Source organism: Aegilops tauschii, chromosome 7 (genome assembly GCF_002575655.3).
Source record: "Aegilops tauschii subsp. strangulata cultivar AL8/78 chromosome 7, Aet v6.0, whole genome shotgun sequence".
Lineage (NCBI taxonomy): Eukaryota > Viridiplantae > Streptophyta > Magnoliopsida > Poales > Poaceae > Aegilops > Aegilops tauschii.
In genome coordinates this window covers 5,044,697-5,188,875 of record NC_053041.3, presented here as the reverse complement: position 1 = coordinate 5,188,875, position 144,179 = coordinate 5,044,697, and the positions used below count along the sequence as shown (strand labels likewise).

General features: G+C 46.1%; 5 protein-coding genes across 8 annotated transcripts; 2 read left to right on the top strand and 3 right to left on the bottom strand.

The window, feature by feature from the left end:
• Window positions 1-54,667: 54,667 nt before the first annotated feature.
• On the bottom strand, window positions 54,668-58,238 carry LOC109745793 (noroxomaritidine synthase 2-like). The gene has a single exon (XM_020304902.4). The coding sequence runs from the start codon at window positions 56,401-56,403 to the stop codon at window positions 54,859-54,861; it is 1,545 nt and encodes a 514-aa protein (XP_020160491.1). The 5' UTR covers window positions 56,404-58,238; the 3' UTR covers window positions 54,668-54,858.
• Window positions 58,239-63,672: 5,434 nt separating this feature from the next.
• On the bottom strand, window positions 63,673-104,327 carry LOC109745798 (histidine-containing phosphotransfer protein 1-like). 3 transcript variants are annotated; one of them, XM_073504292.1, is made up of 6 exons: window positions 103,292-104,166; window positions 102,944-103,074; window positions 102,787-102,855; window positions 101,398-101,469; window positions 100,910-100,983; window positions 63,673-64,103 (listed from the first exon to the last, which is right to left on the bottom strand). In XM_073504292.1, the coding sequence occupies exons 1-5, from the start codon at window positions 103,436-103,438 to the stop codon at window positions 100,917-100,919; spliced, it is 486 nt and encodes a 161-aa protein (XP_073360393.1). In that variant the 5' UTR covers window positions 103,439-104,166; the 3' UTR covers window positions 63,673-64,103; window positions 100,910-100,916. The 3 variants fall into 3 exon arrangements, with proteins under 3 accessions (XP_073360393.1, XP_020160500.1, XP_040250891.1); XM_020304911.4 differs by lacking the exons at window positions 63,673-64,103; window positions 103,292-104,166 and adding exons at window positions 99,829-100,289; window positions 104,185-104,327; XM_040394957.3 differs by lacking the exon at window positions 63,673-64,103 and adding an exon at window positions 99,829-100,289 and having other exon boundaries at window positions 103,292-104,164.
• LOC109745813 (uncharacterized) lies at window positions 71,441-71,950 on the bottom strand. The gene has a single exon (XM_020304921.3). The coding sequence runs from the start codon at window positions 71,948-71,950 to the stop codon at window positions 71,441-71,443; it is 510 nt and encodes a 169-aa protein (XP_020160510.1).
• Window positions 104,328-109,645: 5,318 nt separating the features above from the next.
• LOC109745820 (mitochondrial pyruvate carrier 4) lies at window positions 109,646-113,434 on the top strand. Of its 2 annotated transcripts, none has more exons than XM_020304927.4 (6): window positions 109,646-109,811; window positions 110,490-110,609; window positions 112,338-112,436; window positions 112,538-112,590; window positions 112,931-113,004; window positions 113,133-113,434. In XM_020304927.4, exons 2-6 carry the CDS (start codon window positions 110,558-110,560, stop codon window positions 113,188-113,190), a joined length of 336 nt encoding a protein of 111 aa, XP_020160516.1. In that variant the 5' UTR covers window positions 109,646-109,811; window positions 110,490-110,557; the 3' UTR covers window positions 113,191-113,434. The 2 variants fall into 2 exon arrangements, with proteins under 2 accessions (XP_020160516.1, XP_073362124.1); XM_073506023.1 differs by having other exon boundaries at window positions 109,682-109,811; window positions 110,498-110,609.
• Window positions 113,435-134,386: 20,952 nt separating this feature from the next.
• LOC109745825 (UDP-glycosyltransferase 86A1) lies at window positions 134,387-136,347 on the top strand. Its single transcript, XM_020304932.4, has one exon. The coding sequence runs from the start codon at window positions 134,429-134,431 to the stop codon at window positions 136,115-136,117; it is 1,689 nt and encodes a 562-aa protein (XP_020160521.2). The 5' UTR covers window positions 134,387-134,428; the 3' UTR covers window positions 136,118-136,347.
• The last annotated feature ends 7,832 nt before the right edge of the window (window positions 136,348-144,179 follow it).

Here is a 144,179-nt window from a genome sequence, read left to right as displayed (position 1 = left end):
CTCCGGTAACGGGAGTTGCATAATCTCATAGTCATAGGAACATGTATAAGTCATGAAGAAAGCAATAGCAGAATACCAAACGATCGTGTGCTAAGCTAACGGAATGGGTCAAGTCAATCACATCATTCTCCTAATGATGTGATCCCGTTAATCAAATGACAACTCATGTCAATGGCTAGGAAACATAACCATCTTTGATCAACGAGCTAGTCAAGTAGAGGCATACTAGTGACACTCTGTTTGTCTATGTATTCACACATGTATCATGTTTCCTGTTAATACAATTCTAGCATGAATAATAAACATTTATCATGATATAAGGGAATAAATAATAACTTTATTATTGCCTCTAGGGCATATTTCCTTCATATACATATAGAGAGAACTCGACATGCTAGCTAGTAAGCAAATGAAGGAACCATTAATTACAGAAGATCGTCATGACATATATAGAGAGAAGTGACCTCTCTTTCTCCGAGAGATTGGTCGAACAACAAGTTTTCGTATATCTATCCGATGCTACTATATATATACAATATAACATCTCTTACGATCCCTGACATCATCTACCGAAAATCAGTTTCAATTTCCACATGGCATTCTCCGTCTTTCTGTATGACGTGGTCAAGAAAGAATCCCGCCAATTCCTCTTGAATTGCTCGTATGCGGTCATGTGGTAGGAGTTCATCCCGCATCTGCCAGATCTAATTTAAAGAACGGGGTCAATACATATATATGAATGAAACTCAACACAAATGATGGTAATAAAACAAAATTGTGAATATTATTGTTTACGTACTTCATGTTGTTGTTCAGAGTAGCCCCGCTGAGAGGTCGCGTTGTAGATGAACTCGCAAACGTAGCATCCACATAAATTATTCCCGCCTTCTTGCCACAGGCACTTTACGAGAAATAGAGTTCAATCAAACTGATAATCAAGCATGATAAATGGTATTGATGAAACTGGAATCAATGGGAGATGCACGGAACTAGCTAGTACTACTTACTTTCGCGTGTGTAAATCGCAGCTCCCTCTGCAGTCCCGAAACAATTGCGGTGAACTCTTTCCAAACCCTGCCAGACAAAGAAAATAATTACTTGATATCAGGAAATAAGCAAAGTTGCCGATATGGTGCGATAATGATCGATTGAACTTACTTCTGAAGCATTTTAGTCATGTCCGCATAGTCCTGGGGATCTTTTCTTCTCGAGTCTAAGACAATTGCTACTCCCCGGTCAAGCTGAATCTCTAGCAGAATAAAGTGGAAGCTGCGCACGCATGCATAACTCATCAATTACATTACTATAACCTCTAGTAAGGGAAACCGAATATGCACAAGACAGTAACACTCACTTTAAGTTGTAAGGAAAGAGTATTTTCCATTTGTTTTGATTTCGAAGCAACGATTGTAGAAAGTTGTCCTCAGTATCTTCGACTCTGTTTTTAACCTACCATTCATTTATGGTATTTGGGTTAATGAACCCAATGTCATAGATTTGTGCTTTTTTGCATTCGACGATCTTTAATCTGCATAATATAGTGAGGATAATTATATATACATGCAATGAAATAGCTGAGCTATAGAGACTTAATTACAGAAGTAATACTTACAGACAGTAGCAAGTCATGAGTTGTTTGTCGAGGGCCACTTGATTGTATAACTGGAATAACTCCACGAATTCAACAGGCATCACCTCAGTTCCAACGAGGTCATGCTCCTCTTTAATTCCCAGCGTCAAAGTATCCTTCCCCGACTTCGTGCGGGTATCCATGTACCATTCATGCAATCTTCGCATCATCGTTGTTAGAGGAGGATGATCAGGTTTGACGAGAGGCTTCCCGTACTCGTATCTGAAGATCTCTACCACCTCTAACATTTCAAACTCTACGTCATCGTCCAGGTAATTAGCAGGATTGGTACCGGGCAGTACCCCCGGATGATTAGCGACGATATCGCTGGATACCTTGAACGTGGGGCACGATTGGTTCGCCTGTTCGCCGAGCTGGGGATTTTTTTCCCACTTCTACGTTGTGCTAATCTTGCATCACTGGAAGTACTTCCGCCGCGCATCTTCATATGACTTTTTAAGATAGCGGACATAGTTGGAATCCAGCGGAGGCGGCGGTGGTCGCTTCAGGGCATCCAAAGTGCGCTTCGCTTTCACCGGATCTACCATTTTCTTCAGAGGTGGAGGTTTCCATGCAAAATGGTCCCTCACTTAGGCAGCAGAGATGTCTGCATTTTCCTCGTCGGTCCTCTCATATGGTAACTTTTCTGGAACTTTGAGACATGGACCATATTTGAATTGCTTCCCGCCTCTGCTTGTACTGCTAGCCGCTAGAGCGGCGGCGTCTCTCTTCCGCCATTGCTGACGCGGCGGAGTCCACTGACACGCCGGAGGAGGCGGAGTGTCCTGATCAGTCGCCGGAGGAGGAGGACGAGACGGAGTGCCCTGACTCGCCGGAGGAGGCGTCCAGTTTGGAAGCTTGATGTACTCCTTCCTCCATAAACTTTTTCTCTATCATATTTATTATTCCCTTTATATTCGACGAGAAGCCAGACGAGACCTTCATACTGAGCAGGCATTTAAAGAAGATTTCCTTCTCTTCTTTGGCAAGAGCGTAGCTGGTAGGACCTTCATATTGCTCTAGAGGCATGTCGTCTTTTTCATGCACACGTTGCTGGTCCTCCGGTGCCTCCGGTGTGTCTTTCGTATTTCCATTCATGCCCAAGAAGCCTAGCAGGTTCACGCAAAGATTCTTCATCACGTGCATCACGTCGATTGCAGAGTTGACCTCTAGGTCTTTCCAAATGGGTTGGTCCCAAAATATAGATGTCTTCTTCCACATGGGTGTGCATCCCTCAGCGTCATTCGGCACAGATAGTCCGCCAGGACTCTTTCCAAATATTACTTGTAAATCATTGACCATAACAAGTATGTGATCACCATTATGGACGGCGGGCTTCTTCCGGTGATCTCCCTCGCCTTTGAAATGCTTGCTTTTCTTTCGACATTGATGGCTGGTCGGAAGAAATCGCCGATGTCCCAGGTACACATTCTTCATGTATTTGTCCAAATATATACTTTCGGTGTCATCAAACAGTGCGTGCATGCGTGGTATCCCTTCTTTGTCTGTCCTGAAAGGTTACTGAGAGCAAGCCAATCATTGATGGTTACAAAAAGCAACGCGTGTAGGTCAAATTCCTCCTGTTTGTGCTCATCTCACACACATACACCTTTTCCATTCCACAGCTGTAAAAGTTCTTCAACTAATGGCCTTCGGTATACATCAATGTCGTTACCGGGTTTCTTAGGGCCTTGGATGAGCACTGGCATCATAATGAACTTCCGCTTCATGGACAACCAAGGAGGAAGGTTATAGATACATAGAGTCACAGGCCATGTGCTATGATTGCTGCTCTGCTCCGTAAAAGGATTAATGACATCTGCGCTTAAACCAAACCATACGTTCCTTGCATCACCTGCAAAGTCCCCCATGTTCTCTCGATTTTTCTCCAGTGCGACCCGTCAGCGAGTGCTCTCAACTTCCCATCTTTCTTACGGTCCTCTTTGTGCCATCGCATCAACTTGCCATGCTCTTTGTTTCTGAATAGACGTTTCAACTATGGTATTATAGGAGCATACCACATCACCTTGACAGGAACCCTCTTCCTGGGGCGCTCGCCATCAACATCACCAGGGTCATCTCGTATGATCTTATACCGCAATGCACCGCATACCGGGCATGCGTTCAAATCCTCGTACGCACCGCAGTAGAGGATGCAGTCATTAGGGCATGCATGTATCTTCTGCACCTCCAATCCTAGAGGGCATAGAACCTTCTTTGCTCCTTACGTATTGTCGGGCAATTCGTTATTCTTTGGAAGCTTCTTCTTCAATATTTTCAGTAGCTTCTCAAATCCATTGTCAGATACACCATTGTCTGCCTTCCATTGCAGCAATTCCAGTGTGGTACCGAGCTTTGTGTTGCCATCTTCGCAGTTGGGGTACAATTCTTTTTTGTGATCCTCTAACTTGCAATCGATCTTCAACTTCTTCTTTTCACTTTGGCATTGTCTCTTTGCATCAACAATGACCCTGCGAATTTCATCATCGGGCACATTGTCTGGTTCCTCTTAATCTTTAGCTCCCCCAGCATCACCGTATTCAGGGGGCAGATAGTTGTCATCATCCTCTTCTTCTTCATTGTCTTCCATCATAACCCTCTTTCTCCATGCTTGGTCCAAACATTATAATGTGGCATAAAACCCTTCTCAAGCAGGTGGATGTGAAGGGTTTTCGAGTCAGAGTAAGACTTCGTATTCTCACATCTAGGGCATGGACAACACATAAAACCATTCTGCTTGTTTGCCTCATCCACTTCGAGAAAATTATGCACACCCTTAATGTACTCGGAGGTGCGTCTGTCACCGTACATCCATTGCCGGTACATCTGCGTGCATTATATATAATTAAGTGTGTCAAAAAGCATTACAGAACATCATCAATAGAGAAGTGACCAAATTAATAGAAGTTTATCATCACATTAAAACCAAAGTACAGTAGTGACCAAATGTTATTACTGAAAAAATAAATACATAAAGTTCATACATAGTTCTCATTGAACAACATATAGCTCTCTAGAGCATCTAATTAAACCAAACATTGAAACTATGTAAAACATTTCAATGCAACAACAAATGTGATCATAATCACAACAAAGGTAACAATTGATCCAACGGCATAATGATACCAAGCCTCATTATGAATGGCATATTTTCTAATCTTTCTAATCTTCCGGCGCATTGCATCCATCTTGATCGTGTGACCATCGACGACATCCGCAACATGCAACTCCAATCTCATCTTCTCCTCCTCAATTCTTTTCAATTTTTTCTTCAAGTAATTATTTTTTTCAACTAAATTGAACCTCTCGACAATAGGGTCGGTTAGAATTTCCAGTTCACATACCTCCTAGATAAAAACATCTATGTCACGTTGGTCGGCATAATTGTCATAAACACTAAATGAAACAAATAGTTATAAAAGATAATATATACCACATCCGAATCACAGACAGGACGAGGGCCGACAGAGGCGGATACCAAAACCATCGCACTATATAATAACAAAAAATAATAAAAGTAAGAAAATTATACAAGTATCTATCTAAATCATACAAGTATGAATTTTTTCTTTTAGAAAGAAAAAATAAGAACAAGAGGCTCACCACTGTGGTGCCGGCGACGAGATCGGCGCGGGCGATCGACGGCGGTGAGGACGGGGACGGGACAGGACGGACCGCCACACCTAGACAAATCTTGAGGAAAATGGAGTTTCGACAAGGAGATTCGAGAGGAGAAAGCTTAAGTGTGGCTCAGGCATTTCACGAACACCTCATGTGCATAGGAGGTGATCTAGGGCATCACAAACCTCTCCCACGGCCGGCCAAAAAAATAGAGCAGTGGCTCTGCTCGTGGGCAGGGGCGGGAGTATATACAATCCTCTCTTTAGTCCCGGTTTGTGGCTAAAATCAGGACTAAAGGACAACCTTTGGTCCCGGTTCCAGCCACCAACCGGGACTAAAGGTGGTGGGCCAGGAGCGAGGCCCATCGGTCCCGATTCGTGTATGGAACCGGGACCAGAGGGGTCAGACGAACCAGGATGGCCCCTGAGGCCCGGCCGGTGCCCTGGCCTCACGAACCGGGATTGATCCACCCTTTGGTCCCGGTTCATGAGTGAACCGGGATTAATGCCCTTATCCGGGCCTCAACCAAAGTCTTGTTTTCTACTAGTGGGGGGGATTTAGTGGGTCGGGGGTGTCGGAGTCCTACGTGGCTGCTGTCTGAACTCCTGCAACCCCCCCCCCCCCCCCCCCTACTTTGCTTCCGGTTTGTGGGAAAAAGTGTGTCTGGACCGCTCGGCAGATAGATACCGGTCCGTGCTGGATGACACAATACGTCCGAAAAAGCGAGGTTCGGATGTATGCGGGCGGTTTGAAAGTCAGGTTTGGAGACGCGCTTACACCATGACACGAGTAGTGGTACTGCTACTCAACATACATGCACATCATGTTGGTTTCTCCCGTCAATCCACAAAAAGTCTATTAGATTGAATCGTCATCCTTATTAGTAGTGAATTCATTCTGATGTACTGGTCTTGTCCAACTTTGTGTGCCTAGAATACAAAACTGTCTGCTGTTGAAGTGTCTCTGGATCTGGTACAGCCAAAATAAGCAAGTGCCCAACTTTCTGTGCCTAGAATATAAACGTGTCCATGCTTACCGCTTGTTGCTAGGTAAGGTTGATGGACAAAGAAAGGATGAGAAGAAGGGGAATGTTTGTATTCAATGCTGATAAGCTTTAGCGATGCATGCTTATGCTAGGCAGCTTGGATGCCATGATAAGTTAAAGAAGGAAGATAAACTAGCTTTGTACCCAGCTGCAGCATGGAGTCAAGAAGCTTTGTGAGAAGTGGGACAAGCATTAATGACATAATATGTACTCCCTCAGCATATTAGTTTTATCCAAACTTAATCTTGATACACTTTGCTCAAGTTTACAGAAAATCTATTAACATCTACTTTACCAAATAAATACCATTAGTTCCTCCTCCTCAACTTTGGACTCAGAATTCTCTTTTGAGCCGGCCAAAGCCCAGAAGGTGGTGCCGGGAGTCAATGGTGATTACTATCTTTTAGCTAGGAAGACGAGCCTTCTTGGCGCGGTCATCAAGCCACTCCACTACCATGTTCCAACTTATTTACGTTGTTCAACTAGTAACAGACTCCAATGCACATTAAGAATCCAGTAGGCCATGAGGAGGGTCATGGAGATGTCCAAAGGCAATTGTGGGAAGATCGTGTTGGGTTTGCTTTTATTATCCGTGACCACACACAGAAAAATAATCCATGAGGTGATATTGCAGTCGATCCACACAATGTATGATACCCTCGTCTGATCGCTGAGCTGGATAGCCAAGGCAGCGAGAGAGGTGGTGCAGATGAGTTGACGCCATTGACATCAAAACTAACATGGTTGACACTCCATGACGGCGAACCCAATAGTCACATCACCGTCGGTGGACTCGTTAGTCAGGCGCCGTAGCCTAGCTACTAAGTCATGGGTCACGACCGCTGGATGCATGTAATGATGAATTAGTGCCGTTCCTAGCATTATGAAGGCCCTAGTGCGAATAAGTTACAATGGACATAAGTACTAAGAGAGTAATATAAATACTTTTACCCGTATATACAGCATATCATGAAAATATGAAGGCATAAACATAAAAATATAGTTTTAATTAGCAAATAAAGTCCTAACACATCATGTATATGTAATTATATGATGTAAGATACATATACTCAAGCACAAACAACTATTGAATAAATAGAATTGGTGAAGTGTGTCGACGGGGGGAGGGGGGCAAATGCCCCTGTCCACTCCATAATAGTGTTGACATATGTTCTGCAAATCATATTTTCTCGTGATTTATTCAGATATGTAGATGTATTGGGCCCTTATTTTTCTCCTACCTTGAGGGTCCTTTTGATGTGGGGGTTGTCGGTGTACAAAAGTAGGGGCTCTCCCTTTTGACCCCTTTACTTGTGCACGGGCAGTCGGAGCCACGCGCCATGGCCACACCTAGCAGGGCAGAGGAGGGAAGCCGGAGAGAAGCCGAAGCACAAGACGGCCAAGGCAACGCCAAGGCCAGAGGCAAGAGGGCAAGGTGGACTCCCTCGGCAAGACCCTTGCCGGGGCGACCTCCGCAGCCCCGGCAAGAGCCTTGCCGGGGCGGCTTGCCTGACGCCAACAGAGTGAGCCACCCTTAAGCCCAAGGTTTCCGACACCGCGAACAACTACATTGGAACCAGGGCTCGAGAGGCACCTCCGTAGTAGCATGCAGATCTTCGTCAAGATCATGAACATGTGAGATCAGATGAGGACCAGAAGACGGCGACCCTCGGCGTGATCCTAGCCGAGGGAATCCACGAGACCCCCGGCAAGCGCCTTGCCGGGGACGACCGTAGCGCCACAGCAAGGCCCTTGTCGGGCCTCCCAGCAAGACCCTTGCCGGCGGCGTCAGCAGGGCCACAATCAGGCCCGCACCAGCCAAGACTCCGCCACCGTTCGCATGCAGCTGCCAGCCCAGCCAGCTGGGCAGGCACCTGCGTGGCAACATGCGGCTTCCGAGCCAACTCAGCCAACACATATGTGGCGGCATGCAGGTCTTCGTGAAGGCCCTACCACTGTGCCACCTCAGCTGCCTCCCTGTCTACATGGCGCCGCATGCACCGCTAGCCTGGGCGCGTGTTGAAGTGAGGCGGCGCAGCAACGGACGGGACAGGCCCCGTTCCCGTCCCCAATAAAGCTAAGGGACACCTAAGCGATGCATTAAATGCGTCTCGTCCTGTAATACATGCGATAAGCCCGCAGCACTGTAGGCCTTTCCACCTCCTGTGTGCCACTGTGGCAGCCCCTTTCAACTATAAAAGGAGGCTCATGGCATACTGGAGGGGGATTCGGCTCTTTGAAACTACGTAGCCACCGTAGCTAGTTCAGGAGCCCAAGAACACTCAATACATCCACCAAAGCAGGACTAGGGTTTTACGCATGCTCGCGGCCCAAACCTGGGTAAATGATCCGTGTGTTCTCTGTCAGACCTGCTCTTCTCACAACCCCGCGCCCCGCAACCGTAGTAGGGATTCTTGTGATCCCATAGGTGTCGTTCCCACCGACATCTTTGGCGCGCCAGGTAGGGGCGCGCAGTTCTGACAATCTGGTCTAGCAGTTGGCCTAGCAGTTCTCCATCGCCATGGCTCCCAAGAAGAAGGAGGCCACGGCGATCGGCTCTGCGGGAGCCGAACGACCCATGCCAGTGCGGGCGAGCAGCGGCCCGGTCGCGGACAGGACCCGGGCCACGGCCCGCGAGCACCAGCATCGCTCTGGCAGTCGGAGCCTGGAGAGCAGCATCGTTCATGCGCCAGACCGGCACGCCGCCAGATCCAAAGACGGGGCTGGGCCCCCCGTAGGCAGCGCGGGGCCCTCCAAGGGTGTTGTTGCGCCGCCCACGGGTGGCGCAGCGACCTCCAAGACGCCCACCCCGGCGCCCATGACGCGATCTTCCCATGGAGTGCGCGATGAGCAGCGTCACCACGCCGGTGACCCTGGACGCCGTCCTGGGAAGAGCCCTGTGCTTCACCCACGGGACGAAGGGGGCCAGCATGCCCGCCGAAACGCTGGCGAAAGTGGCACGCAGCCGCTGGGCCGTGACAGAGCTCCTTCTAACGTGGTTAGAAGTCGAAGCGCGCCACGGTCCATGCAGCTTTCGCCACCACCGACGCCGGCATAAGCTTTGGCGCGCGCACAACTGCTCCTCGACTTCCCTCCTGCTGTGGAGAAGCTCGATGAGTGGAGAGCCACCATCCGGAGCCTCGTCGCCATCGCCAACGAAGACGATCCGCGACCAGCGGGGCCCTCGGGCCGGCGCTCCGTCGAGCCGCCACATGCCAGTGGCGGAAGGACCGGGGGTGCTGCAGTTACGGTGCACTCTCCTCCACGCCAACCACCGCGGGCCTCAGCCCGTCGTGACGACGCTTGTGATAACATCTCCATAGGGTCGTCCGACCCGCGCACCCACCGCGACCAGTGCCAAGTTCTTCGGGAGCGAGCTGACGAAGACACTCGGACCACCATCGAGCGCCGGCGCGATACACACCACTAGTCGGCCAAGCGGGCAGGGCCCGCTGCGGACCACCCGGCTCCGGGAGGCTCCGGCGGCCTTCCTTACGAGGTGGGTTGCCCGGCCTTTACCCGTGAGCTGCGGGAGTTCCAATGGCCGTCCCACCGCACGTTCAAGCCCAACGTCGGCGAGAAGTACAACGACAAGACCCATCCGTCGGAGTTCCTCAGCATCTACACCATCGCGATGCAAGCTGCTGGAGCTCGCGACGACAAGGTGCTCGCCAATTACTTCCCATTGGCGCTGATGCCCAACGTTATGTCTTGGTTGATGCACTTGCCGGTGGATTCCATTTCTTCTTGGTCGGACCTGTGTCATGAGTTCGTTGGTGCCTTCACTACAGGCCACCAAGCTCACGGCCAGGCTAGTGATTTGCATATCATTCCCCAGAAGGATGGAGAAACCCTGCGCAAGTACATCCAGAGGTTCAGCCGGGTGCAGTACAACATCCCCGATGTTCATCCCGCCGCCGTGATTAGCGCGTTCCATCAGAACGTGCGCAACCGCAAGATGCGCGAAGAGCTGGCGATGAACAAGGTTAAGGATGTGGCCGAACTTTATGTTCTGGCCGATAGGTGCGCCCGTGCTGAGGAGGGAAGGAAGTACCCCGGCGAGGACGCCGGCGTGGAAACCGACTCTACTGATGGAGACACCGCCGCCCCGACGAAGAAGGGCCGGCATCGCAACAAGAAACGCAAGGGCAAGGTCGTGCTTGCCGTCGAGGGGTCCGACGACACCGGCGCCACCAAGAAGGCCAAGGCAGACGACCCCGGCAAGGAGATTGTCGGGTGCGCCGCTTGCCGGGCCTTGGCGGCTGCCGACAAGCCAGGGGGCTCCAACAAGCAGTATTGCAAGATCCACCGCACCAAGGGCCACGACCTCCAGAACTGCCGGCAAGTCGAGCTGCTTGCTGAAAAGCAAAAAGCCGAGTACGAGAGGCGGGACAAGGAGAAGGGCCAGGATGGTGCCAAAGGATCCGGCAAGAATCGTGGCGGGCAAGGAGGCCGCCGCGGCAAGGATAACCAACAAGAGAGGCCCGCTCGGGGCCGTGACAAGAAGCAAGAAGACGATGATCATGACGAGGACGACGAGTCCGGCGAGAAAGAGTTTCAGAAGGCTACAGAGGCCATGTGCGTCGACGGCGGCGCCTCGCTGCATACTTCTCACCGCCAGCTCAAACAGCGGGCTCGTGAGATCACAACAGCGGAGCCCTCGTTTGACGCCCAGAAGCCGCTGAAGTGGTCTAGCACGCCCCTCATCTTTGACGCCGAGGACCACCCTGACCGCACAACTGCGGTCGGGTGTTTGCTGTTGTTTGTCTCACCAACGATACGCACCCTTAAGGTGAACAAGGCGCTGGTTGACGGCGGGGCCGGTCTGAACTTGATCTCACCCGTTGTGATCAAAAGGCTGCAAATTCCTGATGGAGACCTCGAGGAAACGGGCACGTTTCAAGGGGTCAACCCGGGAAGGAGCCAGCCGAAAGGGAAGGTCACGTTGCCTGTGACATTTGGAGGCGAGTTGAACTACAGGACGGAGAGGATGGTCTTTGATGTAGCCGAGATCCCCTTGCCCTACAACGGGGTCCTCGGCCGCCCGGCACTAGCCAAGTTCATGGCGGCGGCGCACTACGCCTACAACATGCTGAAGATGCCTGGGCCGATGAACATCATCACCGTCCCCTCCGACAAGAAGGACGCGCTGATCTGCGCCGACCTACTCTACCGGGAAGCAGTTGCAGCAGCTGCCACCAAGGCGCTTGCTCTTGCCGCTGAAGCCCCGGGAGGAAAGAAGAAGACCGGCGAGACCTCCCGCACCCACTCCGGCAAGTGCGCCTCTTCGGAGTGTTGTACTACCGTCGAGGACGTGCCAGAGAGCTCCACCGGCAAGAGCAAGAAATCCAGAGTTGCGCCACCAAAGACTAAGAAGGTGTCCGTCAAGGAGGACAGCACGGGAGGGTCTTTCACCATAAGCTCCACCCTTGATAGCAAATAGGAAAGCGCGCTCGTCGCCTTTCTGCGGGTGAATGTCAATGTGTTTGCATGGCAAGCATCCGACATCCCCGGCGTTCCCAGGGAGGTGATTGAGCACCATCTTGCTGTCTGTCCTCATGCACGGCCCGACAAGCAGAAGGTCAGAAAGCAGGCTTTGGAACGACAGGAGTTCATCACAGAGGAGATCAGGAAATTGGAAGCGGCAGGTTTGGTAAGAGGAGTGCTCCATCCGACGTGGTTGGCCAATCCGGTGGTGGTGCGCAAGGCAAATGGGAAGTGGTGTAGGGTAACGTAGCAGAAAACAAAAATTTTCCGACCTACGCACCAGCCCAGGACCACTATGGAGACTGCATACATGGTTTGATCTTTTTCGTTACCGACTCGTAGCGCAGCGGGAAGTAGAGTCGATGACGATCGGCGGTGCAGATCCCCGCAGCTAGGATTTACAACCTCCCAACCGCGAGGATGTATACCCTCATCTGCTCCTCAGACAGCCCTCCAGGAGGCGGTCGAACAGCCCCCCGGACGGTGTCGCGGACAGCCCTTCGGGAGGACCTTCGAAACTCGAACGGTCACTCGGACAGCCCTTCGGGAGGACCTTCGAAACTCGGACGGTCACACGGACAGCCCTTCGGGAGGCACTCACGAACTAAGACCGAAACTACGATCTCTCTACAGAGTTGCACACATACGGTGTCATCTATCCGGCAGGGCTTCGCCGTCCAGAACTAGTTCCTGCCGGAACCCAGACAGCCTTACGGCTCTACGAAACTCTTTTCGTGGGAGGGAGAGAAGAAGCCAGATAATGCATGGCATGTGTATGAGAGCAAGGGATGAGTGTGGAGGGCTGCCCCTCCACCTCTATTTATAGGAAATCCCAAGGGGGTAGGGTAGTTTCACAAAAAAACCCAAAATGCACATGAATGAAGTCCTTCCACAAGGACCTAGGAGTGAAACCAAGGAACAAGAGGGTCCCCAAGGGGGGATACCCCATGTGGCCGGCCACACCCCCATGACGGGCCCAAAAAATGGCTCCTATCCATCCATGTCATCCCCAAGATCTTTTGGAGCAAAGCCCCAAAAGGTGGCTTTCCATAAAGTAACCATAAAGCTGATTTTCACTATTCACGACGACATTTTTCAGCGTCTGATCGAACTGAAAATATTTATGTGGGCTAAGAACATTTCCAGTACCCACTAAAATGATTTTCAACGCGTTCCGAAACAATTCCGGTTTTAGTGATTTTCATCTGCGAAACGCATCTGAAGTGGCTCCGGCAGCTCCGGAACATTTCCGGTTTTTATCTCAGAAAATTCCAAAAAGCTTCCAGAATGATTCTGGCATCCTCCAAGAATTATCAGGCATGTGCCGAAACCAATTTGACTTAATGGTGTATCCCGAAACAACTTTTTGGTATCATCGAAACTTATCCGATGACCTCTCTCTGCGGTACGATTCCGCTGTCCGAAACTTTTCGGTGTCCGAAACTTTTTCGGTGATTTTCTCTCAGACTCCCTGTCTAGTATTCAGCAGATAGATGACCCTTAAGCGTGTGACCCTATAGGTTCGGTGAAGTATAGACATGACCCGGAACCCCTTCCGATCAATGATCAACATCGGAGCCGTGGACACCCATATTGACCCCTATACCCACACGAATAAATATTCGAGTGAACCTCCAGTTGCCGTGTGCTATTCCTGTTGCTTCGCGATATGTTACAAATACCCGAGGTGAGACATGTTGGCATTCCCGTGGATCAACAACTTGTCCACTATGCTAGTTACCTCGTTACCGGTATTGTTCTCTTTTCTCGTTATCGTGTTCCGGCATCCCCGTGATCAAATCACAAAGTGTCTGGCCAGACGATGATGGATACCGTAACACCGAGAGGGCCCAGAGATATCTCTCCATCGTCGGAGGCGCAAATCCCAATCTTGAGCTATCAAGTTACTTGACACACTTTTCTATGAACCCGTAAGCCGCCGTAATAGCCACCCATTTACGGATGACGTTTAACAAACCCCAAAGTTCATGAAGCAAGCATGAAGAAACTCGATACTCTCATGGTCTAAGGAATCATGCAAACGTTAACCATCTCTGTGTTATGTACCAATAAACTTGTGACGAATGAATCTCATAGCATAACATCATGCCGGGTCGATTCAACACAAATGTTCGCTTAACATTATGCCCTCAAGGTTGCTGACATAGACATGCCCATGATCAGGAAAACATAACCATCATGCAACACTTGAGCTAGTCTTAGAGGCCAGACTAGGAATACATTTTACCGTTTATTATTCCACACGTGCATATGAGTCTTCCTCCGAGCCTCGTGGTTATTGCAGACTCGAGAACCATAGCAGTTATAACATGGAACATAAACATAATTATGAACTCGGAGATAAATAATATCATTTATTATTGCCTCTAGGGCATATCTCCTACAGACTCCCACTTGCACTAGAGTCAATAATCTAGTTAATGCTAATGCACTTTACACCTGTGGCACACCGGTGTAAATATGCTTCGCTTGTGGTATAGCCTGATGTCCAACGGATCTGACGACTTCAGTTCCGTGTGTATCTTTGCATGTCCTCGCGTTTTCACGTTTTCACAAAATTCATATTTTGTGTGGACTTGGCTTTGTATGTATGTGAATCACAGGTCGAACCTGGATTCCTCAGACTGAGTTATGGAGCAACTACCTGCAGTAGTGTCCCATTGTCAAAAGCCATCTTGGAACTATACTAAGTTCATGAATCAACTATATGATTCAACATCTTCTTTGTCGCTTCTAAAGCGTCAACATACTTAGCCCTTGTTATAGAATTCGCCACAGTAACTAGTTTGAACAAATTCCAACTAACTGTGCCACCACATTGTGTGTTACACAAAACCCTTAACTTAAATCAAAAATCGCACGGTGAAAAGATGAAGACTATCGATGTAACATTTTACAACGAACTCTTCATGATCTCCGCTTGCAAGAAAACATATCATCAGTACTAATCTAGTACTCAATGACATCTTTCACTGTTGTCCCACGATCAGTACTTTGATCACTTTAGTATCCATACTCGCAACACCTTGGGAGTATCGGACATATCTGGTTGTTTTACATACCATGGAATACATGATTAATCCAAACACAAAAGTGTGTGGAATCTGCATCATGTATTTTACTCATCAGTGTTTTGGGACACCGAGTCTTGCAAAAACTCCTTCCATGTGACTTTGGCAAGAATCACTCCTTGGCGTTTTAAATGCTAAAAGGTTTTAGCATCTTGTCAATATGTATTCATTGCTTAGCCCCATTAGGTAAATCTATCTCCATAGATCATCATGCCTAATATTGAGGCTATTTAGCCTAAGCACTTCATCAAAAAACTATTTTCAAATGAAGTCCTAATTCGTGTCAAGAAATTTATTTCCAATTACAAATGTGCCAAGCACATAAGGTTTTTAGAAATATTATTACGCTCCCACTTACTTTCTTGAATTACAAGCATCTTCATTACCCATTGATGAAGTCAAAACCCCTTTGACCATTTCATCAAAACACGAAGATTCCAACTCCATTTTGCTCTCTTCTGTCCATTGCTGGAACTCTGAAGTTTGCATACCTACTAGCATCCTCTGGATCGACAAATTACTTTGGACTGTATCATATACAAGTCCTAGCTTTCATTTCCATCAGATGGAAATCCTTTTATCATCCATGTTTCATATCTCATGATTGAAATATGTATTAATTGCTAGTTCAACCCGAACCGACTTTAAGCATCGCTACGATGAAAACAACCTCATCGTAGTCAACTCTTGAACTTGTTATTTCAACAAGTCGAGCTTTATGGATAAAACATTTTTGTCCATATCAGTTTTAAGTTCCATAAATATTCGTTAAACTCTAAGTCTTCCGAAAGGTGTATCAAGGTTTTAATCTTGAATAACTTATATGGAAACTAACTTGGGTTGTATTGGCATTTAGCCAATTCCGGAGTCAGGGCCCATCAACGCTTCCTTGTGTATCGTAGGTATAATGTTGTCTAACAACAATATCTCGTTTGCGCACCTGAGAGGTTTGCACGAGCCTTGCCTACGTGGTTGAGCTGCAAGTTCGACCGAAGTTCATACATTTTATTGTAGAGACTTCTGTATCAGTCGCAGTAGGAAACTCTGGAATTACTTCCAAGGTCTCTTTCCTTTGATCTGATGACTTAGATACTGTTTATCTCGTCGAGTTGCACTATTCTCCCACTCACCTTTTTGAAAGAACCATTCTCTTTAAAAGCACACCGTTTCGCGGCAAAACTATTTGCCTCGGTATAGTGAGGGAGGAATACCCAACATTTTGGTATAACCTACAAAGTAGCACTTGTCTGATTTGGAATAGGTTTGTAACCTTTTACACAAGCCCCATATTCCAAATGTTAAGAAAAGATATAACATGGTTGGGCGTACCATACCATGGCTTCATTTCAACAGACCCGATGTAGCTCTTTTCAGTGTAAAAGCCGCAGTCTCTAAAGCATCACTTTAAAAAGGATAATGGCAAATTTATTTATGTCATCTTTGACCTTACCATGTCATAAATGGTTAGATTACATCTCCACGGACTTTTCACTTGCAGTGGTGTTCCGGGCGGTGCAAGTTATGAAACCCCTTTCACAACTCATCAGACATTCGCTAAACATGTAACTCAAATATTCCTTTGTGCAATCAAATTGCAGAAACATAATTTTCTTGTTACAATAACTTCTACTTCATTTTTGAAAACCTTTCGAATGATTTCAAAAGATCCAGACTTACGTCTCATCAAGTAAATATCCATATATCTACTTGAGTCATTTCTGAAGATAAATAAATCCACCACTAACAACACTTATCGGACTACACACATCAAATGTATGATCACTAATAAGTTTGTTGTTCGTTCCTTATTGCCTGTGAACGGTATTTTAGTCACTTCACTTTTCGGAGGAAAGTTGCAAGTGTCAGATGATTCAAAATCAAAAAGACTTCAAAATCCATCATAATGGAATTTTCCATGCGGGTTTCTCCAATGTGACCAAATGTAGTGCCACACTTGTGTGGTATTCTTTTAGTCTTGCGACATTTAGCGTCAGTGTTATGGATGTATCATATTACCCTCAATATTCATAACATACGTCCCATCTTGGATGGAAGCATGGCCCTTCATGTTATTCATAATACTTAACAACAATTGTTGTTTTTATGAACAACTCTTTTGCAACAAACATTGTGCAATGGGCTAGAGTGTATGAAACTCTAAAATGAATTATGAAAGTAAACCCAGAGGTATTGTATTATTATCAATATTCATAACATACATCTCATTCATAATGAAAGTATGGCCCTTGTGTTATTCATAACATCGAACATAAAAGGTTCTCTTATGAACAACCTTCTTGCAAGATACCTTATGCAATGGGCTAGAGTTTGTAAAACTCTAAATGAATTATGAAAATAAATACAGACGGCAATACATCGATGGAAGGTATAGTAACATTTACTATGTTCTCTGTGTATACCTTAACCTCATTTCTGGCTAGTCTTTTTAGGCCACAGTAGCTCTTACAGTGATTCACAATTGAATGCAATCGAGCGGGTATCTTTGTGATTAACTCACAATACCCAAGAATTAGTGATTAACATGTTTAACCATAATTCCCAAGAACTATATCTTTGACCAGCCTACTATACAACAAAAACTTGTATGACATTCATACATGAGCTGGATATTCCAGTCATCTTTCTTTCTGCCTTTTTACTTCTAACAGTTTAACTTTTAGTATTTCTCCTACTCGCAAAAGAAGCACCCAACTTAAGAGTGGCGTTAGCCCCGGACTTCCTAGGCGTGTAAGTCATACTAACACCCTTTGGACACTTCCTTTCTCTTTAAGTTGTTGTTTTATTCACCTTTCATTATATGACAGGCGTTCTTCTGGATCCCTTTCCCAACAGTCAAATGCATAGTAAACACTTTTACTAATACTTGCAAACAAACATTGCTTTGTTTGTATCTGAAAATAATTTTCAGTTCCATGAATATCATATAACTATCCCAACTTTCGAAGTTTGGGTTTCATGGAAGCAAACATATTGCACTTGACTGAAACGGAATTATAGCTTTTGGATCGAAGGACGAGAGTCACATGATCCATAGCTTTAGCGGGAGGATACGGAAAGCATGCGATAGGACAAAGTCCTTCTCGGCACTTTTGAGGACAATCCTCATATTACGTTACCAATCGTAAAGTTTTAACTAGATATTTAACAGTTATTCAATTTTAATAGGGAAGGTGGAAACGCGAGCCATTATTCTACAACTATTTTGCAAGAAACACTTAGACAGTGTTCATAATTAATTGCACTGAGAATTAAACATGTTAATTCAACAGTGCGCTCCCACTCAAATCAATATCTCTCACAATTAATTTTGAGTGATACAAGATCCAGACTTCAATTCATCGCCATAGAATCATCATCTCATAACGGGAATTTTAATCGGTAGGCCAACTTGCCGATCACATCTCTATGTGACTCTTGCTCATCTTTCGATGCGTGTGTTCCGAGCTCAGCACAATCCTGCCATGAACGTCAAGACAACCAAGTGATCTTGCTGCGAGGTCTGACCTCACCCGCCTCACACTTCTCTAATCGTTCGTACCCATGCATCCATGGCGCACCCCGAAAAGATAGGTGCCGTGACGGTGCTACACTTGGGAGAACACTAACTACTTGATATTTTAAGTGAGAGATCACCCTAATAAAAGCAACTACCGCGCAATCAAGAAGGGTGCATCATAAGGGATAAACATCTCAGGCAATTCATAATAGCATGATATGGTATAGCCCTTTCTGACGGAGAAGTATTTCATTTCTTCGTCTTCGGCATTCGCGTCAGTGGTCACCTTCACGAAGATTGCCACCACCTTGTCGATGCACCAGATAATATTGCTATCTCTATAGCTAACAAAATATTGCATTACAACAAGGTTGACACGCAGGTCATTAAAATGCAATCATATGGCTCCAGCCATCATGCCGAATCATGACACGCAGGTCATGTTAATCAAATTACATCATATAGTCATCTCATACATAATCGAATTAGGATGAGCACTGCTATACCACATCACATGCACATCCTGCAAAACCAAGTTAGACGCCTCTAATAGGTTTATGCAAAATTTTATTTTACGTGGCTTCTAAGGTTTTGACTTAAACCGCAGCTAGCAACGTTTTATCATCAAGTATGATTATTCAGGTTGCTAGATTAACATCTCGGGGTGTATGAAACACGGGATAATTAAATCTCGAGCCCCATACTAAACTTCGTCATACGCATGACCCCCGTGCAGATCATATCTGCAATGCCCTTTCATCTGCGAATTTCATCTTTCTTTTGACTACGGCAGAACCCAAAGAACTGATAGCACTTCCATGATCAATCAGGATCACGGATTGCCAGAACTTTGTCAAATTCCACCATGCTGTCTCGAGATTGAGCAAACGCAAATTCTAGGGAAGCAACAAGAACCTCGGGTAACAGATTTCATCTGTCACCCGCATAAATAATTTTCAGCAATAGATCTCATCTACTACCTAATTATATTATGCAATACCCATACATCTCCATGTATTCTAGATCGAAACCTGCATCTACGCATAGCACGGCTCTTGATGCCACTGTAGGGTAACGTAGCAGAAAACAAAAAATTTCCGACCTACGCACCAGCCCAGGACCACTATGGAGACTGCATACATGGTTTGATCTTTTTCGTTACCGACTCGTAGCGCAGCGGGAAGTAGAGTCGATGACGATCGGCGGTGCAGATCCCCGCAGCTAGGATTTACAACCTCCCAACCGCGAGGATGTATACCCTCATCTGCTCCTCAGACAGCCCTCCAGGAGGCGGTCGAACAGCCCCCCGGACGGTGTCGCGGACAGCCCTTCGGGAGGACCTTTGAAACTCGAACGGTTACTCGGACAGCCCTTCGGGAGGACCTTCGAAACTCGGACGGTCACACGGACAGCCCTTCGGGAGGCACTCACGAACTAAGACCGAAACTACGATCTCTCTACAGAGTTGCACACATACGGTGTCATCTATCCGGCAGGGCTTCGCCGTCCAGAACTAGTTCCTGCCGGAACCCAGACAGCCTTACGGCTCTACGAAACTCTTTTCGTGGGAGGGAGAGAAGAAGCCAGATAATGCATGGCATGTGTATGAGAGCAAGGGATGAGTGTGGAGGGCTGCCCCTCCACCTCTATTTATAGGAAATCCCAAGGGGGTAGGGTAGTTTCACAAAAAAACCCAAAATGCACATGAATGAAGTCCTTCCACAAGGACCTAGGAGTGAAACCAAGGAACAAGAGGGTCCCCAAGGGGGGATACCCCATGTGGCCGGCCACACCCCCATGACGGGCCCAAAAAATGGCTCCTATCCATCCATGTCATCCCCAAGATCTTTTGGAGCAAAGCCCCAAAAGGTGGCTTTCCATAAAGTAACCATAAAGCTGATTTTCACTATTCACGACGACATTTTTCAGCGTCTGATCGAACTGAAAATATTTATGTGGGCTAAGAACATTTCCAGTACCCACTAAAATGATTTTCAACGCGTTCCGAAACAATTCCGGTTTTAGTGATTTTCATCTGCGAAACGCATCTGAAGTGGCTCCGGCAGCTTCGGAACATTTCCGGTTTTTATCTCAGAAAATTCCAAAAAGCTTCCAGAATGATTCTGGCATCCTCCAAGAATTATCAGGCATGTGCCGAAACCAATTTGACTTAAGGTGTATCCCGAAACAACTTTTCGGTATCATCGAAACTTATCCGATGACCTCTCTCTGCGGTACGATTCCGCTGTCCGAAACTTTTCGGTGTCCGAAACTTTTTCGGTGATTTTCTCTCAGACTCCCTGTCTAGTATTCAGCAGATAGATGACCCTTAAGCGTGTGACCCTATAGGTTCGGTGAAGTATAGACATGACCCGGAACCCCTTCCGATCAATGATCAACATCGGAGCCGTGGACACCCATATTGACCCCTGTACCCACACGAATAAATATTCGAGTGAACCTCCAGTTGCCGTGTGCTATTCCTGTTGCTTCGCGATATGTTACAAATACCCGAGGTGAGACATGTTGGCATTCCCGTGGATCAACAACTTGTCCACTATGCTAGTTACCTCGTTACCGGTATTGTTCTCTTTTCTCGTTATCGTGTTCCGGCATCCCCGTGATCAAATCACAAAGTGTCTGGCCAGACGATGATGGATACCGTAACACCGAGAGGGCCCAGAGATATCTCTCCATCGTCGGAGGCGCAAATCCCAATCTTGAGCTATCAAGTTACTTGACACACTTTTCCATGAACCCGTAAGCCGCCGTAATAGCCACCCATTTACGGATGACGTTTAACAAACCCCAAAGTTCATGAAGCAAGCATGAAGAAACTCGATACTCTCATGGTCTAAGGAATCATGCAAACATTAACCATCTCTGTGTTATGTACCAATAAACTTGTGACGAATGAATCTCATAGCATAACATCATGCCGGGTCGATTCAACACAAATGTTCTCTTAACATTATGCCCTCAAGGTTGCTGACATAGACATGCCCATGATCAGGAAAACATAACCATCATGCAACACTTGAGCTAGTCTTAGAGGCCAGACTAGGAATACATTTTACCGTTTATTATTCCACACGTGCATATGAGTCTTCCTCCGAGCCTCGTGGTTATGCAGACTCGAGAACCATAGCAGTTATAACATGGAACATAAACATAATTATGAACTCGGAGATAAATAATATCATTTATTATTGCCTCTAGGGCATATCTCCTACAAGTGGAGACTGTGTATTGACTACACAGATATCAATAAGGCTTGTCCTAAGGACCCCTTCCCGTTGCCGCGCATCGACCAAATTGTTGACTCCACGACCGGGTGTGATCTGTTCTCATTCCTCGACGCCTACTCGGGCTACCACCAGATCTTCATGACTAAAGAAGACGAAGAAAAGACAGCATTCGTCACCCCATGTGGCATGTATTGCTTTTTACGGATGCCTTTCGGGTTGAAGAGTGCTGGCTCGACATTTGCAAGGGCAGTCCAAATTGGTTTTGAACCCCAGTTACATAGAAATATGGAAGCCTATATGGATGACATAGTGGTCAAAACCAAGGACAGGGCAACCCTTGTACAAGACTTAGAAGAGACGTTTGCCAACCTACGCAAGATCAACCTCAAGCTGAATCCTGAGAAGTGTGTCTTCGGCGTTCCGTCCGGCAAACTTCTCGGATTCTTTGTGTTGCAGCGCGGGATCGAGGCAAACCCAGACAAGATCAAGGCTATCGAGCAGATTGAGGCGCCCAAGCGGATCAAGGATGTGCGCCGGCTCACTGGCTGCGTTGCCACCATGAGAAGATTCATCTCCAAGTCCGCTGGGCGTGCCCTCCCCTTTTTCAAAATCTTGAAAAAGGCGGGCCCAATGGAGTGGACCCCAGAAGCTGAGGCAGCGTTGCAGGATCTGAAGAAATACCTTTCCTCTACGCCAATACTGGTCGCGCCTAAACCACAAGAGCCGTTGCTGCTGTATCTGGCGGCGACGAATCAAGTGGTCAGCGCCGCACTAGTGGTGCAGAGGGAGGTCGACGAGGGGGCAGTGGCGACGGCAGGACCGACGGATGGCAAGTCAGAAATTCCCTCAGCAGGGCCTGGTGCCGGCAAGGCGAGGCCCCCGGCGGAGTCTGATGCCACCAGGACAGGGCCCGCACAGCCAAGTGAAGTGGTGCAGAAGAAGAAAATGATGTAGCACCCGGTTTACTTTGTCAGCTCGCTCTTGCAGGGGGCTAGGTCAAGGTACTCCGGTGTGCAGAAATTGCTCTTCGGCCTCCTTATGGCCTCGAGGAAGCTGCGTCATTACTTCCAAGCCCATGAGATCACTATCGTCACCCGCCTCCCATTGCAACGGATATTGCACAACCCAGATGCAACTGGAAGAATTGTGGAGTGGGCTTTGGAGTTATCAAGCTTCGGGTTGAAGTTTGAAAGTACTTCAACAATCCAAAGCAGAGTCCTGGCGGAGTTCATTGCAGAGTGGACCTCAACGCCCGACAAGGAAATCCAGGAGACCACTCTCCCCGGCAAGGAAGCAAGTCACAACTGGGTCATGTACTTTGACAGGGCTTTCTCGCTGCAAGGCGCTGGTGCTAGTGTGCTGCTCGTCGCACCCACCAGGGAGTACCTCAAGTATGTGATCCAGATGCACTTTCCCAGGGAGATGTCCACTAACAACACTGTTGAGTACGAGGGGCTTCTTACCGGTCTCAGGATCGCGGCATACCTGGGGGTCAAGAAGCTCATCGTCAGAGGAAATTCACAGCTCGTCGTCAAGCAAGTCAACAAAGATTACCAGAGCCCGTTGATGGAGGCCTACGTAGATGAAGTGAGGAAGCTGAAGAGGCGGCGCACGTTCCCCGAGCAGAGAACGACATCACCGATTACCTGTCGAAGCGCGCTGCATTCAAGCTACCTGTGGAACTAGGTACCTTTTTGCTTCGGTTAACTCAACCATCCGTCGAACCATCAACGGAGCAGAACAAAAGGAGAAAATCAGGCTTCGGCGAGTACTTTCCCGCTGAGCCCCCAGGGGCCGCCGGCAAAGGTGCTGCTGTGGATTCTGAGCCTGCCAAGGGGCGACTGACTTCGGCCGGCCATCAAGCCCTGGCCGTAGAGACGGCCGCTCCCATGGCAGAAGAGGTGCCTTTGGTCCTTGCCGTCGAGCCTCAGGCTCCGGCATGGGCACAACATACCGTCCGATTCCTCCAAACAGGGGAGCTTCCTGAGGAGCAGGAAGAAGCGGAGAGAGTAGCCCGTCGGTCTGCTATGTATCAGTTTGTCGATGACGTCCTATACAGGAAGAGACCGAACGGTGTGAAATTGAAGTGCATTCCCCGGGAGGAAGGACTGGAGCTGTTGGCGGAGATACATGGAGGCATATGTGGCTCCCACATAGGTTCGAGGGCCCTTGCCGGCAAGGCATTCCGGCAAGGCTTCTTCTGGCCACAACCCTCCAAGATGCAACGGCACTAGTAACCAAGTGTGAAGCGTGTCAGTTTCATTCAAAGAAGCTTCATCAACCAGCTCAAGCCCTTCAAACGATCCCTCTGTCCTGGCCATTTTCGTTCTGGGGGCTCGACATACTGGGCCCCTTCCCCTGTGCTGTCGGGGGCTTTGAGTACTTGTACGTCGCAATCGACAAGTTCACAAAGTGGCCGGAGGTGGAAGCAGTGAGGAAGGTGACAGCACAGTCAGCCGTCAAGTTCTTCAAGGGACTAGTCTGCCGTTTTGGTGTGCCAAACAGAGTCATCACCGACAACGGCACGCAGTTCACAAGCCACACCTTCATGCAATACGTCCAAGACCTCGGCAGCAAGGTTTGTTTCGCCTCCGTGGCACACCCACGGAGCAACGACCAGGTGAAGAGGGCGAATGCTGAAGTGTTGCGAGGCCTGAGAACGAAGACTTTTGACAAGCTGCACAAGAGCGGAAGGCGTTGGATTAATGAGTTGCCGGCGGTTCTTTGGTCGATCAGAACGACGCCAAATTGAGCCACCGGCCAGACACCCTTTGCCCTGGTATACGGGGCAGAAGCAGTTCTCCCCACGGAACTCATATACAGGTCACCCCGAGTGCTCGCTTACGACGAGCTTGAGCAAGAGAAACTGCGGCAAGATGACGCAACGCTCCTCGAGGAAGATCGTCTTCGGGCGGCTGTGAGAGCAACACGCTACCAGCAAGCCTTGCGTCGCTACCATAGCCGCAAGGTTCATGCCCGAAGCTTTGAGGAAGGCGACCTTGTTCTTCAGCGCGTTCAGGCAGCCAAGAATTCCAACAAGTTGACGCCGAAGTGGGATGGCCCTTATCGGGTAATACGAGTCACCTGGCCCGGCGCAGTCTGCCTAGAGATCGAAGATGCTGTCCCAGTGAGCAACTCCTGGAACATCGAACATCTTTGCAAGTTTTACCCATAAGGCGCGGCTTGCCGGGCCTCCCGGCAAGCCACCTTTTGTACAAGCCTTGCCGACAAGGCATGTAACCCTTCGTACAGAGCCAGGCGCAGACCCTGAGCATAAATACACAAAGCGCTGGGGCCCTAAGTTTTAGCATGCATGCTAGGTCGAGTCTCTTCCTCGGTTAGGGTTGATAGTGCTTAGTGGCGGCTAACCCCTAGCTTAGAGGTCGAGTGCGCGTCTCTTTGTTCTTTTCTGTCCTCTTTGGTTCGCAGGGCACATGAGCACTTCTGTTGAGCTACTTGGAAGAAAGGGAACAGACCGGCGTCCCGACCCCGGCAAACCAAAGTTGCCGGGGGCTGCAAGTACAAGGATCCAACCGCGGCAAGCCAAGGTTGTCGGGGGCTGCAGATCCAGATAACTGTTTTATCCTCTGTCATGCATTTCGGTATGGAACTGGGATATGTGAAACCTCGTTTTATTTCTAGGCTACCGTGCTCCCCTTTACTATACCCAAGGATTATCTCCTGGGTCCGGATTTGGTTGTAGTCGCGGAGGCAAGGAAATGGAACGAGGAGCCTAAGTCCACTTCATCCCTGCCTCCGCCAAGGGCGCGAGAATGGTCGAGTGAAGTGGGGGGGCCGCGAGGCCTGTTGCCGGGCGAAAAACGTTTATCCTAAACAATAACAAGGATTCACTCCTTGTCGCGGGTCTCACCCATGAGCGAAAAACCCGGCAAACATCCCTTTTTCATTAAAAACATCCCATACAGGTACAGTTCATACGGAATGAAAAACATGAGCAAGGGGATTACAAGTTCTAAATTTAACAAAGGCCCGAAGGCATACAAGCTAAAAAAGAGATAAGATGCCTGTCGTGGTTTTGTCACGGCAGATGTCCTAAGGAAAGGACTTAGTCGTGGAGCCATCGCTACGGGTTAGCTTAAAGGGGTTAAAGCGGACAAGGGACACAGAGAGTTTATACTGGTTCGGCCCCTTGCAGTGAAGGTAAAGGCCTAATCCAGTTGTTGTGGAATTGCTAGGGTTTCGATGACCAGGGAGCGAATATGCTTTGCCTGAGTCTCGAGTTGTTGTTTGTTGTCTCTAAACCATCGCCGAGTTGTCCCCTTATATACATGGGTTGACGCCCGTCGGTTTACAGAATCCCGAGGCCGGCTCATAATCGTGTCCGGCTCGGTCTCTACTCTTTCTATCTTACAACACAAGCTTACATACTAATGTCGGTTTATGTCTACAGGCCTTGAACCGGCTCTGGGCCCTGGGCCTTCATAAAGCGTCACCGTCTTTGTCTTCATGGGCTTCAGACATAGCGAACCATTATCTGGCTAACCCGGCCCCTCCTGGCCGGTTTACGCCCAATAGTAATATCCCCAACATTAGGCCCATATTGATTTGAACTGGTTCATGTCAATCCTTAACGCATCATCATCTTCACAGAAATCCTGTAAACCGCCATGACATCACTTGCCAGGACCATGATAAATCGCCATGACATCAACTGTTATTAAGAACTGCGCATAACCCACCTTCATTAATGGGCCTCCGATAATCGAGGCAACAGAGCTGTCACATATCCCATTTTTCGGGCTCCTCGATTCTCGCGTCGGTCGCTTATCCCTTCGTCTTATAAATAGGGCCAAGGGTCCCTTTCCTTTCCTCCTTTCATGCCTCTTCTCATCTTCCTCCTCGCGCCGCCGTAGAGCTCGAGCGTCACCGCCGCCGTCGACCTTCGCCTCTGCACCGACAAAGGCCGCTGCATCAACTTGATTCGACCAGAGAACTGCGACGCACCTTCGCTGTTCAGCAGCGTCAGTAAGTACCCTTCTTCTCAAATATCAGATCTGCATTAGGGTTTCTGTGTTCTTCGTAGTTCTTCGAAGCTCTTGAAGTTATTCTTCCCTGTTCCTCTTCGGTAATGCCGATGGCTAGCTAAATCTGACTTTTTAGAATGCCCTTGTAGTTTAAACTCCTTTTCCTTGTTAAAGCATCTGACTTGTATCAAACTAATTCTGAACATACTGAACTGTTCGAGTACTTGAAATTAGGTCAGGATATATTTTGATTTTCCAACACACGGCAGATCTGAAATTACCATGCCAAGCTGTAAAACTTGTTTTTCCTTTACTTACACATCTTTTAGACTTGTATCTTCAATATCAGATTTAGGCGGTTTAATCCCATAGAAAATGATGATCTGGTAGATACCATTAGTCCCCTATTGAACCGCCAATCCATTCGTCTTTGCACTGTCTCCATTGTCATACTCCGATTTACCAATAACAAACTCCGGTTTAACAATAACAAACTCCGAATTACCAATATGCCTGCACCTTTGCACCATTTTATAGTTGTCCACTGTGAATCTTAAACCGGAAATAATTATGTTTCAGCCTGTCATTGAGATGGCCAAACAAGTCTATGAGTGCAACTGGGCCCCTTCCCGGGTTACTGAAGATCAATTAGACAAATGTGTCGCAACCGGCGCTTTAGCCAAGAAAGAGGTCATCCATTGGAGGGCCCCTGGTCCGGAAAATCCTCCTGAGCCAAAAGACGGAGAAGTAGTTGTTTTCGTCGACCATCTGGGTCGAGGCTTTAGTCCTCCCGGTTCAAAGTTTTTCCGAGATGTGCTCGCCAGTTTTCAGCTCCATCCTGAGGATATCGGCCCAAACTCTGTGTCCAACATCTGTCACTTCCAAGTCTTTTGTGAGGCTTATCTTCAAGAGGAGCCCACAGTTGAATTGATTAGGGATTTCTCCTATTTAAACCGTCGCACAGAGTTCACAGATGGACCCAATACTGACTTGGCGGAATGGCGATTCAAAAAAGAAAGGACGTCAACTTCCCTCACGCCAAGCTTCACAGTCACCCTAAAGAGTGGAACCAGACTTGGTATTATTGCAAGGATACATCTCCAGCTGATGAGAACCCCTTGTCGGGTTACCGCCCTCACCGTCTTAGTAATACACATCCCTTTCCTCAAAGATTAACTCCAAGGGAAAGGTCCAATTACGCTCCACAACTGTCAAAGCTCAGAGCCTTTAGCTTGCTTATTTCCACCATTCTCTCAAAATTTTATCCATCTTTGACAGGGTGATGATACGTTCTGGAAGAGAAAACCACAAGACAAACCGGCAAAACCACAAGATAAGCCGGCGAAGCCACTTCGCCAGAAGACCAAGGCTGTCAAAAAACCTGCCAAGAGGAGGACTATTGTGTCTTTGGACCCAAATGCTGATGCCGATTTGGCTAATCCGGACTCAGAGGTAGAACTTGACTCTCTTGGTTCATTTTTCATACATCTCATTGACAATGACCATTCTCAGGACGATGCTGAAGCCAGCCAAGCTGATGATGTAGAGGTAATTATTCTTTCCTCCTGTTCAGATCCGTTGCCGACACAAAAAATCTGTCAAGCAAACCGGAAAGTAAAATTTTCTCACCCCCTTGCTCACTTGGACCCAAACTTTCTTTTGAAGACGCAGCAACACGAAGCTCGCCGCACAACCCGTCACAGCGGCCAGGTAGTTACCTCTGCCGGTTTACCGGACACTCCAATCCGGAAACGCCAACCAGAGGTCTCTTATACACTTGTCACTTCTTGCCCCAAGGCGGGTTGTTTCCGCCAGCCTCTTAATCCGTCTGATTCAAATTATCAGGGCACGCCTCACTCATCCTCTAGCGAGTCAACAGCCACACAGCTTCCAACACTCAAAACAGTTCCTGGGTAAGCTATACCTTAAATGTGTTTTTAATACTTATGTTCACCTGCCATATTGACATGTATGTTTACTCTTCTCAGTGCCAAGCCAAGACCCAGCAAGAAGGCTCGGTTAGACAAACCGTCTGATGATAATGTGGTTGTTGAAGCGGAAAAAACTCCAGATCCAGAAGGTGCCAACACTGATGCCACGCTTAATGATCCGCCACCGGAAGTATGATTTTGTTGTTGAATGAGCAGAAATTGATCCCATGAGCCATGCTGACAAACCGACTAGCCCAGTTCATACTGATGATAAACCGGCAAGTCCTTGTAAAACTGCCGATAAGTCATCAACTCCAGTAAAGGCTGCTGATAACAAAGAAGACGACGTTGTGATTACTGGCTTTGGCCACACAGATCCAGGCAATCCTGTCGCTTTATCAAAGCATAGCACCAAGGACGAGCTTGCTGCTATGGGCAAAGGCAAATGGGACACCGATTTATCCAGCTTCGCCCATTTCAACATTCAAGATATTCACTCTAGCTACTTAAAACGTCTGTACACCAGTCGCGATTATGAAGCTGGTTTAGTAAATCTGATGAAGGAGCGATATGAGGTAACTAATGCTCATCTCTGCATAATTGTTTCTCTTTTTAACTCCAGTAGCCCCCAAGTGACGGTTTATGATATCAATCCAAACCGGGACTTAGCAATAATTTAACTTTGCATGCTTAACCTCGAGGGACCGAATTACTTCTTTATATTGAACCGGTCCTTTTCAACTTGCAATACTTTCACTGATGTAGCCCCCAAGGGTCGGTTTAACTTTGTAAAGATGAACCGGGACTGTAGAATAATTCCCATATCAGTACTTTGAGCAAATACACATTAGCCCCCAAGTGCCAAGATGAATACTTGTATTGTGCTTGGGACTTGTAGAAATTTCTGAGAACAAGCAAATATGCATTAGCCCCCAAGTATCAGGTGCATAACTTGTTATGTACTTGGTACTTGAAAGATGTATCACCAACTCATAATATGTCTTGCTTATAGGCTGAGTTGAGTAAAAAGGAATCTCAAGCCGCCGATCTTCAAGAAAACATCAAATCCCAGCAAGCCGAAACCTCCAAGGCCAAGGAGAAGCTGACCAGCGCTTTAGCTGCTATGGAAAAATTGAAGGAGAGCTTCAACAAAGAGCGGGCGGATTGGGAGACAGAAAAATCCGCTTTGCAAAAAAGGGCCGAAGACGCCGAAGCAGCACTTAAACCGGTGGTGGATGAGCTGACTGGCGTAAAGCGACAGATACACGCCATGACAGTTGCTGTGTTTGGTAAACATCCGTGCTTCACATCTTCAACATACCTTCCCATATATTGTCCGTTTATTGATATTTGTGATGATGCAGGGACTCGCATTAATCATCTGGGCTCTGACGTACAGAAGAAATTGAAGGCTGCCTATACTCTTATAGAGCAGTTATATACCGGTGCACAACGGATCATCTCTACTGCTTCACAAAATAAACCGCCCCCCACCTTAATCAAGGAAACTTTAGAAAGGATGTCCATGCTGCCTGCCCGGGTAGAAGAGCTAAAGATGTCTGCTGCAAGGGCGGGTGCTCTGACCGCACTAACTCGGGCAAAGCATGGGTACCTGACCTTGATCCGGAGGAGGTGGCTAAAGGCTATCCCAGTTTAAAGAAGACGGTTCAGAATTTGGTAATGATGACCTCCGAGCCATAAACCGGGAAGTACGTCCACTGGCTTGTCAACTGGCTGAGGAAGCTGATCTCTCGCATTATCAGGCGAGCTATGATGACAAGAACAAACGGGTTTCTGCACCAATTCCGGAAGTCCAAAATCTTATTCCCCCAATCCGTAAGCATACCTATGCCCCTACCGTTGAACCGTCCACCCTTATAAGCGATGAAGCTGTATTTCAAGCCCTAACTGGGATCGACTGGGCAACCATTGACTTCCAGCTGCTGGGTAGAGAGGAGGAGGATGAACCGGTGCAGGGTGATCCACAACCGTCAAGTCAAGCTGGTGAGGAATCATGATCCGGAGGCCGGTTTACCCTTCCTCGTGCTGTAATGCCTGTCGAGAAACAATTATCCTTTTGGGCACTGAACCTCCTTGTAATAGGCTAGTTAAAACATTTGGTCTGCTATGCCATCATGCATATTTAGCTATGCCTGACATTTGTTAATCCGCCCTGCTAAAAACATATGATGTTCTTAATCCGGAGCTGATGTACTCCAACTATTCCTACACACAAGAAATTGATTGTGTCCTGGTGGTTTACCGCCGGACGGGTCATGATGCCCAGATATATAGCCAGGGTGTATAACCGAGGCTGTAAAAAGATTATCAAATATGAAAAAATAATTGATACCTGTGACTTTGGGTCATAATGTTGGCTGACCAACTATTGTAGGGAGGGCAATAACCCTAATCCGGAGTATCAATGACTCCTGTCATATTATGCCGGCTTATGATAAAACCATTCCGGGTTGTAATAAACACCGGTTTATTCAACGCTGGCGACTTTGAGTCAAAACCAGACTGGGTTAAGAAACTCCGGGTTATAAGTGATTATGTACTGACAACTTGTAGTTGACAGTCTATCCGGGTTAATGAACATCAGGGTATCAAAAAATCATCAGAAGACTTGTCAAAAGATGGAAAAAATTGGGCAAAAAGCAAATGAAAACTTGTAGTCGAGGCTTTTCACGGGCTGCCAGGCCCCAAATTCGAGGCTTTTCAGGGGCTGCCAGGCCACTGAGTTAAACCATTTCACAAAGCCTTTTAAGATGGTCTTCAATCCTTAACCAATCATCGTTTTAACTTGACAAGTTCAGGGTCTTTTTAGAGTAACTTGTCAAAGTTCGAAGGGTCATACCAGGTTTACCTGGGCGGAGTGACTTACTTAAATAGGCAGGCTAACCCGGGGTTTTAGGTGTATACCACAGGCTTCCAAGCCACGGCTTGATAGCCTGTTACAAGTGTAGATTCTTTGCTCATTGCGACAGCAAAGAATCCCCAAGTAATATTTTGAGCTGTGCTCAGTGGGTGCCTATGTTTGAGTTGTTCTTTCACAACACTCTTTGGCCCCAAAGTAATTTGGCGTGTGAGCCAATCAAGAGGTGTGACTATGGTTCAATAAGACCAAGCCCCCAAGTGATTTCACATATAAAGCTTTAATAAGCTGAATCAAGGGGTAAACCGGACGCCGCTTGAAGAACAGAAGCTCCCATGTAACCACACATGATATAAGAAAAACAGCAGATACCCCGCTTTAGCTGAGGCACCGGTTTATTATATTTATCATAATATATACATTGTCCTAACATGTACATAAGCAGAGCCTATGGCTCAGGTATAGTAGGGCCGAAGATGAGCAATATTCCACGGCCGGTGGGTCTCCTCCTCCGATTTACGTGAGTCTTTGTGCTCTCGAACATCTATAAGGTAGTATGACCCGTTGTGCAAATTCTTGCTGGCCACAAAAGGTCCTTCCCAAGGTGGGGATAACTTGTGCATATCCGTCTGATCCTGGATGAGCCGGAGCACCAAATCGCCTTCTTGAAAGGTTCTGGTTCTAACCCGGCGGCTATGATAGCGACGCAAATCTTGTTGATAAATGACCGAACGGGTTGCTGCTATGTCACGCTCCTCATCTAACAGGTCCAGCGCTTCTTGCCGTGCCTTCTCATTGTCAGCTTCAACATAAGCCGCCACGCGGGGCGAGTCATGACGGATGTCACTAGGGAGAACCGCCTCCGCTCCATAAACCATGAAAAAAGGCGTGTAACCCGTCGATCTGTTGGGTGTGGTATTGATGCTCCATAACACATAAGGTAACTCTTCTACCCAACAAGCCGGCGTCCGTTGCAAAGGAACCATAAGTCGGGGCTTGATGCCTCTCAAGATCTCTTGATTAGCTCTCTCCGCTTGACCATTGGACTGGGGGTGAGCTACTGATGATACGTCAAGCCGGATGTGCTCACGTTGACAGAACTCCTTCAGGGCACCCTTTGACAGATTGGTACCATTATCTGTTATCATGCTATGTGGAAAGCCAAACCGGAAGATCACCTTTTTGATGAATTGAACCGCCGTAGCTGCATCACACTTACTGACTGGCTCTGCCTCCACCCACTTAGTGAACTTATCAACCGCCACCAGAAGGTGGGTGTTCTTATCCTTGGATCTCTTAAAGGGTCCAACCATATCGAGCCCCCAAGTCGCAAACGGCCAAGTAATTGGAATCATCCTCAACTGTTGAGCCAGTACATGAGCGCGTCGTGAGAATTTTTGACACCCATCACACTTTTTAACCAAGTCCTCGGCATCAGCATGAGCCGTCAGCCAATAAAAACCATGACGAAACGCCTTGGCTACCAGAGATTTTGAACCTGCGTGATGACCACAATCTCCTTCGTGGATCTCACACAAAATTTCACAGCCCTCGTCAGGAGAAACACAGCGTTGGAATGCCCCTGTAATACTGCAATGATGTAACTCTCCATTGATAATAGTCATGGACTTGGACCGCCAGATTATCTGCCTGTCCAAAGTCTCATCCTCTGGTAACTCGCCCCGGTTCATATACGCCAAATATGGGACTGTCCAATCCGGGATACACGAAGAGCCGCCACCAACTGAGCCTCCGGATCAGGAACAACCAAGTCCTCTTCACCAGGGACCTTGACGGACGGGTTATGCAGCACATCCAGGAAGACATTAGGTGGAACCGGTTTACGCTGGGAACCCAAACGGCTTAAAGCGTCCGCCGCTTCATTCTTCCGCCGGTCCACATGATCCACCTGATAACCTTTGAAATGACCTGCAACAATATCCACCTCACGACGATACGCTGCCATGAGTGGGTCTTTGGAGTCCCAAGTGCCGGACACTTGTTGAGCCACTAGGTCCGAGTCACCAAAGCACTTAACCCGGCTTAGATTCATCTCCTTAGCCATCCGAAGACCATGGAGTAAAGCCTCATATTCAGCTGCATTGTTAGTGCAAGGGAACATTAAACGGAGAACATAACAAAACTTATCACCTCGTGGGGAAGTTAACACGACTCCAGCCCCCGAGCCCTCCAATTGCTTGGATCCATCAAAATGAATAGTCCAATAAGTATGATCCGGCTTCTCTTCTGGTGCCTGTAATTCTGTCCAGTCATTGATGAAATCCACAAGCGCCTGAGACTTGATCGCCGTCCGGGGAACGTACTTCAAACCGTGAGGCCCAAGCTCAATAGCCCACTTGGCAATCCGGCCAGTCGCTTCCCTGTTCTGAATTATATTGCCCAAAGGAGCAGAGCTGACCACCGTGATGGGATGACCTTGGAAATACTGCTTAAGCTTCCTGCTCGCCATGAAGACCCCATACAGCAGCTTCTGCCAATGTGGGTACCTTTGTTTGGACTCAATAAGCACCTCACTAATATAGTAAACCGGTCGTTGAACTGGATACTCCTTTCCGGCCTCCTTGCGCTCCACCACAATAGCCACGCTGACAGCCCGGGCATTAGCAGCCACATACAACAGCAAAGGCTCTTTATCAACAGGTGCAGCAAGGACAGGCGGTTCGTCTAGCTGCCGCTTTAAGTCTTCAAAAGCTTCATTGGCGGCGTCGCTCCAGACGAAGTCATCCGTTTTCTTCAGCATCTGGTATAAGGGGATAGCCTTCTCCCCAAGGCGGCTGATAAACCGGCTCAAGGCGGTAATCTGGCCTGCCAAGCGTTGAACATCTTTTACACATTTCGGTTTGGCCAAGGAAGTTATAGCCTTGATCTTTTTAGGATTAGCTTCGATGCCCCTGTTAGACACCAGAAAACCCAAGAGCTTGCCCGCCGGTACACCAAAGACACATTTGGCCGGATTAAGCATCATTTTATAAACCCGGAGGTTATCAAAGGTCTCCTTTAAATCATCTATCAATGTCTCCTCCTTTCTGGATTTCACCACAATATCATCCACGTAAGCATGAACATTGCGGCCAATCTGTTTATGAAGACAATTTTGCACACAACACTGATAAGTCGCCTGGGCACTCTTGAGCCCAAAGGGCATAGACACATAGCAGAAGGCTCCAGAGGGAGTTATGAAGGTTGTCTTCTCCTGGTCCTTAACTGCCATTTTGATCTGATGGTAACCAGAATATGCATCCACAAATCTCAAACGCTCGCAACCCGCCATAGCATCAATAATTTGATCAATACGAGGGAGGGCAAAAGGATCTGCTGGACAAGCTTTGTTAAGGTCTGTGTAGTCCACACACATACGCCAAGTGCCATTCTTCTTAAGGACCAGCACCGTATTAGCTAACCACTCAGGATGAAACACTTCGACGATAAACCCAGCGGCCAAGAGCCTGGCCACCTCTTCACCAATAGCCTCGCGTCTTTCTTCATTGAACCGGCGAAGAAACTGCTTGACCGGTTTAAACTTGGGATCAACATTAAGTGTGTGCTCAGCAAGTTCCCTTGGTACACCTGGCATGTCAGAAGGCTTCCATGCAAAGATGTCCCGGTTCTCACGGACGAACTCGATGAGCGCGCTTTCCTATTTCGGATCCAAGTTAGCGCTGATGCTAAACTGCTTGGATGAATCGCCAGGAACGAAATCAACAAGCTTAGTCTCATCAGCCGTTTTAAACTTCAAGGCTGGTTCATTCTCTGTAGTTGTCTTTTTCAAAGAAGTCATATCCGCCGGATCAACATTGTCCTTGTAGAACTTCAACTCTTCTGCTGCACAAACCGACTCAGCGTAGGCCGCATCACCTTCTTCACATTCCAAAGTGATCTTGCGGCTCCCATGCACTGTACTAGTACCCTTGTGACCCGGCATCTTGAGCTGTAGATAGACATAACAAGGCCGTGCCATAAACTTAGCATAAGCCGGCCGCCCAAAGAGGGCATGATACGGGCTCTTGATCTTTACCACCTCAAAGGTCAATGTCTCTGACCTTGAATCATGCTCATCCCGAAAAGCAACTTCCAGAGCTATTTTACCAACCGGATACGCCGATTTACCAGGTACCACACCATGAAAGACCGTGTTGGAAGGCTTAAGATTTTTATCTGTTAACCCCATACGACGGAAGGTTTCATAATAAAGGATATTGATACTACCGCCTCCATCCATGAGTACCTTGGTGAACTTATAACCTCCCACCTGAGGTGCCACCACCAACGCTAGATGACCCGGGTTATCAACTCGGGGTGGATGATCCTCTCGACTCCACACAATAGGCTGTTCAGACCAGCGTAAATATCGGGGAACGGCCGGTTCAACGGAATTTACTGCCCTTTTATGAAGCTTCTGATCCTGCTTGTCTAGGCTAGTGGTGAAAACATGATACTGCCCACTATGCAACTGCTTCGGGTTGCTCTGGTAACGCGACTGCTGTTGTTGATTCCCTTGATTATTATAACCACCTTGGCTGCCCTGATTACCTTGATTGCCATGTCCGCTCTGGTGACCATGAAAGCCTGAACCGGAGTTACCTCCACCGTAACCCGGCCCGTGAGATCCGGGGCCTGAACCGCCACCCGGTCCATGATCATACCGAAAAGAATTGGAATTTTTGAACTCCTGCATGATATAACAATCTTTCCAGAGGTGCGTGGACGGTCTCTCATTCGTCCATGTTTTGGGCAGGGTTGGTTCATCAAATAATACAGGCGGTCCGGGTTAGGACTTGGCCCTCCACCACGCTGGGGCGGTTTACCTTTACGCCATTGGCCTTTGTCCTGCACGTTGGTATTAGCCACAAAATCCAAGCTATTATCCGCTTTACGCTTACCGTTGTTTCCATGGCCGGCCGGGTTATGCTGCTGCCCCTTAGTATTGCCGCTCTTCTTTCCCTTCCCTGTCTTGTCCTCGTCAGACTCGGGGTCCTTTGTACTATCAGAATCGGCATATTTCACCAGAGCAGCCATAAGAGTCCCCATGTCATTGCAATGGCGTTTGAGCCGTCCCAACTTTAGCTTCAGAGGTGCAAACCGACAATTGCCTTCCAACGTCAACACTGCTGTATCAGCGTTAATGCGGTCCGATGAATGTAAAATCTCTTAAACCCGTCGCACCCAATGGGTCATTGATTCTCCCTCCTCCTGAACACAGGCAGCTAAATCCACAATTGACATGGGTTGTTTGCACGCATCCTTGAAATTCTGGATAAACCGGGCCCTTAACTCGGCCCATGACCCAATGGAATTGGCCGGCAAGTTCTTCCAAGTGTGGGCTGTCCCTTCTAGCATCATGGTGAAGTATTTAGCACATGCCGCATCGTCCACATCTAGCATCTCCATCGCCATCTCATAGCTTTCAACCCATGATTCGGGGGATAAATCGGCGGTGTAATTCGGCACCTTACGCGGGCCCTTGAAATCCTTGGGCAGGCGCATGTTGCACAGCGCTGGGATGAGACACGGTAACCCCAAAGAGCTGGAAGTGACCCTTGGTTCCACCGACGTGGTTGGACGAACCGGAGTAACTTGACGGTCTTCATGCTGTGCTGCTAACTCGGCCTCTCGTCGTGCCCTAGCGCGATCCACCACGTCCTGAGCATCACCACCACCACCTGCCGGGTTATGGCCACGAGGCGGATTACGGTTTCGTGCGCTGCTTGATACGGCCGGTTCATCGGTATGTCTGCCGCAACTCCGGCTTGGGCGGGAAGTAGAATGGATCCTTTCACGACTATACGAATAAGCCTGTTGCTGAACCAAAGCTGTCTGAAGGAGCTCCCTAGCCCATCGCGTCTCGACCGCTACTGGGGACTCACCTTCGATCGGTAGGGCTGCCAGTCGTGAAGCGGCTGCAACCAAGTTATCCATCGGATTAGAATAATGACCCGGTGGTGTCAGGACGTGCTGTGTCGAAATGTTGTTCTGACGAAGCGGATCCACCAGACGTGGCTGAACCGGCGCTCCCGCTCTAGGTGCCTCCGCCCGGTTTACCACCGGCGGATTACTGGTTCCTGCTCCTCGGGTATTAAAGAGGTTCCTGGCCTCATAAACCGGCGGTAGGCGAGACTAGTACCTCCTCTTCAGGACATCATCTGATGCACTCTGATCCAGCATAAGTCGGTAAGCCTGTGCATCCAACGCGGCCCGTTCCGTAGCCATCCTGGTATTCTCAGTTGCCAAGTCTGCCTTGGCCTGGGTAATCTGATCCTTCAGCTTCACGATTTCCGCATTATGCGCGTCTTGATCCGCCGGGTTAACCTCCACCATCAGTGTCGCCAAAACGTCAAATAAATCAGATAAAACCTGAGCCGGCGGTCGTACAGGGCCACCTGCCCCGGCTGCCGTTGCTGCCACTGATCCGGAAATCATCGTCGTTGCGGTCGAAGAGTGGAGCGCTGGCTGCGTACCGGCCATGAAGATCGCAACCCGGTTTGGCGGATCAAAGGGTTCCGGAATACTGTCACCATCGGAATAGCCCCCAATCCGGCCATCTTGCAACTGGTACAATGACTCGGTCTCTCCGGTTGATGACTCGTTGCCGGAATAAACGACGGTCTCACCACCAGTTTCCGATCTATCCTCAGATTCCACTCCATGGATGACTCCCACGAAGGCACGCTTCAGGGCAAGCTTAACCCGGGCAGATCTCGCACGCTGAGCCATCTCGACGATGTCGGTGCAGATGACCGGCTCAGGGCCCGGTTCGCCAATCTTGCCAATGAAAACGTGTATGCCGCCTGATGTCTACTACACAACCCTCTTCTTGTAGACGTTGTTGGGCCTCCAAGTGCAGAGGTTTGTAGGACAGTAGCAAATTTCCCTCAAGTGGATGACCTAAGGTTTATCAATCCGTGGGAGGCGTAGGTTGAAGATGGTCTCTCTCAAGCAACCCTGCAACCAAATAACAAAAAGTCTCTTGTGTCCCCAACACACCCAATACAATGGTAAATTGTATAGGTGCACTAGTTCGGCGAAGAGATGGTGATACAAGTGCAATATGGATGGTAGAAATAGGTATTTGTAATCTGAAAATATAAAAACAGCAAGGTAACTAATGATAAAAGTGAGCGTAAACGGTATTGCAATGCTTGGAAACAAGGCCTAGGGTTCATACTTTCACTAGTGCAAGTTCTCTCAACAATAATAACATAGTTGGATCATATAACTCATAGTTGGATCATATAACTATCCCTCAACATGCAACAAAGAGTCACTCTAAAGTCACTAATAGCGGAGAACAAACGAAGAGATTATGGTAGGGTACGAAACCACCTCAAAGTTATTCTTTCCAATCAATCTATTGGGCTACTCCTATAAGTGTCACAAACAGCCCTAGAGTTCGTACTAGAATAACACCTTAAGACACAAATCAACCAAAACCCTAATGTCACCTCGATACTCCAATGTCACCTCAAGTATCTGTGGGTATGATTATACGATATGCATCACAAAATCTCAAATTCATCTATTCAACCAACACATAGAACCTCAAAGAGTGCCCCCAAAGTTTCTACCGGAGAATCACGACGAAAACGTGTGCCAACCCCTATGCATAAGTTCATGGGCGGAACCCGCAAGTTGATCACCAAGACATACATCAAGTGAATCACGTGATATCCCATTGTCACCACAGATACGCACGGTAAGACATAGTGTTCTCAAATCTTTAAAGACTCAATCCGATAAGATAACTTCAAAGGGGAAACTCAATCCATTACAAGAGAGTAGAGGGGGAGAAGAAACATAAGATCCAACTATAATAGCAAAGCTCGCGATACATCAAGATCGTGCCAAATCAAGAACACGAGAGAGAGAGAACAAACACATATCTACTGGTACATACCCTCAGCCCCGAGGGTGAACTACTCCCTCCTTGTCATGGAGATCGCCGGGATGATGAAGATGGCCACCGGTGAGGGTTCCCCCCTCCGGCAGGGTGCCGGAACAGGGTCCCAATTGACTTTTGGTGGCTACAGAGGCTTGCGGCGGCGGAACTCCCGATCTATTCTGTTCTTCGATGGTTTTAGGGTATATGGGAATATATAGGCGGAAGAAATACGTCAGGGGGGCCACGAGGGGCCCACGAGGGTGGAGGGTGCGCCCAGGGGGGTGGGCGCGCCCCCCTGCCTCGTGCCTCCCTCGTTGCTTCCTTGACGTGGACTCCAAGTCTCCCGGGTTGCTTTCCTTCCAAAAATAACTTCTCCAGTTGATTTCATTCCGTTTCGACTCCGTTTGATATTCCTTTTCTGCGAAACACTGAAACAAGGGAAAAAGCAGAAACTGGCACTGGGCTCTGGGTCAATAGGTTAGTCCCAAAAATAATATAAAAGTGCATAGTAAAGCCCATAAAACATCCAAGATGGATAATATAATAGCATGAATACTTCATAAATTATAGATACGTTGGAGACGTATCACCACCGAAGGGGACCCGGTACCCGTACTCAATCGAGCCGGCCTCGGGGCCCCAGCCTGCGCCGTCGATGTAGATCTTGCCGCGACGACTCTTGGTCATCCGGCCCACAGCATATCCCTTGAGTCCTTCGAAGCTTCCCTCTAAGACCTCGAAACCATTGTGCGATAGCCCCACGGTGGGCGCTAACTGTCGCGGTTTTGTCACGACAGATGTCCTAAGGAAAGGACTTAGTCGTGGAGCCGTCGCTACGGGTTAGCTTAAAGGGGTTAAAGCGGACAAGGGACGTAGAGAGTTTATACTGGTTCGGCCCCTTGAAGTGAAGGCAAAGGCCTAATCCAGTTGTTGTGGAATTGCTAGGGTTTCAATGACCAGGGAGCGAATACGCTTTGCCTGAGTCTCGAGTTGTTGTTTGTTGTCCCTAAACCGTCGCCGAGTCGTCCCCTTATATACATGGGTTGACGCCCGTCGGTTTACAGAATCCCGAGGCCGGCTCATAATCGTGTCCGGCTCGGTCTCTACTCTTTCTATCTTACAACACAAGCTTACATACTAATGCCGGTTTATGTGTATAGGCCTTGAACCGGCTCTGGGCCCTGGGCCTTCATAAAGCGTCACCGTCTTTGTCTTCATGGGCTTCAGACATAGCGAACCATTATCTGGATAACCCGGCCCCTCCTGGCCGGTTTACGCCCAGTAGTAATATCCCCAACAATGCCCATAATCCTTTTCTTGTCCCTCTCCTCAGGAGGCAGGTAAAGAAGGCAAAAGGGCAAAAGGGGAACCTAGGCAAGTTACGAGCAGCAGAAAGCACCAAGAAAAGATCCCGATGGCCGTCCAAAGGTTGGCTGGTGATGACAGTGCCGGGAAAGGAGCTGGAAGATGAGGCGGCAGGCCGTCAGTACGCGACGAAGGCGTTGGTGCCCGCGTACTCCAACTTGACGGCCTTGCCGCCCGCCCTCTTCCTCTTCCCCAGCCTTCCAACACCAGCCGCCCAAGGAGATGGCCCCGAGAAGTTCAAGGAGCCGGCCCCTCCCCCGGCAAACTTCGCCGGAGGAACGGCCAGGTGCAGATGCTGCTGCTGCCGCACCCGCCCAGGCACGGGGCGTCCGACGCCTAGTCGGACGCGTCCCTGTCATCTGCCCCGCTGTCCTCCTCATCACTCTCGCTTGAGGAAGAGTTTCCGTCGTCGGAAGATCTCTCCACGCAGCACTTCAGGTGAGTTCCAAGATCTCCAAAGATCTTGATGGAGAGTAGGCTGTTCTCCATTAATTTGAAGTAGAGAACGAGCCCCGCTGTCAAGCTGTGGATGCGGGCGAACGTCTTCCATCCACGACGGAGGTACATGACGTATGGGGCGGGGAAGTCGACTGTGACCCGCGTACCGCCATTCCCGCAGCCCCTCATGTGCAGCCTGAGGGTCTGGGGCGGATCGAGCTCCATCTCCCAAGCGAACAGAGTGGGGAGACGAAGGCGACGACGCGGAGGCCGGCGCAGCCTGATGAAGAACTCGCGGGGCTGGTCTCCAACATGGCCCTCCATCGGGAGAGGCATCGCTGGCGGGGGCGAGGCCAGTGCGCCGCCCCGTCCTCCTCTTCCCCGAACGCCACGACGACCACGGCCTCGCCCCCTCCCCCTTCCCCTCGCAGCCGTCTCCACCGCCACGGGCTCTTGGGGAGGAGGGACGCACTGTCGAGCGGCGACCCTCGCCGCCACCGTCGAAGGACCGGGGTTCCCCCTCTCCATGGCGGATGAGAAGAAGAAGCAGAAGCAGGAGAAGATAGAAGATGGAAGAGTGCGGGATGCCGTCCCCCTCCCTCTCCTTATAAAGGGGTGGGGACGGGGCTCGGCCGCCCCGCTCGACCAATCCAACCACCAAGGGCGCAGGGAATCGGGACCGACCCGCTGCCCCAACCAGCGGCGGCCCGGTTTCCCGCCTCCACTGCTTGCCACCCCAGGCGCATGAAGGACGCGTGGAGAACGTGCAGAATCGAGGGGACGGGTGAAGCGTCCTTTCCCACCCCGTGATCACGGGGTGTGGACGCCTTGAAGACCGCGACCCGGCCCCACTCAGTAAATGGGCCGCATCCCTGCACCTCTCCCCTTTCGTGGGGAAGGCGAGAGCCGCCTCTGTATCACGATATGACGCATGCATGCGGGAATCGCCCCACGCATGACCCCCACGTCACGCACGACCCTCCACGTTGCGCACGGGTCGCGGGGAAGCGCGGCGGAAGAAAAAGTTACTACGGTAAAATCCGCCCCACCTGCCCGCGCACCATTCTGGGCCTGGCCCAACAACGTGTCGCGCTTATGTGTGGCCCAGGCCCGGGGGCTCCTGTCGGTGTACAAAAGTAGGGGCTCTCCCTTTTGACCCCTTTACTTGTGCACAGGCAGTCGGAGCCACGCGCCACGGCCAATCCCAGCAGGGCAGAGGAGGGAAGCCGGAGAGAAGCCGAAGCACAAGATGGCCAAGGCAACGCCAAGGCCAGAGGCAAGAGGGCAAGGTGGGCTCCCTCGGCAAGACCCTTGCCGGGGTGACCTCCGCAGCCCCAGCAAGAGCCTTGCCGGGGCGGCTTGCCTGACGCCAACAGAGTGAGCCGCCCTTGAGCCCAAGGGTTCCGACACCGCCAACAACTACGTTGGAACCAGGGCTCGGGAGGCACCTCCGTAGTAGCATGCAGATCTTCGTCAAGATCATGAACATGTGAGATCAGATGAGGACCAGAAGACGACGCCCCTCAGCGTGATCCTAGCCGAGGGAATCCACGAGACCCCCGGGAAGCGCCTTGCCGGGAACAACCGCAGCGCCACGGCAAGGCCCTTGCCGGGCCTCCCAGCAAGACCCTTGCCGGAGGCGTCAGCAGGGCCACAATCAGGCCCGCACCAGCCAAGACTCCGCCACCGTTCACATGCAGCTACCAACCCAACCAGCTGGGCAGGCACCTGCGCTGAAACATGCGCCTTCCGAGCCAACTCAGCCAACACATACGTGACGGCATGCAGGTCTTCGTGAAGGCCCTACCACCGCGCCACCTCAGCTGCCTCCCTGTCTACATGCCGCATGCACCGCTGGCCTAGGCGCGTGTCGAAGCGAGGTGGGGCGGCGACGGACGGGACGGGGCCCGTTCCTGTCCCCAATAAAGCTAAGGGACACTTAAGCGATGCATTAAATGCGTCTTGTCCTGTAATACAGGCGATAAGCCCGCAGCACTGTAGGCCTTTCCACCTCCTGTGTGCCATAGTGGCAGCCCCTTTCGACTATAAAAGGAGGCCCATGGCATACTGGAGGGGGATTCGGCTCTTTGAAACTACGCAGCCACCGTAGCTGGTTTAGGAGCTCAAGAACACTCAATACATCCACCAAAGCAGGACTAGGGTTTTACGCATCCTCGCGGCCCAAACCTGGGTAAACGATCTGTGTGCTCTCTGTCAGACCTGCTCTTCTCACAACCCCGTGCCCCGCAACCATAATAGGGATTCCTGTGATCCCGTAGGTGTCGTTCCCACCGACAGGGGTGGAGAGATGTTGACATACAGGGCGTGCAACACATCCATCCCGTGGGGTTCGCCGGGGCCTGGCATGCTACGAATGGCGGCGTTGGAAAGGAGAAACAAAGGAAAGAACAAGAGAAGAAGGAAGATTGGTACCTCTGGTCGCAGGAGAGAATAAAGGAGTCAAGCGCGAGCGTGTGGGTTCGTTGCTTCTGGAGGTCTCGGGTTACGAATGGTGACTTGGTGAGCCTCTGGAGCGGGTTTGGTGGGTATATGAGAAGCATCACCGCATAAAACTGCAAAAATAATAATTAGAAAAGGGATTTCCTAAAATATACCCGACAAAGAGCAAGGGACAAAAAGCCAAGTGCACGTCGGCTGGAGCTACGGGTGGTGTGCCACCATTTGAGTATGGAGTGGTCAGCAATGGTGTGGCTACTTCGCCTAGGGGCATTGAATGGGTGGCACATCGGAGCCGCCAGATGGGCCAAGCTGTTCCCCAGGGTGTGGTCACTGTTTGTTATGCTCTTGCATATATAGATGTATTGGGCCCTTATTTTTCTCCTACCTTGAGGGTCCTTTTGATGTGGGGGTGGAGAGATCTTGACATACAGGGCGTGCAACACATCCATCTCGTGGGGTTCGCCGGGGCCTGGCATGCTACGAATGACGGCGTTGGAAAGGAGAAACAAAGGAAAGAACAAGAGAAGAAGGAAGATTGGTACCTCTGGTCGCAGGAGAGAAGAAAGGAGTCGAGAGCGAGCGTGTGGGTTCGTTGCTTCTGGAGGTCTCGGGTTACGAATGGTGACTTGGTGAGCCTCTGGAGCGGGTTTGGTTGGTATATGAGAAGCATCACCGCATAAAACTGCAAAAATAATAATTAGAAAAGGGATTTCCTAAATTATACCGGACAAAGAGCAAGGGACAAAAAGCCAAGTGCACGTCGGCTGGAGCTACGGGTGGTGTGCCACCATTTGAGTATGGAGTGGTCAGCAATGGTGTGGCTACTTCGCCTAGGGGCATTGAATGGGTGGCACATCGGAGCCGCCAGACGGGCCAAGCTGTTCCCCAGGGTGTGGTCACTGTTTGTTATGATCTTGGATATATAGATGTATTGGGCCCTTATTTTTCTCCTACCTTGAGGGTCCTTTTGATGTGGGGGTGGAGAGATCTTGACATGTAGGGCGTGCAACACATCCATCTCGTGGGGTTCGTTGGGGCCTGGCATGCTACAAATGGCGGCGTTGGAAAGGAGAAACAAAGGAAAGAACAAGAGAAGAAGGAAGATTGGTACCTCTGGTCGCGGGAGAGAAGAAAGGAGTCGAGCGCGAGCGTGTGGGTTCGTTGCTTCTGGAGGTCTCGGGTTACGAATGGTAACTTGGTGAGCCTCTGGAGCGGGTTTGGTGGGTATATGAGAAGCATCACCGCATAAAACTGCAAAAATAATAATTAGAAAAGGGATTTCCTAATTATACCGGACATAGAACAAGGGACAAAAAGCCAAGTGCACGTCGGCTAGAGCTACGGGTGGTGTGCCACCATTTGAGTATGGAGTGGTCAGCAATGGTGTGGCTACTTCGCCTAGGGGCATTGAATGGGTGGCACATCGGAGCCGCCAGATGGGCCAAGCTGTTCCCCAGGGTGTCGTCGCTGTTTGTTATGATCTTGCATATATAGATGTATTGGGCCCTTATTTTTATCCTACCTTGAGGGTCCTTTTGATGTGGGGGTGGAGAGATCTTGACATACAGGGCGTGCAACACATCCATCCCGTGGGGTTCGCCGGGGCCTGGCATGCTACGAATGGCGGCGTTGGAAAGGAGAAACAAAGGAAAGAACGAGAGAAGAAGGAAGATTGGTACCTCTGGTCGCAGGAGAGAAGAAAGGAGTCGAGCGCGAGCGTGTGGGTTCGTTGCTTCTGGAGGTCTCGGGTTACGAATGGTGACTTGGTGAGCCTCTGGAGCGGGTTTGGTGGGTATATGAGAAGCATCACCGCATAAAACTGCAAAAATAATAATTAGAAAAGGGATTTCCTAAATTATACCGGACAAAGAGCAAGGGACAAAAAGCCAAGTGCACGTCGGCTGGAGCTACGGGTGGTGTGCCACCATTTGAGTATGGAGTGGTCAACAATGGTGTGGCTACTTCGCCTAGGGGCATTGAATGGGTGGCACATCGGAGCCGCCAGATGGGCCAAGCTGTTCCCCAGGGTGTGGTCGCTGTTTCTTATGATCTTGCATGTTGGGGCTCGAAGAGGAGGGAGCGGGGATGAGAGGAGATTAGAGTTTATTTATTTATATCCGTTACACGTGTATCAATGATGGGTTTATTTATTTGTATATATCTTCTTGATACGGCAATAATTTACCTTTTTGGAATAAAAAACTTAAAACAACAAAAATTTGAATTTAGAAGAACACTGCCAACATTTGAATATGAAAAAAAATAGATACGTGCACCATAAAATAGCAGATTTAAGATGTTAAATGTGTTGTGGGCAATTGCATAAGAAGGGCTGCTCGAAAATAAGATAAAGTTAAAAAAAAAGCCAAGCGCACATGTCATGCGCGGAGGTAATCTGGTGACAATGATTTTATCCTTGATCATTTGTTTAGTTGCTAATTGTGCAATGCCGCACAATGGGCCACCGTCTCACCAATTTGTGTGCTCCCTTAAGGGCACGAATGGGTCGTTATATTCCTCCCTTATAAACAAGGCCAGGTATCCTTAACTTGCCGATGTGGGACTAAAACACCTTCTCTCCAAGTTTTGTTAGTGATGAAGCTGGGGTAGACCCTTGATCAGTGGATCTTATCCAAAGAAAATTATACTCGTAATGAATCATTTCTTATATAGTATCGATGTGATTGATACCATCAAACCAGGCTTCGGGTAAACCATTCTTCTTGTTTGCATGAATGCAGTAACCAGTCTGGTCTTGGCTTTACTTTACTAGACCCCAGAATTAAACTAATCCATTGCAAACTTTTTGTGCTCCCTCTGTAAAGAAATATGAGATTATTTAGATCACTAAAGTAGCGATCTAAGCGATCTTAAATTTATTAACAGAGGGAGTATTTTATACTGAATGTGCTGTGACCAAGGGTTAATTAACTAGTTATAATTGATTTTTGTCGGTTAGTCCTGATCTAATGTTGCTCTTATTGATAAACATTAAACCAAATGATGCCAAATTCCATGTTGCTTCCTTTTAACATTTCGATCTTCCACTCTTCCGATTCGACCGTGGTTTATTTGTTGGAGTCGCTTATTTTCAGTTGACGGAAAAGAAATTCAGTTGCAGTCGATTCTGTCTGTCATCGTCTATCTTTCTCCTATGTCACTGACGTCGACCTGTTAGCTATGTATTTGAAAATATATGCATCATGTATTTTGCAACATGTTTAACATATATAAAAAAATGTTACACATTTATAATAAAAAATTACAATGTGTATTAAAAAAGTAGACATGTGTTAAAAAAATGAAAACCTATGAAAAATGAAAATAGAAACAAAGAAAACCAAAGAGAAATTAAACAGAAAAAAATAAGAACTAAAGAAAAACAAAGAAAAAACCGATGATAATAGTGAAAATCAATAAGAATAATATATATAAATAAATCACAAAGACGGGCCAAAGTTAGGCATAGTACTAGGCTGCACCGGCGGAAAAATAAATTGATAGCACTGCTTGTACCATCCCGCTGCCCAGTAGATTTGCGCTTGCCCTAGAAAAAAGAGAGCAACTAATTAATGAGCGCTCCTTCGGATGCCTCACAATGATCAGCGCCACTTGGCGCATTCTCAGCCGCCCGCCACATGTGTCGCTCTCGGCGCTTCCTCTGGATTTATTTTTATTTTTCCGCATGCGTTTTCCGCTTTTTAAACGGTTTTTTGGGGGGTTTTCGACGTTTCGGTTTTTTACAGGTCTTCCTTAACTTTTCGACCAATTTTTTTCGAAAAAACAAATTTTTCTTCACGAAAAAACGTGTTTTCTTTTGTTCCTTTCGCAAGAGTCACGGTTTTGATTCCACGAGAGGCAAGGTTTTGCTTTTGCGAGAGTCACGGTCGTGCCTTTAAGAAACGATAAAAAACGCGTTTTCTATTTTTTTTCTTCCGTGAGAGGCACGGTTTTGCTTTCGAGAGAGGCACGGCCGTGCCTCTCGGAAAAGGAAAAAACGTGTTTTCTGTTGTTTTTTCCTTTCAAGAGAGGCAAGCTTTTGCTTCCGCGAGAAGCACGGTTGTGCTTTCACGAGAGGCACGACCGTGCCTCTCGGAAACGAAAAAAATGTGTTTTCAGTTTTTTTTTTCTTTTGCAAGAGGCACAGTTTTGCTTCCGCGGGAGGCATGGTTGTGCTTTCGCAAGAGGCACGGCCGTGACTCCTCGGAAACGGTAAGAAAAACATGTTTTCTCTTTTTTTTCCTTCCACGAGAGGCACGATTTTGCTCCCGCGAGAGGCACGGTTGTGATTTCGCGAGAAGCACGGGCGGGCCTCTTTCTGAAAGGGAAAAAACTCGTGCCATGGTTTCGGTTTTTTCGTGAAAAAAAATTCGTCAAAACCTATCAACCTGGGATCTAGTTTTGAAGATCTCGATACGAGGAATCCAACGGTAAACACGGTTCGATATTTGGACACACGGTTTAAGAGATAAAATGTTTTGAATAAACGAATCTACGAAAAAAGGAAAAACTCCCACGTTGCGACAAGTGGTGCATATACAACGCGCCACTTATCGCAACCTAGCAAGGTGGGGGTCATCTTTGAAACAAGTACTCCTTAACTAGTGATTTCATAAAAAAAATATCCCCGCTTGAGGCAAAGCTACTCGAGCTCTCGCAACAGGCGAGGAATAGGGTAGCTCCTATACAGCGCATAGGTCGCGCTAGAATGACGTAGTGCGCACCCCCGAGCTCCTGATGCAGCATATTGACTGGCCCATTTCTGGTTTATTCCCTACCATTTATTTTTGTTTTTTAGGTTTTGTCTACTGGTTTTGTTTTTCTCTTTTTCTTTTCTTTTCTATATTTTCTTTTTCTTTGTTTTTTTTTTACTTTCTTTTTTCTTTTTATTTTTCTTTTCGGTTTTCCTTTTACCCTTTCTATTTTTTCTTCATGACCTTTTCACTTGTTTTTTCATTTTTCTTTCGGTGAACATTTTTTTGTTCATGCAATTCTAAAAATGTTCAACCATGTAAAAAAATGTTAAACAATAAAAAAAATATTCATCGAATTTCATTCTTTTTGTCAATCGGTTATGAAAATGTTCATCAAAATGCAAAATTTGTTCGTCAAAGTTAAAATTGTTTGTGAAATTCTATTTTTGTTCATTGTTTTCAAAACATTTTCATCAAATACAAATTTCAAAATTTATTCAGCATTTTTTCAAAACAAATGTTCATCAAACTCAAAATCTGTTCATCTTTTTTTGAAATGTTCTTGAACACAATTTTTATTCATCAAGTTGAAAAAATGTTCATCGAATTCAATTTTTTTATCAAATACAATAAATGTTCATCATTATTAAAAATACTCATAAAAATATATCATAATAATAAAAAATGTTCATTAGAATTAAAAAATCTTCATACTCTTTTAAATCGCAAGCATTTTTTAATTCAAGAACTGTTTTGAAAAATTCGCAATTCTTTGGAATTTTTAGAAGTTGTTGTAATGCCAAATTATTTTAACAGAATAAAACAAATTCATAAAAGAAAAAAGAAAAAGAAAAAACGAAAATGAAATAAAAACAGGGGGAGCCCCGCCCATGCATTGGCTGGCCCAACAGGGCCCGCGGGGTTGGAGGGTGTGCGTTTTCACGACTGGGGGCTCCTCACGCGCCAAATAAGGGCTCCCGATGAATAGCACTGGCGAGAGGAGAACCCGACTCCTATTGACGCCTTATGCGCCAGTTTTTGTTGTTTTTGAATGAAATATGCCCTAGAGGCAATAATAAAGTTATTATTTATTTCTTTATATCATGATAAATGTTTATTATTCATGCTACAATTGTATTAACCGTAAACTTGATACATGTGTGGATACATAGACAAAACAGAGTGCCCCTAGTATGTCTCTACTTGACTAGCTCATTTATCAAAGATGGTTATGTTTCCTAACCATAGACATGTGTTGTCATTTAATGAACGGGATCACATCATTAGGAGAATTATGTGATGAACAAGACCCATCCGTTAGCTTAGCATTATGATCGTTATAGTTTCATTGCTACTGGTTTCTTCAAAACAGTACTAAATAAAATCAAAGGAGAAACCGACGATAATAGTGAAAATCAATAAAAATAATATATATAAATAAATCAAAAACACAGGCCAAAGGTAGGCATAGTACTGAGCTGCACCGGCGGATCTATGGCAAGCCTCAAAGGGCCATGGCCCGCCCTGGGGCTGGAGCAAAAAAAATTGATAACACTGCTTGGACGATCCAGCCGGAAAACCTATACGACGCACTCTGCGTCAAAATGTCGGGGTATCGCACACTCTTTCTTGGCGATGGAATCAGACGGGCCGGCCCATTAGAAGCGTTTCCACCGACCCTGGTTTTGCGAACCGAAGGTTCCAGCCGGTTTGCCCGGTTTTCGGAACCTCCTAGTAGGTTCCTGAACCGGGTTTTTTCGTTTTTCTTTCCTTTTTCTGTTTGTTCATTCTTTTCTCTCTTTTTTTGTGTTCTTTTTCCTTTTCTTTTTCCTTTTTTGTGTTTTCGGAAAAATGTTCTCAAATTTCCAAAAATGTTTGATTTATCATAAATTGTTTAACATTTCAAAAACTGTTTCCATTTTCAAATTGTATTCAGAAATTCAAAAAATGTTCGTGATTTCCAAAAAAATTGTTCAGAAATTCAAAATTTGTTCAAAATTCCACAACTTCTCATATTTTGTTCAGTATTACGAAAATTGCCTCAAATTAATAATAATATTGGGATTTAAAATTTTGTTTGGGAGTTTAAACAATGTTCGTGGTTTTTTAAATAATGTTCATGTTTTGAAATTTGTTTTGGGATTTCAAAAATTGCAATTTTCGACAATTGATCATGCTTCAAATTTTGTTCTGGAGTTTCAAAAATGTTGGTGTATTCAGATTTTGTTCGGGAGATTCAAAAAAAGTTCCCATTTTTCAAAAATGTTCGCGTAACCAACAACTGTTTGGCCATTAAAAAATTGTTCTAGTTTTCTAAAAAAAAAATCTTCATATTTTCAATTTTTGGGGGGAGTTTATAATTGTTTTCGTTTCCAGAAATTGTTTGTGGTTTTTGAAATGTTTGAGTTTTTTCAAATATACACAATTTAGAAATGTGTTCGAAGTTTCATACATAATTCACTTTTTCTCCATAATAATATTTCGCGGTCAAAATTTGAAAAACGTTCGTATCCGCGCTTGGTTTTGTTCTTAAGTATTTGTGCTGCCATTTTTACCCCTAGCTTGCTAGCTCAAGTGGTAGGAGTACTACTTGTGAAGCACTTGGTCTTGTGTTCGAATCCCTCGACATTTTGCCGCAGTTAGCGGCAGATAGGAGCTCCCCGATCCGGCTGCCCAGTAGATTCGCACTTACCCCTAAAATCAACACAAAAGTAGACTCACGCTTGAGCCAATACAACGCATAAGTCGCGCTAGAGCGACGTAGCGCGCACCCCTCGAGCCCATGATCCAGCGTACTGGCCGACCCATTTATGGTTTATTCCCTACCATCTTTTTTGTTTTTTATGTTTTCTCTACCGGTTTTTCTTTCTTTCTTCTTTTTCTTTCCTTTTCCTTTGTTTTTTTACTTTCTTTTTTCCTTTTCCTTCGTCTTTTCTGTTTTGCTTTTCTTTTTATATTTTTTCTCTTCTTGAGCTTTTCACTTTTTTTGCATTTTTCTTTTCGTGAACATTTTTTTGTTCACCAAATTCAAAGCATATTCAAGCATGTAAAAATATGTTAAATAATTCAGAAAATATTCATCAAATTCCATTCTTTTTGTTCATCGGATATAAACATGTTCATTTAAATTCAAAAAAATTCATCAGAGTTGAAAAATGTTCGTCAAATTCTATTATTTTCATTGTTTTCAAAACATGTTCTTCAAATTCAAAATGTGTTCATGAATTTTTCAAAAAACAAATAATCAAAATAAAAAAACGTTGAACTAAAAATATGTTCATCATTTTTTTAAATGTTCTTGAATACAAAATTTGTTCACCAAGTTAAAAAACTGTTGCTGGAATTCAAAAATTTGTTCATCAAATAGACAAAAATGTTCTTCATTATTAAAACATACTCATAAATATCTATCATAAAACTAAAAAATGTTCATTAAAATTAAAAAATGTTCATTCTTTTCTAGCTCACAAACATTTTTTGAATTCAAGAACTGTTTGTAACAGTTCACAATTTTTTGGAATTTTTAGAACTTGTTGTAATCCCGAATTATTCTAACATAATAAAAAAAAATCATAAAATGAAAAAAGTAAAAGTGAAAACAAAAACGAAATAGAAGCTGTCACGAGTGGGGCCGCTTCACGCGCCAAATAAGGGCTCACGACGAATAGCACCAGCGGGAGGAGAACCGGACTCCTACTTGACGCCTTATGCGCCAGTTTTTGTTGTTTTGCCAAACCGGCGCACAACATTCGATCAGGTTGGACCGGCCGATCAAATAGTTTTTGCAGGAACTTCTCCCGGGTTTGTGAAGTTCTAGAAGCTTACTAGGCCTTGTTTTTCTTTTTACTTTTTCTGGACTGGTTGTTTTCTGTTTTATTTCAGTTTTTTCTTTTCTATATTCTTTTTAGTTTTTCATTTTTTGATCCTTTTCCGCTCCTTTTATTTTCTTTTTCTTTTTTATTTGCGTGAGATTTTTTTAAATTGAACCTTTCCAAATTAATGAACTTTTTTCAAATGCATTAATATATTTAAATTGCGAATGTTTTTCCAAAATAATTTTTTCACAAACCTTGTAATATTTTAAAATTATTAATTTTTGAAAAAAAATAGTGAACATTTTTCAAATCCAAGAAGTAAATCGATGAACTAGTTTCAAATCCGTGATTTTTCCAAATTTATGATTTTTTAAATCAATGATCTTTTTTGAAAATCATAATTTTTTTAAAATTCCTCAATATTTTTTTGTAAATTTGTGATTATTTTTGAAGAATAACCAACCTTTTGTATTTCATGATTTTTTCGAATTTGCATAAAAAAATTCAAGTTCGTGAATTTTTTATTTCAAGAAGTTTCTTTTTGTTTTTTCCGTTAATTAGTTTTTGGAATTTTTATTTCATTTTGCTTTTTGTCCATTAGCCAACGGTTGACCAGCCGACTAGTCAACCATTGACCAAATGAACCAGGTGCACCCCGTATGATCGGTCGGCTCATATCTGTGGACGCGTGGATTCCAGAACCCCTAACCAGCACAAAAGGGGACGATTAGGGAGGTCTGGAGCAGAAGGATACTTTCGAGGTTATTTGACGGTAGGTCACCAAATAGGGCAGAAAATAGGGCCATATAATAGGGCACAATTGCTCCAACAGCCGCTCGAAAATAACGTAACTGCAAGGAAGCCGCATCAACAATTTTTTGCCCATATTTTACATAGGACAAAAAAAAGAACAACAACATATTAAACCAATGTTCAAAATATCGTCTTATTCACCGATTTATCATCTACTCGCTTATCAATGGGTGACCGCTAAGTTTATACCTTACCTTTTCTATTTATCATTTGAGCCAATTTATCGCTCCCACAAGCGATTAATCAGGAATCTAGGGATTAATTGGGCTGGTCCTTTGTGTTTAGACACCCAAAAAGGGCCTCCCCTTTCGTAGACTGTCGTACATTACACTTCATCCCCCATTCCGTAGGCCATGCATTGTAGTGTTGTCCCATTTTATTTGTCATTACTCATTGTTTGACATGTAATATGTACTTATATATTGATATAGTGTTGTCATATTTAAATGCTTACAACACACTGATGGTTATTTCCATTTTTACCTTATTAGTGCTCAGAACCTAGGAATTACAAGCAAAACCAGACCGATTAATAGTCGACCGATAAAATTTATTACTAGTATTTGGAAAAGTAGATACGACGGAGACGTATCAGATATCCCCTATGTGGCATGGGTCAAAATCCCTCTTGAGGGAACCGAATATCCGTCCATGCAGACTTAGTTCCATAGAAAGGGTTCCAGCAGGCCCATGATCGAGCCCAGGTACCTTGTATAGCCACTCGGAATTTGATGATACGCCCACATTCGCGGCTGCGAGACATCCTCTCCAGAAGAGATTGAAAAAAGGGTATCACCGAGTCTTCTTCCTAGCTGCTCAATGTTTGTCCCTTCGCAGGCATGAACAAACGGAGTCCGCTGAGGTCTCTTGCTCGAACCTCAGATCCGTTGATCAGTCGGACGTCTTGTCGGAAGAAAGCACACAACAACTCTCCAGCGAGACCTCGGCCGACTCGGGGGCTACTGTCGAGTTTATATATACGGGGTAGGCCCAAGTATACGAATGGCCCATCGGAGGCCCATGATCGTATAATATACGGTCCAAAAGGCAATGGGCTAAGGGGCTTCATCATCAGCCCATCGGCGACAAGGTGGCCCAAATCCGCACTAAACCCCAACAGTCGGTCTGCGGCTCAGCCGACTATCGGGTACCAGCACTCGGACGAAGATGAAGGGAGCTGTCAGCTAGACCATTAGTCAGCTGTCGGCTAGACCATCTATTGGCCACGATGTCTTGATGACGGTCGTTACCCAACGGCAATATAACCCAGTTAAATACGGCAGTTACCAGTAGTAAATGTCATGGAACAGTCGGACACACCTGAGGCTATGAATAGCATTAATACCAGCCCTTTATGTACCCCTACCTGGCGGACTCTATATAAGCTAGGAGGGAAGCCCCGGGCTCAAGGTTGGACTTCCACACATTGTACCTCCACCTCATAGGGCCTCAACTTGTATAAATCCTTGAGCGTACTCTCAACCACGCCGTTCACCAGATACCATTGCCTCTACATTCCTACCCCTAGTATTGTCAGGATTATATCCACGACAGACATAATAGCTTCTACAACAACCAAATTGATTTCATTAGATGCATCACAAAATATGTATTCATATGTAACTTATTTGTCTTTAAAAAGTGTAACTTATTTGGTTTTATAGATGGTGAAGCGCTTTTCTACAAACGTAATGTGGAATGAAGTGGAAAAATCAATGTTTTTTAGTACGATGGATCCTTTTTATTTTTAGTACAAACAAATTACAACAAATCGGGGGCCAACTTATTGTACCTCTTACATTGTGGGGATATCCAGAAATACTCTAAAACTTTACATTACGTGCACCCATGCATCTGCAAGGAAGAGCGCATACTTATAAACTTAGAATCGATAAAAGAAGCTTAGACAAATTACACGGTACTGCTGGGTTGGTATTGTCATTCATTCGATCTGCCGTTTGAGGATCTTGGCCCACAACCCATTCTTCATCTTGAGCACAACTGATGGCTTTGGCTCTACAACGTACCCTCCCACCATTTCAAAATCGAAGTTCCACACCATGGCGGCAACGACACTCTTCATCTGCAATACCGAGATGTGCTTGCCCAAGCATGATCTCGGCCCGGCGTTGAATGCTAGGAACTTGTAGGACGGTACGTACAGAAGCTTGCCATCCTCTTTGACCCACCTTTCTGGGCGGTACTCCCTGCAATCCTTGCCCCACACACCTTCCATCCTGCCCATTGAGTAGAGTGAAATCAGGATGGTTTCACCCCTTTGCACCTTGTGACCGCTCGGCAGTACGTCGTCAGTCATCACCGTCTTACGCTCGATGGGGCCCGGTGGGTACAGCCTCATGGATTCGAACAATGCCGCGTGTAGATAGATGAGAGGTTCTGTCTCCTCTGGCTCAAAGGTTACCATGGTGGTGGAATTGTTTGCTTTGTGCATGGCAATGGGAGCTAGTTCTCTTCTAATGCTCGACACGATGTGCGGGTGTTTGATGAGGTTGTAGAAGAGCCAGGTGAGGGTCGTGCCGACCGTGTCACGCCCGGCAAACATGTAATTGATCAGGGTGGCGTACATGAAGCCATTAGGTTTTCCATGGTCGTCAATATACTCCGGGTCATGGATGTAGGAAGAAACAATTTCTACATTACGGTTCTCTTGCTCTTCATCCATGTGGACTGACCCATCTCCCCTTTCCTCCATCATCTCCGTGACAAACCTGCACAGCTCCGATTGCGCTGCGGCGAGCTTCCGCTCTGGGCCGATTTTTAGACGCTTCATCAACTTCCAGCAAGATGCTGGCACCATGTTCCGGAAGAAGCCTACATCCATGACAGCTTCCATGGCGTCCGGCACAATTACAGGTGGCATATCCGTGGTCAGAAGGCCAGGGTCGACCCCGAAGACCGACATGGCCGTCATGTCGAATGTGAACCTGGTAAACACGTCCTGCATATCGAACGGGGTTAGGCTGTCCATGCGCGCCAAGAAGGGGAGGAGGCCGTTCTTCAGCTTATCGCGGCAGCAGCAGGCCATGTGAGCCAGCAGCTGTGGGCTCGACATGAGGTGTTGCACTCTGCTACGCTGGCGGCGCCATGACTCGCCGTCCGCGTTGAAGAAGCTGTTCCCCATGGCGTCGAAGATGGCAGCGAACTCCTCGCCCTTGGGGTAATTTGTGAAGTTGGAGACGAAGATGTGGCGGACGTTGGCTGGGTCGCAGGTGACGAAGAAGTGCATGGCAGGCCCACGAAACACGAAGCTACTGCCGGAAGCGGCGAGGAAGGCGGTGGTGTAGTCATGGAAGCGATGGAGGTTGGCGACAACGGAAGGGAGCATGCCAACCAGGGGCCATTCAGTTGGAAGCGTTGGGACACTCTTTGAACTCCTCAACTTGATGAAGCAGAAGAGCAAGGAGAGAAGCAAGACAAGAAAGGAGACGAGGAGGTGGTGTGGCTCTGGCGACGATAAGAGTGCCATTGTTTTTCTTCTTGCTACTCAATGATAAATGCTCGAGAATTACGTACAATTTATAGATTCTTGACGTGCGTCTATAGTGCATGTTTGTGCATGCAATATAATACCTGTTGCAGGAAGGCCTTATAGATTATTAATGAAGGTCGTCGGAAGGAACATGACGCTGAGAAGCCTCCGGCCGGGGGCCGGGCGTCCTGTCCTTTTCTACTAGTCTGGTGTGTATGTGCTTCATGGGCGTGTATATCGACCATTCAGCCAACTCTCGACGCCCAGCTCCCTAACCGTACCGTGCCAAATTAATTTATGGATAGGCTGCACCTCCACCTCGCTCCACTTCTTCTCCACTGATGCCGAGAAGAACGATAACAAAGCATTTCTATAAATAGGAGCATAACCATTGCCTCAAAGCATCAACTAAATCATTGTTGCATATAATGACCATTAACTGAATCTCATGGGACTCCATGATTGCCATGCTGGAGAGAAAGAGAAATAAAGAGACAGAGACTGACTTGTAGGTTGATGCTCTTGGGAACTAGGCAGCACATGGACCCATGCACGATTGACGCGTTGGCACATGCATGCACAAAACCATGGCAGAAATACTCAGGCAATTAGCTGGTATGTGGAGCTGTTTATATCGGTTTTCTTTCTGAATTATTTTTTCCTTTTGAAGGTGACTATGTTTAGTAAATCAGTAAACATATTCTATGTTATGGTTGCTTTCCCTATAAATAATATATGTCACCTGTGATAGCAATGTCATTGCTATTTTATTCTTTTTGGAAGATAAACTATCAACATCAGTTCCGATAATCGAATTGATTACACATGTTAAGGAAAATCAAGCAAATGAGCATATTCATTGATATCGACCAAGAGAGGGACTGCCGCATGTTTCATTTACTTATTTCCTACCAAAAATAGAAATATAGTACGGTCCACAAATCGACTAGTTATTTTTTTACCGAAACACATGCCTCTATGGCGCTCCACAAATCGATTGTGTTTGCCAAAACACAAGCAACCGTTTTGAAGTATGTAAAAAGATGACGCAAGTGCGTACAAAAGAAGGTGTAGTTGCACAAAAAATACTTTTTGTGCCTAATAAACAAAAAAAACTACATGCATAAGAAATAAATAATCCAAACGCTTGTAAAAATATAAATACAAATCCAAAATAAGCATATAGACAACAAACACAAATAATCAAAACTCTTACAAATAAAATAAGCAAAATGTTATATATACCTACCCAAAACAATGTCTAGTGGCTGATGATAGTTTATCTTCCTGAATGAGTAAAATAACGATAATATTGTTATTAGAGGTTCCATCAGTTATTACAAAGAAAGCAACCATAAGATAGAATATGTTTGCTGATTTACTAAGCATTGTCTCCTGCAAAAGGAAGAAAAATAGACGATTATTTGTGCCATGGCTCTGTGCATGAATGCGTCGACACGTCAATCATGCATGGGTTCATGTGCCATCTCTTTCAGGCCAGTCGTTCCAGGGTCATCTCTCCCCCTCTCTGTTTCCAAGAGCATTAACTAACCTACAATCAGTCTCTCTCTCTCTCTCTCTCTCTCTCTCTCTCTCTCCTTATCCAGCAGGCACAATCATGGAGTACCCATCCAACCCATGTGTGGCAGCCCATGATGTTCAATCTTGACCATTAATTACTTATGTGAGTGCCTAGATTTTGATGATTTTGTTGATGCTTTGATGCAATGCAACTTTGATGACTGTGTAACTTACCTAGTAGTTGCTCACATTTATATAAATGCTTGTTGAAAGAACATGCGGTGCCCCCATGTTTGGTTTTGGTAATTGATGACAATCTCTATGGACTTTTCTTGGAGTCCATTTGTTGGTTTCAAGGAGAGTTCGTGATGACCAAGGTGCTATTAAGGAATTATTCAAAGTTTGGTCTTGTGAGGGTTGAGCTTATTGCAAGCATGTCTTGAAGAAGAAGAGTGTCTGATCATTCATGTTTACCCTCAAGACATCATCCAAATGAAGAGAGTTGGAAAGATGCAAGGTTGATCAAGACTAAGTCAAGAGTGAATCAAGTTGATCAACTCACAAAGCATAGAAGATGTACCGAGAGGGATCAAGTGATCCCATGGTATGGTAAGCATTGTCCATCATGTTTTGTGTACTAACCCATGGTCTATGTGAGAGTTCTTTGTGGGGTTAGGTTGCGGTGTGCAAGTTCAAGTGGAGCATCACTAAGAGATCAAATGCTTGAAGCTTGTCGTCCATTGTGGTGACAATGGACTTGTGAAGATGTGCGGAAGAGTGGCTCACCCATAGTGGAGTATGGGGGAGCAATCAACTAGTCTTCATTGAGCCAATGCAATAAAGAAAGGTGGTCCATCTTGAGGAGGAGAAGATCGTCATCATCTAGCTCAAGTGGATCATGTGCAAGGCAAAGGTTTGCCCTTGATAGGTTTTCTATTTTACCGGTCTCATGGTGGTAGTTGGGAGACCGGGTTATAGGATCATTTGCCGTACTATCAAGGGGGGCTCTCGATGAGTAGCTTGATCATATCATTCTTAGAGAGCTCAAACCATTGCATCCTTGCATCATCTTTTTGGTTCTTGTTTGGTTCTTCTCTTTGTGAGTTTTGGAGATTATGGTCATTTTGCTGACAAGCTCGAGTTCATCGAAAACGGAGTTCACATGCATCTTCTATGATGTTTTCGATGTTGGAGGTTCTGCCGGTTCTTCTCTGTTGGAGGTGTCACTCCTCTTTTTGTTAGGCATTCCTCCCCTGCCTCTTCTTACTATTCGTCATCTTGTATCCAACAAGCTTGAGTTTGCTCAATTCGGAGCTCATATGAAGAAGTTATGGCAGTTCTGTTTTCTCCCTGCGGTAGTACCGCGGTGGCAGCGGTAGTACCGCTTGTAGCGTCAAGCGGTAGTACCGCTCCAGTACCGCTCTACTACCGCCTCGTTTTTGGGTCTTGCACTTTTCGTGTCGGGTTTAGCAGTAGTTGCACGGCAGTAAGGCACGGCAGTTTCGCCTATAAGCGGTAGTACCGCTCCGATTGGGCGGTAGTACCGCCTATAAGCGGTAGTACCGCTCCGGTCGGGCGGTAGTACCGCTACTGCATTACTGCCGCCGTACTCTGCTCTGCCCTGCATCATTTGGTCCCGTGTTCTGCTCCTCCAGCGGTAGTACCGCTGGGGTGAGCGGTAGTACCGCTTATAAGCGGTACTACCGCCCCAAGGTTCATGTTTTGTTGCTCCATTTCCCTGCTTCTTCTGCCCGAGCGGTAGTACCGCTCGTGGAGCGGTAGTACCGCTCGTGTGCGGGCTGAGCACATAACGGTTGGATTTCCCCCCTCCTATTTAAGGGGGTCTTCTTCTCCAATGAACCTTATCTCTAGAGCTCGTGTTCTTCCCCCATTGTTGACCTTCTTAGAGCTTGCTAACTCTCAATCCCTCCATTGATTCTTGCTAGTTTTGGGGGGAAAAGAGAGAGGAGATCTAGATCCACATTTCCACCAATCGCTTTCTCCTCTATGTGAGGGGAACCCTTTGGATCTAGATCTTGGGGTTCTTTGTGTTCTCTTCTTCGTTCTTCCTCTCATTTTCCTCCCTAGCATTAGTTACTTCGATGGGATTTGGGAGAGAAGGACTTGGGCACTCCGTGTGCCCTTGCCATTGCATTTGGTGCATCGGTTTGAGTTCTCCACGGTGGTACGTGGAAGTTACAAGTTGAGAAGCTTATTACTCTTGGATGCTTGGTACCCTTGAGCTTGTTCCTCTTGGGTGCTTGGGCGCCCTAGACAGTTGGTGGTGTTCGGAGCTCAATCATTGTGGTGTAAAGCTCCGGGCAAGCATCGGGGTCTCCAATTAGGTTGTGGAGATCGCCCCGAGCAATTTGACGGGTACCGGTGACCGCCCCCTAGGGTTGCCAAAGTGTACGGGTTCGGTGACCGCCCCCAAGGGTTGCCATTTGTACGGGTTCGGTGAGCGCCCTCAAGGGTTCCTTAGTGGAATCACGGCATCTTGCATTGTGCGAGGGCGTGAGGAGATGACGGTGGCCCTAGTGGCTTCTTGGGGAGCATTGTGCCTCCACACCGCTCCAAACGGAGATTAGCATCCGCAAGGGTGTGAACTTCAGGATACATCATCATCTCCGCCTGCCTCGGTTATCTCTTACCCGAGCCCTTTACTTATGCACTTTACTTTGTGATAGCCATATTATTTCTTGTCATATATCTTGCTATCACCTAGTTATTTATCTTGCTTATCATAAGTTGTTGGTGCACATAGGTGAGCCTAGTTGTTGTAGGTTTTGTGCTTGACAAATTAACCGCTAGGTTTATTCCGCATTTGTTCAAGCCTAAACCTTAATTATTTTAAAGCGCCTATTCACCCCCCCCCCCTCTAGGCAACATCCACGATCTTTCACTTGTCATCGTGCTTCCCAGCACCATAGGACGGTGCCACTGTTGCAGTACAACGTAGGATCATTGTTCAGTACAACATAGGAATATAGGATGAGTGGCCTACTCTTCAAGACATGTGTGGCAAAATAAACGAACGGTTGCGGGATTCGGAGAAGAAGAACGTTGGCGGTGGGCGGATGCGTGGTGGGGTTGTAGCATGTCCATAAATGTTGTTATAGTTAGGGATTTGTCTGTTGTGAGTTGAGAGATGGAAATTGAACGCCCTTGATCGGCGACAAAGGTGTAATCAGTCCGATAACAACGTTGAACCTCACTTCAGATGAAGAGTAGTCAAAGGATTAGTAGGTGCGACTTTGAAGACTTAGGGGGATACAGGCAATGTCATGCCCCCGAGGTGTAGCTACGGTGTACATAAGAGGCCCAACCACTATAGAGTTGTCCAAGCCTGCTACTCGAAGTTCACTGGCAATATAGGGCGCATGGCCACTTCGGGGTACAAGACATGCACTCTGTTACGTAAATAGCTAGGTCTTCTATATTTTATGCATCTACCAACCGACTCCGAACCAATAAACCTAGCCATAGTTGACATACTACACCATAGATATAATCATCCGAGGCAAACATCCCACTTAATCAGAGGGCTTGAATGTTGATAAATCTTTATTTGTATGGATGGATATAGCTTAAGAATGTAAACAATAGACCATTGCCATCTATCTTGACTATTGTTTTAGATTCATGAAAGGTACTGTAGATGACCAAGTTTTCCCATAGCTTCATTGTATGGCTCATCAGCTTAATTCCACGGTAATTAGTACAACTCTGAACATCCCCCTTGTTCTTGAAGATTGGTACTGATATAGTCCGTCTCCATTCTTCTGGAATCTTGTTTGCCCGAAAAATGAGGTTGAAAAGGTTGGTTAGCCATACTATCGCTATGTCCCCGAGGCCTTTCCACACCTCAATGGGGATACAATCAGGGCCCATCGCCTTGCCTCCTTTCATCCTTTTTAAAGCCTCCTTGACCTCAGACTCCTGGATTCGCCGCACAAATCGCATGCTGGTCTCATCAAAGGAGTCGTCCAGTTCAAAGGTAGAACTCTCATTCTCCCCATTGAACAGCTTGTCAAAGTACTCCCGCCATCTATGATTAATCTCCTTGTCTTTCACCAAGAGTTGGCCTGCTCCATCCTTGATGCATTTGACTTGGCCAATATCCCCCGTCTTTCTCTCTCGGATCTTGGCCATCTTATAGATGTCCCTTTCGACTTCCTTCATGCCTAACCATTGGTAGAGGTCCTCATATGCCCGACCCCTTGCTTCACTGGCAGCTCGCTTTGCGGCCTTCTTCGGCATCTTGTACTTATCTATGTTGTCTGCACTCCTATCCAGTTACAGGCGTCTGAAGCAATCTTTCATCTCTTTAATCATCTTCTGAACATCATCATTCCACCACCAAGTATCCTTATATTTGCTTCTCCTTCCCCTCGACACTCCAAACTCCTCCGAGGCCACCTTACGAATGCAAGTCGCCATCTTCATCCACACATTGTCCCCATCCCCTCCTTCCTCCCAGGAGCCCTCCTTAATGACCCTCTCCTTGAACGCCTGAGCTACCTCCCCCTTGAGCTTCCACCACTTCGTTCTAGCGACTTTGGCATGCTTATCCCGCTGGACACAAATCCAAAAGCGAAAGTCAGCAACCACCAGCTTATGCTGGGGTACAACACTCTCTCCAGGTATCACCTTATAGTCTAGGCACGCACGCCTATCTTCTCTTCTCGAGAGGATGAAATCGATCTAGCTAGAGTGTTGGCCACTACTAAAAGTCACCAGATGTGATTCTCTCTTTATAAAGAGGGTGTTAGCTACAATCATGTCATTGGCTACAACAAAGGTTAAGACATCTTCTCCTTCTTGATTGCTGATGCCATAGCCAAAGGCCCATGCGCCCTTCAAAACCTGTGTTAGATGTACCCACGTGGCCATTGAGGTCTCCTCCTATGAAGAGCTTCTCGCCAATCGGTACACTCCTAACCATGTCTTCCAGGCCTTCCCAGAACTCCCTCTTGGTGTTCTCATTATGGCCTACTTGCGGGGCATACGCGCTGATAACATTGAGAACTAAGTCCCCAACTACCAGCGTGATCAGGATAATGCGGTCCCCATGTCTCTTGACGTCTACCACTCCATCCTTGAGGCTCTTGTTGATCAAGATGCCTATGCCATTTCTGTTTGCAGCCGTCCCCGTGTACCACAGCTTGAAGCCGGTATCCTCCACCTCCTTCGCCTTCTGTCCCCTCCATTTGGTTTCTTGGATGCAAAGGATATCAACACCTCACCTCACCGCTGCATCAACTAGCTCCCGAAGCTTCCCTGTCAGAGACCCTACGTTCTAGCTACCTAAGCGAATCCTCCTACGCTCGGCTAGCTTCTTTACCCTTCGCACTCGTCGAGTCAAATGCGAAGACCCTTGCTCATTTTCCACTACATCCAGGCGCCGATGCAGTGCGCCACTAAGGATGCAACAACCCGATCCCCGCTCACTTGCCACCATATCTGGATCAAGATACGGCGCGCCACAAGGGGGGTAACGGCCCGGCCCTTGCCCATTTGCCACCACACCCGGGTTCCGATGTGGCACGTCGCTGAGAGGGTTACGCCCCAACAAAAATCTTTTGGGTTTCATCTCCATAAGAGTGGCTGAGTTTTTACGTTGGCTCGCCAAGCCTATCACAACCCTCCTCCTTTACCCGGGCTTGGGACCGGCTATGTTGAGACAACATAGGCGGAGTTGGATGGAATATATGATAAAGAAATAAAATTATTTTTGTGCGCACGTTGTCACCCAACAACAAACATAACTTGATAATGAAATAGCATTACAATGTTCTCCACAATATACCACCATAGTCCATACGCCGACTGAAGACACATGATTTTGTCGAGATACACTGCCACTGAATTTCTACGAGCTAGAAACTGACTAGAACCACGACACCAGATTAACCACAGATAATCAGAAAAACGATCACAGATGATTGTTATTTGACCACCAATAATTCCGAATGAAACTACGGACACTACCACCAAAATCAAAACCAGATGAGCAGCTTGTCACTTGACAGAACTATAGACCCCACAGAAGCAAACAACTGCAGGCCATATATGCTAAATTGAGCATGTTGTACGACATCAAACACAATGTGCAATCAGAACATGGCGCTCCTGCTTTATTGCTCCGGTCTACAGCTTAGGACATGCTGCTGCAGCTGTATTTGAAAATAAGATAACACATTAGTTTCGCTAACCACGAACTTACTCAGAAGGAGGACCCAAAGGGTTAAACACAAAATAATTGTAAAGATTATGGCCATCATCCAGACAAAAAAGCAAATTATGAAGTCCATTAAATATCAATGTTGTGACCTGTGATAAGTTTTGAGGCGACAGGTGACCATTTCGAGGTACATGAGGCAAGATTCAGATGTCATACATACCAAAAACAGTTATCTATGAACGAAGATATTCAACTGAGATTCTAGTAGTCCTAGACACCAAGTAGTACCTCTAGGTACAAACTTGCCACAGAAAAAAAATTGTCCCTGCTTGTTTGTTTTCCACAATTAGCACAAGTAATTTATTGTCTGACATGCAAACTAGTCGCATTCATTTCATTAACATGTCTATCTTCTATTGTAATGCAGTACACTAACTGAATCCATAGCCTCATATCTACTGTTTAGTTCTACGTTTTGCATTTCAAGCAAACTTTAGAATAAAAAGAAAATTGTTTGGAGATTGCTATTCTATTTTACTGTACCGTTACTTAGATTTCACTCACAAAAAAAACCGCTACTTAGATTTCAAGACGAGATAAATAAATAAATACCTGAAGCTTATGGTATGAACATGCTGCACAGATCATAGAAATCATTTCTCAAAGAATCCAGTGTCTTCAGGCACCTGACAATCAGTAAGTTGTGAAGCTCGTTTTGAAATGCTCATGGCAATGTTATTAATTAGTAACTACTACAAATGCTAACGGCCATTACAATTTACATCAATAAAAACAAAACTATGCACTGGTAGGATTATCTTAACAATCCTAAAGGATACAGTCAACTAAATTATAATGGAGAAGATATATTCCTAACCCAAGAAAATCAGTGGAGTTAGCCAAATATGTCTATCCATAATGGCTGAATACATTCAGCCGATTACAAAAGCGATGAACATGCAATTCCGTCAATATATACTCTAATAACACTAATAGTAAGGAAATATGTTCCAGTAAATGACTAGAGCACACTAGGATATCATATTCAATACGAAGATTTCAATAGCAAAATGATTGAAAAAACAATAGTATGACATGATGGCACAAGTTACTAACCCAACTTTGCTCTTCTCCTGACAACACACATGGAATTGAATACAAGTGTTATTCACTCTCTGAGCACCAACACTGCAACATGCAATAGCATACAATGAGGAAAGACCCATAAAAGCGCTTTAATGAAAGAAAATTAGCATGGTAGTTCTTTCCCTTCACTTCCGCCTCCTAAGCAAATAGATGTACCACCGAATTATGAAATTAACTAAATACAACTATGAAAGCCCAGTGTAAGCAAAGTGATATATCAATAGAGCAGATGCAATATGTAACATTGATCTACTAGGAGTTAATATTTTCAGTAACGGAGGTTTTAGTTTGTAATAACTGACATATAAGTTAAAAATGTGACACTACATAGAGTAGTGTTGACTGAATGGTTTCAAACTGTGATTCCATAAAAGTCATATGCATGTACCAAAAATATACCTAAACCTAGATTCATTAGGCAAGGGATCTATGTCATGCAAAGTTGTGATGATAAAGGAGAGGGTGATAATCCTGCGCAAATTAATTGTAAGAGACCACTTTAAGAAGGTAAATGTGAAGTGCTACTCTTTGAGCCGTCTAATCTCTGCAGGGCAAATGATATTTGTTGGATTTAAATCATTAAGCACCACAACAGCTGAATGGATGTCAACCTCCGAATAATTAATTGGACGAACCGCTTAGCAAGGTGGATCCGGAGTACTACTCATGGAGCTATATGATTTATACGAAGTAGGTCATATTTATAGGATCTAATTTATAGAATGATACAACTGCCAAGGTTTTCTGGATCCAAATCATAAAGTACTACAATAGCCAAACTATATGTCCAATTTACATCATAGAACAGTACAATGGTCAAATGGTTTGTCAGATCTTAATCATACATCAGATCTAAATAATAAAATAGTACTATGAATGAACAGTTTGTCAGATGTAAATTATAAAACAGTAAAAACACCGAAGGATTTTTTGCATAGATATAATAAAACAATATAACGACAAAACGGATTGTCGGATCTAAATCATACAGTAGTACAAGGACCAAATGAATGTCAACAACTCCCCAAATTAATTGGAAGATCTCAAGTGCTAAATGTTAAGCTAGCCGGGGTGTACGAAATGGATATTTTTTGTCGGATCTATGAAAAATCACTACAACTTGCCAAACTGATATCAACGCTCCCCATATTTATCTCAATCCATACTCGTTGAGCCGCCCGGTCAATTCAGGAAATTGACCACCGTTGCTATAAAACACTATAATGATCAGAACACACAATAATTCTCCCCCAACATTATAGGATGCCCTATGATGGATACAGCTGGGATCTAAATACCTACTTTTCATGCCAGGACACAAAAAACTACTATAGTCCTGATACATACTACTGCACAAACACATACGAAGAGGACATGGAAGAAGAAGAAAAGCGGCCTCACCATGCACTGTTTCCCCGGAGTTGATCCACAAATGTGTCCACCTTGCCATAGTCCACACATGGTTGGTCCCTGCACAAACATAAACCGAATGCCCAAGTAAGAAGCCAAATCAAACCACCCTACACTAATGATCAGATCACATGACATGGCAACGTACAATTGCTTGGCGAGCTCGCCAATGATATGCTCACCCTCCTCGCAGAAAAGCATGACAACCTTGGCAACGAAGTCTGGGTTGCCCTCGTCTTGGAGCATCTCAAGCTGCCGGAATTGATCGTCCAGCAAACCCTAACCCACCAAAGAAAAACAAAAGAAAAAAAATCATAATCCGGCAATTAATATTTTGTTACACATCCACCTTGGGAGAAACTAGAATCCACACAAATCGCATCGGAATTGTACATAGCTCACCGTAGTGAACATGTTGGCCACAAGGGTGCTGAGTTGGTTCGACTTCGCCGCCGCCATGGCTACCCACGGCAAGTTTCAGTTAGCAGGGAGGAGAAAAGCTAAGCGATGAGAGGAAAAATGAGGGTGTTGTGGCAATGGATGGAGATTGGGGTTGAGTTGGTGTGGTATATATAGGAGAATTTGATTACCAAGTCATTGGCCGTAGCTAGAAACGGAGGGCTGCCATTCCATATTTTTATGGCCTTCATTTATTTCTTCTTTTGTCCTTTCACTGGCTGTAGCTGGAAATGGACGACTACCCTTCCTTCTCTTTATTACTCTCATGTATTTCCTTTTTTTACCTTTCTTATGTGGAAATGCCATCTTTTGATTAATTTTAGTTAATATTTTATATCAATCAAATGCCTTACTTGATTTGACTGGTTAGATACAGGCATAGTTTCATTGGATACCTTTCCTTTGCCTCTCACTTTCCAGGATGTTAAATATTAAATTGTTTCTTTTTTGTGGGAAAATATTAAATTGTTTCAATTATTGTGAGATCATTAAGTTTTACGTGATATGATTGATGGGATGTAGGAATAGTTCATTAGATACCTTTTATTTCCTTTTCTCATTTGGAGCAAGTCATTAATTTGACTGGCTAGATCCATTGCTATTTTCATTGGATGCCTTTTATGCTCCAGCTTTTACTTATCTGTTTACATCTCATCCTCATTAACATAATCATATAATTATATATAGTAGTCAATGTGGATTACGACGATACAGGGATAATGGTGGCAATGCTATGTGCTAAATATTTGTGGGTTGTGTTCTCCCTTGTAGCTCCCTTAAGAAATCAAAGTTTAGTGTAGATGACAAGCGTAAATAATATTTACGACGAAGTGACAACTGCATCTATCTAAACTAGTTATATGTCTCCTAATGTTTTCCGAACTGTTGTAACTAGCCATCGATGGCATAACATGTGAGGGACGACCAATGTTCAGTTACAAAGGTAGCTAGATCATGACAACTTGATGATATTGGTTACTATCGCGAAAATGACAATAGACATAAAATGTAAGTGGTGAGTTGAAGCAACCATACAATATCTACCATGTCCGAGAGGACTTTTCTTTATTCATGCCAATTAAATTTAATTCAAAAATAGCACATGTGCCATTACATTGAATCACTACGCATAAAAAGTTTTCTTCATGATGTAAGTACTTTTTAGTGTCATGGTCCATTTATCATTATGTACATATTATGTTCGGTATCATGGTGACCAAACAAGGTTTTATCTTGATGCACGCAATACATTCCTAGATGTCTCTGTGTAATTATATACTAGACCATGATGGCGCGCATTGTCGCGCCCGTATATTTTTTCAATAGAATGATAGGAACATTTGCAAGTATAGAGGCCCAAAACATGCAGGATAAGTCTGTAAAGATGATATATGTATTAGAGATTAATAGAAGAGGCGAATTCTAGTTTTTTGAGAGTAAAGAAGTGCAGAGTCAGCATAGCACCACCGCTCCGCAGATAACCATACAATTCATACTTGACAATTATTTTGATCAGCCAATACTATGTGTCTCAATAAAACGGGGATATATACAACAAAAGCAGTCTTTGTAAGTCAAGACCCCAACATATACTGTGTTACTCTGAAATAGGATGAAATGAACTCACAATTCTAATTGATATGTAATGCACAATAGGCATCTGATTGATAGGTAATGCACACCAACCATCTGTTTTGCACCTGTGGGCAAAATTTTGTTGACTGTCACCCTACGGTTGAATGGACAACATCAGATTGTAAGCAAGTTCCCACTTCGTACATCAAGGTCATGAAAATTGAATATTGCATATATGGCATAATTTCATCCATTACCTCCAATAAAAAAATAGAACAAGGTGTTTCTCAAATTGGAAACTTTCATAACATCAGTATGTCGTGGAGAGAATGGCAAGGCTTCCACCAAGATGGACCATGTTGCCTTGCCCATACTTCTCAACGATACAATAATCAGTAGGCTTATAAATAAATGGAAATGAAAGCCAAGCATAACTGGAAGATAAACTATAGAGATATAAAATGGACTAAAACAAGTTACTTCATAGATGTTTTCCCATTCCTTCCGAAATACCAGGTATTCCAACCAGTAGTAAGTAATAACACAAAAGAGAAAAATACTGGATAGAAAACTATGGTTTGGTGTAGTAAACTACTTCATGACAAGTCACAGAATTGCTGAATCTTAATTCCAAGCGTACATTTCATTATAAGATGTATGTATATACCTCCATTCAATGATCATCGTACTAATTTCCACATAGAAGTAAAGTTTTGCTAATTCTACATGTACTGAGATTTTGTTCAGTCGAGATCGATCTCCGAAAGGTGCAAATCGATCGAGGCATATACAAAGATATATAGCAAGGATATATAGAAAGTCAAATATATATAGAAATTGTTTCACAAGCGCCAAGACAAACCTAAGTTATGCTCATGCCATAATCAAGCCAGGAGTGTCCAAAGAAAGCAGATTACATAGCAAGGATATTCATGTTAATGTTTACATGTTTGTTGGTTTGTGGTCTTCCATTCCAACTTTGGAACAAAAAATATAGAGGGGCATAAAGTTTCAAATGAGTTAAACATTACAACATTCCTAATCCACCCAAGAATCTGTAGACAGATAGGAGATGTTCAGCAATTCATACAGCCAGCACAGATCGCCCCAATAGGTGATAAGGATAGATAAACAAAACATAGAAGGACAAAAGTAAGATAGCTTATTTGAAAGATAGGGAGATCACATCTCAAAAAAAATAAGATAGCTTACTTGAAAGATTGGGAGATCCTTTCATCTCAAACAAACCATCTCCCTGCTGATGGCTAGAATCTCGTCTCACAATCCAACAATCTGAAATTATCACGGAGGCTGACGGCAAGGAAGAAGGGCTAGTTGTCAGCCGAGACGGATGGAGGTGGAGCTGAATGTGCAGCGGTGCCATGGATCGAACTACCACCCCTTGTTGAATGGACACCGTCATGTACCTTCAGCTGTCGATCCAAGAGCTCTGCATGAGAAGGAACAACAGGTCAGATGAGACTATATGGACGTGCGTGGAGTAAATAAAGAGCACCAGATGTGCCTGCAATTATTCGTGGCCGGCAAGTGGCACACGTTGATCAGTTGCCATTAAAATCTTGTAACATCGGTTATTTACCTCCTCGATTTCCGGCGACTATTCGCTGCTCGTGAGGTGACCTTCTCGCCCGTATCAAATGGAAAAGGCATAGAATCCCCAGGCCAGCGAGGCATACATGGAACAGTTGACCCATATGCCTAAATAACAGACTGCGGATTTTGTTATGTGAGCATCGGCCCATCTTGTATAGCACTCGGTGCTCAGCACCGAAGCCCATACGGGATTGGAAGTACATCCAAGGGTCAGAAACGTATAGAAGTTTAGATAGAATGGTTGAAAACGTTGACAGCCCGAGAATGACAGATTAACCAAGTTTTATGGGAGAGGAAATTATTTGTATGCCTCGGAGAAGCTGCTGCAGTGTAATTGCACTGTGGGTAAATGGGAAACAAATTCGGTTTCTGTTGGGCTGTAATTCTTGTGGCACTTGAGATAACATGAACAACCTCTTGTCTGATGCCACCTCTAAAACAAAACAAAAAAGTTAAGCAATTAGTCCAGGGCGTTTCTGCAGGGATGAGTTGGGTAAGAAATCACAAACTCAACAGAACTTGAAGGATTCTCATTCATTTTAGCAAGTGCTCACTGTCAATTCACACTGATAAGACCTGACAACTGTGTTGGAACCGCCAGTCCCTCGCCGCGCTCCTCCTCGCTCGCTCTGTCGCCGTCGCTTGAGCTCACCGAAGAAGAAAGGGAAGGAGGAAGATGAACACAAGGACACGGTGGTTTTTCCTGGCGCACGAACGACAACTCCACGAGCTCGTACTCGCAAAACCCGCACCGTTACAACGATCAGCCGCCGCGGCTTTATACCCGGAGCCAGCGACTGGGCACGCACCCACGCTCCCTCCCCCCTCGCGCCCGCGATCCGCTCGCCTCGCTCGTGCCCACGACGCGCTCCCACGCGCACGGGTCACGGCAGGCCACCAGCAGATCGCATGCGATCACCCCGCGCAGCTTGCCAACGGCCTGCGGTCACACACACTGCGCACGTCCGCACGGACACGCCTGTGCTGCACCTACACGCACGCACGCACTACTCGCCACGGTCCTGACGCGTCCAAGTCGCCCGGCGCGCGCCCATACACGCGCCCGACGCGATGAACTCGCCGCCGCGGCTTATGTGCCCTAACATTCGCGCCCTAAGCCGCGGCTCAGAGCAACCCGGCGTCCTCCACGTCGTCCACGAGCAGAGCTCGCTCCGCCGCCGGCGCCTTCCTGAGCTGCGGGCACTCCCGCTTGAAGTGGCCGCGCACGCCGCACTTGTAGCAGCGCCCGCGCCGGTTGCCGCCGATGCTCGACGCCTCACTCCGTGCGTCGTCGTCGTCGTCCCCGCGTGCACCGCCCTGACACCGCTCCCGAGCCCTCCACTGCTCCGCCGTGTACATGAGTTGCCCGTCAGCACGCCTGCCGTCCGCCTGTCCGCGCCGTCGCAGTCGCTCGTCAAAAGCCTTGAGGCGTCCCCGTGCGTCGTCAAACAGAAGCGTCTCCAGGTTGCAGAACTGCTCCATCTCGGCGACCGCCGCGTACAGGCGATCGGGGACACAGTCCAGCAGCTTCTTCACCATGGCTGCGTCCTCCAGCGTCGATCCGAGCCCTGCAAAGCGCGCCGCCATGGCCCCGAGCTTGCCAGCGAACTCGTCCAGCGTCTCGCCGCTCGCCATGCGCAGGAGCTCGAACTCCCCGCGCAATGTGCCTAGCCACGCTGCCCGCACACGATCAGCGCCGACGAACCTGGCCTTGAGGCTCGCCCAGACCTCCGCCGCCGTCTTCTTGAACACCACCTGCAGCAGCAGGTCCTCGGCGAGTGCACCGAGAAGGTAGGTGCGCGGGCTTGTCCTTCTTCGCGATGACGGCCGCCGCCGCGTCCTCCGGCACCACCGCCTCCTCCCAAAGCCCGGCCGCATCAAGATTCGCCTCCACCTTGATCGACCATGCTGTGTAGTTGTCGCCGGTGAGCAGCGGCACCGACTGTGGCAGCGATCCGCCCGCTCCGCCCGCGTACGGGATGATCGACATCGCCGGCGCACCCTGAGCTGAACGTGGCTCTGATGCCAATTGTTGGAACCGCCAGTCCCTCGCCGCGCTCCTCCTCGCTCGCTAGTCGCCGTCGCTTGAGCTCACCGAAGAAGAAAGGGAAGGAGGAAGATGAACACGAGGACACGGTGGTTTTTCCTGGCGCACGAACGCCAACTCCACGAGCTCGTACTCGCAAAACCCGCACCGTTACAACGATCAGCCGCCGCGGCTTTATACCCGGAGCCAGCGACTGGGCACGCACCCACGCTCCCTCCCCCTTCGCGCCCGCGATCCGCTCGCCTCGCTCGTGCCCACGACGCGCTCCGACGCGCACGGGTCACGGCGGGCCACCAGCAGATCGCACGCGATCACCCTGCGCAGCTCGCCAACGGCCTGCGGTCACACGCACACACACTGCGCACGTCCGCACGGACACGCCCGTGCTGGACCTACACGCACGCACGCACTACTCGTCGCGGTCCCGACGCGTCCAAGTCGCCCGGCGCGCGCCCATACACGCGCCCAACGCGATGAACTCGTCGCCGCGGCTTACTTGCCCTAACAAACTGCTGCTCTGAAAATGTAAGCATATTCAGTTGCCTCCTTGTCATTTTTGGTCCTAAACAACAAAAGGAAACGAGAATAAGATTGAACTCAAGTTTGACAAACTTCAGGTTCAGATTTCTTGTAAGTGTTTTGCCATTCCTTTTTAATAAAAGTTGGGGCTGGGGGGCAACCCCTATCGTTTTAAAAAAAAGATTTCTTGTAAGCTACGGATCATCTTCCGTTGCCATCCACATATGACCTATAAATAAACAAGTTAGATGTAGAATAAACTTATTGGTGCAGACGAAGAAACGTGTCCAGCAGCGTACCTCTGACCGGGTGCTCGAGCGACGTTGGATCTGGCGGCAGCATGCCAAAGGACTCCAGATGTTGTGTAGGAAAAATCAGGTACTGGCTCCCGTGGTGTGGTGCCGCAACCGGCCTGAGGTGGAGCTCGTCGCCGTCACGAGAGAAGACAGGAAAAGGAGAGTGCGAGCTGCGAGCGAAAGGGAAGGACATCGAGTGCGGTGGCGGTGCAACCTGTGTAGTGGGCGAGAGAGGAGAGATCGAGGGTGGTAATCGAAGGAGAGAGGCGAGAGGTCGAGGTCGTCCTAAAGAAACGAGAGGGCTCCGATTTTCTTTCGGGAATAGCGGCCCGTGCATATTAAGCCCAGGAGCAGCCCACGCGCAAGAGGACGGCCGCCAATTTATTTGTTTAGGGAGCATCTGCCCAGCCCGTGTAGCGCTCTCAGCGGGATTGAAGTTGCATCCAACGGTCAGAAATGTCAAGAATCGTAGATCCGATGGTCAAAATGCTGATGGCATAAGAGGGCTCGATTAGTGCTCAGTTTTAATGTATCTAAATTAATTACATTACTAGCAAGGAGCCAAAAATGAGAGCAGTACTCGACAGACCTCAGCTTGGCAAACACAGGCAGATAGCTAGCTGGTTTTATCTTGATACAACAACCGAACAGCAGAGCTTTGGCTTTGATATCTGGATCATATATCTGCCTAGGTGGATGTCAGTCATACCTTTTTTTTATTTGCATGAGGATGCCAGTAATACAAACAGAAAGGAAATTGTAAGTTTTATCCTTGCCTTCTAAACAATTTATCCAAACCACATCTTAAGTTTTTAATATAGGCTGAACCCTTTTTCTATATACACTGATCTTTTTTTAATATACGGTGAAACAAATTAACTCGTGAACCTTTTTTATACAAACTGACCTTTTCTTTAATGTGTGAAGTATGATGACTATTTTATTAGTATACATTTAATATTTTTCTAATACACATGATTTTTTTTTTTGAAAAAACAAACCAACCTAATACGCACAAGCAATTTTAAATTCTTGAACTTATTCCAAAATTTGCGTTTTTTGAAATCACAAACAATTTTTGACACCATGAACATTTTTTTAATTCACAAATATTTTTAAAATGCAAACACTTTTTAAAATTCAAAAACAGTGTTATGAAAGTCTTGAATTTTACTAAATTTAAGAGCAAGCACTCGAAATAAAAAAACAAAGTGAAAACGTCGAAAGAAGAAAAATGTAGCAAACTTACCGTGCGCTCGCATATGTGTGCAATTACACGTTGGGCCAGCTCCTATTTCTCGCCTGGGTCAGAGAATACCTCCCGTCGCAGCGTGCTGGTTAAAATCAGCCGGCCGATTCCTGGCTTTTCCACCGCACTGATCGGTTTTCCCATATTCTCTTCTTTTCTCTTACGGTTTTCCTTTCTTTTTAACTTTTTTTAATTTCTTTCCTTTTTCTATGTTTTTCCTTATTATACATATACAATTTTCGTATCCTTTTTTATTTCTCTGAAAATGAAGAATATTTTTTGAAATTCGCAAGCATTTTTTGAGGGTGGGAAAAATTTAAAAGTCACGACCACTAGTTTAACTCGATATTATTTTCTGATACAATTTTTTTAAGTTAGTGAACTTTTTACAAATTTGTAAACTGTTTTTAAAATTTGAGAACTTTTTCTCAAATCGACAAAAACTTTTGAAATTTGGGAAGAAAATTTGAAATCAGCGGATATTTTTAATTCATGGATATCATTTGAATTGCCAAACATTTGTAAATTGATGAATATTTTTTCAAATTTGGGAACTTTATTTGACATTCACATGAATTTCAGAGAACAAAACAATTTTTGAAGTTCAATAAACAACTTTTGAAATTAGATTTTTATAATTCAAACATTATTTAGAAATTCATAAACATGTTTTGTATTCGTCAAAACGTTATTAATCCGGAACATTTTTGAAATTCATGAACAGGTTCTGAAATTTCAAATAATTTTGCAAATTCATGAACATCTTTTGTAATAAAGAAATTTTTTAAAATCTTGAAACCTTTTTAATTGAGATTTGTGAACAATTTTTGATGTAAAAAAGCAAGAAGGAAAACAAAAAAACAGGAGCGCCTAGCCCGCACACGGATTGCCCAAAATGACGTGTGAAAAGGTGGGGTGCGCGATAGTTCACTTTTCTAGCGCGCGTCATGAAATAGGAAGACTCTTGAAGGGATATGGCCCGGTTAGCACGGGGCGGACGCACGTTGACCTCTACGGAGACAGTTGCCCCCCACTGAGCACACTTTTATTGTTTCTTTTCGAATGCCCATATATTGTAAATCTGTAAGAGCAGCCAGCCACTAAGAAACATCCCAGCAAGAGGAAACGAGAGCTCCTATTCGACGCTTATAGCACCCGCTAAGGAAGCTGGCGCCCAATGGCAAGCTGAATGGGCCATAATCCATGAAGCCACATGACCTTTGATTTATTTTTTTCCGCGAACCATTCTTAATTGACCTTTGACTTTGACTATTGACCTTTGAATATTCACCATTCGAAAAGTTCTTCAATTTGAAAAAATTAGCGAAAGTCTAAAAAGTTTACTAATTTAAATAAAAAATCACATATTTTGATTTTTTTTCGTAATTTCAAAATAATTCAGAAATTTTAGAAACTTTTGTGAATTTGGTAAAGTTAGTGAATTTGAAGAGTTTGGGAATTTGAGAAAAAATTCACCAATTTAAAAATAATCATAATTTTTGAGAAGTTCATGAATTTGAGAAAATTTCACGCACTTGACAAAAAATGTAAAAGAAAGTAAAAAAAGGAGAAAGGAAAAGGAAGTAAAAATGAAAACAAAAAAAATTAACAAAACTAACCTAAATAAACCACATAAAACCATCCCAGAAAATACGAGAGGAACTGGTGCAGAAAAACAATGGGTTGGCCCACTACAGAAGGGGTCATGAAAGCTCTCTATAGGCGTTTGGTGTTATTTGCGCCTTAACAGATGGAAAGGAATTATTTTAGTGAGTCAATTTTAAATCTTCATTATAAATTATGTTAACTTCTCTTTTGTAGTCTCTCATCAATTCCCATAAACTAAACAAGGGAATATAGTTTCTCTTCAAATTCACACAAAATTCCAATCATGCGCTAAATAGAGGATTGGGAACAAAACGAGGGTTGCTGCAAGGGGGCTTCCTAGTTGGCCGGCCCATTGCATGACCGTAGAAGGAAGAACCGGGAGTGGGATGTGTATTATAACTAACTGGGAAAGTGCTATTCCGTGCTTGAGCACATATGCCCTCGGTATCTTTGCCCTTGTTTCCCCTCGAGATTCCCAAAGCACAGAGGATAGGCCCAGGTGAGGGTGTCCCGGACTAAGGGGTCCTCGGGCTGCCAGCCTATCTCTCATGTGAAGGAAATATGCTCTAGAGGCAATAATAAAGTTGTTATTTATATTTTCTTATATCATGGTAAATGTTTATTATTCATGCTAGAATTGTATTAACCGGAAACTTAGTACAAGTGTGAATACATAGACAAACAGAGTGTCACTAGTATGCCTCTACTTGACTAGCTCGTTGAATCAAAGATGGTTAAGTTTTCTATCCATAGACATGAGTTGTCATTTGATTAACGGGATCACATCATTAGAGAATGATGTGATTGCCTTGACCCATCTGTTAGCTTAGCACGGTGATCGTTTAGTTTGTTTCTATTGCTTTCTTCATAAGTTATACATGTTCCTATGACTATGAGATTATGCAACTCCCGAATACCGGACGAACACTTAGTGTGCTATCAAACGTCACAACGTAACTGGGTGATTATAAAGATGCTCTACAGGTGTCTCCGATGGTGTTTGTTGAGTTGGCATAGATCGAGATTAGGATTTGTCACTCCGATTGTCGGAGAGGTATCTCTGGGCCCTCTCGGTAATGCACATCACTATAAACCTTGCCAGCAATGTGACTAATGAGTTAGTTTCGGGATGATGCATTACGGAACGAGTAAAGAGACTTGTCGGTAACGAGATTGAACTAGGTATTGAGATACCGACGATCGGATCTCGGGCAAGTAACATACCGATGACAAAGGGAACAACGTATGTTGTTATGCGGTTTGACCGATAAAGATCTTCATAGAATATGTAGGAACCAATATGAGCATCTAGGTTCCGCTGTTGGTTATTGACCGGAGACGAGTCTCGGTCATGTCTACATAGTTCTCGAACCCGTAGGGTCCGCACGCTTAACGTTCGGTGACGATCGGTATTATGAGTTTATGTGTTTTGATATACCGAAGGTAGTTCGGAGTCCGTAATGTGATCACAGACATGACGAGGATTCTCGAAATGGTTGAGACATAAAGATTGATATATTGGACGACTATATTCGGACACCGGAAGTGTTGCGGAGAAGTTTCGGATAAAACCGGAGTGCCGGAGGGTTACGGGAACACCCTGGGGGAACTAATGGGCCACATGGGCCTTAGTGGAGAGAGAGAGGGGCAGCTAGGGCAGGCCGCGCGCCCCCTCCCCCTTGGGTTCGAATTGGACTAGGAAGGGGGGACGGCGCCCCCCTTTTTTCCTTCTCCCTCTCCTCCTTCCTTCCCCCCTCCTAATAGGACTAGGAAAGGAGGAGTCCTAATCCTACTAGGAGGAGGACTCCTCCCCTCCTTGGCGCGCCCAAGGGCCGGCCGGCCTCCCCCCTTGCTCCTTTATATACGGGGGCAGGGGGCACCCTAGAACACACTAGTTGATTGTTTTAGCCGTATGCGGTGCCCCCCTCCACAGATTTCCACCTCGGTCATATCGTTGAAGTGCTTAGGCGAAGCCCTGCGCCGGTAGCTTCATCATCACCATCATCACGCCGTCGTGCTGACGAAACTCTCCCTCGACACTGTGACGCCCGGGTAATCAAGCTACAGTAACCCTCGGGTAATGATGCCATGTCACCTCGATTTCTGTTGATAATCTCGCATTAGTTTAGAACCGATCCAAATTCAAGTTTGAATCAAAGTCAAAACAATTAAAGTTTTCAAAAGTCTAAACTAAATTGTTCCTAATGTGTCGAATAATCCATAATAAATGTTGGTGAAGAAATCATCTTTTAATAAAATACTTAAATGCACTAAATAAACTAAAACAACGATAAAACAATTATCTAAAGTGCTTTTAAAGTAATAAGCAAATGCAAAATACTTTATTAAAAGTGCCAAAGTATTTGGGGCTGTGACCTATTTAATAACACCAAATTAGTTGTCGCTTTTAAATTTTATAAAACAAAAATAAAAGAAAACAGAAAAGAAATAGAATAAAAAAAGGCAGAACAAACAAAAAGAAGAAGAAAAGGAAACCCCCTTCCCCCCCCCCACTGGGCCACGGCCCAGCAGGCCGTCGGGCCGCCAGGCCGGCCCAGCCGCACCCCCACACCCTCCCCCTTATCCACCCCACTGGGGGAAAACCCTAACCACACCCCCCACTCACCCCACGTCTCTCCCTCTCCCCCCGATCCAGATCGGATCGGGGCTGGCCCCATGGCCGTCGCCTGGAGTCGCCTCGCCGGCCCCGCCCTCGTCCTCGTTCACCTGACGACGTCGCCGGCGCCGCCCCGTCGCACGCCTCGCTCCTCCCTCGTCTGGATCGGATCGGGGCTTGGGGGCTCGACCCTGCCGGCTGCCGCCGCGGCCACCTCGCCGAACCTTCCCCGCCGGACTGCCTCCCCGTCGCCCGGTCGCCTTCGTCCTCCTCCTCAACCCCCACTGCCCCGAACCCTACGGACCCGCGGTGAGGCCCTCGGCCTCTTCTTCTCTCCCCACTTGTGGCCTCACCGTGCGCGCGACGCGCCCGCACACCCGTCGCCGTGTTCGCCTGGCCCAGTGCTCGCGCTCACCGCGACCTCGCCCCGCCCGGCGTGCCTCTGCACGCACACCAGGTCGCGCCCCTACCTCGCGCGCACCCTGCGGGCTGCCCCCCGCTGCCCTGACCCCGCCGTGCCCGCCCGCGCCGGCCTTGGCCTCCTGCGACCAAGCACCGACCGCGCCCAGCCCCTACCGCCGCCCGGCCACCACCGCCTCCATCCCGCGACGCCTGGCCGCACCCGCCAGGGCCGCCGCCGTTCGGGGCCGCCCCTGCTCCCCGCCTCCTGCCGCTGTCGAGCGAGGCCGCCGGCGCAGCTGGGCCTCGTGCCCTCGCTGCGGTGGCCTCGGGCACGGGCACCCATCGCCCGAAACCGCAGCGCCCCTACGCCCGAATCGCCCGGCGCCCGTTGGCCCGACCCGCTATGGCCTCTGGGCCACTGCGAAACGGGGCCCGCGCCCCTGGAACGTTTTAAAAAAAGTTAAATAAGCAAATAAATGATTAATTAGTTAAATAATTAATTAACTTAATTAATCTAGTTAATTAAACCTAATTAACCTGCTAATAAATCTAACTACTGTTAATTAGATAACAGCCTATGACATGCGGGACCCACCCATTTAGTTGACTGGTCAACGGTCAACTTTGACCGCTTGCATCACGCTGATGTCATGATGACGTCATAAATGCCTTTTGATTTAATTAATTCTGCTAATCCTAAAAATGATTTAAATCTTTTAAAATTAATATAAAATAATCCGTAGCTCGGATGGAAATACTTTGTACATGAAAGTTGCTCAGAACGACGAGACGAATCCGAATACGCAGTCCGTTTGTCAGCCACAAGTCCCTAGCATAGCGAACATGGAACTTTCCCCCTCCGGTCCGTCTGTCCGAAAATGCCAAACACTAGGAATACTTTCCCGGATGTTCCCCCCCTTCGCCGGTATCACCTATCCCTGCGATAGGTCACCCCTAGCACAACGTATTGCCACGTCTTGCTTTGTGTTACATTTGATTGCTCTGTTATTTACTGTGTTCCCCCTCCGTTACTTCTTTCCGGTAGGCTCCGAGACCGTTGCCGATACCCTTGTGATCGACTACATCGACGACGACCCCTCCTTCTCGGCTGAGCTTCCAGGCAAGCCCCCCCCCCCCCTTGATCACCAGATATCGCCTATTCTTCTCTATACTGCTTGCATTAGAGTAGTGTAGCATGTTACTGCTTTCGGTTAATCCTATTCTGCTGCATAGCCTGTCATTGTTGCTACAGTTGTTACCCTTACCTGCTATCCTACTGCTTAGTATAGGATGCTAGTGTTCCATCAGTGGCCCTACACTCTTGTCCGTCTGCCATGCTATACTACTGGGTCGTGATCACTTCAGGAGGTGATCACGGGTATATACTATATACTTTATATACATGACACATGTGGTGACTAAAGTCGGGTCAGCTCGTTGAGTACCCGCAAGTGGTTCTGATGAGGGGGCTGAAAGGACAGGTGGCTCCATCCCAGTAGAGGTGGGCCTGGGTTCCTGACGGCCCCCGACTGTTACTTTGTGGCGGAGCGACAGGGCAGGTTCAGACCACCTAGGAGAGAGGTGGGCCTGGCCCTGGTCGGCGTCCGCAGATACTTAAAAATAACACGCTTAACGAGATCTTGGTATTTGATCTGAGTCTGGCCACTGGCCTATACGCACTAACCAACTACGCGGGAACAGTTATGGACACTCGACGTCGTGGTATCAGCCGAAGCCTTCGTGACGTCAGCGACGGAGCGGCGCGCGCCGGATTGGACTGGAACGCCTGCTAGGCTAGGTCTGCTTCCGGCCGCCCTCGCAACGTGCAGGTGTGCAATGGGCGATGGGCCCAGACCCCTGCGCCATAGGATTTAGACCGGCGTGCTGACCTCTCTGTTGTGCCTAGGTGGGGCTGCGACGTGTTGATCTTCCGAGGCCGGGCATGACCCAGGAAAGTGTGTCCAGCCAAATGGGATCGAGCGTGTTGGGTTATGTGGTGCACCCCTACAGGGAAGTTTATCTATTCGAATAGCCGTGTCCCTCGGTAAAAGGACGACCCGGATTGTACCTTGACCTTATGACAACTAGAACCGGATACTTAATAAAACACACCCTTCCAAGTGCCAGATATAACCCGGTGATCGCTCTCTAACAGGGCGATGAGGAGGGGATCTCCGGGTAGGATTATGCTATGCGATGCTACTTGGTGAACTTACCATCTACTCTCTTCTACATGCTGCAAGATGGAGGTGGCCAGAAGCGTAGTCTTCGACAGGATTAGCTATCCCCCTCTTATTCTGGCATTCCGCAGTTCAGTCCACCGATATGGCCCTTTTACACATATACCCATGCATATGTAGTGTAGCTCCTTGCTTGCGAGTACTTTGGATGAGTACTCACGGTTGCTTTTCTCCCTCTTTTCCCCCTTTCCTTTCTACCTGGTTGTCGCAACCAGATGCTGGAACCCAGGAGCCAGACGCCACCGCCGACGACGACTCCTACTACACCGGAGGTGCCTACTACTACGTGCAGCCCGCTGACGACGACCAGGAGTAGTTTAGGAGGATCCCAGGCAGGAGGCCTGCGCCTCTTTCGATCTGTATCCCAGTTTGGGCTAGCCTTCTTAAGGCAAACTTGTTTAACTTATGTCTGTACTCAGATATTGTTGCTTCCGCTGACTTGTCTATGATCGAGCACTTGTATTCGAGCCCTCGAGGCCCCTGGCTTGTATTATGATGCTTCTATGACTTATTTATGTTTTAGAGTTGTGTTGTGATATCTTCCCGTGAGTCCCTGATCTTGATCGTACACGTTTGCGTGCATGATTAGTGTATGATTGAATCGGGGGCGTCACAAGTTGGTATCAGAGCCGACTGCCTGTAGGAATCCCGCTTTCCAACTCCTTGGCCGAAGTCGAGTCTAGTCATTGAAAAACTTTTACTAACATGGCTGTGTGGCTTACGGGCCCACGTCGCCATTGGGTGGTATTAGGATCTTTTACTCCTTGTCTATACTCTGGGACTCTGATCTCTCTTCTATTCGGGTTAAATGAATTTTGCTAATTCTAACATTAGGATCTCGTTATCATTTTCACCCGGACAGCCCCTTATTACTGATGATCGTCTGCTGCACGTGGGGACCCTGAAGACACTCTCCGCTGTTAACCCGAGAACTTGTGTTCATCGCTTTTGCAATTCCCTTCCATCGATAAACTCCTATGGATAACCACGTATACTCGCCATTCATACAATGTTTCCTAGTTGATCTTGTTATTACAAGATACCCCGAAATTCTCTCTGTTGTTCCGAGAATCCTTTGAGCTTACTGCCTTGCTGTTCTTTGTCACCTGAATAACCCTACGGATAATTCTCGCACTTACCGAGTATCCGCTCATCCCCAGTTGATTCAACTAATTCACAAAAATCTTCGAAATGCTATTTGAGCTTCCGAAAGTCCCAAGCAGCCTTTTGCTCTTGAGATTCTTGCTTGCATTATGGTTAATCCCATAAGTCTCGTAATCATATTGGCATCCCTTGTCATTATCATTTTGAGTCTGTTGATTCAAAATGTTGCGAATGCTCGCAATCCTCAATCAGATCCTAGAATTCATCCTTTCGGCTCAGACGTCATTTTAAACATGGGCTGAATCTCGACCAATCAAATTGTTGTCGATTTTACCCCTAAGCTTACTCAACTTATCCATCCTTAATCAGAGCGTTTGCTTCTGATCCTTTGATTTGGAAATCATAATTCCTTTACATGTGAGCTTTGAATTAGCCAGTTGCTTCTATAATCCAATGCATTTGCATTGTTTCTTCCTCTGGTTGTGTGCCGATACTCACATCAGCTTCACTATGGACCGTCGGATCCTTTGTTGAAATATCATCCGACAGCTTCCTTCGTATACAAAAACCTCGAGAAGTTATTTCCCTGATACCTAATGCCTTAGGTAAATTGTATCCTCTCCTTTTGTCACCCATGCTCTACTATCGAGCTTGTGTTATTTACTATTGAAGCATGTGGTATATGTTCCCAAGATGACCCTAAGGGTTGAACCTATGCCTTTCCAGATCCGGGTAAACCCGAGAGCTATCACGAGTCATACTCTTCTGGAGTTTTGCTAGATAAAATTTAAACATTACAACTTCTTCGAAAAATGAGAAGTGAATGAAAGGTTATGCATTGGAGAAGTGGGAGTCGACCTTGAACTTTGTGTTCATGCCCATGGACACGATGTAGATCCTATCATAGAAGCTTCTTGTAATAATAACTATTTCCTTAATAAGATATCGTCTGGTATCTGTGTATTGATCCTTTGCAATCATGGTTCCGACCATATTTTCTCCTTGATTCCATTTCTCAGACAAGTTAAAGCACTTGTCTTTTGTTGATCGATACATCTCCACAACCTTTATTTTGATCTTCCTCGAGTATTACCCTCTGGTATCTCGAGAACTGTGTTGCTTCCTGCGAGTCTTCATCTAGTATTGCTTCTCACCGATTTCAAATTCCCCCAGGTTCTGAGTTATTAGTCACTCGAGAACACCAATAAGTGAATCGATTCCGCACTCCGATTCAATAACTCTAAGTAATATGATGCTTACAAGTTTAATAATCCTCCAAGTCATTCCTAGCCTTATCGGCTATATCATTATCATGCAAACTTTTTAGTGTGCTACCTGGTCCTTCTTCTCGGAGCACAATTTTCGACGATGAGCTGAGCTTACGTTGATTTTCCTCATCATATCATTTCGCCTTGAACAACTAGCTTGATTCTGAGTTTGTGTCATATCCGTGGTTTCAATAACTTTTCGCTACATCCTTTCTTTTGCTTGATGTTGTCGATGAGCGATTATATCTTCATGAAACCTCTCGACAAATGTGTCATGATCATCATCAACATTCCGAGCTCTTCAAGGATATCGATTGAATCCATGTTGAGGAATACCATCCTTGCCCTCGATGTTTTGTGTTAATCATCGACCACTTTATTGCCTTCCGTTCAACACAAACTTGTTCGTGTTCTGTGTTATACCTTGAGTTCCTTGCTACCCATCATTTGTTCTTCTTTACCTTGAAGTATTACCATCTTTTATGTCAAGAATGTGTGAGAATTTCACCACCTCTTAAGAATTCTTGATACAGAACTATACCTTTTGCCATATCCGTTCATTCCTTGGTCTCCGTGTTATTTCTAACCGGAAAACTGACAATCGAACTATGATGTGCGACTTCAAAACTTCTAGCAACCCTATTGCTTCGAAGTTAATGGTCGATATTTCATTCTTAGACCATTGGTTATCGAACCACCATTCTAACATTGATCATGCTACTTAAGCCCATATTTCGGGTGCACCTTTCAACCAATGTTTAACTGTGTATGTTTTCCTCGAGCATACATCATTATATCATTTGATCTGACTAATGTTATCTCCTTGTTCACATAATTGTGGAAACCCATCTTTTGGAAGTCTCGATGAATTTTCGCTGAGTTCATCAGCTACCACCTTATCCCTTCATTGGTTTAATGATGAGCTCTTGTTTCGGAACTCGCTTCCATAGTTCATTTCCCGAGAATCTTATAATGTCTTCTCGTCAATTTGTCACACCTTTTTCTTCTCAGGCATCCTGAGTCTGAGGTATCCTGACACCAATCAAATCTGAATCTCGGTTAGATATGATGGTTGGAACATACTTTCAAGAGTTATAACATTGGTCCTCTTATGACTCGGTAAGGTGATGTCATGCCTAGCACACCTGGCCGGAGGACCTAGTGTTATAGTTTCTTTTTTTAAGAAGGTTAACCATTCTTCCATGAGGAAATTGAATGACTTGTTTAATAAGTTTTTCCTGATGGATCCTTTGTGTATCCAAGGTCTTACCTTTGCTTGAAGACCTTGTCAAAGCTATCTCGAAGCATGTCTGTGTTACTCCGATCTTCAATAAGAACATTTGAAGCAAAATGCTATCTTTTCTTTAACAATTATCCAAAACACCGTTGTATGGGTATTGTCATGAAATTACTCTCCCCTTATCTAAAGGGTTTTCTACATTATATCCTGTCACGGATATCATGCTCTGCTTATCATTGGGAAGGATATACCCCTGAAATGTCTGATAATCATATTTTTCCTTTCCATTATTTGGTTTAACCTTTCTTGTGATCTATATGATCTGAGCAGTAATATTCTCCTGCTTATGTAAACACCTCGGTGTACAACTCTGTCAGTAAGACCCTGTTACTATTGTTGATGACATTCCGGTAACCACCGATGGACGAGAACTTTGCCTATTGGTCCGCCTCGTTTCAACGAGCAGGAAAATGGTTCTCTACGTCCCTCGCCCTTGGTACCAACGTTGTTACTGACATATAACTGACAGGCTAACCTCGGACATGCCTTGCTTACATGATCGTGCAAGACGTCATCGCCCTTCCTACTGTTAACCCACATGGTGGGCCCCTAACCCACAGTTCCACAGGATCGAAACCTGACTCTCATGTACACCCTGTTTCCAAAGATATTCCTCACGCTTGGCTTCATATGTAATTCACGAGCCACCTTCCCTGTGATCATCAATTCTGGTATTAGACACAATACTTATTCCCGTTGCCTTGAACCCCTTTCACACTCTGTTTCAGGCAGCGAACGATTGTCTATCCGCTCGAAACTTCTCATGATACCTCCTCAGTTTTCTCTCGATAATGTCTAAGGTTTCAATTCAAGAGTTACTTTCCGCCACCTTCCCTGATGTTATCTGCTAGATAAGCAAACATTGTAGAGGTCCGTTCTCCCGGAATACCCACCCTTTATTCTTTCGTAAGTACGATGGAAATCCCGAAGGAATGATGACGACTTCATCATGATGACCTGAAGCGGAGAAATGAAGACCTCAACGTAATGGATCGACCTCTTCGAAAAGAGCAGCCAAGACCGAGAAGATCCGTTAGAATTTCGTAATCAATTCCTTCCCCTTACTCCACCTCTTAAATCTCGGGACGAGATTTCTTGTAGTGGAGGAGAATTGTGACGCCCGGGTAATCAAGCTACAGTAACCCTCAGGTAATGATGCCATGTCACCTCGATTTCTGTTGATAATCTCGCGTTAGTTTAGAACCGGTCCAAATTCAAGTTTGAATCAAAGTCAAAACAATTAAAGTTTTCAAAAGTCTAAACTAAATTGTTCCTAATGTGTCGAATAATCCATAATAAATGTTGGTGAAGAAATCATCTTTTAATAAAATACTTAAATGCACTAAATAAACTAAAACAACGATAAAATATTTATCTAAAGTGCTTTTAAAGTAATAAGCAAATGCAAAATACTTTATTAAAAGTGCCAAAGTATTTGGGGCTGTGACCTATTTAATAACACCAAATTAGTTGTCGCTTTTAAATTTTATAAAACAAAAATAAAAGAAAACAGAAAAGAAATAGAATAAAAAAAAAGGCAGAACAAACAAAAAGAAGAAGAAAAGGAAACCCCCTTCCCCCCCACTGGGCCACGGCCCAGCAGGCCATCGGGCCGCCAGGCCGGCCCAGCCGCACCCCCACACCCTCCCCCTTATCCACCCCACTGGGGGAAAATCCTAACCACACCCCCCCACTCACCCCACGTCTCTCCCTCTCCCCCCGATCCAGATCGGATCGGGGCTGGCCCCATGGCCGTCGCCTGGAGTCGCCTCGCCGGCCCCGCCCTCGTCCTCGTTCACCTGACGACGTCGCCGGCGCCGCCCCGTCGCACGCCTCGCTCCTCCCTCGTCTGGATCGGATCGGGGCTTGGGGGCTCGACCCCGCCGGCTGCCGCCGCGGCCACCTCGCCGAACCTTCCCCGCCGGACTGCCTCCCCGTCGCCCAATCGCCTTCGTCCTCCTCCTCAACCCCCACTGCCCTGAACCCTACGGACCCGTGGTGAGGCCCTCGGCCTCTTCTTCTCTCCCCACTCGTGGCCTCACCGTGCGCGCGACGCGGCCGCGCACCCGTCGCCGTGTTCGCCTGGCCCAGTGCTCGCGCTCACCGCGACCTCGCCCCGCCCGGCGTGCCTCTGCACGCACACCAGGCCGCGCCCCTACCTCGCGCGCACCCTGCGGGCTGCCCCCCGCTGCCCTGACCCCGCCGTGCCCGCCCGCGCCGGCCTTGGCCTCCTGCGACCAAGCACCGACCGCGCCCAGCCCCTACCGCCGCCCGGCCACCACCGCCTCCATCCCGCAACGCCTGGCCGCACCCGCCAGGGCCGCCGCTGTCCGGGGCCGCCCCTGCTCCCCGCCTCCTGCCGCTGTCGAGCGAGACCGCCGGCGCAGCTGGGCCTCGTGCCCTCGCTGCGGTGGCCTCGGGCACGGGCACCCATCGCCCGAAACCGCAGCGCCCCTACGCCCGAATCGCCCGGCGCCCGTTGGCCCGACCCGCTATGGCCTCTGGGCCACTGCGAAACGGGGCCCGCGCCCCTGGAACGTTTTAAAAAAAGTTAAATAAGCAAATAAATGATTAATTAGTTAAATAATTAATTAACTTAATTAATCTAGTTAATTAAACCTAATTAACCTGCTAATAAATCTAACTACTGTTAATTAGATAACAGCCTATGACATGCGGGACCCACCCATTTAGTTGACTGGTCAACGGTCAACTTTGACCGCTTGCATCAGGCTGATGTCATGATGACGTCATAAATGCCTTTTGATTTAATTAATTCTGCTAATCCTAAAAATGATTTAAATCTTTTAAAATTAATATAAAATAATCCGTAGCTCGGATGAAAATACTTTGTACATGAAAGTTGCTTAGAACGACGAGAGGAATCCGAATACAGAGTCCGTTTGTCAGCCACACGTCCCTAGCATAGCGAACATGGAACTTTCCCCCTCCGGTCCGTTTATCCGAAAATGCCAAACACTGGGAATACTTTGCCGGATGTCCCCCCCCCCTTCGCCGGTATCACCTATCCCTGCGATAGGTCACCCCTAGCACAACGTATTGCCGCGTCTTGCTTTGTGTTACATTTGATTGCTCTGTTATTTACTGTGTTCCCCCTCCGTTACTTCTTTCCGGTAGGCTCCAAGACCGTTGCCGATACCATTGTGATCGACTACATCGACGACGACCCCTCCTTCTCGGCTGAGCTTCCAAGCAAGCCCCCCCCCCCTTGATCACCAGATATCGCCTATTCTTCTCTATACTGCTTGCATTAGAGTAGTGTAGCATGTTACTGATTTCGGTTAATCCTATTCTGCTGCATAGCCTGTCATTGTTGCTACAGTTGTTACCCTTACCTGCTATCCTACTGCTTAGTATAGGATGCTAGTGTTCCATCAGTGGCCCTACACTCTTGTCCGTCTGCCATGCTATACTACTGGGCCGTGATCACTTCGGGAGGTGATCACGGGTATATACTATATACTTTATATACATGACACATGTGGTGACTAAAGTCGGGTCGGCTCGAGGAGGACCCGCAAGTGATGGTGATGAGGGGGCTGAAAGGACATGTGGCTCCATCCCGGTAGAGGTGGGTCTGGGTTCCTGACGGCCCCCGACTGTTACTTTGTGGCGGAGCGACAGGGCAGGTTGAGACCACCTAGGAGAGAGGTGGGCCTGGCCCTGGTCGGCGTCCGCGAATACTTAAAAATAACACGCTTAACGAGATCTTGGTATTTGATCTGAGTCTGGCCACTGGCCTATACGCACTAACCAACTACGCGGGAACAGTTATGGGCACTCGACGTCGTGGTATCAGCCGAAGCCTTCGTGACGTCAGCGACGGAGCGGCGCGCGCCGAATTGGACTGGAACGCCTGCTAGGCTAGGTCTGCTTCCGGCCGCCCTCGCAACGTGCAGGTGTGCAATGGGCGATGGGCCCAGACCCCTGCGCCATAGGATTTAGACCGGCGTGCTGACCTCTCTGTTGTGCCTAGGTGGGGCTGCGACGTGTTGATCTTCCGAGGCCGGGCATGACCCAGGAAAGTGTGTCCGGCCAAATGGGATCGAGCGTGTTGGGTTATGTGGTGCACCCCTACAGGGAAGTTTATCTATTCGAATAGCCGTGTCCCTCGGTAAAAGGACGACCCGGAGTTGTACCTTGACCTTATGACAACTAGAACCGGATACTTAATAAAACACACCCTTCCAAGTGCCAGATATAACCCGGTGATCGCTCTCTAACAGGCGATGAGGAGGGGATCTCCAGGTAGGATTATGCTATGCGATGCTACTTGGTGAACTTCCCATCTACTCTCTTCTACATGCTGCAAGATGGAGGTGGCCAGAAGCGTAGTCTTCGACAGGATTAGCTATCCCCCTCTTATTCTGGCATTCCGCAGTTCAGTCCACCGATATGGCCCTTTTACACATATACCCATGCATATGTAGTGTAGCTCCTTGCTTGCGAGTACTTTGGATGAGTACTCACGGTTGCTTTTCTCCCTCTTTTCCCCCTTTCCTTTCTACCTGGTTGTCGCAACCAGATGCTGGAACCCAGGAGCCAGACGCCACCGCCGACGACGACTCCTACTACACCGGAGGTGCCTACTACTACGTGCAGCCCGCTGACGACGACCAGGAGTAGTTTAGGAGGATCCCAGGCAGGAGGCATGCGCCTCTTTCGATCTGTATCCCAGTTTGGGCTAGCGTTCTTAAGGCAAACTTGTTTAACTTATGTCTGTACTCAGATATTGTTGCTTCCGCTGACTCGTCTATGATCGAGCACTTGTATTCGAGCCCTCGAGGCCCCTGGCTTGTATTATGATGCTTGTATGACTTATTTATGTTTTAGAGTTGTGTTGTGATATCTTCCCGTGAGTCCCTGATCTTGATCGTACACGTTTGCGTGCATGATTAGTGTACGATTAAATCGGGGGCGTCACAGACACGCAGCTGGATCTAGAGTTCGTGGGACGTCACCGAGCTAAACGTGTGCAGATCGCGGAGGTGCTGTACCTTCGGTCCTAGGGTCGGTCGGATCGTGAAGACGTACGACTACATCAACCGCGTTGTCATAACGCTTCCGCTTACGGTCCACGAGGGTACGTGGACGACACTCTTCCCTCTCGTTGCTATGCATCACCTAGATGGATCTTGCGTGTGCGTAGGAAATTTTTTGAAATTACTGCGTTCCCCAACATCATGGGTCGGGCCGGTGGGCTGCTCTTGATTCATCAAAGGAAGGCCGGACTACAGGCGACCCCGTGCTCTAGAAGGAAACCTTTGAACACTTGGCATATCCTCCAAGCTTGGTTGATGTAACCGGCATAGTTATCCCCTGATGGTAACCGAGCATGTGTGACCCTAGGGACCCCTGGTGCCTATATAAACCAGAGGGATAGTCTGTAAACAGGGAGAACCATCATTGTCATACCTACCTAGGGTTTAGTTCATCCGACCTCATGGTAGATCAACTCTGTAATCATCATACCTACACATTAATACATCAAGCAAGATGTAGAGTTTTACCGCTTTGAGAGGACCCGAACCTGGGTAAACGTTGTCTCTACGTTCCTATTACCCATCGATCCAAGATCCATAGATTGTGACCCCCCTACCCGAGATCTACCGGTTTTGGCACCGACATTGGTGCTTTCATTGAGAGTTTCATTGGAGGATCATCAAGGATCAATGGCCTGCCTAATCATCAGCAGTAGCATTTGCAGCAGGGACGTCTTCGTCCCCGGCCAGCTCTTCACATTCGGTAGCGTCATGCTACACGCTGACCCGACCGGCCATCTCGGTTGGATCGATGGTTTCACCCCCGGTCAGGAGATTAGGTTTGGAAACCTATAGTTCTTTACCAACTCCCGGGGAGATCTTTTCCTCGCAGGGTTCTCGGCTCCACCCGAAGGACCCACAAACCCTGAGGCTTCGGCTTCAGTTTCGGCTTACCCCGCTGCCGGGTTGGCCATTACTCTGGATCCGGCCTTGTGCTCGGACCCACCCTCTACGCTCGACCGCCCAGGGTCCGCCTAGGCCGAGAATGGCCCCAGGGCGATTTCCAATTCTCCCGGCACATCAACGCTGCACATTAACCTCGAGCATTGCCAGAATATGGATCCGATAGATCTCTCCCTATTAAACGGGATACTAGCCGAATCCAAGCCATGGGGATCACCGATAGCCAGTCCTCGATTTACGATCAGATCAGACATAAAGCCACCGACAGGGAAATTTACGTCCGCCTATCACTCACTTCGTCACCACTATCGAAGACTTGGCCGAGGGCTCGCCCCCACTATCTCCGGAGCCAAGAGCGGATGGGGTACAAATATTCGATTATTGAGCTCCGTCCCCTAGCTCAGAATCTGACGTCCACTCTGGAGAGAGTCCAAAACCAAAGCCTGATTCAGCACACGACCTCGAGTCTACGCAACTGTGCCCAACTGAAAATCCGGACCCAGAGCTCAACATGTCAAATTCCATGTCGGCCCAGGGCTCAGCCACTAATACTTCAGACTCACATCCTGCTGGGATTAAAAAATTTGCCCCCCCCCCATGTCGATCACTCCCCAGCTAACTTGGGGCGGCCCGGCATATGGGATCTAATGTACATGAAACTACAGCCCGGAGAAACAGTTTGGCAATTCTGGACTAGATTCCTCCTTGTCGAAAAACAAGATAGCAGACTGTGGTAGCCAGGAAATTCTGGCAACTTTTTGGCATAACTTCCAAGACGAAGGCATCCTAAATGCCCTCGCACGCTGTCACATTCAAAACTTCTCTGAGTTATCAGACTTGGTGTGCAAATACTGTGCCATGGAGGATGCTTGGCAGGCTTAGCAAGGGCAATTGGAGTCAATCCATGACGAGGAATCCATATGAGCTCGGGTGAAGCGCGCATACTCCCACCGGTCAGCTAAATATGGGCCGTCCGAGAAAAAGAAGAAACCACTGGCAGGATCCAGAACGGTCCTTGACAAACTATTGGACAAACCATGCCCTATACACTCCATCCTGCTCAATACAAATTCAACCCACAACCTTTGAGCTTGCTGGGTGGTCAGGCAAGTTGCCAAGAGCAGAGAAGCCATCCTTGAAGGCTCACACTTAAACAGACGTCCAACAATGCCCTTAGATGATGACGCCGAGATCCTAACGATCTACGAGGCGTATGCCTCAAAAAATTAGAGGAAAAGAGCCCTTCGAGAGCTCGGTAAAGTTCACCATGTGGCAGCGACAGACTCATGGACAGACACACTCATGACCTCGATCGGAGAAGATCAGCCAAAACCCTGCCCTATCCGAGCACCTGCCGCACTTCTCCTCGATCCCATAGTGGACAAATTCCGGCTCAATAAGGTGCTAATGGACAGCGGCAACGGGTTAAGCCTCATTTATGAGGACACCCTGGACAAAATGCAGTTTGATAGATCTCGCATCGAGCAAAGTCACACCACCTTTCGAGGGATCATCCCCAGAAAAGAGGAACACTGCACTAGCCGCGTCACTCTCGATGTAGTATTCGGAACTCCCGAGAACTACCGATCCGAGGAATTACTCTTCCACATTGTGCCCTTCCGCAATGGTTACCACACCTTATTGGGGCATGATGCATTCGCACGATTCCATGCTATTCCACATTACGGGTATATGAAACTCAAGATGCCAGGGCCTAATGGTGTCATCACGGCAACAAGTGATCCGGATAGAGCCTTTCGGGCCGAGAACAAAACAGCATCGCTCGCCCTCGAAGCGCTATCTGAGGCCCTCACTGTCGAGGAATTAACCGTGCTCCGTTCAACGGTAGATAAGGACGACGTAATCCTTGACAAAAGGCCCAAATCCACATGTTTTAAGCCAGCAGACGAAATCATCCAATTTCAAGTGCACCCAATGGACCCTAGCAAGATAGCATCCAGTGGAGCTCAGCTAGATCCCGCGATTGATGAGGCATTGCGCTGATTTTTGCGCGAAAACTGGGACATCTTCGCTTGGCACCCTTCGGATATGCCCGGGATCCCACGAAATCTAGCCGAGCATAACCTGGATATAATCAAAGGCTTCAAGCCAGTCAAACAGGCGCTTCGCCGATTTTCTAAACCCAAGCGTCAGGCCATGGGTGAAGAACTAGCAAAATTGCTCGAAGTCGGATTCATCCGAGACATCAAACATCCCGAGTGGCTGGCCAATTTGGTCATGGTGCCTAAGAAGGACAAATCCTGGCGGTTGTGCGTCGATTTTAAGGACCTAAATAAAGCCTACCCCAAGGATCCTTTTCCCTTGCCCGCATTGACCAGATCATAGACGCCATCTCTGGACACGATTCACTGTTTCCTCGATGCCTACTCCGGATACCATCAAATCAAAAATGAAGGAGTCTGACCAAGTGGCCACAACCTTCATAACCCCGTTATGGGCCGTTCTGCTTCAACACAATGACCACGTCGTCCACATATGCCTCGACTGTTTTGCCAATTTTCTTTTCCAGACATGTCACCTAGTGGACGACCTCCGCCAAACCTTCGACGGTCTGCAAACTTATGATATACAGCTCAATCCAGACAAATGTGTCTTCAGAGTAGCCGTGGGCAAGCTGCTCGGATTTATTTTATCCCATAGAGGAAGAGAGGCTAATCCGGCCAAAATCCGAGCCCTATCCCAACTAGCAGTTCCTACCGAGCTAAAACACGTCCAAATATTAGTCAGATGCGTCGCGGCCTTGAGCCGCTTTATTTCACGACTCGGTGAAAAGGCTTTACCACTCTACAAGCTGCTTAAACGGACGAAAAACTTCGAATCGATTATCGAGGCAATGGCTGCAATGGAGGAAATTAAAATATTGTTGGCCGGCAATCGCATATTGGCGGCGCCCAGCTTTGACGAGCCAATGTTGTTATACATTTCGGCCACAAACAGGTGGTCGGTGCAGTCCTCGTCGTTGAACAAGAGGCAGAAGGCCACAAGCTCCAGGTGCAAAAGCCTGTCTACTATGTATCCGAGGTGCTCACCCCGTGTAAAACAAGGTATCCGCATTACCAAAAGATCGCCTACGCAGTTTTCATGGCATCCCAAAAACTCCGACACTATTTTCAAGAGTGTTCGGTCATGGTGGCATCCGAAGTACCCCTGAATGATATAATTAAAAACAGGGATGCCACTGGCCGCGTAGCCAAATGGGCCATTGAGCTCCTCCCCTTCGAAATCATATACCGACCGCGCCGAGCTATTAAATCTCGGGTGTTGGCGGATTTTGTGGCTGAATGGATGGAAGCCGATCTCCCTAGAGAGTATAGTACATACTCACATTGGACCATGTACTTCGACAGCTCCAAAATGCTTGTCGGACTGGGAGCTGGAGTGTTTCTCACATCTCCCACCGGCGACAATATCTGGTACGTAATGCAGATTATGTACACCGACTCCAACAATGCAGCCGAATATGGGGCTCTGTTGCATGGACTTCGGATGGCAGTTTCAATGGGTGTACAATTGCTCAAGGAGATATAGGCTGGATATGAGGGGTGCCGGTCAGCCCAGATGTATTGGGGAGTGTCGGTCAACCCAGACATATTGGGCCAGTTTGAGAAGGCCGACTAGGTCATGTTATTGTGACCGGTTAGTGAACCTTCACGGTTATCAACGCACACGGCTCTGTTGGTAGTATTGCTTCGTCCTCGTAGTTGGACTCCCCCCCCCCCCCCTCTCTCTCGGTTTTTTCGTCCCCTCTCAGTTGCTGATCTCACCATGTTGGTTGATAGCTTCTCTATACGTATCCCAAACGTTTATGCCCCCTCCCGCCCGGCAATCACTCCGACAAAATAGTTTTTGCTTCTTAACCTTGCGATCACGATGTTCACTGAATTTGTTTTTTGGTAACTTAATCGATGATGTGCTAGTTGCAAAATCTGGGCTTGTTATAGCAGCCCTTCTAGCCCAAAGGGAGGTTGAATCCTTGATCACCGGAGGGGCAGCGTCCCCTCTCCCCTCTAGAGAATCACTCTGGTACATGAATTTTGCATCACAAATTTAGAGGATAAACACTCTACTTATATATATTCAATCACCTTTGCAACAATTTCAACTTGAGTTTATGTTATGATGCAGAGAATTGTCAAAACAATTATTGGGAAAGCTGTTAGAAGAGAAAAGTACAATTTTGTGAAGAAAATATAATTTCTGAAGGCCGGAAAAAATGTGGCTGATACAAATATGAAAAGAGGCATTGGGCCAAGAGAGGAAACGGGGGTTCCACATGACCTATCCAGCATTTATTTTCTTCTCTGGGGCATCAATTTGCTACATAGATCACTACCGACAACATCATCTGGATCGATGAATTCCCGACCATTGTTAATGCTAGCTCCTGGGTTTCAAGTAGTTTCCTCCGCGGAGATAGAAGCCCAGAGCCATAAACGAGCTTTGCTCCTAATGCACCACTGGTGCATGTGTAGGGGAGAGAACACTTCGGTACCCCCAAGGATTTGCTTGTATTTTCAGTTTCCGCAAGGATGTTGTTGTAAAGGTTTGTGCTACTTAATATATGGTCTTTGGCCTTTCGACAAAAAAGACTGTAAAGGTAGGTGATCCATGTTTTGGATCTTCAATGATAATTAAGTTAAATCATTATGCCAAATTATCTTGTTTTCTATCAAAATGCACTTTATTAGCTGGAAAATACAATTAAATATGTGTTATATTTTTTCTATCTTTGAGACGTAGGAAAGCTATACTAACAGGAGGGCTGCAAGAGGAACCAAGTGTAAGATTTATGGTATATACAAATCCTAGAAACACCCATTAACCTGGAATATTTCATGAATGAAACTTCGATCTTTGGGTTCTCAAAAAATCCAGGTTGGTCCAGGTTTTCCATGATACACAAAATTTCAAGGTAACATTGAGACTTTGGGAGCTCATATGAGCTCCCCGCTTCTTTTCTAATTGTAGACTCGACCAGATCTTGAAAGAACTAACCAATGAAGGGATACACAATAGCCGGTGGCCTAGCATTACCATTACCGCTGAGTTACCGATCTTCTTCACGAACCATTGCCCTCATTGTTCTCTGGTTTAAAATGTGTGGGTGGTTGCGGGCCACATAGCGGAAGTGGCAGTAACATATTCTATCATGCAAGATTGGAACTGAGCGCTCGGGTGAGCAAAATAATTATATATATTGCACTCTGAGCCGTAAGCGGAAGACTGGAGCCCCCTAGACGGATGCCCTACGGAGTCAGACATGATGAAACCGAAGCCCTCGAGCCGGTCACAGAGAGGCCGGCCTTGTCATGCGGAGCTGGCGTGAGGGCGGCAAGCTGCATGCCTACGGAGCGACGAGGCCAGCTTGGCAAACCAACGATGCCTCTGGTACAAGGTTGACTTATTTGTATACATGAGGTAGTACAAGGAGGCGATGACGGTGCCATACACTGGGGTGGCTTATCCAAGGAAAACTCAACGAAGCCTAGCCGTGAGCCCCTCGGGCCCATCAAGAAGACAAGGACGGGAGGAGGGCCTAGAGCAACCTATAGGCGGTTATGGGACCTTCGTGGTCGTGGACTCCAACCCAAAAGGGTGGCTGGATAGATAGCATCTCCCTCACTTAAACCCTTGCTCCCACCGTGTATATAAGGGGGAGCTAGAGGCCGTTTAAATGCATCTACTCTCCCATAAAACTGCTCTCGGTAGCAATCTCATCTACACCATTGTAATCCCTCGCACGAGGTATCCCCATCATGCATAGCAACAATGAGCATGACGTATGGTATTACTCTCTCGAGGCCCTCAACCTGAGTAACTTGTGCCTTTGGGCTCCGTCCCAGTACTTCCAACCTCGCCAGGCACCCTACCGAGGGTACTGATGATTTTCCGCTCTATGAGTTGGTGCGCTAGGTACGGGCTGCGGTGGTTGGAGACCTAATCCGGAGCAAAGAACCAAACGAGCCCGACGAGTTCAGGTTGGGCCTGACCATCACCTTTGGCTACTTTGAGCTGGAGGTCGATGGTTGGGGGCGACTCTTCGATGTTATGCCTCCGCCCTACAGCTATCATATGCGCTTCCAGCCAAGGAAGTTTTTTCGACAAGCACAGGGAGACTACGGTGTGCCACGCCAACCCAACCCACATGGCGAGAAAATATGTGCGCACCGCCGCCCGCCGTAGAAAAGCTAGATCTTCTTCAACCCACCATCCCTCTCAATCATCCACTATCAACATGATCTAGCCGGTGGTGGAAACATGCCGGAATCAGAAGCTCACACTACGCGCAATCTACGCAACTGAGCCGGCCTCAGGCAAACACCTCACATGTCCGACACTATGGTCACCTTCAACGCCAACGACCACCCAACACATATCCCTCACCCTGGCAAGTACGCCCTGGTGGTGGATCCAATCCCCAGGGGTTGCCGCCTCTTGCGCGTCCTAATAGACGGCGGCAGCGGCCTCAATATCATCTTCCCCGATACCCTGGCAAATTGATCGATGCCATCTTGTAACTGCATTTGGAGTGACACACAGTTGTATCTTGTAAACTTTAGACTGCATTAAGCAGAGCAGCCATTCTTTCTGTATCAATACTAACCCAATTTTTGAGAGGCTACTGCCTTTTCGCAAGATACTGCACCGGTCACTTGTCCAAGCCAATCACCCTGGACTATTCCCAACACTTTGGCGAACCAAAACATGCAAACTAATGCATGCGTGAGAGCGTCGAGAGGTAGCCGCACGGTAAAGCCACAATGCAGCACAACATTGACTGAAATGCACTGGAAAAAATAGCACGCTATAGCATATTGAGAATTGCCTCGCTAAATATATCAGTGTACAATGTCTTGCTAATAGCATGCTATAGCGCGATATAGCACGCTAATAGCATATTTTAAGGTCGCCGCTATTTTGCTGTAGCGCGCTATTTTTTTCATTGCTGAAATGTGATCTTAATGCTAATGCATTTTCTCCTCACTTTTTTCCAAGGTGGAGTACTCGGAATCTCGGATGATCGAGACGGGAAACAAATGTCTAAGATGGTCTTTCTGGTTGACTGTGCCTGCTACCAAGGCGCTTGCTATTCTTAAAGTGACCCATCCCATCTACAAGTATATATAGTCATCATCCTGCTCTGTTTATCTCTCGACTATACTTTCAGGAGGAAAATATATTTGTAATCTCAAGTCAGGGTTACGTGTTCATAATCTCATCTGTTAACTGAGTATATCTGAATCTCAAATCAGTCCTGGCTTTCTAGATGTGTAATCCACACGAGGAGGGGATGGAGAGTCAGATATGATGAGTTGGATGAAATCTATATCTATACCTACTATTAAAGGGAGTATGTATTTTTGATTTGGTTCCTGATTTTGGTCCGTTTATATCCGTTATTATGTTGCCTTCGTACGTTGTTGGTTCTTTTTTTTTATACAAACGTACGTCTCATACTGGGCCGTGTTGGGCTTGGTTTTCACGTCGCGCAACTGGTTTATGCTTTGTATACATAGCCTCCCAATCTGTTCGTCCATGAGTGTCCATGTAGAATCCGACTCCTGCTGAAAAAGGAAGTCGTATACATATTTGAAACCAGTTACTCACTCCGTCCGGAAAAGCTTGTCTCTCAAATTAATGTATCTAGCATCAAGTTCATGCTAGATACATCCATTTGAGAAATAAGCTTTGGACAAGCTTTTTCGGACGGAGGGAGTACATGAGTACCAGAAGCTATAAATAAAGGAAAATAATCGGCTAATCCCCTCGAGGTCCCATTGATTTCCTGCACGCTCGGTGGTCGTTCCTACGCCCCCGGTCCTAGGCGGCCCTGCAACGATGCATACTGGCTAGAAGACGGGATCACGCTCTCCTCCAGGGCATCCTAGCGGCTGGGTGACGGGAGCTCACTCTCCGCTCATCCCAACAGCGTCTTGGGCGACCCCGACGAGAGGCAAGCTAGAGCCCTACTAGGCTACTCCTGCATGAGTTGGAGACCTCCGCGACTGGTCGGTCAGGAGGTCGGGCCGCACAACAGGCGGAACGGCGGAGGGAGTGGTGCAGGGTGAGGTGGCGGGGTGGCGTGGGCTCGACCTTATCCTGCAAACGGCAGCTAGAATCAGCAGCGAGGTCGGTGACTGGCTGGGTGGGCGGGTGCTGCTAGCATGTCCATCGAGCCGTCTTCTAAGCTGTCACCCATGTGCTGCTCCTCTCCATGGCTTCGGCGTCCACTGGCGATGTCAACTACTTAGCGTTGTCTCCCCAAATATAAATTACCTCCGTATATACATGGGGCTGCCTCAACAGCACTCCCCATCCCGTCTAGCTTGCTGCAGAATCCACACAGTGGTGAGTAACTGACTACTGAATCGGAGTTGCATATGTGATGTGCCTTGTGCGTTACTGGTGTTGCTTTGTGTGAAGCGTGCTGAATTGAAGAAGCAGAGATGCATATGTACTGTATGTGTTTTGCTTGTACGTGCCTGATGTATGTGCTGAATTATGTTTGTCGTTTTTTGCCCAGGTAAGTTGAGGCACACAACAAGGACTAAGGTTGGAAAAAAAACAGTCGTTGTGATGGTAAAGAAAATATTATGTTTTTGTTAATAAATTATTACAAAGTTTAAAAGATTTTTTTGCGAGCAAAAGATTTTTTTTAAGATTTTGATGAGATGCTTGACAAGACAGGAACAATTAATTAGATGTGTATCATTAGTACCACACTAAAAATGTTTTAGTGATGTTTCCATGGATCTTGGTTAAGATCAAAGTTTGCATGAACTGAACGTGTTTTGCTGATACAATCATCACAAAATTGGAATACAGTTCTGTTATTTCTCCCGTTACAACGCACGGGCATATGTGCTAGTATATGATAAAGAAATAAAATTATTTTGGTACGCACATTGTCACCCAACAACAAACATAACATGATAATGAAATAACATTACAATGTTCTCCACGATATACCACTATAGTCCATACGCCGACCGAAGACACATGATTTTGTAGAGATTACGCTGCCACTGAATTTCTACGAGCTAGAAACTGATAGAACCACAACACCAGATTAACCACCGATAATCGGCAAAATGATCGCGGATGATTGTTATTTGACCATCAATAATTCAGAACGAAACTACGGACAGTACCACAGAAATCGACACCAGATGAGAAGCTTGTCGCTTGACAGAACTATAGACCCCACAGAAGCAAACAACTCCAAGCCATATATGCTAACTTGAGCATGTTGTATGACTTGAAACACAATGTGCGATCAGAACATGCAGCTCCTGCTTTATTGCTCCGGTCTACAGTTTAGGACATGCTGCTGCAGCTGTATTTGAAAATAAGATAACACGTTAGTTTCGTAAACCACAATCTTACTCAGAAGGAGGACCCAAAGAGTTAAACACAAAATAATTGTAAAGATTATGTCCATCATCCAGACAAGAAAGCAAAACATGAAGTCCATTAAATATCAATGTTGTGACCTGTGATAAGTTTTGAGGCGACAGGTGACCATTTTGAGGTACATGAGGCAAGATTCAGATGTCATATATACCCAAAACAGCTATCTGTGCACGAAGATTTTCAACTGAGATTTCTGGTAGTCCTAGACACCAAGTAGTACCTCTAGGTACAGACTTGCCACAGAAAAAAAAACTGTCCATGCTTGTTTGTTTTCCACAATTAGCACAAGTAATTTAATGTCTGACATGCACACTAGTCGCATTCATTTCATTAACATGTCTTTCATCTGTTGTAATGCAGCACACTAACTGAATCCATAGCCTCATATCTACTGTTTAGTTCTACGTTTTGCATTTTAAGCAAACTTTAGAATATAAAGAAAATTGTTTGGAGATTTCTATTCTATTTTACTATAACACTACTTAGATTTCACTCACAAAAAACCGCTACTTAGATTTCAAGACGAGATAAAGAAATAAATACCTGAAGCCTATGGTATGAACATGCTGCACAAATCATAGAAATCATTTCTCAAATAATCCAGTGTCTTCAGGCACCTGGCAAGTAAAAAAGTTCAGTAAGTTGCGAAGCTCATTTCGAAATGCTCATGGCCATGTTATTAATTAATAACTACTACAAATGCTAATGGCCATTACAATCTACATCAATAAGAACAAAACTCTAAGTTATATTCCTAACCCAAGAAACTCAGTGGAGTTAACTTCAAAAAAAAAGAAACTCAGTGGAGTTAGCCAAATATGTCTATCCATAATGGCTGAATACATTCAGCCGATTACAAAAGCGATGAACATGCAATTCCATCGATATATACTCTGATAACGCTAATAGTAAGGAAATATGTTCCAGTAGATGACTAGAGCACGCTAGGAAATCATATTCAGTACGAAGATTTCAATAGAAAAATGATTGAAAAAACAATAGTGTGTGACATGATGTCACAAGTTACTAACCCAACTTTGCTCTTCTCCTGACAACACTCATGGAACTGGATACAAGTGTTCTTCACTCTCTGAGCACCAACACTGCGACATGCAATAGCATACAATGAGGAAAGACCCATAAAATCGCTTTAATGAAAGAAAAATAGCTTGGTAGTGTTTTCCCTTCACTTCCACCTCCTAAGCAAATAGATGTACCACCGAGTTATGAAATCAACTAAATACAACTATGAAAGCCCAGTGTAAGCAAAGTGATACATTGATCTACTAGGAGTTAACATTTTTAGTAATGAAAGTGTTAGTTCGTAATAAATGACATATAAGTTAGAAATCTGACATCTACATAGAGTAGTATTGACTCATTGGTTGCAAACTGTGATTCCAAAAAATTAATACGTATATACCAAAAACATACCTAAACCAAGATTCATTAGGCAAGAGATCTACGTCATGCATAGTTGTGATGCTAAAGGAGAGGGTGATGGTCCTCCCCAAATTAATTGTACGAGCCCCACTTCAGAAAGGAAAATGTGAAGTGCTTCTCTTTGAGCCGTCTAATTTGAAGGGCAAATGTTATTTGTTGGATTTTAATCATTAAGCACTACAACAGATGAATGGATGTCAACCTCCAAAACATCAATTGAAAGAACCACTTAACAAGGTGGATCTGGAGTACTACTCACGGAGCTATATGATTTATGGGAAGTGATTGATATTTGTCGGATCTAATTCATAGAACGGTACAACAGCCAAGGTTTCTTGGATCCAAACCATAAAGTACTACAATGGCCAAATTGTCCGATGTACATCATAAAACAGTACAATGGTCAAACGGTTTGTCAGATCTTAATCATAAAACGGTACTACGCCCGTGCAGTTTGTCAGATGTAAATTATAAAACAGTAAAACAGCCAAAGGGATCTTCGTATAGAAATAATACAACAATATAACAGAAAAATCGATTGTCGGATCTAAATCATAAAATAGTAAAAGGACCAAACGGATGTCAACCACTCCCAAAATTAATTGGAAGATGCCACGTGCTACATTTTGAGCTAGCTGAGATGTACGGAATGGATTAATTTTTTCCGGATCTAGATGATAAATCACTACAAGTTGCCAAACTGATATCAGCCCTCCCCGTATTTATCTCAATCTATCCATACTTGTTGAGCCGCCTGATCAATTCAGGAAATTGACCACGCTTGCCCTAAAACACTATAATGATGAAAATGGACGATAATTCTCCCCCAACATGATAGGATGCCTTATGATGTATCTAGCTGGGATCTAAATACCTAGTTTTCATTCCAAGACACAGAAAACAACAATAGTCCTAATACATACTACTGCACAAACACATAGGAAGAGGAGGTGAAAGAAGAAGAAAAGAGGCCTCACTATAAACTGCTTCCCCAGAGCTGATCCACAAATGTGTCCACCTTGCCATAGTCCACACATGGTTGGTCCCTACACAGACATGAACCGAATGCCCAAGTAAGAAGTCAAATCAAACCACCCTACACAAATGATCAGATCACCTGACATGGTAACGTACAATTCCTTGGCGAGCTCGCCAATGATACGCTCACCCTCCTCGCAGAATAGCATGACAACATTGGCAACGAAGTCTGGGTTGCCCTCGTCTTGGAGCATCTCAAGCTGCCGGAACTGATCGTCCAGCAAACCCTAACCCACCAAGGAAACACAAAAGGAAAAACATCATTTTTTATTTTTAGAAAAGGAGCCTTACAAAGTAGCACAACAATATGACTGAATCCGCCATCTTGGCAACATCTGCCGCTACTCCAATCCATATGATGAAGGGGTGCAAGCTGGGCCAAATACCCAGACCTCTCACATAAGCCTAACATCTAAAGCCAGAGGCCACGACCGAGCCACATACCGGGTCCGGGGCACAAACCGGTCCGACGCACTCACATGTGTCGTCACCGCCAACTTCAGAGCAGATTAAGGTGCCAACATTGGCAGGTGCCTCCGCCATTGACGCCACCATGACGCCAAACGACGACCTCCACCTACGCGAATCCATCTTCAAGCAACGGACGCAGATCCATGCTAGGATGGGGCCGCACCACCGCCGTGGCCCACCACCCACAAGCGTCACCCAGCCCCAAGGTTCCCAAAGCGGCGCCTTCAAGAAGGGAACAGCGTCGTAAGCGCCGTCGCCGCCCAACAAAGTTAGGGCTTTCGTCCGGGAGACCTAGGGGAAGGGTAAGTGAGGGGATCAGTCCATAACAACGCCTCCAAGGAGGGGAACGGCGCCCTCAGGCGTCGCCGTCGACGCGGCCGGCATGGCCGACCAGGGATTTCACCCGAACTATATCCCCGCCACCAGCAGAGCCTCCTGTACAGAACCGGCGACCCAAGGAAGCGCGGCCCGACCAGGCTGGCCCGCACGCCGAACAGGGGAGGCGCCAGATCACGCGCACAGGCCACCGCAAAAGCCGCCGCCGGCCGCCAACTACCACCGGATCCCGCCGCCCCACACGCCCGGGACGCCAGATCCACCGCGCGCACAGCTGCTAGCCGGCCGTGCCTTGCCAATGGAGCCGTCGCTCCAGATCTGGGGTTCCCCACGTAGAGGCAGGGCAACCGAGGCCCCGCCGCCACCATCCTTGGCGCCCCAGGCTTGCCCGGCGGCTGCCTCAGGCGGCGGAGAGGAAGGGAAGAGGGGGAGGGGTCAGGAGGTGGTGTGGGGCGGCTAGGTTTGGGAGGGAGGAGGGAGGAGGAGGAGCAAAGGAAAAACATATGGCATCAGAATTGTAAATAGCTCACCGCAGCGAACATGTTGGACACAAGGGTGCTGAGTTGGTTCGACTTCGCCGCCACCATGGCTACCCACGGCAAGGAGTTAAGCTAGCAGGGAGGAGAAAAGCAAGTGAGGAGAGGAAAAATGAGGGTGGTGTGGTAATGGATGGAGATTGGGGTTGAGTTGGTGCGGTATATATAAGAGATTTGATTACCAAGTCATTGGCCGTAGCTAGAAACGGAGGGCTGCCATTCATATTTTTATCGCCCTCATTTATTTCGTCTTTTGCCCTTTCATCAGCTGTAGCTGGAAATGGACGACTACCCTTCCTTCTCTTTATTACTCTCATGTATTTCCTTTTTTTACCTTCACCTTTTGATTATTTTTAGTTAATATTTTATATCAGTTAAATGCCTTACTTGATTTTACTGGTTAGATCCGAGCATTGTTTCATTGGATACCTTTCATTTGCCTCTCACTTTCCAGGATGTTTAATATTAAATTGTTTCAATTATTGTGAGATCGTTAAGTTTTACGTAATATTATTGATGGGATGTAGGAATAGTTTCTTTCGATAACTTTTATTTCCTTGTCTCATTTGGAGTAAGTCATTAATTTGACTAGCTGGATCCATTGCTATTTTCGCTGGATACCATTTACGTTCCAGCTTTTACTTAACTGTTTACAACTCATCCTCATTAACATAATCATATAATTATATATAGTAGTTAATGTGGATTACGATGATATAGGGATAATGGTGGTCAACGCTATGAATTAAATAATTGTGGGTTGTGTACTCCCTTGTAGCTCCCTTAAGAAATCAAAGTTTGTGTAGATGACAAGCGTAGATAATATTTATGTCGAAGCGACAACAGCATCTATCTAAACTAGTTATGTATCTCCTAATGTTTTCTGAACTGTTGTAACTAGCCATCTATGGCATAACATGGGAGGGACGACCAATGTTCGGTTACAAAGGTAGCTAGATCACGACAACTTGATGATATCGGTTTACTATATCAAGACGACAATAGACGTAAAATGTAAGTGGTAAGTTGAAGCGACCGTACAATATCTACCATATCCGAGAGAACTTTTCTTTATTCATACCGTTTAAATTAAATTCAAAAATATAACATGTGCCATTATGAATCACTACGCATCAAAAGTTTTCTTCATGATGAAAGTACCATGGTGACCAAACAAGACTTTATCTTGATGCACGCAACACATTGCAAGCTGTCTATGTGTAATTATATATTAATTACATTACTAGCTAGAAACCAAAAATGACAGCAGTACTCGACAGAGCTCAGCTTGGCAAACGCAGGCAGATAGCTAATATGTACTCCCTCCGTTCCAAATTACTTGTCATAGAAATGAATATATCTAAAACTAAAATACATTTAGATACATCCATACCTACGACAAGTAATTCGGAACGGAGGGAGTACGAAACTTTTGTTATTATACATTTAATATTTTTCTAATACTCACGAAACATATTTAAAAGAACAAACCAACCTAATACGCACAAACAATTTTATCAAATTCTTGGACTTATTCCAAAATTTGCATCTTCTGAAATTGCAAACAATTTTTGAATTCACAAATATTTTTCAAATGTAAACACTTTTTAAAATCCAAAACCAGTGTTATGAAATTCTTTTTAATTTTATTAAATTTAAAGTGAAAGCACTGGAAATAAAAAACAAAGTGAAAAAATCGAAAGAAGAAAAAAGTAACAAACTTAGCGTGCGCTCGCACATGCGTGCTGTTACACGTTGGGCGAGGTCCTATTTCTTGCCTAGATCGGAGAATAGCCTAGTAATGTGTACCACCCGTCGCAGCATGCTGGTTAAATTTAGCCGGCCAATTCCTGGTTTTTCCACCGCACAGGTCGATTCTCTTGTTTTTCTTCTGGTTTTCTTTATTTTTTTATTTTCCGTTTTTCCCTTTTCATCTTTTTCTTTTTCTATGTGTTTTTTCCTTTCTATAAATATACAATTTTCGTTTCCTTTTTTATTTTATCTAAAAATGAAGAATAATTTTTGAAACTTGCAAGTATTTTCTGAGTGCGGGAAAATTTAAAAGTCATGAATACTTTTTTAATTCGTTCGTCTTTTTTGATAGAATTGTTTTTAAGTTAGTGAACTTTTTCAAAATTTGTGATTTTTTCAAAAATTTCAGAACTTTTCTCGCATCAACAAAAAAAAATGAAATTTGGGAACAAATTTGAAATTAGCTGATATTTTTTAATTCATGGGTATCATTTGAATTGGCAAACAACTTTAAATTAATGAATATTTTTTCAAATTTGGTAACTTCATTCGAAATTCACAAAAATTTTGAAAAACAATACAATTTTTAAAATTCAACAAACCACTTTTGAACTTAGAATTTTTTAATTCAAACTTTTTTTATAAATTCTTGAACATTTTTTGTATTCATAAGCAATTTATTAATCCCAAATATTTTTAAAATTCATGAACATTTTTAAAAATTTGGGATTTTTTGTATTCATAAGCAATTTATTAATCCACAATATTTTTAAAATTCATGAACATTTTTTAAAATTGTGTATAATGTTTCAAATTCATGAATGTTTTTTTAATAAAGAATTTTTAGAAAAATCTTAAAACTTTTTTAATTGAGATTTGTGAACAGTTTTTGAAGTAAACAAAGCAAGAAGAAACAAAGAAGAAAAACGAAATAAAAAACAGGAACACCTTGCCCGCAAACAAATTGTCCATAGCCCACTAGAGTTCAAATCCTGGTGCTCGCATTTATTCCTGGATTTATTTCAGGATTTTCGGCGATGCGCATTCAGTGAGGGGAGACGTTCACGTCGATGACGAGGTGGCTACGGTGACTTCGTAAATTTCAAGAGGATATGCCGGCTCAGTCATTCGGAGGTGCTCATAGGGGTAGGGTGTGCGTGTGTGCGTTCATAAGGGTGAGTGTATGCGCATGTATATGAGCGCTTGCGACTGTACTGTGTTAAAAAAAGTGTCTGAGCTCACTTTGTAGCGCGTGTGTCATGAAATAGAAGGACTCACGAGGCCATAACCCACTAAGGAAGCTGGCCCTCAAATATGTCCTATCACTAAGAAGGATGGCGCTCAAGTGCAAGCTAGATAAGATAGGCCATAACCCACGAGGCCACATGACCTTTAATTTTTTTTACCGCAGACCATTCTTAATTCACCTTCGGCTTTGACCGTTGACCTTTGAATATTGACAGTTGGAAAAGTTCTTCAATTTGAAAAAGTTAGCGAAAGTCTAAAAAGTTCACTAATATAAAAAAGTCCATAAATTTTTGAATTTTTTCCTGATTTCAAAATAGTACAAAAATTTGAGAAAGTTTTCTAAATTTGATAGAAGTTCATGAATTTGAAAAAAAATCAGCAATTTGAGAAAAAATTAACCAATTTAAAAATAATATAAATTTTGAAAAGTTAACGAATTTGAGAAAAATTCACGCACTTGAAAAAAATGTAAAAGAAAAGTAAAAATAAAGGAGAAAGAAAAAGGAAAACAAAAATACTGAGCTAACCTAAATAAATCACATAAAACCACCCCAGAAAAAACCAGAGGAATCGGTGCAGAAGAAAAAACAATATTGGTCGGCCCACTACGGAAGGGGTCATAGAAGCTCTCTATAGGCGTTTGGTATTATTTGTGCCTTAACAGGTGCTACAGGCTCCGAACAGGATTCAGGCAAGGAAATAGCGTAGCCTAAATGTGTGTTTGGTGGGAGGTAATTAGAGCTAGGGAATTGGAATTGAAACAGTATGAGGTTTCAAAGCTATTCTTTGGTCACGGGGATTGGGAATTCATGAGGAAATATGTATGGAACCTAAGACTCTAACTTCCATAGATTTTTAACAGGGGAGGGGGTGAGAGTTGGAAGGAAATTTTCTTAGTAAGTCAATTTTAAATCCTCATCATAACTTACGTTAACTTCTCTTTTCTAGTCTCTCAACAATTCCCATAAACTAACAAGAGAATACAGCTTCTTTTCAAATTCTTACACAAAATTCCAATCATGCGCCATATAGAGAATTGTGAACAAAATGACTCATCTCATGTCTAATCTTAATACAACATTACTAGAAAAAAGGCTATAGGTAGATGCTTAGCAGTAGCGTGGACTAAGTGGCCCGCCCTGCTGATACTTTGCAGTGGCGCATTGCGGGAAGCCGTGCTACAGGTAAACCATAACAGCAGCGCGGATTAAACAGACAAATGCTACCGCTAATGGGGGCCTACAGCGCCCCCGAGGCTAGCAATAGTAGTAGCACGTGATGCTGGGCACGCGCTACTACTAACGTGGTATCAGCAGCGCGGGTGCGTGGCCCGTGCTACTACTATGGCTAGCCCCAGGGGCTCCTGGGCACCGTGGGCCTAACTTAGTAGTAGCGCCTGGTGCCTTGCCCGCGCTACATCTAACGAGCTTAGGAGTAGCATCTCCCCTGGCCCCTCGCTACTTCTAGCCAGCCTTATCCTCCCGCGGATCGTCCACCTCACTCTCCCTATGCTCACTCCCTCTCGTCCTCATTCTTCCTCCCGCTGTTGCCGTCCCCAGCCTCAGTAAGGCGTACTCCTCCTCCCCCATCCCTCCTCCTCCTCCTCCTTCGTCCTCCTCCTCCCTCTTTCGTCCTCCTCCTCCCTCCTAGTCCATCCTCCTCCCTCCTCCAGTCGCCGGCCCTCCTCCCTACTCCCTCATTTAACTAAATTAGTTTATAGTTTTGTAGTTTACAGAACTAGTTAATTTTTTGTGACAACGTACATTGTTGTTGTGTCAATGCACTAATTTTCTTCTGAATTTTTTCGAACATTTTCAAATGTGCAGCGGCCGACCGGTGCACCGGTAGCACAAATTGCCCCGGTGCACCAGATACATCCCCGTTGCACATGAGCTATGGCAGAGAGCTGCAGCGTGCTCCATTGCAACACCAGCGGTGCTCCGATGGTCTAGTGATGCTGCATTGTAGCTAGGGCCTAATTGCAGCACCAACTACGCTTCCGGCGTTTCCGGTGATGCTCCATTGCAGCACCGCTTGCGTTGCATGGAAGCAACCTGCCGCCTCCGAGATTCTGGTCGCAGCAGCAAGCCCGCTGCATTGAAGCTCTGCCAGCCACAAGATCCGCACGTTGTAGCGTCGCGCATGTTGCATGGACGCAACCCGCCCCCGGCAAGATCCACGCTTGAAAGCGGTTGGCACCTGTTGGATGCTGCGTTGGTGGTGTTCTTGCATCTAGAGAGGAGAGAAGCAGGGTGGAAGAGAGACAAAGGTGCTTGCAGTGTCAGGCGGAGGGAGCGGCTTACAGTGCGGAAAGATCAACCGCTTAATTTAAGTGTTTTCCTTTTTCTAATCTAACTTTTAAACCATTATTAGTATGGGGATATATTCGTTTTGAAAGAAAGGAAAGATGTTATATTCCTGCAGAATGGACTAATCGCTGCCGTCCATACGCACACGAACGGCCGTCGATTGATTCTGTTAACCTCCCATGATCCGGACCACGCACGCACACGCCACCTACCTCTGAAGAGACCCATCCCCTCTCCCGTCTCCGCTCTCGGCTCCCTCGGCTCCGGCGACCGCGACCTCGACCGGCGACCGGCGGCGGGCGTCTCTCCCAGGTGATAGATGAGATCCATCTCCCTCCCGCCTGCTGCGTTTAGATCTGTTCGCGTCCTCGGGTTGGTAGCTGGTAGGTTGGTAGCCGGATCGAGATTGATTCCACGCCGCCCGCGATTCTCGCTAGCGACGCTCCTTCATCCCGGAGCCCAGCGAAAGTAGGAGCAGCCCTCGCTAGCTCTGTTCACGTTGTTCGGATCCATGGATTCCTCGCCGGCCCGCGCGCTCGCGACGCTCCTTCCTCCCCGAGCCCAGCAAAACCAGGGCTCGTGTCCCTGTTGGTTTGGAGCAGGAGCAGAGCAGCAACTGTTTGGGCCGGCCAAGTTTGTTTTACAGTGTAGTACTATGGCTAAAACCAGGTTAACTGTTCAGAGATTCATGTACTTGATGTGTCCAGTATCGATTGATGGGGATTGTATCTTTCTTTGGTCGCTGTACGCGGAACCTAGGGCTTTTCTGCAGTATATATTGGATGAACTCAACTCGACCCCCCCTCGCCCCAAGCCGCCAATGATTTCGTACAACCAATGATGTGCAAATTTGCTTCCTGGCATATCATATTCTTGCCGAGTTTTATTCTTTTTTGCGCACGCCCTGCAGGTGCTCTGTAAATGAATTTCTGATATCTTTCTTATGCTGGACTTGACTTACAGGCGTGCTTTCCTGTTTTCTGCTTGTAGGTGTACAGGACAGAGTAAATAGGCAGGGTCGTGCAAAAGGAGAGGAAAGTGCGCGTCCATTTGATTGAATGGCTTCAAAGATTCAAGCCTTCTTGAACCATCCTGCTGGCCCCAAAACCAGTTAGTCACAGTCCTACCCGTATACATATTCTGATTATATTTATTATTGTGCAAGCTAGCAACACTGACTAGGAGAAAAGTATAAAACAGTTAGCCCACGAGCAAGTGTCTTTTAGACTTTTACCAGTTTTAGGTTCTCAAGTGGTTGCTGTAAGAAGGTCAACTTTGGCTTTGTTTCCCCTGTTGGTGGATTACACGTGTTCTCTTTGTGTGTCTGTTTAGCTTCAGACTGTGTTGTTGTGTTAGGATTGCCAGGTCGTTGGCATGTTTTAAATGTGAAAATGCTGTGTGCTTACTCTGTTTTTTTGGTTTCAGTATATGAGACCAGGTGGCCATTGTTTGTGAAAAAAATAATGACACGGAGAGAACATACCGCCATGGAGAATCAAAATAGCAGTAGTCAAATTAAAGTTATCGTAAAATAGAACCTGAAACCAACAGAACCTAGAGCCAATAACTTTGCAGTGTGTTAGTTGGGTCAGCCAAGAACATTTTCTAATATGTTCCTTATTATCCACAGTGGCCAGCAGACAACCTGCTGGCCAGGTATCTTTAGCAAGTTTATAGTTGGGTTTACAAAATCCCTTGTATTTGCTCCTCCACAAAGTGCATTAGTGAGAGGGAACTTCCTGCTGTTCCAGGGAATCTCTCATATAGGTCCAAACAAACCTAGTTACAGGGGACTGAACAGTACGTAAATCAGCAGTCTCTACTCCACCATTGAGCTGAAATGTTTATCCCCTTTGCAACTCATAACTGAAACTTTTCCTGGTAAACTTGGCATATAAAAAACATATTGACTTTCTCATGGAACAGATTATTGCATTTTGCATATTGCATTCTATAATAAAGTGATCTAGTGGATAGTGGTAAATGCTGCAATTTTCTCAAGCTCCAAAGAGATTACATCTTCTCCCTTTTAAGTTGTCTTGTGATCCATTTGATTGTGGTAGTTGCAGGTTTCACTTTCTCCCCCCATTCGAGAAGTAGCCACCTTTGCACTGCTGTGACACTAACACTTTACAATGTGTTAGTCGGGTCAACCAATAACATTTTTCATTATGTTCCTGATTATGTACAGTGGCCTGGACAGAACCTGCTGGCCACACATCTTTAGCAAGTTTGACATTTGGCCTTACAAAATCCTTTACCCTTTGTTCGGTTGAGGTGGATTGGAAGGGGATTGGGAGAAATTGAGGGGGATTAAATCCCCTACAAGACAAAATCCACTCCTATCAATAGTGAGGAAATCTCTTACAGGGCACCAAAGAGTAGCAGTCTTTAGTTCACCATAGAGCTGTAATGTTAATTCCCCTTTGCCACCCATGTTTGCATTTTTCCCTGGTAAGCTTGGCAAAGGAAAATATTGACTTAAGCAAGGTTAGAGTCCTTAAGACATGACATTTTTTAATGAAGTGATTTACTGGTAAATGCTGCAATTTTCCAAAGACCCAAAGAAACTACGTCTTTCTCCCTCGAAAAGTTGCACATCTTCAGCCTTCGCCAACTCTGCACTTATTCTTGACGTTCCAGAGCTGCATTTTTGGCTATAACCATCACTTGAAAATGAGGCTGAGACAATAATCTGACCTTCCGTGCAGTTCACCATAAATTCTAATGGCCTATCATGACAGTTTTTTGCACTAAATTGTGATGCATATCTATTAGACAAATTGTACAGTGTATATCACTTCAGAGGCTGAGACGATAATCTGACTTTGGTTGCAGTTCATTTTTGGGCTCCAACATTTAAATGGGGGATCAGCATTGCGAACATTGCCGACTTTGCTAAGCCTCCAGAAAAGATATCCTATCCTCAGCAAATCGGTATGTTCAACGAGTATTTCACGGCAGCATGCCAATTGTTTACCCTTTTTCTTATTCTTTTGTCCTGCTTACATGCTTATATTCTCTAATATGGGGTGCAGCGGTTGCCTGCACTGGAGTCGTCTGGTCACGCTACAGCATGGTTATCACACCGGTAAGCCATCGATACTATATTACTATCATTTTTCTTTATTATGTGCACTAAATCTTGTAAGGTGACGTCTAATTTGGTGACGTAGATTATCTATATATCTTGACTGAAGTATACATTTTAAGCATTGTCATCTCTTGCTGCTATGATATCGTTTTGCATCGATCGTCTCATATTGTACTGTTTTAACGGCTCCCTGGACTGGGCTGTTGATGTTCAGTTGTTTGTTGAATGTTTGATTCATGTTCCCAAGCCATCTCGTTCCACCTGCTGCCATGTGTTGTTTCCAGTTTTAACTGTTGCTCGTCTCATTGCTTTGTGACGCTATGACCTTTTTTTTCAGAAAAACTGGAACCTTTTCAGCGTTAACGTTGCGATGGCCGGCACAGGCCTGTACCAGCTTTCCCGTAAAATAAGGTCCGTTCCGAAGCTGCTAATCTGCCGTGTGATCACATTTGTTGTTGCTCGATGATGTCTCGGAAGCGTAACAGGATGACATGGTTTGCGTTGGCTGATCGACCACTAAACTTTTGTTTGCATCGCAGGCAAGACTACTTCTCTGATGATGGAAAGGAGGTGGCTGCTGCATCACTGGAAGGGTAGCGAGGACCGACTGGATTAATAATCGACTGCACAGCCTGCCTGCTGCCCTGGAACTCTGGGCCGTGGGCCGGCGCGATTTCCATGCCGTCCATTCTTTCCCATGTCGAAACTTCTTTGTCAATCACGCCCTTGAACAAAGCTGAGCAGTATGAAAATTCCGCGCAGATTAATAATCTTTGTGCATTTTGTGCAAAAAGGTGTACAGAGTGAATGCATACACGTCCTTTTTGAGATAATTGGCCTACGTGCTCCGCGTTCTTGGTTGATACGTACTCCCTCCGTTCCAAATTACTTGACCCATATTTATCTAAACAGAGATGTATCTAGATACTAAACAAGTATAGATACATCCGTATTTAGATAAATTCAAGTCAACTAATTTGGAACGGAGGGAGTACATATCTTGCTGTTGCATGTCTGAGCAGCTTGGAGTTGGTTACTGGCTTGTGGTAGGTCTGCCACTGCTGTGGTACTTATGTCCATCATTCGTTCGTCCATTCATATGATGGCACAGCTTTCCATATGATCGGAGTGGAGTTCGCTCCCCTTCGGCGCATGGAAAGACTTGTGCGACCCCTTCCTCTCTCAGACCGTCTCTATATCCGTCCTATATTAATTGTCACTCATAATGTTAGATACATCTGTTTGGGCGACCCCATATTAATTATCATTCATAGTGTGGGAGAACCTCACGATGAAGCATAAGCATGAACTGGCCGCCCTTTGCGGCGAACTGGCTAGGCCGCCGTGCGAGGCGCATACAGGCCGACCTTCTGGCTAGCTCCCAAGAGGTCTCCGACGACAACCGGATGATGGAGGGGGCCTTCGACGACGAGTCCGGAGTCATGCCCGCCTCATTCCATGCCAGCTTGGCCATGGAGCAGGCACATGCGTATTTCAACACGACCATGGTGGAGGAGCAGCCGCCACCGCAATCGATGTCGGCGTTCCGATGCGTAGGAGGAGTAGCGGTATATCCTCTCCCTCCTCAAGCAGCGTCAGCTGGCGGAGGGCCAAATCTACAGTAAGGGAGGAGGCTGTGGCAGCCATGACCGCGGAGAACACAACTTCGCCGCTGAGCAGCGGGCGTTGTACTAGGTTGCGCGCACTCGCGCTGCCTGCAACAGCGCAGCCTGGCGCGGAGGCGGCATAGGCGCTAACGGACGAGAAAGCTGGCAACTTTGCATCATTCGCGCCGCTAACGGCGTTTCGTTGGCGTCGGTGGCAGGACGAGCGTGCTGCCCCGCCCATGTTTATCATCGGCCTTACGTCCACTGACTACGGACAGGTTGCAGACTCCGACGAGGAGGAGTAATGCATGGGAGGTGGTGGGGTCTCGAGTTCCAAGTGGGACGGCTCGTCTTGCATGTCCTACTCTTGCTTGCCGGCGACTGCAACTTCACTTCATGGGTCTCATCTCCGCCGAACATGGACACGGCCAATGCGGAAAGGGAATAAAAAAGACTTGGTGGACGAGCGTCACCGTAGATTTATACTAGGTTTAGGTCCGGTCGTCTTTGTTAATGAAATATGTTTTTTAACACAGTACAGACGCAAGCGCTCATACATACACGCATACAGTCAACCCTATGAACGCACACGCGCACATCCTAGCTCTATGAGCATTTTCGAGAGACTGAGCCGGCATATCATCTAGATGTACGAAGTCACCATAGGTGCCGACTTGAATCATGGTGGGCTGGGATACCACTGTCCCTCTAATCAATCAACCACAGGTTGGTTCACTGTTAATGAAATATGTTGAAATTGTAAAGAATGTGCTTTGGTTTAAATAAAAATGATCCGATTTACATGTATTCGTTCAGTTTGAGATGCATGTGTGATATGTCTGAATGACCGGCTTCAACATCACTGTCCGCGGACTGGTCTAAACCAGTCTGCAGACAAATGCGATGTCTAATTTGGAATTCAGCGTTGGAGTTGTTAGCTCTGCAGTTGGAGATGCTTCAGTGGCGTACATCATATATGATTATATGCTGTACACACACGTGTTTATATACAGAAGTGCACCCGACAGTTTGTGATGATGATGTGTGCCATCCATCATGCATGCATGCATGATTGTCCCCGTCGGCATGACTCGACAAATGAAAGCAAGGATGTGGGTCTGGCACTGTTGCATTTGAAGGACTTGGCATCCTATGCAGCCAGGGTGTGATCCTAAACAAGGAGGATGTTTATTTTTCCTTCAATATAGTAAAAAAATCTTAATATTACAAAAATTACATCAAGGTGATCTCGCAAAAAAAAAGAAATTACATCAAGGTCTCTGAACCAACGAAAGACCATTGCCATCGTAAAAACAAGCTAGATGACAACACATTTATTAAAGATGCATGAAAAGCAACAAACATCCTCATTTCGGCCACTGCGAATGCTGCCTCTCTTCTCCCATGCAAGCTGGAGCATCAGCTCTTCAGTTTGCAACAGAAGTTCAAAGCAAAGAAAATCACAACTTTTGCCGACAACCCCATGCATGCTTGCCTAATCAGCAACTTCCAAGAATCCAATCATTGGTCCTAGTAGCAATTTTTTTTGAAACTTTCGATCTATTCATCTTCAATCATGGTGGTACATCAAATACTAGAAATAATAAAAATTACATCCAGATTCGCAGACCACCTAGCGACGGCTACCAGCACCGAAGCGAGTCGAAGGCGCGCTGCCGTCATCACCCCTCCCTCGCTGGAGTAGGACACAACTTGTTGTAGTAGACAGTTAGGAAGTCGTCGTGTTAAGGCCCCATAGGACCAATGCACCAGAACAACAATCGCCGCCGATGAAATGAAGCTTAGATCGAAAGGATCCAATCTGAAGACACATGAACAAAGACGAACAACGACATAATCTGAGCAGATCCACCAAACGCAACCACAACCGAATCTCGCGAGATCCGCCAAAGACACACCTCCATACGCCCTCCGACGATGCTAGACACACCACTGGGACAATGGATAGGTAGGGAGAACCTTATTCCATCTTCAGGGTGCCACCGCCGTCTCGTCGTCCTAAGCAGGACATAATCCCTAACAAAACTTGAAGAAACATCTAAAATTGGAGCCCTCCCGCCGATAAGGGCCGGGATCCACCGCACACCCATCACCATTAGGTCACAAGAGATGTGGCAGATCGACGACACCGTCGATGGGAGGCAGAAACCATAGCCACCTTTCCTTAGAACCACTAGGAGTCATTCACCCCGCGTTGCCCCTCGCCTGGGCGACTCGGGCGGATCGGCAATCCTAGCCACCGGGCTGCCGCAGATCCCGTGCCTCCCTCTGTCACCACTGGAAGAAGCCATCGGGCAAAGCCTGGTGGCGACGGCGGTGGCGGAGGCTCCCTCCCCTCCCACGCGGGTTTGGGTGATGAGGGGCATCCATGGGCGTGGGGGCACCTGCCCAGATCTGGATCGCTGGCGGTGCGACGTCTCTCCGGCGGCGGCGCGTGGCGGCGGCATGGTGTTGGGCAGTGGCGGGCTGGCGGCAGTGCTGCAGGGTCGACGGGGAGGACTGGTGGTGCGGCTGTTGGCGGCGATGTGCGGGTTTGCTGATCCAGCCCGTACATGTGGCCGGCCGGCGGCTGCGTGGAAGGGCCAGCGAGGGGCGCCGGAGGCCTCTGCTGGCGATCCGGCGGAGCTTCTGGATCGGATCCGGTCGTCACGTCCGATCCGTCCGGCCGTTTGGGATACTACGGGTGCCTGGCGGTCTGCTGCCGGATCTTCGCCGGAGTACCGACGACGACGTACGTCTTCGTGGCGAGGTTCCGCTCGGTTCCAGCCAGCCGCGAGATCGGGACGACGTGGCTTCCGGTGAAAATTGCGCCTGACTGCGGTCTTGGCGGACGATGGCGGCGTCTCGGACGTCGTTCCCTTCTCGAGGCATCGTTGTTGCAGGTCACGTCAACCTGATCGGGAAGTTCCAGGGGAAACCCTAGATCTGGGTCTACCGGATCGGACGATGACGGTGCCTTCGGTGTCATTCTTCCTCTCAGGGGCATCATTTTGGAGCAAGTGCTGGCTGAAGGGGACAAGAGGAGGAGCGGTGTTTCATCTTGCCCATTGATGATGGCGGATCTCGGCGGCGTGGCGCAGTGGAGACTCGGCGCCCGATGCGCGAAGATGGACTCGCTCAGAAGGTTGACGCTGTCTGACGTCGTGGTGGCGTCGGCGGCAGCTAGACCGGGCAAGGTACATGCAGCAGTACAACTCTGAAGATGGATTGATGGCAGGTGGATGCGGCTGCCTCATACCCGACAGGCGTCCTGGTTGAGGAGCACGCCGGACTGGTGGGTGCCCATACCCGGCAGGCGTCCTGGTTGGGACCTCAGGTCTTAAATGTTAGATTTGGCCGCGATGTCTGTTTGGTATTAGGCCCAGACTATCAGGGCCCCTTCATCAACTGGATAGGAGTTGCAATAGATGTTGCGTAGACGGTGGCTTTAGTCTTACTGTTGTATGACTTTGTAAGGTTTTGTGTCAATAATTAATAAAATGACTGTATGCATCATTCAGATGCAGAGGCCGGGGGTCTTCCTCCTTAAAAAAAAAACCTTTCCTTAGAAGGAGAGACGTAGGGAGGCGAGACGCACGGGTGTCAGCTTTGTTCTTTTTGTCTCCCCCCCCCTTTCCTTAGAAGGAGAGACGTAGGGAGGCGAGACGCACGGGTGTCAGCTTTGTTCTTTTTGTCTCCCCCCCCACCCAAGGTTCAACCCACTTGCTTCTATTTCATTTTGTTTTGGTGGGTTTGTGTGTGCCCACATATTCTCCATTGTTGGCTTGGCTAGTAGCATTTTACTTATGTGGAAAATGAATATGGTATAATCCACAAACCACATGAACAGTGAAAACGGCTCTAAGGAAACTTGTACTTACAATGACGATAATTTACATGGATTTTTGTTTTCCTGCCACCGTATAGGTAGGTATAGTGGAACTTTAACATAATTTTTTGGATTTATATAGAACCAAACATACAATGTTTAGTTTTTTTTTTTTTGAGAATCATATACAATGTTTAGTATGAGCAATGGATAGCAATAACAAAGGATTTTAAGCCCAGCCCAGACGCGCAATGAATGCGACAGCACCGTTGCACTAGTGCGTTTGACGGAAGCTACTAATAAATAATCTAGCAAGCTAATTTGACGGAAGCTACTACCTTTGGCGGAAGGTAGCCACAACATTAAGTGGAAGGTAGCAATTTTGATTGCATGATAGCGGAAGCTAGGTAAGCTAGTGTTTAGAAGTACTATTACCATGTCCTACTTAGCCTTATATGTGTTTGCATTTGGCGGAAGGTTGTAGCGTTTGACAAAAAGCAATTATTTTAAAACTATTAGAGGCGGGCATTTGAGATTTGCGGAAATATATGCGGGCACCGTTGGAAGGTAGGCTCCCGCATCGTGTCTGCGGACTAGTTCTTCTATCTGCGAACTAATGCTGGAGCAAATTTATGAATCAGCGTTGGAGATACCCTTACTTGTCTGACAAAAAAAAACTCAATTGCCATTTTTTTATGCAATTGCATGCAAAATATAAAAACTTGATATAATTAAACTGGCAAGCAAAAAAAATCATTTTTGGCAATTACATGTAATTTTTTTTTTGAAAACACATCATATTTAAAACTAGCAATCAGAGCAAATCGTTATTGGCATTCACGTGTAAGTATGACAAAAATGGCATAGATATAACTAGCAAAGCACAATAAATCATTATTGGCAAACACGTGTAAAAAAAGACAAATCAACATAATTAAACCGGCAAGCACAACCTATGCCATTGTTTTGAAAAAGCTACCTTTGATATGCATACAGATTGAGAGGTGATAGTACAAATCACAACCGTCGGCCGCCAGGCGCGCGCCACGGCCCGTCCCGCTAGCCCCCCCTCTCTTTCCCGCTTTCTCCCTCCCTTCCCTGTACCCTCCGCGTCGCCTCCCCGAGCGAGGCGACCAGGGGGCTCCCCCTCCCGCCTCCTCCTAGCGCCCCCTCCTAATCCCTTCCCGCCACCGCCGGCGTAGGCCATCGGGCCTTGCTCGCGTGGTGCCGATGACGGGGGGCCCATTTTTCCCCCCGCACGGCGCCGTGGCTCGGGTGGTGGCGGCTGGCGGCGGTGCACCCAGGCCGGCGGCGCGGCTTCGCGAGCGGCGCAACTCCGGGTTGCGTGGTGGCATTGGGGCAACTGCTTAGCTGCGGGGCGGCGCGATGGCTGGTAGCGGCGCCCTTCCGGCCCAGATCTAGGCCCTTTTGGGCCCCATCTCGGTCTGGCCGGGCCTGGCGCGGGCTGTCCGGCGTCGTCTCCGGCGGACGGAGATGTGGCTCGGGCTGGTGGTGGCGGAGACGGCGGCGCGTGTACTGCAGCACGGCGACGGGAGCTTCACGAGCCTGTTTCCGGCTCGGCCGGGCGGGAGTGCCTGGTTTGCTCCTGAGCTGCGTCCGGTCGGTTACCGTTGAGGGTGGTGGAGGCTGTCCCCTCATGCGTGGCTGCTGACCCTGCCGCTACCCATTCCCGACTGCTTCCTCTTGATCCCGCCGGTCTCGCTTCGCTTACCATGGTGAGACGGCGTTGGTGACTGCAAGACCGTGGTGGCGCATATTGATGGACGACAAGTATGGTGGAGCGCGATGGTTTGTTTGGGGCCATGGTTGGTTGGCGGTTGGGAGAAATCCTTATCGGCATGCCCGGCACCGACGCGGTGACGCACGTGGGTGCCACTGTGCCTTCCTGAAGGGCGCCCTTTATCGGATATACCCCTTCCCCATGTCCCTTGGCGTACCGGGGGAAACCCCAGGACATGTCCAGGTAGCAGCGTCGTTGTCGCCGCGTTCCTTCTTAAAGGTGTTGCTTGGTATCGGCGTTTCGGAGTGCTAGTAGCGTGGTGGAATTCTCCGGCGGGCGCAGCGGTTTCGATTCATCTTCGTTTGTTGATCCGTCGTTGTCGGCATTTTTTTCCTTTTCTATTTTTTCTTTCATTTCTTTTGGGCGTGCTTGTGCTGCTTCCGCCTCAGCATCTATCATCCGTTGTATCGGTGTTTTGCTTTGGAATACGAAGCGGGGGAAATCCTTTTTGTTAGAGATGATAGTACAATGTGCAACCAAGGCAGCAAGTGAAAAAAGAGAAATTAAACATGGTGACCGTTTAAAAATGCAGCTAGTTTAGCTCCTCGCTTAGCAAATACGAGTAGCAAAGGTAATGGAACGCAGTGTAGCTGAGCACTGTAGCCGACAGCGACACATGCAGAAGTATAGCACGCCCGGGGCCACCACATGCAAATGTTGGCATTAACCAGTCATGGTCCTATTTTAATTTGATCACCTCCTGTTAAGAAGTAACTATGTGCTAATTTGGATCTTGTGAGATGAGCTGCACTTTTTAAACAAGACTAGGCCCCCTATAAAAAGACCAGGTCAGATCACCTCCGTCGTAAAATATTATGAGTGTAAAGTTCATTAACCTAATATTATATTTTAATTACTCGTACGTGAGACAAACAACCAATGGTCCTGATCATTGGATACGTCCGGTCTTAATCTACTGTACTTCCTTTTTTCTGTTAAACAATACCAGCCTTTGCATCAACTGATGCACACAACCATAATTTATTGTAAAGCATTCGAACGTACATAAGACATAAAGAAAGATCCACTTGCCAAAAGCATCCGAATAGAGATTATAAGATGCACGTATGCATCAGAAATGCTATTACTACGCTGCCTCTCAAATCGGCTGAACAAAGCCCACACGACCATCTCAATTTGGTGCACCCAAAGTTCAAAGTAACCCGCGCCTCCACAGGCCGAAGTAATGACTCCCAACAGATCTAATGCATAGTCTAGTGCATAACCTGCAAGATATTAGAAACTCTTCCATTATCAAAAAATATCACTACGACAAGTCCAAATAGAGCATACTTGTCTACCAATGCCACTTTCCAACCATATTTGAAATACTAGTCAGAGGGAAAGTTGAAAGCCATGAACCCCACTCGCTAAACCAGGGGAGCAAATAAAGGAACAAATGGTGATAGTTTCTTCACCATCACATAAACAACATTTTTTTTAAATTCCATTCAAGCATTTTTTGACCATTTTGCATGGTTTAGCAGCATGGCTTGGCCCAATATTTTAGGGTGATAAAACTACTCCTCTCGATCCATATTAATTGTCACTGATTTAGTACAAACTCATAATTCTAAATCAGCGACAATAAATATGGATCAGAGGGAGTAGTATATTTGAGGCCTTATGCTATATATGCCTTTAGACAGGTGAGTCTGACAAATAGTCCGTCGTGATCATGTTGTTCATGCCAGCTCTATTTTTGTTTTGAAGGTGCATGTGAGTGGGTGGATCAACTCGCCACATAAATGCAAATTGAACCAATGGCTAAAAAGAGATCAACAATAGCAGCCTGCAGAAAAAAAGCAATAGTAGTCTATGTTATTTAACTTTAGTTAATTAGCCCCATCCAGCACAACTGTCAGCCGTTGTTATTTCCTCGTTCAAGTGTACATTATGACGGGATGCAAGCTTTTTTCATAGTAATACATATCTTATTCATATTATAAAGATCATAGTACAAACCACGTAAAGACCGATATGACGAAACTAAAAGAAAATATCATGCTAGCCTTTGCACAAAGGACTACCAACTAACAAGTAAAAATACAATCAACACTGAAGAATCCTCCGAGCTCGACACCAACGCCCATCACCTGCCTCCGGCTCCATATCTCTCTGCATTTGCGCACGGATATGAGGAGGTTGAGCAAACTTCATGTGTGATTTGTTGGGTAACGCAGTAATTTCAAAAAAAATTCCTACGATCACGCAAGATCTATCCAGGAGAAGCATAGCAACAAGCGGGGAGAGTGTGTCCACGTACCCTCGTAGACCGAAAGCGGAAACGTTTTATCAACGCGGTTGATGTAGTCGTACGTCTTCACGATCCGACCGATCCTAGCACCGAATGTACGGCACCTCTGTGTTCAGCACACGTTCAGCTCGATGACGTCCCTCGTACTCTTGATCCAGTTGAGGCCGAGGGAGAGTTTCGTCAGCACGATGGTGTGGCGACGGTGATGATGAAGTTACCGGCGCAGGGCTTCGCTTAAGCACTACGACGATATGACCGAGGTGTGTAACTGTGGAGGGGGGCACCGCACACGGCTAAAAGATCAACTTGTGTGTTCTAGGGTGCCCCCTCCCCACGTATATAAAGGAGGGAGGGAGGAGGAGGCCGGCCAAGGGTGGCGCGCCCAAGGAGGGGGGGGGGGAGTCCTACTCCAAGTAGGATTCGCCCCCCACCCTTTGCTATTCCCACAAGGAGAAGGGGGGAAGGAGGAGGAGGAGGAGAGAAGGAAAGGGGGGGCCGTGAGAGAGGCTTAGTCAATGGGTCTGCAATATTCAAATCCGTATGTATCTTGCAAATATCTATGTCTCCCTCCTTGACTTGATCGCGGATGGAATTGAAGTGTCTCTTGATGTGTTCAGTTCTCTTGTGAAATCTGGATTCCTTCGCCAAGGCTATTGCTCCAATATTGTCACAAAAGATTTTCATTGGACCCGATGCACTAGTTATGACACCTAGATCGGATATGAATTCCTTCATCCAGACTCCTTCATTCGCTGCTTCTGAAGCAGCTATGTACTCTGCTTCACACGTAGATCCCGCCACGACGCTTTGCTTAGAACTGCACCAACTGACAGCTCCACCGTTCAATATAAACACGTATCCGGTTTGTGACTTAGAGTCATCCGGATTAGTGTCAAAGCTTGCATCGACGTAACCATTTACGACGAGCTCTTTGTCACCTCCATAAACGAGAAACATATCCTTAGTCCTCTTCAGGTATTTCAGGATGTTCTTGACCGCTGTCCAGTGATCCACTCCTGGATTACTTTGATACCTCCCTGCTAAACTAATAGCAAGGCACACATCAGGTCTGGTACACAGCATTGCATACATGATAGAACCTATGGCTGAAGCATAGGGAATGACTTTCATTTTCTCTCTATCTTCTACAGTGATCAGGCATTGAGTCTGACTCAACTTCACACCTTGTAACATAGGCAAGAACCCTTTCTTTGCTTTATCCATTTTGAAAATTTTCAAAACTTTATCAAGGTATGTGCTTTGTGAAAGTCCAATTAAGCGTCTTGATCTATCTCTATAGATCTTCATGCCCAATATGTAAGCAGCTTCACCGAGGTCCTTCATAGAAAAACTTTTATTCAAGTATCCCTTTATGCTATCCATAAATTCTATATCATTTCCAATCAACAATATGTCATCCACATATAATATTAGAAATGCTACAGAGCTCCCACTCACTTTCTTGTAAATACAGGCTTCTCCAAAAGTCTGTATAAAACCATATGCTTTGATCACACTATCAAAATGTTTATTCCAACTCCGAGAGGCTTGCACCAGTCCATAAATGGATCGCTGGAGCTTGTACACTTTGTTAGCATCCTTTGGATCGATAAAACCTTCTGTTTGCATCATATACAACTCTTCTTCCAGAAATCCATTCAGGAATGCAGTTTTGACATCCATTTGCCAAATTTCATAATTATAAAATGCGGCAATTGCTAACATGATTCGGACAGACTTAAGCATCGCTACGGGTGAGAAAGTCTCATCGTAGTCAACTCCTTCAACTTGTCAAAAACCTTTCGCAACAAGACGAGCTTTGTAGACAGTAACATTATCGTCAGCGTCAGTCTTCTTCTTGAAGATCCATTTATTCTCTATGGCTTGCCGATCATCGGGCAAGTCAACCAAATTCCATACTTCGTTCTCATACATGGATCTCATCTCAGATTTCATGGCTTCAAGCCATTTCGCGGAATCTGGACTCATCATCGCTTCCTCATAGTTCGTAGGTTCGTCATGGTCAAGTAACATGACCTCCAGAACAGGATTACCGTACCACTCTGGTGCGGGTCTTACTCTGGTTGACCTACGAGGTTCGGTAGTAACTTGATCTGAAGTTTCATGATCACTATCATTAGCTTCCTCACTAATTGGTGTAGGAATCACTGAAACTTATTTCTGTGATGAACTACTTTCCAATTCGGGAGCAGGTACAATTACCTCATCAAGTTCTACTTTCCTCCCACTCACTTCTTTCGAGAGAAACTCCTTCTCTAGAAAGGATCCATTCTTAGCAACGAATATCTTGCCTTTGGATCTGTGATAGAAGGTGTACCCAATAGTCTCCTTTGGGTATCCTATGAAGACACATTTCTCTGATTTGGGTTCGAGCTTATCAGGTTGAACCTTTTTCACATAAGCATCGCAACCCCAAACTTTAAGAAACGACAACTTGGGTTTCTTGCCAAACCACATTTCATAGGGTGTCGTCTCAACGGATTTAGATGGTGCCCTATTTAACGTGAATGCAGCCGTCTCTAAAGCATAACCCCAAAACGATAGCAGTAAATCAGTAAGAGACATCATAGATCGCACCGTATCTAATAAAGTGCGGTTACGATGTTCGGACACACCATTACGTTGTGGTGTTCCAGGTGGCGTGAGTTGCGAAACTATTCCACATTGTTTCAAATGAAGACCAAAATCGTAACTTTATTTTCACCTCCACGATCAGTTCGTAGAAACTTTATTTTCTTGTTACGATGATTTTCCACTTCACTCTGAAATTCTTTGAACTTTTCAAATGTTTCAGACTTATGTTTCATCAAGTAGATATACCCATATCTGTTCAAATCATCTGTGAAGTTCAGACAATAACGATACCCGCCTCGAGCCTCAACACTCATAGGACCGCATACATCAGTATGTATTATTTCCAACAAGTCTGTTGCTCACTCCATAGTTCCGGAGAACGGAGTCTTAGTCATCTTGCTTATGAGGCATGGTTCGCAAGCATCAAGTGATTCATAATCAAGTGATTCCAAAAGTTTATCAACATGGAGTTTCTTCATGCGCTTTATACCAATATGACCTAAACGGTAGTGCCACAAGTAAGTTGCACTATCATTATTAAACTTATATCTTTTGGCTGCAATACTGTGAATATGTGTATCACTACTATCGAGATTCAACAAAAATAGACCACTCATCAAGGGTGCATGACCATAAAATATATTACTCATATAAATAGAACAACCATTATTCTTTGATTTAAATGAATAACCATCTCACATCAAACAAGATCCAGATATAATGTTCATGCTTAACGCTGGCACCAAATAACAATTATTCAGGTCTAAAACTAATCCCGATGGTAGATGTAGAGGTAGCGTGCCGATGGCGATCACATCGACTTTGGAACCATTTCCCACGCGCATCGTCACCTTGTCCTTAGCCAATCTTCGTTTAATCTCTAGCCCCTGTTTCAAGTTGCAAATGTGAGCAACAGAACTAGTATCAAATACCCAGGCGCTACTACAAGCATTAGTAAGGTACACATCAATAACATGTATATCAAATATAACTTTCACTTTGCATCCTTCTTCCGCCAAATACTTAGGGCAGTTCCGCTTTCAGTGACCAGTCCCTTTGAAGTAGAAGCACTCAGTCTTAGGCTTAGGTCCAGACTTGTGCTTCTTCACTTGAGCAGCAACTTGCTTGCCGTTCTTCTTGAAGTTCCCCTTCTTCCCTTTACCCTTTTTGTTGAAACTAGTGGTCTTGTTAACCATCAACACTTGATGCTCCTTCTTGATTTCTACCTCCGCAACTTTTAGCATCGCGAAGAGCTCGGGAATTGTCTTATTCATCCCTTGCATATTATAGTTCATCACGAAGCTTTTGTAGCTTGGTGGCAGTGATTGGAGTCGATGACACTATCATCAGGAAGATTAACTCCCAGTTGAGTCAAGTGGTTGTGGTACCCAGACATTCTGAGTATATGTTCACTGACAGAACTATTCTCCTCCATCTTGCAGCTATAGAACTTATTGGAGACTTCATATCTCTCAATCCGGGCATTTGCTTGAAATATTAACTTCAACTCCTGGAACATCTCATATGCTCCATGACGTTCAAAACGTCGTTGAAGTCCCGGTTCTAAGCCGTAAAGCATGGCACACTGAACTATCGAGTAGTCATCAGCTTTGCTCTGCCAGACGTTCATAACATCCGGAGTTGCTCCTGCAGTGGGTCTTGCACCTAGCGGTGCTTCCAGGACGTAATTCTTCTATGCAGCAATGAGGATAATCCTCAAGTTACGGACCCAGTCCGTGTAGTTGCTACCATCATCTTTCAACTTAGCTTTCTCTAGGAATGCATTAAAATTCAAAGGAACAGTAGCACGGGCCATTGATCTACAACAACATAGACATGCAAAATACTATCAGGTACTAAGTTCATGATAAATTAAAATTCAATTAATCATATTACTTAAGAACTCCCACTTAGATAGACATCTCTCTAGTCATCTAAATGATCACGTGATCCATATCAACTAAACCATGTCCGATCATCATGTGAGATGGAGTAGCTTTCAATGGTGAACATCACTATGTTGATCATATCTACTATATGATTCACGCCCGACCTTTAGGTCTCAGTGTTCCGAGGCCATATCTGCATATGCTAGGCTCGTCAAGTTTAACCCGAGTATTCTACGTGTGCAAAACTGGATTGCACCCATTGTATGTGAACGTAGAGCTTATCACACCCAATCATCACGTGGTGTCTCGACACGACGAACTGTAGCAACGGTGCATACTCAAGGAGAACACTTATACCTTGAAATTTAGTGAGAGATCATCTTATAATGCTACCGCCGTACTAAGCAAAATAAGATGCATAAAGGATAAACATCACATGCAATCAATATAAGTGATATGATATGGCCATCATCATCTTGTGCCTTTGATCTCCATCTCCAAAGCACCGTCATGATCACCATCGTCACCGGCTTGACACCTTGATCTCCATCGTAGCATCTGAAGGAAATATGCCCTAGAGGCAATAATAAAGTATTATATATTTCCTTATATCATGATAAAAGTTTATTATTCATGCTAGAATTGTATTAACCGGAAACATAATACATGTCAAACAGAGTGTCACTAGTATGCCTCTACTAGACTAGCTCGTTAATCAAAGATGGTTATGTTTCCTAGCCATAGACATGAGTTGTCATTTGATTAAACGGGATCACCTCATTAGGAGAATGACGTGATTGACATGACCCATTACGTTAGCTTAGCACCCGATCGTTTAGTATGTTGCTATAGCTTTCTTCATGACTTATACATGTTCCTATGACTATGAGATTATGCAACTCCCGTTTACCGGAGGAACACTTTGTGTGCTACCAAACGTCACAACGTAACTGGGTGATTATAAAGGTGCTCTACAGGTGTCTCCAAAGGTACTTTTTGGGTTGGCGTATTTCGAGATTAGGATTTGTCACTCCGATTGTCGGAGAGGTATCTCTGGGCCCACTCGGTAATGCACATCACTATAAGCCTTGCAAGCATTGTGACTAATGAGTTAGTTGCGGGATGATGTATTACAGAACGAGTAAAGAGACTTTCCGGTAACGAGATTGAACTAGGTATCGAGATACCGACGATCGAATCTCGGGCAAGTAACATACTGATGACAAAGGGAACAACGTATGTTGTTATGCGGTCTGACCGATAAAGATCTTCGTAGAATATGTGGGAGCCAATATGGGCATCCAGGTCCCGCTATTGGTTATTGACCGGAGAGGTGTCTCAGTCATGTCTACATAGTTCTCGAACCCAAAGGGTCCGCACGCTTAAAGTTACGATGACAGTTTTATTATGAGTTTATGTATGTTGATGTACCGAAGGAGTTCGGAGTCTCGGATGAGATCGGGGACATGACGAGGAGTCTCGAAATGGTCGAGACATAAAGATCGATATATTGGACGACTATATTCGGACTTCGGAAAGGTTCCGAGTGATTCGGGTATTTTTCGGAGTACCGGAGAGTTACGAGAATACGTATTGGGCCTTATTGGGCCATACGGGAAAGAAGGAAAAGGGCCTCAAGGGTGGCCGCACCCCTCCCCTTGGTCTGGTCCGAATTGGACTAGGGAAGGAGGGCGCCCCCTTCCTTCCTTCTCTTTTTCCCTTCTTCTTTTCCTATTCCATATGGGAGGTGGAATCCTACTAGGACTAGGGAGTCCTAGTAGGACTCCACACTTGGTGCGCCCCCTCCTAGGGCCGGCCTCCTCCTCCCTTGCTCCTTTATATACGGGGGCAGGGGGCACCTAAGAACACACTTGATATACGATATTTTAGCCGTGTGCGGTGCCCCCTTCACCAGATTACACCTCGATAATACCGTCGCGGAGCTTAGGCGAAGCCCTGTGTCGGTGGAACATCATCATCGTCACCACGCCGTCGTGCTGACGAAACTCTCCCTCAACACTCGGCTGGATCGGAGTTCGAGGGACGTCATCGAGCTGAACGTGTGTAGAACTTCGGAGGTGCCGTGCGTTCGGTACTTGATCGGTCGGATCGTGAAGACGTACGACTACATCAACCGCGTTGTGATAACGCTTCCGCTGTCGGTCTACGAGGGTATGTGGACAACACTCTCCCCTCTCGTTGCTATGCATCACCATGATCTTGCGTGTGCGTAGGAAATTTTTTGAAATTACTACGTTCCCCAACAGTGGCATCCGAGCCTGGTTTTATGCGTTGATGCTATGCACGAGTAGAACACAAGTGAGTTGTGGGCGATATAAGTCATACTGCTTACCAGCATGCCATACTTTGGTTCAGCGGTATTGTGAGATGAAGCGGCCCGGACCGACATTACGCGTACGCTTACGCGAGACTGGTTTCACCGTTCGGAGCACTCGTTGCTTAAAGGTGACTGGCGGGTGTCTGTCTCTCTCACTTTAGTTGAACCGAGTGTGGCTACGCCCGGTCCTTGCGAAGGTTAAAACAACACCAACTTGACAAACTATCATTGTGGTTTCGATGCGTAGGTAAGAACGGTTCTTGCTAAGCCCGTAGCAGCCACGTAAAACATGCAACAACAAAGTAGAGGACGTCTAACTTGTTTTTGCAGGGCATGTTGTGATGTGATATGGTCAAGACATGATGTGATATAATGTGTTGTATGAGATGGTCATGTTTTGTAACCGAGTTATCGGCAACTGGCAGGAGCCATATGGTTGTCGCTTTATTGTATGAGATGCAATCGCCATGTAATAGTTTTACTTTATCACTAAGCGGTAGCGATAGTCGTAAAAGCAATAAGTTGGCGAGACGACAACGATACTACGATGGAGATCAAGGTGTCGCGCCGGTGACGATGGTGATCATGACGGTGCTTCGGAGATGGAGATCACGAGCACGGTGCTTCGGGGATGGAGATCACAAGCACAAGATGATGATGGCCATATCATATCACTTATATTGATTGCATGTGATGTTAATCCTTTATGCATCTTATCTTGCTTTGATTGACGGTAGCATTATAAGATGATCTCTCACTAAAAATTCAAGATAAAAGTGTTCTCCCTGAATATGCACCGTTGCAAAAGTTCTTCGTGCTGAGACACCACGTGATGATCGGGTGTGATAAGCTCTACGTTCAAATACAACGGGTGCAAAACAGTTGCACACGCGGAATACTCAGGTTAAACTTGACGAGCCTAGCATATGTACAGATATGGCCTCGGAACACAGAGACCGAAAGGTCGAGCGTGAATCATATAGTAGATATGATCAACATAGTGATGTTCACCATTGAAACTACTCCATCTCACGTGATGATCGGACATGGTTTAGTTGATTTGGATCACGTAATGACTTAGATGATTAGAGGGATATCTATCTAAGTGGGAGTTCTTAAGTAATATGATTAATTGAACTTAAATTTATCATGAACTTAGTCCTGATAGTATTTTTGCCCGTAACTCTCGGTACTCCGAAAAATACCCGAATCACTCGGAACCTTTCCGAAGTCCGAATATAGTCGTCCCATATATCGATTTTTACGTCTCGGCCATTTCGAGACTCCTCGTCATGTCCCCGATCTCATCCGGGACTCGGTACATCAAAACTCAATAAAACTGTCATCGTAACGTTAAGCGTGCGGACCCTTCGGGTTCGAGAACTATGTAGACATGACCGAGACACCTCTCCGGTCAATAACCAATAGCGGGACCTGGATGCCCATATTGGCTCCCACATATTCTACGAAGATCTTTATCGGTCAGACCGCATAACAACATACGTTGTTCCCTTTGTCATCGGTATGTTACTTGCCCGAGATTCGATCGTCGGTATCTCGATACCTAGTTCAATCTCGTTACCAGCAAGTCTCTTTACTCGTTCCGTAATACATCATCCCGCAACTAACTCATTAGTCACAATGCTTGCAAGGCTTATAGTGATGTGCATTACCGAGTGGGCCCAGAGATACCTCTCCGACAATCGGAATGACAAATCCTAATCTCGAAATACGCCAACCCAACAAGTACCTTTGGAGACACCTGTAGAGCACCATTATAATCACCCATTTACGTTGTGACATTTGGTAGCACACAAAGTGTTCCTCCGGTAAACGGGAGTTGCATAATCTCATAGTCATAGGAACATGTATAAGTCATGAAGAAAGCAATATCAATACACTAAACGATCATAGTGCTAAGCTAACGGATGGGTCTTGTCCATCACATCATTCTCTAATGATGTGATCCCGTTCATCAAATGACAACACATGTCTATGGCTAGGAAACTTAACCATCTTTGATTAACGAGCTAGTCAAGTAGAGGCATACTAGGGACACTCTGTTTGTCTATGTATTCACACATGTACTGATTTTCCGGTTAATACAATTCTAGCATGAAAATAAACATTTATCATGATATAAGAAAAATATAAATAACAACTTTATTATTGCCTCTAGGGCATATTTCCTTCATGATTAATTGGAAATTGACCCGATTAAGAGAGGCACAATTGAAAAGCAAGGAGAAAAACAGAAATGCAGAGAGGATAAAAAAGAAGAACGAAAAAGTTATGGCACAGTAGATTAAAATAGAGGAGTATTTTTGTTTGAACACAATGCAATCGCAGATGCTCACATACATGCACATACATTAATCAATATGAGCGCACACACACATAACCTACCCCTATGAGCACCTCTGAGATACTGAGCCGGCAACATCTTGAGATTTTCAAAGTTACCACAGGCGTCCTCATAGTCGACGGGAAAATCTTCTTCCATTGAACGAACATCGCTGGATAACCTGGAATAAATCCAGAAAAATACAATCACTAGTGCCAAATATAGGACTTGAAACTAGTGGGTTGGATCCACCATAAGGAGCCTAACCATCTATAAAAATAGAGTATTGAACTAATGATAGCATGTGTATATATATAGAACCCAAAAGGTTACTCCTTGGTATCCTTCTCGGTCTCTATACAAGAAATTATAATATTTATTGTGGAACCACCACAACTATAGTTAAAAATCATGGATAATCACCGTTTTTTAACCTATTGATAAAAAAACTCTAACCCTCAAGTGACCGTCGAGAAATGACACTAAACATGCGTTGCATCCCCCTTTGATTGTAGATTTGACACTGGGTCCACTCATCAGGACCCGATTTAGAAGCAAAAAATGGGCGTGTGCGCATTGAATAGTCTTGTCTTCTTCTCTCAAACTTTTTCCACTCTCTATAGAAAAATGCTAGCTAGTGTAGGAGCTGCAATGCGCCTCAAACTTTCAAATATGATTCTTGTGGTTTTCTCTCAAAAGAAACTATGAAAAATGATAGAGGTTTTCGAAAATTAAACTTTAGGAAATTTGAACTTTCATAAATTTATACTTCCACAATGTTGGACCTTTAAAATTTAAGTGCAACATATGATGACCATTATGTTTTTTCGGGATATTACCAAACGTGTCCTCCTATCTTACATACGTGCATTCTTCTCACCTCTCTCACTAGATATATGCATGCATGCAAAACAAGACAAAACTATTGATGTCAGCCTAGATTCCATCCCATATTAAAAAAATTAAATGTTGTGTAGCTCAAACCGTTGGTCCGGTTCAAAATCCATTTACACCATTAAATCTGTCGCTAAGAGATCTTGAAAACTAGATCCCGTGGTGATCTGTTGCATCAACTTTTTTCGGTCAGAATATCATGACTGGGCTAGGTAACTTACCATGCATGTAGTATGTAAGTTACCATGGTGTTTACACTGAAGTTACGAGGAGCATAGAAAAGGTTGCATCACCCTTCTCCCCATATGCACTAGAGGAAAAAAATCTGATGGCATCCTAGATTATCCCCATTTCAAATATTTTATAGCTTAAACCAACCGGCCTGATTGAAAAATCCCTTTTCACCATCAAATGCACCATGACGAGATGTTCGAAACTAGATCCCATGTTGATATATTTTAATAATTTTTTTTGTCAAAAGTTACCAGGCCCTATGGTATGTAAGTTACCATGATTTTTACACATAAGTTATCGGGGTATGTTTCAACAATTTTTTTCCCAAGTCAAAGTTACATGGTGTTGTACGTAGTTTATCATGTCTGCAGTGAGTAAATTACCAAATTATTTACACATAATCTAGGTATGTTTCAACCCCCCCCCCCCCGGGGTCGAACTTAATGTGGTGTTTGTACGTAATCTATCAGGTTTGTAGTGTGTAAATTGCCATATTATTTACACAGAAGTTACCGAGGGTATGTTTTAACAAAAAAGTTCCCCAGGTCAAGCTTACCACGGTGTTTGTATGTTAGTTATCATGTCTGTGATGTGTAAAGTACCATATTATTTACACAGAAGTTATCTAGTTATGTTTCAATCAAAAAATTCCCCGAGTCAAAAGTTACCACGGTGTTAGTAAAGAAGCTGTCAGATCTACGTGCGTGAAATTACCATGCTATTTACGGGTCGAAAGCATGGTTTTGGTAATGCATGTGCATGCTTTTCATGGCTCATGCACACAACTAGCACATTTCCTTCATGGATGTGAAAAGAACTTGAACCGCCTCCAGGCTGTAATTTGTACTGATGCACTAATAAGAAGAGACAAAATGATCAACTACTGCTACTTTCTTTGAACTTGACAAGAACCAAGTAGGGAGTAGTTGGTAAATTGATGAAGGTCTTAAGGTTGTAGTCTTTAGTTCAATTTCTGGCTTTGACATGAGTTTTTAGTCTACAAAACTGAATGCGTACTTTGGACCCGCCATCGCGTATGGAAACTACTCCGTGAGGGAAAAAATGTCCACTTGCCCATGTTTGCCACGCAAGTCGCGATCGACTAGGTCTTGCCACACGTTAGTAATGCAAAATCTGCTGAAATGAGTGTAATCCGGAACGGTCTATGTTCTTGGTGGGAAACAATGGATCCAATAAGGTGATCATATTGAATATGATATTATGCTGGCGGTGGAAGCAATTACGCATTCAAATAATTATTTGTGGCTGAATGTGGCGGTACTAGCAGAATGTATCGTCCTTGCTACAGATTTTGCAAATGTAAGCTATTGTTATTGTTGCAGAGAAGCCAATCAGGTTGCCGACTTTTTAGATAAACATTCTTTTAGGTCTAGCTTATCTGATTTTGGGATTCTGCTATCCCAGAGTTTATCCTCCCCCAAATTGTAAACGATATGTCTATCATACGAAAAATAAAGTAGTTTTATGTTCAAAAAAAATTGCGACCGACTAGGCCCACATTGCATATGAAACCTTTTCCGTGCGATGGAAATAAATCACACCTTGATCGCCATTAAAAGCGGTAATCCCACAAAAATATCGATACAATTAAAAGCGCCAATCCCAGGAAAATCACAATCCAGTTAAAGCGCCAATTGTCCATGCGATTACTCCTACATATCGTAGTTGGGCGATCGTGATCGAATGGCTCCCAGATCGCTCAGGTCTGTAACCAAAAATCCGTAATTTGGCAATTAACTTTCCCAAAATTTGAAACACGTCTGAACAACTAGTCTTGTCTCCTTCTCCGATTATCTTTCGGCTCTGTCTAAAACAATGCAGCACACCTCAACTCCGTAAAATGCCATAGATTATGAAAATGGAACTTTCAGAAAACAGCTTTAGGGAAAATTTGAAATTTCATAAATTTAGGCTTCAACACTGCTGGACCCCCAAAATTTAAAACTTTGATGAACTTGAATGACTTTGAGGGGCTAGAGCAGATCTTGTTTCATGGGATAAGGTCAACAAAGTGGTCACATGTCACATGGTGCGTGAGCCCGCCCAGCATTTTGTCTCATCACTTGCTGTCGGAGCGCGGCCATGGAGACGAGACGAGACGAGCGTCTCTTGTCTGTATATTTACGTGCCGCCATCGTCCTCTCCTCCCTACCTACCGCCCATCACGCGCACCACGAGTCCAAAATCTAGACGCATGGGGCACGAGATGGTGGCATCCAACGGCACCGGCAACGGCGGCGGCCGGAGGACGGCGAAGCCGCACGCCGTGGTGATCGCGTACCCGTACCAGGGCCACGTCATCCCGGCGGCGCACCTCGCGCTGCGCCTCGCCGCGCGCGGCTTCGCCGTCACCTTCGTCAACACCGAGTCCGTGCACGAGCAGACCGCGCGAGCCCTCGGCGTCGACCGCCACCGCTATGACATCTTCGCCGGCGCGCGCGCCTCGTCGGACCACAAGGAGCCGCTCGACGTGCGGTACGAGCTGGTCAGCGACGGCTTCCCGCTGGGCTTCGACCGCTCGCTCAACCACGACCAGTTCAAGGAGGGCGAGCTGCACGTGCTCGCCGCGCACGTCGAGGACCTGCTCCGCCGCCTCGTCGTCGACCCGGCCTCCACCTGCCTCGTCGCCGACACCTTCTTCGTCTGGCCGGCGACTCTGGCCAAGAAGTTCGGCGTGCCCTACGTGTCCTTCTGGACCGAGCCGGCCCTCATCTTCAACCTCTACTACCACATGGACCTGCTCGCCGAGCACGGCCACTTCAACTCCTCCAAGGGCCCGCCGCGGAAGGACACCATCACGTACGTCCCCGGCGTGCCGGCGATCGAGCCGCACGAGCTCATGTCCTACCTGCAGGACACGGACGCCACCACCGTCGTGCACCGCATCATCTTCAAGGCCTTCGACGAGGCCCGGCGCGCCGACTACGTGCTCTGCAACACCGTCGAGGAGCTGGAGGCGTCCACCGTCGCCGCGCTGCGCGCCGAGAAGCCCTTCTACGCCGTCGGCCCCATCGGCTTCCCCCGCGGCGGCGCCGGCGGCGGCGGCGTCGCCACCTCCATGTGGGCCGAGTCCGACTGCTCCCAGTGGCTGGACGCGCAGCCGCCGGGCTCCGTGCTCTACGTTTCCTTCGGCAGCTACGCGCACGTCACCCGGCAGGAGCTGCACGACATCGCGGCCGGGGTCCTCGCCAGCGGCGCCAGGTTCCTCTGGGCGATGCGGCCGGACATCGTCAGCTCCGACGACCCGGACCCGCTGCCCGAGGGCTTCGCGGCCGCCTCCGCAGGCCGTGGCCTCGTCGTGCCCTGGTGCTGCCAGGTGGAGGTGCTCGCCCACGCCGCGCTGGCCGGCTTCCTCACGCACTGCGGCTGGAACTCCGTCCTCGAGAGCGTGTGGGCCGGCGTGCCCATGCTCTGCTTCCCGCTGCTCACCGACCAGTTCACCAACCGGCGGCTCGTCGTGCGTGAGTGGCGCGTCGGCGTGCCCATCGGGGACCGCGGCAAGGTGTTCCCCGACGAGGTGAGCGCCAGGATCCAGGGCGTCATATCCGGCCAAGAGGGCAAAGAACTCCGCCAGGCGCTCAGGAAGGTGACGGCCAAGCTCAAGGCCGCCGCGGCGCCCGGCGGGTCGTCGCAGAGGAGCTTCGACGACTTCGTCGACGAGCTCACCCACCGTTGCGCATGCGGCGGCGGCGGTGGACGTACATTGATGACCTAAACCGATCCGATCCCATCCGCGGCCAGCATCTCAACCATTCAATGCATTGTATCCTATCCTAGCCTCCTATGGAGTAAAAGTAGTAATGATCTTGCATGCTCCGGATGTTGGTCTTTTCTTCCATAGGTTTCCACTATATACCTACTGGTACCATAAACGACATTCCAAGTAAATTGTCATCGTCGTTGTCGCTGCAAGTAAACGTTTCTAGAGCCGTGTTTCAATGTTCATGGTTGGTGGAGTGTACCATATGCATTTTCCATGAAAGTTCTAATAATGGCACTAGCGACTTAACGAGCAAATGAAAACAAAAGGGAAAAGATGTGGGCACAATCACACCAAAACAAGTGAGCAATGCTATTGTACATACTCGTTTTACAAAAAACTTTACGCTCCGGTTCAATTTTGATGACGGTAGGCTAAAAGAAGAGGAGCTTCGACGAATTTGTCGACGAGCAGACATGCCGTTGCAGCGGACCTAAGTAGAGCTGAGCATGCATTTCAATCATTGTATCCTAGGGAGTTAGTAATGCATGTTCTAGATATTGGTGTAAAATTCTTCCTTGTTGCTATCCATTGCTCATACTAAGCATTGTATGTTTAGTTGTACATCCAGAATTTTGAGCTAAAGTTCCACCATACCGACCTATGTGGTGGCAGAAAAACAAAAAAAAAATCCAAGTATATTATCATCGTCATTGCAAGTACAAGTTTATAGAGCCTTGTTTCATTGTTCATGTGGTTTGTGGATTGTACCATATGCATTTTCCAGGAAAGTTTTAATAATGGTACTGGCGAGAAAATGAAAATATGTGGGCACGCACAACCAGACCAAAACAAAATGAGATAAAAGCAAGTGGGGTGAACCTTGCTATGGGCGAAGAACAAAAAAAAGTCGACAAAACCCCACCATCAAATGGAAAACAAAAATGCTAGCATTACTAGGACCAATGATGGGATTCTTAGGGGCAAGCATGCATGAGGTTGTCTGCGAAAATTGCGGTTTCCTTTGCATTGAACCCCTGTTGCAAACTGAAGAGCTAATGCTCCAGCTTGCATGGGAGAAGAGAGGTAGCATTAGGAGTGGCTAAAACGAGAATGTTTTGTTGCCTTTTTGGCGTCTTTAAACTGAATGTGTTGTCACCTGGCTCGTCCTGGCGGTGACAGTGGTTGTTCGGTGGTTCACAGATCTATACATAAATTTTATTATATTTGGAATGCTTTGTATTTCCGGTGAATCTTTATAATAGATAGACCCGAATATTTTTCGAAGAAAAAACCCATCTGTGAACACTTTGCATCCAGAGTAGAGGGTTTATCTTCACTCTAGTTCCTTGTTTAGGAGCACACTCTGGTTGCATAGGATGCCAAGTCCTGACTTTGTATTATTATTACTATTATTGCTTTTAGGGTATCTATTATTATTGTTATAATTGCTTGTGGGGTGCTCATGCATGTGCACGATTGGTGTCCAGACCAAGTCCTTGCATTGCATAAGTGGCAGCAACAGTGCCGGCCCCACATCCTTGATTTCATTTGTCGAGTCATGCCGACAAGGACAATCGCACATGCATGCATGCATGCATCGATGGAAGGCACACGTCATCTTCACAAACTGTCGGGTGCACTTCTGTATATGAATGAGCACGCAACACACGTGTGTATGCAACATCTATCTTCTTTGGTGGTATCTGAGGCATAGCACGCTACTTTTTTTTTTGAAAAAGTGGATATTTATTTCTCAGAAATAGTGTTACAGTCAGCTAATACAAGCTCTAAGACACTCTCTGAACACGATGCAACCAACAAGCGATGCTATCTCCAGTTCTTCCTACAACAGCTAGACTATGAGCAACACTATTTTGATGATGATGATCTATTTTCAGCGGAACAAACCCACGAAGCTGCAGAAGCTTCTTGATTTCTGTCATCAAATGACCATAGGCAGATCTATCGAGGGAATCATCTGTTAATGCAGCTAGGACCACTGAGTTATCAGACTGGATTACTATTGGTAGATCAGTTCGTTGCGAACTCAGAGATAATCCTTCAAGTATGGCACTAACCTCCGCTTCCAAAGCATCTTTACAGTGAAACAAATGCCGATAAGCTGAGAAGATAACTGGGCCATCAGAGTTACGGAGGGCCATACCAGTACCTGCCTCACCAGTATCATGCACGTATGATCCGTCCACCGACAACGCCGTCCATCCAGCGGGCGGCTTGGGCCACGACTTCTTGGTCGCCCGCGCCGGAGACTGCCTGATAGGTAACTCCGCAACTGGACTGTATGTTTTTGTGCCTGATCATATGATGACAAATAACTACATAGATACGAACGAGATATGGTCGGTGGTGGGATCTCTTTTCCATGGACCATATCATTGCGTAGGCTAGCATAATTACCATCGCCCTCGTCGTGGCCGGCTGCTCAGCTAAGATGCCGAACAACTACTCTGAACCAGTATGATTCAACTTGTCCTTCTCTGGCAGCTGCCATTCTTTCTTCATCTCTTCCCACAAACTCCTTGCGTGCGGACATATGATTAGGGTACGAAATGAATCCTCTTCTTCTGCACCACACAATGGGCACTGGATCGGCACATTTATATGCCGCCTTGCTTTGCAACTATTCGTTGGAAGGGCGTCCACCGCGACCCTCCATGCAAATGAACGCATTTTAGGCGGGACAGAGGCCTGCCAAATCAGGTTCCAGCACGGCCGCTCCCCGTCCGGTCGTGTCGAAGCACGCTACTGGAGCATCTTCAAACAAAGGTAGAAACGCATCTCTCCTTAAAATCATGACCCGTATAGGTGTTTTACGGGCTGACGAAAACGCATTATAAGGGTCAATTTTAGCTACGGCCGAACAGAACCCGTATAATCAACCCGTAAAAAAGAATATTCTCTAAATATACCATCTTCTTCCTCACGCCCTTCCCATCTCGACCTCCTGCCTCCGCGACCTTCTCCTCGTGCTCGCCACCGAGCGCGACCGGGCCGGGGCCAGCAGCAGACGGCCGCGGCGCGCGGGCGGCGGCCGAACTCCTCCGTTCGCTAGCGAGCTAGCTAGACGCACATCGATTGAGCTGCTAGCTAGCTAGCTGATCCGTTCGAATCGATTCAGCTAGCTAGCTAGCTAGCTCCTCTGTCGAGAGAGCTGCAAGTCGGCGGGCTCGGCGGACCACCGGCGGGCGTGGCAGACGGGGCGGACGACTGGCGGGCGCAGCAGTCGGGGCCGCGCGCGGCGGCCGGGGCAAGCGCCGGCGATCGGGGATGGGCGGACGAGAGCAAGCCATGAAGTTTCCGATGGCGGTTGGATTCCCGCCAACGGGCTTTCGCATATACAAGGCCCCTTGGGGTCGCCTCCAAAATCCTTATTTTCACGGGTTTGACGGGGATGCTTTCCGCGCCCCTTAAAAAAATTTACGGGTCTGGCGTGTTTGCGGGGGCTGGTCGGGCAACATTTTTCACACGGACCCGTATTTTGGCTGTTATTTTGCGGGACGGGCATTATACGGGGTCTGCTAGAGATGCTCTCAGAATTTTTTTTAAACACAATACATTCATCCGGACCATTACAAGCATATACATACAGTCATTCCTATAAACATAATTATGCTCTATCCCTATAAACACGTCCTGAGAGAATGAACTGACATGTCTTAAAATTGATGAAGTTATCGTAGACTCCTTGTTGTCGACAAAAACGTCATGGAAAGAAACCAAAGTGGATCCATTGTGGGCTGGGTACCACTGCCCTTCTAAATGGCTCCAACAACAAATATATCGTTTGACCAATAATTTTCACAAATTTAAATATCTAACGTCAGAATTTTAGCGCTAAAAAATATGACGATCAGATTTGCCATGCGTAAATAGATAAAATTGCCATGCTTTGTGTTATAGGATTTGCGATGTTTCTGCACTGAAAATTGTCATGTGTAGCGTAAAAAGTCAACAAAAAAATTGCCATGACGCACCGATTAATTGAATAGGTTCAATCAAAATACGACGTATTTGAGGGCGTCAAATTTCTAGCCCAAAAGATCTGACGTCAAATTTATATTGAAGTCCACAATATTTTGGTCATCACAAAAGATTGCCATATGCCTATGCAGCCAAGCCTATTGCCGCCCACCCCACCTCCACACTGGCCGATTCGGCAGCCACCGCCACTTCGCCAGCACCTCGATCCCTGCCGCCCCATCCACCCCCTCAGTGTCGTGCCGCCCCGACAATCGCTGAGCTTGCCACGCCGATGCGCCATCCCGTCGCCACTCCGTCGAACACCCTGAATCATGCCGCTTCATCCCACCACTCAGCTCAGTCCACTGCGTCCGCCCCGACGCTCGTTGAGATCACCACACGATACGCCATGCTACCGCCACTCCGTCGGACACCCTGAACACCGTCGCCTCATTACACCCCTCGGCGTGTTCAGCTGGATGTTGGTCTTTTTTTTCATAGACGTCCTCCACTATACCTAGTACTATAAACGACATTCCAAGTAAATTGTCATCATTGTTGTTGGGTACAAGTTTCATTGTTCATGGTTGTTGGAGTGTACCATATGCATTTTCCGTGAAAGTTTTAATAATGGCACAAACGACTTAACGAGCAAATGAAAACAAAAAGGAAAGGATGTGGGCATAACATCACCAAAACAAGTGAGCAACGGTATTGTACGTACTCGTTTTACAAAAACTTTACGCACCGGTTCCATTTTGATGACGGTTGGCTAGAAGCGTAGGAGCTTCGACAAGTTTGCCGACGAGCTGACCCGCCATTGCGGCAGACATAAGTTGAGCTAATATGTGGCCCAAGCTCCGTCACTGATCCTAGCTAGGGAGTTAGTAATGCATGTTCTAGATGTTGGACTTAAATTCTTCCTTATTGCTATCCATTGCACATGCTAAGCATTGTATGTTTAGTTGTACATCCAAATTTTCAGCTAAAGTTTCACTATACGTACCTATATGCTGGCAGGAAAATAAGATTCCAAGTAAATTATCGCTGTCATTGCAAGTACAAGTTTTTAGAGCCATGTACTTCATTGTTCAAGTGGTTGGTGGAATTCTACCGTATGCATTTTTCACGGAAGGTTTAAAGACAGCACGGGAGAATATGTGGGCACACACAAGACACAACCCGACCAAAACCAAATGAAATAAAAGCAAGTGGGGTAAACCTTGCTATGGGGGAAGAACAAAAAGACGTGGACAAAATCCCACCATCAAATGGAAAAACAAAATGCTAGCATTACTAGGACCCATGATTGGATTCTTGGAAGCTGCTGCATGGGCAAGCATGCATGAGATTGTTGGTGAATTTTTTGATTTCCTTTGCTATGAGCCTCTGTTGCAAACTGAAGAGCTAATGCAAGAGAGGAGAGAGGCGGCATTAGCAGTGGCGAAAATGAGAATGTTTTGTTGCTTTTCCGGCGTCTTTAATTGAATGTGTTGTCACCTGGCGCGTTCTGGCAACGCTATTGATCGTTCATTGGTTCAGAGACCGTGATGTAATTTTTACTATGTTTCGGATACTTTTTACTTCGGATGAATATTTATAATAGATCTGAGTGTTTCTCAAAGAAAAAAAAGCACCTGTTGAACACTTAGCATCGGAAGTAGAGGGTTCATGGTCACTGTAGTTCCTAGTTTTGGAATTAGGAGCACACCCATAGGATGCCAAGTCCTCGCTTTGTATTATTATTATTATTATTATTATTATTATTATTATTATTATTATTATTATTATTACTCTCTTCGTTTCTAAATATAAATCTTCCTAGAGATTTCTATATCGTATAGAAATCTTTAAAAAGACCTATATTTAGGAACAAAGAGAGTATTATATATTTTGCTTGTGGGGTGCTCATGCATGTGCATGATCGGTGACCAGCCACCAAGTCCTTGCATTGCATAGATGGCAGCAACAGTGCCGGCCCACATCCTCGATTTCATCGATGGATAGCACACATCATCGTCACAAACTGTCGGGTGCACACGTGTATACAGTGAACATGAACCCTCTACTCAGGAAGCACGCCACTGAAGCATCTTCAACAGCGGAACTAAGCAAATCCGGTCAATACAAAAGGGTTTTTATAGTTCAATATCGAAGTTAGAAAATATATTTTGAATTATATTGGTCATAATTAAAGTCAGAAAATATTTAGTTTGGAAAACCCGTACTTCAAAAATGTATTTGACCTTATTTTGCAACGCTTTTCTTGAATTGTGTTCTGCCTTAAATCATGAATCTTATAGTTGGTACCTCATAAAGTGGGGAAAAATACCGTGAAGATTTTTTGTGGGATAAATTGTGAAGCTAATACCCATAGAAATAGAAGCATTGAAGTAGGTGAAAGAAATATACATAACTTCAATGTTTATACTTTTTCCTTTTTGGCTACATTCACAAACATTGAAGGAACCTCACCACATCAAAGCGAGAACAAGTTGGCTATCGAGGGAGACAACAGGAAATAATTGTCAACACCATGCACTGTATTATATCCTAAAGAGAGTTAGAATTAACTCTTTTCTTGATGGTGTATCCCAAAACTCTTGGCTTCTTTATTGTTCATATTAAATCTTTTTTTGCGGGGCAGTCCAAATCAACTCTATTTTTTGTGCATGTATCACTTGTGCGCATGCATCCTGTACTATGACCGAATCCTATACACATATGCATGCATATTCCCTATGGATCGCTAGTAAATCTCCTTGTTAAGTATACATCAGGCCAATCTGATCCATACATGGAAACGTGTTGGGTATGGGTTCCTTTCTTATTCTTTGGTTGCAAGCAGTAATGTCTCTGTTTTGGAAACTACATGGACAAGAAATCCAATTTGGCTTCCGGGAGCATGTGCTCTTGCGCGCGAAAAATGATTTTTGAAATTTTAAAAAAATTCCAAGATTATTTTATGTATTCATAGTCACATCAAAATTCCAACATTTTGGCCTGTAAAAAAATAAAAAAAAATTGGACACCAAATGTTACCCCAAAATATCCCCCAAATTTGTTTTCTTCACCGACGAAACACTAGTGCTCCATGTCACATGATTATTTTTAAACGTTCTATCACTTTTTAGTGGTACTGTTCATTCAGGAGCAAATGCTCCTGGGAACGAAAACGACCCCCCCCCCCTACCACATGGACATGCTTTTGTACCGTATCCTCATAGGACTGCTATGTGAAACATCTAGATTTCTTTTAAATCCTACTCCCTCCGTTCCCAAATATAAGCATTTTCAGAGATTCAACTACAAATTACATACAGATGTATATAAACATATTTTAGAGTGTAGATTCACTCATTTACTCCGTATGTAGTCCATAGTGGTATCTTTAAAAAGACTTGTATTTAGGAATGGAGGGAGTAGATGTATATTAAACAATCCTATGGTTATTAATATTGTTTCTCTAGGATTAATGTGGAGCCTCGTCTGGTGCTTCCAATTAGCAAATACTTGTTGCAACCCATGCATTCGCACCGGCATATACTAGTGGAGCCTCGTTTGGCAAGCTAGTCTTTCAACTTGACCTATACTACAAAATATGTGATTCATTGTTTGAGATTATATTTCATTTGCTGGGTATAAGCAAATCACGAACACTAAAAATGATGGCAGATTTTTTCCATCTTGTCTAATGACCACATAGGTTTAATATTCAGATCTTAACATAATTAAATTATCTAAATCAGATACAATAATATTAAATGAAATGTATACACATATTTTCTCTCTGGATTAGAAACAAAATTATTTCATCGCTTCTCATCATGGTATACAATCACTTTACAACGCTGAAAATGTTTTTTTCTTATTGTTTGTTCACCTGATACCTATTCCGACCTATCTCTAGAGTGGTTTAGCAATTTACTTTAGAAATATATGATAAGAGAGCCTCATAGAATCAAGAACCAATTTTTTTTTTGGTTTTCTGTATTTATTAAAAAAAAGGTATCCATACACACATAAGTTACGATTTTCTTATTAGCTTCTTTTCTTATTCCTTCATTTCCGTAATAAAAAAATCCTTGCCTCC

Coding starts and splice junctions, on each gene's coding strand:
- LOC109745798 (XM_073504292.1), bottom strand. CDS start 103,438: ATGGATTCGCGTAGGTGGAGGTCGTCGTTTGGCGTCATGGTGGCGTCA. Junction 102,856..102,943: donor GGCGAGCTCGCCAAGGAATT/GTACGTTACCAT, acceptor ATGTCTGTGTAG/GGACCAACCATGTGTGGACT. Junction 101,470..102,786: donor CTCTGGGGAAGCAGTTTATA/GTGAGGCCTCTT, acceptor TGCATGTCGCAG/TGTTGGTGCTCAGAGAGTGA.
- LOC109745793 (XM_020304902.4), bottom strand. CDS start 56,403: ATGGCACTCTTATCGTCGCCAGAGCCACACCACCTCCTCGTCTCCTTT.
- LOC109745820 (XM_020304927.4), top strand. CDS start 110,558: ATGGCTTCAAAGATTCAAGCCTTCTTGAACCATCCTGCTGGCCCCAAA. Junction 110,610..112,337: donor TCCTGCTGGCCCCAAAACCA/GTTAGTCACAGT, acceptor CTTTGGTTGCAG/TTCATTTTTGGGCTCCAACA. Junction 112,591..112,930: donor ACAGCATGGTTATCACACCG/GTAAGCCATCGA, acceptor CTTTTTTTTCAG/AAAAACTGGAACCTTTTCAG.
- LOC109745825 (XM_020304932.4), top strand. CDS start 134,429: ATGGTGCGTGAGCCCGCCCAGCATTTTGTCTCATCACTTGCTGTCGGA.
- LOC109745813 (XM_020304921.3), bottom strand. CDS start 71,950: ATGGCGAGCGGCGAGACGCTGGACGAGTTCGCTGGCAAGCTCGGGGCC.